At 48.8% G+C, this 142,066-nt stretch overlaps 5 protein-coding genes across 7 annotated transcripts in view; 1 reads left to right on the top strand and 4 right to left on the bottom strand.

The window, feature by feature from the left end:
- Positions 1-7,363: 7,363 nt before the first annotated feature.
- On the bottom strand, positions 7,364-18,989 carry WNT10A (Wnt family member 10A). The gene is made up of 4 exons (XM_079925343.1): positions 18,446-18,989; positions 17,088-17,350; positions 10,673-11,052; positions 7,364-8,237 (listed from the first exon to the last, which is right to left on the bottom strand). Exons 1-4 carry the CDS (start codon positions 18,556-18,558, stop codon positions 7,740-7,742), a joined length of 1,254 nt encoding a protein of 417 aa, XP_079781469.1. The 5' UTR covers positions 18,559-18,989; the 3' UTR covers positions 7,364-7,739.
- A 7,844-nt stretch (positions 18,990-26,833) lies between these two features.
- On the bottom strand, positions 26,834-39,407 carry WNT6 (Wnt family member 6). Of its 2 annotated transcripts, XM_079924697.1 has the most exons (5): positions 39,012-39,407; positions 37,981-38,077; positions 29,843-30,063; positions 29,281-29,615; positions 26,834-27,610 (listed from the first exon to the last, which is right to left on the bottom strand). In XM_079924697.1, the coding sequence occupies exons 3-5, from the start codon at positions 30,039-30,041 to the stop codon at positions 27,149-27,151; spliced, it is 996 nt and encodes a 331-aa protein (XP_079780823.1). In that variant the 5' UTR covers positions 30,042-30,063; positions 37,981-38,077; positions 39,012-39,407; the 3' UTR covers positions 26,834-27,148. The 2 variants fall into 2 exon arrangements, with proteins under 2 accessions (XP_079780823.1, XP_079780822.1); XM_079924696.1 differs by lacking the exon at positions 37,981-38,077.
- Positions 39,408-62,286: 22,879 nt separating this feature from the next.
- On the top strand, positions 62,287-68,593 carry PRKAG3 (protein kinase AMP-activated non-catalytic subunit gamma 3; the record flags this gene model as incomplete). The annotated part of the gene is made up of 12 exons (XM_079924943.1): positions 62,287-62,321; positions 62,797-62,952; positions 63,299-63,702; positions 64,695-64,776; positions 65,253-65,311; positions 65,413-65,458; positions 65,646-65,700; positions 65,900-66,026; positions 66,162-66,327; positions 67,765-67,802; positions 67,981-68,127; positions 68,477-68,593. The coding sequence occupies exons 2-12, from the start codon at positions 62,799-62,801 to the stop codon at positions 68,591-68,593; spliced, it is 1,395 nt and encodes a 464-aa protein (XP_079781069.1). The 5' UTR covers positions 62,287-62,321; positions 62,797-62,798.
- Positions 68,594-76,472: 7,879 nt separating this feature from the next.
- CYP27A1 (cytochrome P450 family 27 subfamily A member 1) lies at positions 76,473-127,470 on the bottom strand. Of its 2 annotated transcripts, XM_079925308.1 has the most exons (9): positions 126,948-127,470; positions 83,544-83,734; positions 79,936-80,135; positions 79,614-79,811; positions 79,289-79,461; positions 78,519-78,685; positions 78,232-78,313; positions 77,940-78,152; positions 76,474-77,802 (listed from the first exon to the last, which is right to left on the bottom strand). In XM_079925308.1, the coding sequence occupies exons 1-9, from the start codon at positions 127,215-127,217 to the stop codon at positions 77,683-77,685; spliced, it is 1,614 nt and encodes a 537-aa protein (XP_079781434.1). In that variant the 5' UTR covers positions 127,218-127,470; the 3' UTR covers positions 76,474-77,682. The 2 variants fall into 2 exon arrangements, with proteins under 2 accessions (XP_079781435.1, XP_079781434.1); XM_079925309.1 differs by lacking the exon at positions 126,948-127,470 and having other exon boundaries at positions 76,473-77,802; positions 83,455-83,728.
- An 11,626-nt stretch (positions 127,471-139,096) lies between these two features.
- Positions 139,097-142,066, bottom strand: part of TTLL4 (tubulin tyrosine ligase like 4) — a 39,923-nt gene continuing 36,953 nt past the window's right edge. The window contains exons 18-19 of the mRNA XM_079925307.1: positions 141,791-141,876; positions 139,097-141,454 (exon numbers count right to left, since the gene is read on the bottom strand). Of these exons, the coding sequence (XP_079781433.1) occupies positions 141,196-141,454; positions 141,791-141,876 (345 nt within the window). The 3' untranslated portion in view covers positions 139,097-141,195. The remainder of the gene's footprint in view (positions 141,455-141,790; positions 141,877-142,066) is intronic.

Genomic DNA, 142,066 nt, shown 5'->3' with positions numbered 1-142,066 from the left:
GAAGGAGAACCAGCAAGATCTGCTGATGGGTTAGATGTGAGGCGTCAGAGAAATAAAGGAGTCCAGTGCCTCCAGAGTTTTCAACAGGAAGATCCTCTGACATTTACTGAATAGGAAAGATTGAGAAGTATTTCTAAGCCTCAAGAGAGTAAAATTGTTTCCAGCCTTCCTGCCTGCCCGCCTTTCTGAACTAGTTTTTCTGGCTGAAAAGCCATGATGTGGGGCTAACAAAGGGAAGCATCCATGTGGGGGCAGAGTGGACATTAGGCTGTCATAGGTTATCAAGGGCAAGATGCGAGAAGAGGATGTCTGCAAGGTAAGTGGAGGGGGCGGCAGCAGCAGTCAGGAACATGTTACTTACAAAGGGATTACTCCAACAAGAAGGGAGAAGGAAGTTACACAAATAAAAAGGGAGAAAATTAGAATAAATCCTATAGTGTTGGATGGGAATTGAAGGCATTGTGTGAACACATGGTTTTCTACATACTTTGATAAATGATAGATAGATAGATAATGTGTGTTTAATCATACACAAATTTCCTAGCACTCTCGATAAAAGGCCCGGAAGCAGTGATATCCCAAGAACAATGAGCACACCTGGCACCCAGATCTTGATTTCTAAATACCATTCTCTACTAAAAGAAACTAAGTCCCTTGGAGAAATGGCTGATTACAGGACTTGAGCAGAGAAAGTACAAGATGAGCCCTGAACATCTCGTTGTGCCAGAAAGTAAGGAAGTACTCAAAGAATTGTGGTGACAGAAGCCAGCCTGGCAGCTGGCCGAGTCTGGGAAATTCTAAGCATCAGAATAAATAATGAAGCAATGAGTGAAACACTCACATCTGTAATATTGCTGCATAAAGTTGTATAGCCTGAATCTAATCATGAGGAAACAACAGACAAACCCAAGTTGAGGGACATTCTACAATGTAATAGGTCTGTAACCTTCTAAATCATCCTGGTCATAAAAGTAAAGGAAATCTTGGGAACTGTCTCAGACTGAAGGAGACTGGAAAGACATGACAACTAAATGCAATGAATAATTCTGAACTGGATCTTTTCATCATTAGGCCAATTGATGAAAGTTCAGTAAGGTCTGGGAGTTAGACAGTATTAATGTATCAATGTTAATTTCCTGATTGTGAGCATTGTATTAGGTTATGTAGGAGAATATACACTAAAGTATATACATTAAAGTATTAGGGGTGATGAGGCATTGTGTAGGTCATTTATTCTCAAGTTCAGGGAAGGGGAAAGTTCTTTGTACTATTGTAAATTTTCTGTTACACCAAATAAAAAGAAAAAAGAGAAGGAAAGAGTGAATGGAATCCCTGAGGCAGTGGAGAATGAGAGAACTAGGCAGCGCAACATCAAACACGTGGACTAAAGAATTGAATATGTCTAAGGGGAGGACATTTAATGAAGTGTAGTGCTGCAAAGAGACCAAAGAGGATCAAGACTGAGAAAAAGGTATTAAAATTATTTTCTATATTGTTAATCATGACAGCATCTTTATACACACGCAGTACAATAAATCAGCGGTTCAATTCGCAACAGTACTGGAGATGCATGTGGATTTGAGGACCCTCTAACAACTTCTCAGTTCCCTAGGCTCTGAAGTTCAGAGGTTGGAAGCCTGCTTTCCCTACAAAGTTTTATGATTTTAAAAAGAAAATCCCAATGACATAATCATATTAGCTCTTGTCAGGAGGTCTCCCTAATTCCTACTTTTAAAAGGGTTCTTTTTAAAATTTAATGTATTCTAATGATGTAATTCGATTCTCACATTTTGGGCAAAAATATTCTGGATATGGAATTTTTATTGTGCCGAAGTATTACATGTTCATTATAGATAAACGAAAAATGTAGATAAAATAGAGACAAATTTTAAACCACCTATAATTCCATCATCCAGAAAATGATTTCTGTTAGCGTTTTACTGCCTACTTTAGACATTAAAAATGCAACTGACATCTATAATTTTTGTTGCGATAAAGGAGGGATCCTTCCCTGTGCTATTTTGTACCTTGCACACACACGCCCCCCCCCCCCCCATAAAGAGCAAACGCTCAGTCTCAGTCCCTAAATATACTTCAAACCACCTCATTTTTAAGGGCACTGCGAGGAATCCTATTGAACAGATGGGCGGCGATTTATGTAATCGTGTTCCTATTTGCGGACTTTCACATTGGGCTCCAAGAGATCGCACCTCAGTACTTGCCCTCGAAGCCTGGACGACTAGAGAGGATGGGAGGTTGGGGGACAGTTAGGTCGCCGGACAAGGTTTTGAGCACGCAAAGACCGAGGAAAGAGAGTCAGAGAGGCCGCGGCCGGCAAAGAGCAAAGGGCCCAAAAAGTCGGATTTGGGAGCGACGTGAGGCAGAGGGTGGGGTGTACCCAACGGCAAGGGGCGCCAAATGGGTGGAACCCCAAATCCTTGGAACTGGAGCGATACCCCAGACCGGCGGCGGCAGCTGGAGATCCAGGCCGGAAAACTGGTGCGCTGCGGCTCCGCACCAACAGAGGGCGCTGGGTCCACAGCAGTGCGAAGGGGGAGGGTCCCAGCTGCCGGCCAGATGTGGGCAGCTGGACCACGGGAGACTTGAGCTCTACCCTAGCCACTGCAGACCGGTGGGCGAGGGGAGAGGGAAGAAGGGATGGCAGGGGGCAAAGGTGGTGGCAGAATACCCGACGTCGCTGCCCCGCAGGCTCCCGGACTGCCTTGCATTGTGGGGTAGAAATGCGGGAGCCTCTTGCCCAGCGGGGGCGCCGTTTTCCGATTCCCAGAAAAGTGCGATACCGGTTGTCAGCCGCCCTGGGGCTAGCTCAGCACAACAGAGCCGGGTCCACCGGGCGGGACATTGGGCCAGGAGAGACTCACGCGATCGTCTGCGGCAGGAAAGAGACCTGGCCTTGAGGGCTTTGAACTCTTGCGTTCACACACACACACACACACACACACACACACACACACACACATCCTCCCTGCGCTCTTTCTGCCCTGGGTGCAGTGTGCATTCGAGGAGGGAGGAACTGAGGCAGCGCAGGACTGAGCACCGAGTAGACCCTCCTCCCCGTCTTGTCTGGAGCGGAGACTTTGGGCTAGAGGGCCGCAGCCCGAAGCTCCAGTGAAGGACCCCTGGCCGGGGACTACCCCAGGGACCCCGCCGCCTGGACCTGCTGAGGTCCCCACCCCGGCCGCTTCCTGGACTCCGGAGTAATCAGCTGCTGCGCGCATGCTGTAATTGGCGGTGCAGGCCCTGCCGGGCAGAGGACCCGCGGGCGGCGCAGGGGAGGGCGAGGGGCTTAATTGCAGGGCTTCGGGTCGCAGTCTGGGATGCAGCTCCGCTTGCGGGGGGAGGGGATGGACACTTAGCTCGGCGAACCAGACCTCGGAGGAAGCCAAAAGACCTTCGGGGTCGGCAGTTCGGATCCCTTCCTCAGAAACGGGGTTTAGGGGCTTGAACCCCAGCGAGAGTGAGGGGGGAGGACCGGGACATCTCCGGAGATCTGGGGGTGGCGAGGGCAGATTCCAAACTCCCCGTCCCAACCCCAGAAGCCCTGGAGCGTCTTGTCCGAGACTCCTCCCTCGTTCTGACCCTCTAGCCTCCCCTTTCTGCTGCCCCCATCACCCCCCTTCTCGTATCCCCGGGGCGCTCCCACCCTGGGGAAGAATGTGCCCTCCTAGCGCACCCTTGCCATGGTAACGGCACACCCCCACCCCCGCGCACCGCAGCGGCCCGGCCTGGCCCGGAGGGCTGCGAGAAAAGGGGGGTGGGGTGGGCGCCTCCCAGCCCTGCGGACACACCTCAACTGCCCTGGTTGCCACAGCAACCGGAGGCGTTTGGAAGTGCGCAGCCGCGAAGTGGCAAAGGGCTCTCCACGATCCCGCACCCCTCTAATCCACCAGCAGAGGACCGTGGCTCCTGGGAAGGACTGCCACCCCCCAACTTCAAGGACAAAGTCCAGAGAGGGACCACGGGGCGTCTCAGTTTCCACGCAGGGCAAGCCTAGGGAACAAAGGCAGCCGGAGCCCCCAAAGAGCCTGGAACTTGAAAAGGGATCCCCTGCGCCAGCCCGTCCCCCTCCCCCCGCAGAGCCCGAGGGGGGCGCTGGCAGCAGGAAGCCAGGGAAGGGCCCGGAGGCGCGTAGGCCCCACAGCAGAGCGGTGATTACAGGGACCTGTCCCTCCCGCCCCGGCTCCCACTCTCATTAAGTCATTTTTTCCCCTGTTGGAAAGTCCCCGTGCCTTGAGCGCAGGAGTTGGGGCGACCGCAGGCAGCTGCCGGCAACCACATGAGAAGGGGGGGTGGGAGGGGTGGAGGGAGGCCGCGACTAGGGCCTGGCCAAGCTCCAACGTGGAAGGCCCCCTGCCGGGGGCTAGCTGGGGGCGCATTAATTCGGAGGAAGGCGAGGGAGGGCCGGGATGCCCCTGACCTCATTTCTCACCCACCTGGCCCTCCTACAGCTGCCGAGGCCTCTACCTTTGCCTCTCCCTCTTTTTTCTGACCCTGGGACCTTGGGCGACAAAAAAGCAGGATGCCTGGGTTGTGATCCCCACCCCAGTCTGGCTGCCTCTCCCTGACCTTTAACCCACCACTGCCTGCTGATCTATCCACCACCTCATTCTCTCTTACTTCCCTCCCTTCTTCCCTTTGGGACCATCCAGGCTCCATGCTATTTTTTCCTCCTGCAAGGAGTTGGCCCAATGTCCCTCAAGGTGAAAGGTGTTGGGGGTGGGGATGGCTTCCTCCCCCTCTGAGTGAAGTCTGGTCCACCCTCTCTTCTTATTTCCAAATCTGAACCTTGGTCCTCTCCTAGCTCTTGGCAAGTTCTTCCTCCTATTTACTTCCACCGTCCCACTTTATTTCAGCCCATTTCCCCTATTTCCAACCAGCACATTGATTTCTGCCTCACTCGTAGCCAGAGTGCATAAACCCAGGGCCTCTTGGGCCCCATTTTCCCACCACTTATCACCTCCATATCTCCCTTTAGGGTCAACCAAATCCCATACACCCCTTTTCAAATGTGGGGTTCAGCTTTGGTCCAGACTCTAGTCAGCTTCAGGCCCAGAGAAAGGATGGGGGTGGGCAACACCCTATTTGTTCCTTCTCCAACTTTTCCTCTCTCCCTTTACAGGTAAAGCTAGCATGTGTCAGATCACCATGATTTGACTTGACTGGGATATGTCCCCCACAGCCTGGTGTCCAGTCCCCTGTTCCACCCCATAACCCACCCCTCCCTCTAGAGGCAGCACGCCCTGCAGTGTTACAGCTCCTACCTCATTATCCCAACCCTCATCCTGCGTCTCTCATCTTCAGTCTCTCCTCCCCCCAACTCTGTCCTCTTAAAGCCTGGAAGGCAGAGGAGGCTGAAGCCACAGCTAACGCTGTAGTGGACACTGCTGGGGGCTGGGCAGGGGGTGGGAGTACCCCCCCAGGCCTTCATTGCCCCTCCCTTCCCTCCTACCCTGAATGGAAGGGAGGGAGGAGGCAGCGAACCCAGCCCCCAAAGCTTTCTCCTGGGTGAACAAGAGGAAAGGAATGAAGCAGGTGTGTCTGGCTGCTCCTGCCCACCCCTCCTCCTGGGGGACTCTCACCCGCCTGCCTGTGGTACTGTCTTTAGGGGGATGGGGAGAGAAACCCTGTCCTCTCCAGAGGCAGCAGAACTGAGCATGTGAAATGTCCTGCTGCCTTAGTCATGTCTGAGAGCTGCTGGGATGCAGGAGTTGGAGGGAAGGGAGCTGAGGGCAAGCACATGAGGGCAAGTCTCCCAGGTGGTGGGCCTGCAGGCATGCATCACCATGAGAGCCTCCTTTCCTTCTCAGCCCTACCCAGGGGTAGGGAGACATGGGTCAGGGCCAGGGAAGTATGGAGATGCAGGTAGGCTGGCAACTGGGAAAAGGAACAAGACTTCATCCTTGGTTGGTTCATCGAGAAGGGTGCCACTCTGGGGTGAACTGAGGCACAGGACTGAGGCACAGGACTCTCCACTGTGAGCAGCAGGAGGCCCGGATGAAGTTGGTGAAGGGTTCTTTCCCCGAGAACCTGACCCCACCTCCCTCTCCACTGCCTCCTCCTTGAGGGTCTGTTCCGGAAAAACATCAGATCTGAGAGCCAAGGAGAGTGCAATGCTGGACCCAGGCCGCCAGCTTAGCAGCGTTCTTATGGGGGTATGGAGGGGGGGCTGGCTGACCTGCCAAGGGACATCCTGAGCTGGGGATCTGGGGGCACAAGAGACCCAGGAAGGATATCCCCCCACCCCCAGCCTTACTTACATACCCCGCCTCCCCTGCCTGGACTCGGAGAGACCAGAATCCAGACAGCGAGTCTCCTGGCCCTCCCCTGCCACCCTTCTCCAGGCCGCACCTCCTAGCCCCACCTGCTCCCTGGGGCGCTGGGCTGGCTGGGTTGAGCTGGGTCTTGCCCAGGATTACTCCTCTCAGAGTACCTCCTGTCTCTGCTGACGGGTGCTACTGGCCGACACTCGTCCTGGCTTGTGGCAGAGGGCTCAGGCACAAGGTGGACAGCTGGAGCTCTGGCATCCAGGGCTCCTGATCCAGCTCCTTGCCAACTTCCCCACTGCCTCCATCTAGCCCAGGCCTCATCTCTGGTTTGGAAGATGGCTGTAGTCTCCTAACTGGCCGCCTGCTGTCAACTTGTCCCCTGCCTTTCAGTTCCCCAGACAGCAAGCAGTGTGGGAATCAGACCATGACATTTGCCTGCCTAAGACCCTCTGAAGGTTCCCATTCCTCTTACATAAAATCCCTTACCTTGGCCTGGAAGGATGCATAATGTGACCATTCCCCATCCCCCACCCCCTCCAGCAGCTCCTCTGCTGTTAATCTGTCCCTTGATTTCTTCACTCCAACCACACTGGCCTCTTTGCTGCTCCTCCTGAGATCTTTCTGTCCTCAGAGCTTTTGCATTCACACGGCCTCTGCCTGAAAAGCCCTTCCCCTCAATTTGCGCATGGCTCTCCTCCTCATGCAGTCTCAGCATGAGGTCTTCCCCAACCAGTAGCTTTATCTAGAGGGGCCCCACTCCCCACACATCACTCTACATCCAGCACTTTGCTTTATTTTCTTCACAGCACATAGCATTGTCTGAAATGATCTTGTTTGTGTGTTTTCTTGTTTACTGTTCATCTTCCCCAGCCCGAATGTAAACTCCAAGAGAGCAGGTCTTGTATCTCGCATTCACATCTGTATCCCCAGCACCTCTCGTCCCCCACAGAGTGCCAGGCCACAAAGAGTGCAAAAATAAATATTTGTTAAATGATGAGGGACAGAGGCCAGTGGGGGAGGGTGTCTGAGGCCTCCGCAGACTCACTTCAGCTCAGTGATGTCCATTTCTTCTTTTTAATCCTCCTCCCCCTCCCCATCAGCTTCCATTCATTCCCTCCCCCTCCAGGGGTAGGGGTGAAGAGATAAAAGGAGGCAGGCCCAGAGGATGCCTGGCTGACACTGCCCTAGAGTGTGGGGCAACCGCCAGCCCAACGGAACTGTCTGAGCTTGGGTCAGAGACCCGGGAGGCAAACCGGTCCTGGAGGCCACAGAAGTGAGCAGGGGGTCTGAGCGGGCCTGAACTGTCCCGTGATTGCCGTCTTGACGACCTCAGAGCTGGGAGGTTCCTGTAAGATTTTGTGGTCCATCCTCCACTCCCAGGAACCAAGGCGACGCTGCCCGGACAACATCGCAAGCTGCAGAGGACCAGGCACAGGGAGGCGAGCCGTCCGCTCACTTGCACACGCTGACCCACTCGGTGATGCGGCACTCCTCGCAGACCACGAAGCAGCACCAGTGGAAGCGGCAGTGACAGCGCTCGCTGCGCGTCTGGCGTAGGATGTTGTGGCCGCGGCCGCAGCACATGCTGCCGCAGCCGTCCGGGCCCACGCTGCTCTTGTTGCACAGGCGGCCCACGGTGCCCGCCGAGTCCAGGCGCGGCTCGCGCTCGCAGAAGTCGGGCGACTTCTCGAAGTAGACCAGGTCGGCGGTGCCGGCGCGGCGCCGAGGCCCCGGAATGTCCGGGGCTGGCGAGGGTGGCCCCGCGGGGCCCGGCTCCAGCTGGCCGCCGTTGCGGTTGTGCGGCCGGATGAGCGTGGCGCGGTGGAAGCGGCTACGTAGCAGTGCCCCTACAGCGCGGAACTCCGGCGTCACCTGCCAGCACGTCTTGAGCTGGCAGCTGCCTGACGTGCCGTGGCACTTGCACTTCCGCCGCATATTCTCCATCACCGCCTGCAGAGGGAGGCACGGGGAGGGGTGACGCCCGCGGCCAGCCCCACTGGCCTCCTCCCGTCGCAGACACCGGCCCTCGAGACTCTCAGAGGCTCTGGAAACCAACCCCCATTGAACGGAGGCAAAAGCTGAGGCCCCAGGTGGGTGGGTGGGTGGCACAGCTCCTAAACCAGGCGGCCAGGAGAAGAGTTCTGCCTACCTTTCTGCTGCTCTCGCATCCGCCTCCCACCCGGCCAGACCCTGGGGGAATTCCCTCCTTCCTGCTTCCCCTCCTCTCCCCCCACCCCCCGCCTTTCCCAGCAGCTGCAGGGGGGCCCTTGGGGCTCTAGGCTCTTGCTTCCTGAGGGGGGACCCCAGATCCTCAGGGAAATTCCCTCTCCTTCCAACCCGCAGGACCAGGAGCTGGGGTGTGCTGGCCCCACTACATCCCAGCCCCAAAGCCTCTGGCCTCACTCCAGGCAGTGAGCGGAGGCTGTGGGGAGGCTGAAAAAGCACCTTAACTCCTCTGGGCCCTGCAGCACTTTTCAGGGAGCCTAAGGAGAGGGGCCAGGGGCTGGGAAGACACCCCCTCCTCCCCCTCCCCCCCGCCCCCTCCCATTCTCCCATTCTACTGTCTGGTGCTTATTCTGCCCAGTGCTGAGAGCCACCATTCCTCCTGGGAAACAGTGAGCACCAACAGGGACCAACGGCCCTACCTGAGTACAGAACCAAAGGGAACCCAAAGAGCCAGACCCCCAGGGCAATGAAAGCGGAGAGAGTTTTCCAGGCCTCCAAGGGAGCTAGTTACAGGAATACAACGTACCCAGCCCCTGCCCAGCTCTCAGGCTGCTCTCCGGAGCCTCCTCCCAAAGAGCGCCTTCACATCATCCTCACCAGAGACCCCAGAGGAAACTGGCCACATCCTCCTCCCCCCGCTGCCCCCCATCCAAAAAATGACCTGGGTCCCCCAAACCTGGGCAGTAGGGCCATAAGAGAGGGACCCCGTTCCTCCAAGTCTTAAAGGGCTCTGCAGCTTGTATGTGCAGCCTGTGGTGTCAGCACCACGTGGAAAGCAGCCCCGTGCCTCCCCTGGCCAACAGCTCCAGAACATCTGCTTCCCACAGGCAGCAGCCATTAATTAACCAGTTTAACAAGGAGGAGGAGGCACTGCTGCTATGGGCTAGGATGGTATCAAAGCTTGGGAAAAGAGCTGCACGGACCGGACAGGACTGGGTGGGAGCTGGACGTGACCTGAGGGTGGCTATGCCTCAGTTTACGTCACCTCTCGGTCATGATGGAAGAGCTGAATCAGCTCCAGTCTTTGTGGAAGAAGAAGGTGAACTGGCCTGGGCTGAGAAGCCAGGAGAGAGGGGAGTGAGATGGAGAAAGTGCCAGCTAGAGTGAGGGGAAGCCAGAAACAAGGCCTGAGCAGGCTGGGCAGGGCCAAGAGAAGGGACGGGGTGGAAGAGCCAGGAAAAGAAGGTGCTGAGGGCCAGAGAGGCAACTTGGTGTAGACTACACTATAGAACAAAAGGGCTCAGGGCTCAACTGCCTGGGGATGGATCCTGCCTCTGCCACTTTCTCACTTGTTGCATCACCTTCGTCAAGCTTCTTAGTCTATCTGTGCCTTACTTTCCATATCTGAACATGAGGCTAATAATAGAACCCTCATGGGTAGGTGTAAGGGTGAAATAGGATGTAGTAAAATGCTCCAGGCAGTGCCTAACACAGAGTAAGCACTCAATAAATTAAATGCAGGATATTATTACTTCCCCTTTCTTTCTTTCCTCCCTCCCTCCCTTCCTTCCTTCCTTCCTCTCCTCCTCCTCTTCTTCTTCCTCTCCCTCTCCCTCTCCTTCTTCTTCTTCTCTCTCTCTCAAATAAATGACCTTTGAGGTAGTATGAACATTGGGGGGTGGGGGGAGAAAGGAGGACGACAACATAACACAGTACCACAGTGGCCCCTAGGGATCTCCCTTTGCAGGAATCCCTCTTTCTGCACAGAAAGCCTGGGAGAGGAGGGGGGTCCCAGCATAGGAAAGCACCGAATCATGGAACATTTATGCTGGGGAGCCTTATGGATGATGCAGTTCAACCTTCTCATTTTACAGGGGGAGCGACAGACTTGCAAAGGTGGGCCTAGACTCTGAGGTCCTGACTGCAGCCCAGAGCTCTCCCCACTACTCACAGCAGGAGATGGGAGAAGCAGGCTGCTCAGTGGAAGGGGAGCTATCCCAGGGCAGGGGTTGTTTTATCCCCATATTCCCAGGCCTAGTCCAGCGCCTGGCACACAGTAGTTATCCAAAACACATCTGATGACTGAATTAGGAGGGGGCAATGAGAAAGCTGCTGAATTAGGGAGAGTGGTGTGGTCCCCAGAGGAGACATAAGCCTGGGGGAGGGGAGGGGCCTAGGCAGAGGGGTCTGGAGCAGGCCCAGAGGGATGGGGTTCTCACCTGCCGCCCCACTCGGTTGTTGTGGAGCCTCATGCGCGCATGGATGTCTCTGTGAGGCTCCCGGGAGTCCAGAAAGTCTTTAGAGAAGCGCTCTCCGAAACCCACGTCGGGGCTGCAGCCGCCCCACTCCCAGGAGTCCTGCAGGCCTGGGCTGGCAGAAGGCAGGACAGGGTGCTCGGGAACTCCGTGGCTCAGGCCCTTACCGCGCTGCAGCGCCTCCAGCTGCAGGCGGTGCAACTTCCGACGGAAGGCCTCCTCGTCCCCGCGCCGAGACGCGTCACAGCCACAGGCCCTCAGCTTGCCCAGGGCGCAGGCGTTGGATACCGCGTGCACCACGCCGGCTGCCGAGATGGCGTAGGCGAAGGCACTCTCTCGGAAACCTGCGCAGAGAGACACAGGAAACAGCCTTTGAGGAGCCTCCACATCCCATCCCTCTGCCCTCCCTGCCCAACCTTCTCACCATACTGAGAGGAAGTAGAGGCCCAGTGTTGGGGGAGAATCTGGTACAAGGGCATAGATTCAAAGAGGGGCAGAAATCACACCGGAAGTTCTGCACACAATGGAATGGGAGAGGTCTCTCCCACAGCCCTCCGTTTTGAACTCCTTTCCCTTGCTTCACTCTTAGCAAGTTCAGAATTGAGACTACATCTCTCCTGCCGGACAGAAAGTATCTAGTAAACATTAATTTTTTTTTTTAACCATCAGGGACTTAAGCTACTACCTCTCATGTGATATCTGCAATTTTAAGATAAGCCTGCAGAAAGAAGGCAAATTTTAACCTAAAAAATATTACCAGTGATGGAATTCAGGGCCCCAGGAGATGTTAATGGGCAGAAGGGTAAGTAAGAGGAGAAGGTGTCCTAAAGTTCCCGGCCCCAAGATCTCCTGCCTGCAGCCACCCCCTTAGGCCCATCAAAGAACACTGTCTGATGGCCACGTGCGAGAGGCAAACAAAAGAGCCAGCAGAACTTCCCCTTTGCCTGTCTGGACATCCTAGAAGTTCTCCTCGGAAAAGGGCATCGCCCAGCCACCAGCCACCGACCAGCTTGTCGTCGGTCGAGGTCAGCTGAAGAGGTTGTTTGAAGGATGCTGGAGGTGAGCCCACCGCCTGCTCAGGGTTAATCACATAGCGGTTTTGAACACTGAGAAGGAACGGTTAGCTAAGGTAGATGCCTTCCTGAGATGCTTAGGGGTGCAAAGACTCCCTGATGAGCCACTCTCAGGAGTCCAGGACTTGTCTACACTGCTTTCCTCCTTGGTGTTCCCAAGCCTGAGCCATCCTCTGGGCCTGTGGCAGGGGGAGGCCTACTTGCGGGGAAGGGTAGGGCTCTGGGACCTGCAAGCTGCTTCTTCCTTATTCTGCATCTGAGAAAGGACCGGCGAGGGGCAGGTTCTGGTACTGGTTACTGACCAGCCTCTGAACCTGAGAGAGTTCAAGCAGTGGGAGAAACTAAGGGTCATAACAGCTCCCACACTAGGAGAAGAATCCACCTGTGCCATAGACACCTGTGGGGGAGCCCAGAACCCATCTGGAGGCTGATGGCTTGGTAGAGGCCAGAGATTCAGAAAAACAAAACAAAACAAAATTGGGTCCTTCTACATCAGTTCCAAAGACTGGGAGGACTTGGAGGCCTCACTGATCCCAGAGAGCCAACCAGGAGAGATGCCCGAGGCTGCAGGAGTTATGGAGCTGGACACAGCCCCAGTTCTCCCAGCAGGCCTGGCCACCTTCTGCTGAAGGACATTGGCTCTGGGGAAGACAAGCTGCTGAGTAAGAAACCCAGGTAGCCCACTTCCCAGTCCTATGGCCCTGTCTATGCATGGCACCAGGAAAGAGCAAGATGCTGGTCCAGGGGAATGTGCTGGGCCAACCCAAACACCATTTTCCAGGCTCTGTTACATTCAAGGGCAGGCCTAGAGGAATCTGGAGAAAGCCCACAGCCTACAGAGAACACCCCTACCTACCCCAGGCAGCTAAAGACACCATCCTAATGGCCTCTGGCAGCTGTCACAGCCACTGAAGGAGTGACTGGGCAGGGCTTGTGTGGTCATCCTCTGATCCAGGCGTTCAGGCCTCAGAGAAGTCCAGCCCATTGGGTCTGCCCCCCGCTCCTATTCAGGGCCCCAGTTTCAGTCCTGGCCCCGACTGTCTGGGGCAGATGCAGGCACTGTGCCATCTGGCCAGCTGGAGAGGGAGAGGGGAGGGGCCTTGGCCAGCTGGGCTGCCCGGAGCACTGGGGGTGGGGGGCTCCTTAAGACGCACAATTAGCCGCCCTGCCTTTGATCTGGGACAGGGACTGCCAGCATCTAAGTGGAGTCAGCTGCTGCTACAGGAAGAAGCCAACGGCCAGGAAGGGGCTGGGGGAGGAGGTTTGGAGGGCAGGGAAGTGTGGAAGAGAGAGGATTCCCGAGCCAGTGGGAGCTAGGAGGGGATAGAGAAGCTTGAGCCCTGCCCATTCAAGTCAAAGAGGGAGGAGAGGGGAGAGGTCTGGTCTCCATTCCGTCCGTGCAAATAATCTGTGCACAAATAATCTGTGCGTGCTCATGTGCCTGGGCTGGGGAGAGAGAGAGGGTTGTGTGCACGTGGGAACACTTAGGGGTGACACTGAACGTAGCCACATGTTTGCACAAACACGGGTAGGTGTTTGTGTGTGTGTTGTGTGCGCGCGTGCATATCAGTTCCATTTCTTGGATTACTCCTCCATTGCACCAGTTCACCTCTGGGCACACGGGAGGAAATCATGGTGGCCTTGTAGCTTGGGAGGCAGTATGCAGGGGGTTGAGGGCATTCTCTAAAGACAGCTGGCCTGCATTTGAGTCCTGGCTCTACAGCTCACATACAAGCTGTGTGACTAATGGCAAGTTAACCAACCTCTCTTAGCTTCATTTGGAAATGAAGATAATGATAGGACCTACTGCACGGGGATTGTTTGAGGATACTAAAGTACAGATAAAGTGCTTTAGAACAGTGCCAAGCACACAGCAAGTACTTAATATGTTTTGGCTAATTTATTGGGTGCCACGAGAATAATAGGACCTTAAGTAATCCTGGGATAGAATTGCCTGTGCCTCAGTCTCCCCATCTGAGTACCACCACATACCCCAAGCCTGGAGACCTAGGCATAAAACAAAGACTCCCTGAGGATAAATGTAAAAGGGAGGTGGGAGATGAAAGAGCCAGGGCCTTGGAGAGCAGAGGATGGACTCAAATTGTTGGGTTCCCCTGGGCTGGGAGCCTGGCTTACTGCAGAGCCGCAACCCCCTCTTTCCATCCATTCTCAATGGGCCTGGGCCTTAGAGAGGGCAGTACCCAAACTTCATGAGTGCTCCAGTGCCCGCTGTGTGAACCTACTCACTCCCTTCCACCAAGCCTCTCCCTGTCCTCTCATCCCCTCTCACTCCAGTGCCCAAGCCCAGCCCAAAGTAGCCCCTTCCCCAAATGTCCCTCTGATCCCCGCATCCTGAGTAAGAGATGGAGGGGTTCTCTAGTCCTCACAATGAAGAGCTCCCCTGTAGCCGTTGTTTGTCCAGCATCTCACCCATCGAGGCACCAACCCTGTGGATCCTCAGAACAGAAAGCTGGGGATACCACTGCCCTCGGCACTTAGGTCATAGCTGTGCCTGGGCTGGGGGGTCCTCTCACAGCTTATTTAGGACTGTTTCTAGCCCCGCTAGAGGCCCCTCTCTCTGTGCCCCAACTCCCAGGGCCCAGCACCCTCACATCCCTCTCCTTGGTTGGGTAAAGCCCTATTGTATGTCCTGCTTCCCAGGCACCCACTCTAGGTGCTCAAGAATACTTCCGTCTCCCTCTTACGTCAGAACTCCATCCCTTCAGCCCAGCCCATCTCAGGGAAGGTGTCAGGACAATTAGATGACAGTAACAGCATTCAGATGGAAGACCTGGGGGACCACCTCCTTCTAGCAGTCTCTGAATTTTAAACATGGCAGAGTGCACCTTTAAGAGAACCCCACTGGCAGCTTGGGTCAGAAGGGGGGTGGGCATCCTGATAGTCCACGTGGGGGAAACTGGGGTCACCTGACCCCATGATGGACAATCTGTGGCTTGAAAATAAGGGAGACTGGGGGAAGGATCCAGTCCAGGGGCTGGTTACCACCAAGATGGGCCCCATGGGATTCAAATTTAGCTAGTCCTTGAGGTGATGGGCCAAGATGGACCAAAAAAATGATCCCACAAGTGTTGAGTGAGGGAGACACGGCAATGGTGGCCCCTGGAGGTGGGAGGTGGAGGGAGCGGAAATTTCTTTCCAGAAGCACAGAGTCCCCTCCGAGGAATGAGAGGTAGAAATGAGGTGTTGCAATGTGGGGGGCGGGGGGCAGAAACCACAGAGGTAGGACGGTGTTCCGAGGCCAAAGGAAGGAGGCCAGCCTCCCTGCGGGAGCCTAGGACCCACTGTCCCATCCCCTCCCGGCGCTGGGCCCTGCCCCGCGCCGGCTAGCCGTGGCAAGTCTCCCGCATCCACACCTCACCTCTCCCCACACCCGTCCCCCCAGCTCACCTCCCGCTTATTAAACTGCAGGTGAACCCGGGGGCATCTGGCACCGCGCCAGCCCCGCAGGGTTCCACCTCTCGGAACTCGCCCTGAAGCTTCAAAGCCCCCCGTGTCCTCCACCAGCCCGAACAGGCCTCACCCGGGCGAAGCAATAGGGACTCCTGAGAGTCTAGAGGGGACAGGAGGACCAGAGTGGAAAGAGGGGACACCGAGGCCGGGAAGAGGGATGAAGAGCTAGCCTCGCCTCACCCGAAGTGGCAGGGGTGAGAACCTCAATGCCTGCCCGAGACCCCAGTGAGCAGAACCTGGAACAAGCTCGGGGCCCGAGCGCTGGAAAGAGAACCGGACTTCGGGGAGCGAGTGGGCTCGGGCGCGCGGCGGCGGCGGCGAGCGCTGGCCCGGCCCGGCCGGGTCAGGAGAGATGCCGTGGCCTGTCACTTCGTGTCCGCGAGGGAGAGGGCAGCGGGGGCGGCCGGGGCGGGGCGCCGGACCTGAGTTGGGCCGGCCGACCGGCGGGGGTCGCGGGGAGCCTCTCTGGGCAGACGGCTGGAGGGGCTCAGGGACTCAGGGACTCAGGGGCTCAGGGGCGGGAGCGCCAGCCTGGGGAGGGGGGCGCCCTTTTTGAGAGGCACGCGGCTGGGGCCGGGAGCCGTCTGCCGATGCCCGCGGGGATTAGTTCGCGGCTACATGCCGCCACACGCGTCGGGCTGGGCTCGGCCGGGGAGAAACAGCGCCCTGGGCGCGCGGGGGCGGGAGGAGGGAAAGCGCGCGGGGGCGGGGCGGGCGGCCGGGGGCGGGGCTGGGCTGGGCTGGGGGAGGCTGGCGTGGCCCCTGACTTGGGGGCTCCGGGGATGCAAGGAGGGGTCCTGGTGGAAAGGGAAAGGCCCCTGACTCTGAGTTCTTTCTGAAGTTCGGGTACATTAGAGTCTGACTCTCCCAGAAGCCTCTGGGCCCCAAGGCCACAGGGTACAGGGGTACCCCTCCTCCTCTACTGTCACCTGAGAATTGTACAAGTCGCAAGGAGCCAGGTCCCCACACTGTCCCACTCAAGCAGCTGAGGGGAGAGAGAGATACCCAGCTAGGCCCATCCAGGAGACAGGACCCCCACCTTTCCCAAAAGACCTGAGTCAAAGTCTAAGATACCAGGGCAGGAGGTGGGTGTGAGCGGAAATGAGTGACAAAACCTTCTGTCACCTCCAGCCCAAGCCACTCAAGGGATTGTGAGGGTAGACCCTGGGTCACCCAGAAGTCCAGGGAGGGGGACAGATAGTGGGCTGCAGCTTCTCTGAGCTGTGAGGGGAAGAGGAATTGCCAGGGCCGTCAGGCCTGCTGGGCAGGAGGCAGGCACACACCCATTGCCTCTGATTTAGAGAGGATTTTCAGGGGTGGCAAGGATGACACAGAGGCTGGTGGTGTAACCCCACTGGGAAGAGCTTCTGCAGAAGTACAGTTTTACCTGCCCAGGCTTCCCTCAACTACACCATTTAACAAAAGTCCCTGACCCCTCTTCATGTTGATTCTGGGTACTTTATCCCAGGCTTCCATTCTACATGGTGTTTACTAGGTAGAGGGTAAATTGAGGCAGGCAACAGATACGGATATTTCCTGGGCCTGAGATATGCAGCGTCAGTCTCAGGGCAGATAACCCAGGAGTTCAATTCTCAGGCGTGAAGCCTGCTGCCCTCACCCCACACAGCCCAGCCTGGAGCCACATCTACCCCATTAGTCTGACCCTCATGGACTTTCCCAGAGCAGAAAGAGGCAGGAGAGCGGCACGGCTGGCAGATGAGCACCTGGGGAGGTTGCCGGCTTGAGGGAGTGGGTTAGGGGACGGCTGGCAGATAGGTTCCAGAGTGGAAGTGCTGAGTGGGGTGGGCAGAAGGTCAAGGGTGAAGGGCAGCTACCTCTGCTGAAGATGGGACTCTCATAGGGGATCTTGTTTCGAGTCTCAAGACTAGAGCAGTTCCAGCGCTGGTCCCGGAACTGGTGCTGGCACTCATGGATGGCGATCTGGATGCCCTGGATGGCCGAGGCGGCCACGTCAGGGTGGCGCACACACACCTCCATCTGCCGCTTGCTTAGGCCTGGCAATGTCAGGCACACTGTGTTGGCGTTGAGCACGGGCTCCTGGGGGAGGCGGAGGCCCAGAATATCATTGGGTGAAGACCTGCAGGCATGTGGGGTGGGGGTGGGGGTGGGTGAGTGTTTTCGGGGGCTGGGAGGGCCCCACCTAACTATACACACTCTGTCCCAAAGGCCATAATTCCTCTGTTCCCACCCCTGCTTTTGAAGGCTGAGCCCATCAGTATACCCCTAAACATTCTCCTTTCCTCGACCTTCTCACCAACATCCCCTCCAACACGACCCACCTAGCTGCACACCCACACAGATTACGTGCAAATGCACACACGTCCGGTATGCCTGCACACACAGTATTTCATAAGTACATCCCCAGGCATAGATGCTCTCACATGCAGTGTTCTCCGGGAGACCACTCCCAAACGGCATGTTTCAGACAGTCACATTCATGCAGGCACACTTCCGCACACAATGAGGTAGACACACAGACGCAGGAACACTTACCCACACGTACACTTCATCAGACATAGTTATACACATAGACACAGACACTCACAAGTACACACACATGTTCATCTTAACATACATTGATCCATGAGCCCTCGCATTCACACACGTGTGCACACACAGATTGCTGTTTACAACACAGCTTGCTGGGCTCACTCGACCACAGACAGACGAACAGACACACACACGTACACACACACACACACACACACACACACACACACACACACACACACACACATACTGAGAACCCTTCTAGCTGCAATCTCTCACTGACCCCACCTGGGCTACCCTCATTTGGCCCCCAACCCCTGTCCCCACCTGGGGGCGATCTGCAAGGTGGAGCAGGGCAGTTTGAGTTTTACTCCTGGGGTTGGGGGTGCATTCCCCCAGCACAGCAGGGACTCCAGGTTGGCACTTGCTTCCCCCTAAACACACACCTCCCCTTCTAGCAGCCCTCACTCTCCTGGGCACTGCCCTGTCTCCCTGGACTGCCCTTATTCTGTCACCAGTTCAACCCTCTCCTGTGAGAGTACTCTTTCATTGGTCACCAGCACTTTCCCGCGACACCGTCCCTCCCTCCTTCCAGGGTCCCCTGCCCCAGCAGGAGCTCAGACGCCCCTGTGGCTGAGGGTCCCAGCTCTCCAGGAGGGCGGGGCATAAGGTGAGGGCTCACCTGGGCAAGGCGGCAGCCAGCAGCAGTAGGAAGAAGAGGAGCGCGCAGAGCGCGGGCCGCGGCTGGGGCCGAGGTCGGAGCCGCAGCCAGGGGCAAGGGTGGGTGCTGCCCATCGCGCGCGGGCCGTGATGGGCCAGGAATGGGGGGCTCACAGCCCGGTGGGACCGGCGAGCCAGGGGCGACGGCGCATGATCCGCGGGGGTCGGGGCGGCTGCGACACACAGCTCCAACTCGGGTCACGGCTCCGGGAGCAGACGGTGCCCGCCTCCCCGCTCCATGGGGCAGCGCCCCCGGGCACCGCCCTCGGGGGGGTGGGGGCGGGCGGGCTCACCGGGCACCTCCTGGCACAGGGGTTCGGGGAATTTCCCGAGGGCCCCCTGAAACAACTCCCGGTGCCTCTCGAGGGTAAGGGGGGGCCCGGAGGTGCTGCGGGCGAGGGACGAGAGGCTGGGGTGCCGGGAAGCCCCCCCCAGCACAGCGCGGTGAGCCTGCGCTTCCGAGGGCGTGCGAGGCGGGCGGGGGTGGGGGGGCGGCGCTGTCTGTGCCCGGCCCCACCGCTCAGTGAGTGAGTGACTGTCCCGGCTCGGGGAGCTCCGCCGCCTCCCTCCCCGCCCCCCCGCAGTGTGTCTCAGGGCTCTACCCCACGTGACGTCATGACGACGGGGCGAGGGGGGGCGGGTAGAGGCGTGTACTCGTCCCGAGGCCACTGTGTCCGCTCAGGATTCGGGGCGGGAGCAGCGGTGGGGAGGGTGGGGGCGAGGAGAGGTGTTGGGGTCTGTGCGATCAGGCACAGGGCGGTGCCAGTGAGCCGGCTCGCTGGTTTGTGTGGGAAGGTGCGTGTTACTGCGAGGTGTGTGCGCCTGGCTGAGCCGCAGCTGCTGGGGAGCCATTACCCCCCAGTATACACACCTGCAGGGGCTGGAGGGAGGGGCTGGCCCTCTGCTCGCCTCCCCCACCTCAGGAGGGACTTCCCAGGCTTGGCTGCCGAGGCAGGTGTGGGATCCTACAAAGGGGTTTGGCAGCCTCTAGATCTTGCTCTTGTTCGCTGTGTGACCTACAACAGGTGCCTCCTGGACACTGAGCCACCCGCTGCCTCTGTGAAATGCGGTTAATGAGGCCCAACCTCATCTAGTCAGTGAGCCAATGAAGGTAAAGTTACTGGGACACCAGTGAATGTTTGTCTGGGAGCAGAGCACCCCGGGGTGGCACACCCTAGGAGGAGGGATTAGAGAGCCTTTTAATCCTAAAAGTGTGTTTCAAGGTCATCTTATTATGTCCCCTTTTATTTCACAAGAAAATACTGAAGCTCAGAGAGGGTCATGACTTACTCAAGTTCTCACAGCAAGTTAATGGAAGAGCTGGAACCAAACCCAGTGAGAGCACAGCAGCAGCGGCCCCAGCATTACGTACTGCTCGCCTGGGCCCTGCCTACAGATGCTCCAGGTCTTACCTTGGCCCTGCCAGCTTGGTCCTCTGAGAGCTCCCCAACACCAGCCTCCTGGCTCAGGCCCACTCCTCTCTGGGATCCCTTTCTGCCTTCACACCCCAGCTGAACACTGGGCTCACCTCAATATGGGATGAGTGTACTAGACTCAGGTAAGGGTCTGAGAGCCAGAGGGTTGGGGACAGAGGCTCCAGCTTCTGTTTCTGGTTCTAACCTGGGCCCTGATAGTGAAACCTACTCCCACTGTGGCCTTGACATCCTCCTCTGTAAAATGGGCACAAACCTCCCACTCTACACATACACCTCCCTCCCAACCTCACTGCCCCCTCTCTCTGAAGAGAGCCCCTCCTGGTTTAAGGATAAACTACCAGAGCCTCTGGGCTCTGAGACAAAAGGGGCCCATTCCCGGGATTGCCCATCCCTGGGCAGTTGAAGGAGAAGGGTGGGGCCTTCCTTGTCCCCAGACTGTCAGGTGATGGGGGCGGCCTGAGCAACAGCAGGCTGACGGCATACTCCCCCTCCTTTCCCCCATCTCTGCTGGCAGCCACTGCAGCTGTCGGGAATTAAGGGCTTGAGGCTGCTGGGGGTGAGGGTGGGGCAGTGGGGGGAGCAGTCTGGCTGGACAGCAGGAAAACAGCCGGGGGGGCAGGAAGCAGTCTGCGTCAGCCAGAGCCTTGTTTGACCCCAGCCACCCCCTCCCCTCCCCACTCTCCCCCACCATGCTGCAGGGACAGGGACGGCTTGGATCTAGAGTTTGGGAAGGGTATGGGGAGGGGCAGGGCAGGTCCACTTTCAACCCGGGAAGGAGGCATGAGCCCAGAGTGGCAGAGGGCACCAGCAGGGACAAGCCAGGCTTGGGAGTCAAATTCCCATTGGCTGTTGGGGAAACTGAGGCCCAGAAAGGATTAGGAACAGGCCCCATGTGATAAGGGAATGAGTTCATAATTCAGGTTGCAGACCTCCTTAATCTGCATCTACTGCTCCGCATTTCCCACACGTGATGCATCGGATGTAAATATCCCCTAGGGTAGGCCATTGAGGCAAATTCTGATTCTGGGCCCGTGCAGCTGACTCAGCCTTTCCAGGGGCAAGACCCAGGGGTCTGCATTTCTAACCAAGGCCCCAAGTGATTTTCTTGAGGCCCACACCTGGGAAATGCTACTGACCTGGCTGGGTGGCTGATTTCTTTTTCCTCTGGCCTTCATGGGCTGAGGATGGTTTTTTGCTCCCCTACCCTCCGCTGTTCATGAAATACAGAAGTGTAAGGGAGAGGGAGAAGACCCTTTCTTTGAAAACTCCAGGAAGTAAACAATACCCAAGCCTTGCTTGCACTCAGGCATGGTACAGGCCTGATGTCTTGAGGGTCCGGGAGTGCCCGTCTGGAGTGCTTTACCTCAGCCCAGGGAGGTGAGGGCACAGGTAGGCACACGGCCTTGGCATGTGTGAAGATGAAGCCCAGAGTGTCTACAGCAGGATCCCCAGCGCCAGAGGACACATGCCATGGGCAAGCCCCTATCAGCAGCCCCAGGCCCTGCCCTGGCCCCGCCCTGGGCTCTGGCCCCAGCCCCTGCAGCCACCGCCTGAGACCACAATTACAGGGGCCACTGGTTGGGGGGAGCACCAGGGATGAAAGGCAGCGCGGAGAATGGTTCCAGCTGTGGTGGCTCTGTAGGAGGTTGCAGGGAAGGGAGGGCTAGGGAGGTGCCAGGGTGAGAACAGGTGGGACCCTCACTGCCCCAGCCGAGCCCAGCCCGGCCTCAGTCCTGATGCCCTGCCAGAGAAGGTTATCTTCGTGAGGAAGAGACTGAAGGAGCCCCAGACTGATAAGGGAGCTCTTTGTCCTATTGTCCAGGCCTCAGGGACCATGGCCCCTCAGCAAGGTAAGGGCGGCTCCAGTCTCCCAAACTCCTGTATGTTAGGTCATTGAAAGGAAGCGGAAATGCTTCCTGAGCCCTCAGCCTCAGGCTGATCCTGGGCCTTCCTGCCGGCCTCCCCACCCATCTGCCTGTGTTCCAACTGTTCCTGATGTGGTCATGCACACATCTGGAGTGCCTCTGTGCTCTTCCCCCATCTCCCCAGTTCCACATTCCCCCACCACTCAGCCAGCGGGGGACCTCGATGGCTCAGACTGTGCCTGGGGCTGAGCAGCTGGGTGAGCAAGGGGGGGTTGAGGTGATGGGGCATTTCTGAGCTCTGCTTCCAGCCCCCCTCCCGGGCAGCAGTGCAAAAGGGCAGAGCCATCTCTGAGCTTAAAGAGGACCAGGATAATTGTTAAAATGGTGCCTCCTGGGCCATCACTCTCACCTTTCATAGAAGGCAGTTCCCAGACTCTTGCTGGAGTTCCCAGTCTCTACTGGTCACAGAAGATGGATGCTAACATGTGAGTGCCAGTTTAACGACTGCAAGCACTCTCACAATGTGCTATCAGGAACCTCATTTCATTCTGGGGAAACTGAGGCTCAGAGAGGTTAACTGACTTGACCCAGGTCAAGCTAGCAAACTAGGCTTTTTGCACTGTATCATGCTACTTCCACTGAATTCCTTTTAACCTGCTTGGGGTGGTGTCAGTCTCTGCCACTGCCTCTGTTTCCCTCTCTAGCATCATGGAGGAAGATATCCAGCATCACACACCCCATATCACCACCACCACTACCCCCCCCCACCCCCCGCCACGGAACCTGGCAGTAGAGACAGAGGCAGGCATCCCAGCCCTAAATCTGGGTCGGCCCAGAGGTCTCAGACAGTCTGGAACCCTAGCAGCTTGACCCGAGCTCTCCGTGGGCCTCCTTACTTCCTTTCCATCCTACCCTCTCCTGCCCACAGCTCTCTGAGTTCCCCCAGATGTCCTGCAGGTCCTATCTGTGAACCCTGTTATTAGGGAAGCTGGGCTCTGTGCGCCCTCTGGTGGCCTCTGAGAAAAGTGCAGCAGACTTTTAAAAAACAGTAAGTATTGTGCACAGCCAGGGAGCGCTGGCGAAGGCAGAGCTTTGAATAAAAACCCTATCCTTACAGTGCTTCATTTTTCCACCATGTGGCCCACAATACTGGTTCCACTCCCTCCCTTGGTAAGTTAGCCAAGGTTCAAGAGACTCTGAGTCCAAATTCTCCATGACACTTCCCTGAAGCCCAGGTATTTGACTAGAGGGAGCCAGGAGGAAGAAGGAAGGAAGGAAGGAAGGACGGGGAGGAAGGGAGGAGGGGGAGGAAGAGGAGGAAGGGGAGGAAGGAAGGAAGGGAGGAGGGGGAGGAAGGGAGGAAGGGGAAGGAAAGGAGGAAGGAAGGAAGGGAGGAAGGAAGGAAGGAAGGGTGAGGGGGAGGAAGGGAGGAGGGGGAGGAAGGGAGGAGGGGGAGGAAGAGGAGGAAGGGGAAGGAAAGGAGGAAGAAGGAAGGAAGGAAGGAAGGACGGGGAGGAGGGGAAGAGGGGGAGGAAGAGGAGGAAGGGGAGGAAGGAAGGAAGGAAGGAAGGGAGGGAGGAGGGGGAGGAAGGGAGGAGGGGGAGGAAGGGAGGAAGGGGAAGGAAAGGAGGAAGGAAGGAAGGGAAGAAGGAAGGGAGGGAGGAAGGAAGGAAGGAAGGAAGGGAGGAAGGAAGGAAGGAAGGAAGGGAGGAAGGAAGGAAGGGAGGGAGGAGGGGAGGAAGGGAGGAGGGGGAGGAAGGGAGGAGGGGGAGGAAGAGGAGGAAGGGGAAGGAAAGGAGGAAGGAAGGAAGGGAGGAAGGAAGGAAGGGAGGAAGGAAGGAAGGAAGGAAGGGAGGAGGGGGAGGAAGGGAGGAGGGGGAGGAAGGGAGGAAGGGGAAGGAAGGGAGGAAGGGAGGAAGGGGAAGGAAGGGAGGAAGGAAGGAAGGGAGGAAGGGGAAGGAAGGGAAGAAGGGGAAGGAAGGGAGGAAGGAAGGGAAGGAAGGGAAGAAGGGGAAGGAAGGGAGGAAGGGAGGAGGGGAGGAAGGGAGGAAAGGGAAGGAAGGGAGGAAGGGAGGAAGGGGGGAAGGGAGGAGGGGGAGGAAGGGAGGGAGGAGGAAGGGAGGAAGGGGAAGGAAGGTAGGAAGGAAGCGAGGGAGGAAGGGAGGAAGGGGGAAGGGAGGAGGGAGAGGAAGGGAGGAAAGGGAAGGAAGGGAGGAAGGGGAAGGAAGATAGGAAGGAAGGGAGGAAGGAAGGAAGGGGAGGAAGGGAGGAAGGAAGGAAGGGAGGAAGGGAGGGAAGGGAGGAAGGGAGGAGGGGGAGGAAGGGAGGAAGGGGAAGGAAGGGAGGAAGGGGGAGGAAGGGAGGAAGGAAGGAGGGGAGGAAGGGGAAGGAGGGGAGGAAGGAAGGAAGGGAGGAAGGGGAAGGAAGGGAGGAAGGAAGGAAGGGGAGGAAGGGAGGAAGGAAGGAAGGGAGGAAGGGAGGGAAGGGAGGAGGGGGAGGAAGGGAGGAAGGGGAAGGAAGAGAGGAAGGGAGGAAGGGGAGGAAGGGGAGGAAGGGAGGAGGGGGAGGAAGGAAGGAAGGGAGGAAGGAAGGAAGGGAGGAAGGGGGAGGAAGGGAGGAAGGGAGGAAGGGGGAGGAAGGGAGGAAGGGAAGGAGGAAGGAAGGAAGAAAACCCAGATGCCCATTCCTTCTCACTGAAGCCTTATACCCCTTCTCCATACAGGCTTCACTCTGGAGCCCCAGTGTGATCTTTGAGGGCTGAACCAGGCTAGGTCATACAGGTGGATCCGGGGCCATTGCCAGGGCAGGGAAGATGCACTGGAAGCCATGGTTAGGGTCTGTCACATCCAGGACGAGTTCCCCTTCCCTCTGTTTCATTTGAAGTAATGTGCCCTCCCCGTGCCCCCATTCCCTGTGGTCCTAGGGGGGCTGCCAATCCCAGTCATGGTGGTACATTTTCCTCGACATTGTTGTTAGTTCAGGGATAGGCAAGCGACCCCAGCTGACCTGATCCCAGCTTCCTTAGGGCTTCTGTTGGGAAAGCCATTACTTTTTGGATTAGCAGCACTAAGAATGTAGACATACGGCTACCATATAAAGGAAGTCTCTCTGCAGCAGGAGAGCATAAGGGCAGTGTGAAAAGAGAGACAGAGACAAACGGAAACAATAGACATGGGGGTGGGGGTTTAGGGAAGAAGATGGGGGAGAGAGAGAGAGGGAAAGGGGGGGGAGAGAGAGAAAGAGAGTGTTCAATGACATCAATCATTTGGGCCCCTGGGTTCAGCGGTGCCTAAATTCAGACTTACCCCTGGACTTCCCAGGTGTAAGATCCATTCATTAATTCCCTTTGGCCTAAGCTAGTTTGAGTTGGGTATCTTCACTTGCAATCAGGGCCTGCCCAACGCCTGCAAAAGCATCAGCTCTCTATCCCCTTTCTCACAGTAACTACCATTTATTAAACACAAATTTGTCATAAATTATTGTCAGATGCTAAGTGCTTTGCATATCTCAAAAAATCCTTCCCACAATTCTATGAGGATGTGGATAGATTATGATGGTTGTCAATTCTTTGCCACTGTCCCTTTGAGAGGTGGAGTGTGTTTCCCCTTCCCTTGACTTTCGGCTGGTTCTGTGACTTGTGTCAACCAAAAAGGAGTGACAGTGATGCTGGGTAACTTCTAAGCCTGGACTTTAAGAAGAGACTTTCAGTTTCTGCCTTCAAGTTTGGTACAGTCTATTTTGAAAGCCAGCCTTATGTAAGATGTCTGACTACACTGAGGCCACCATGTCATAAGGAAGCCCAAGCTAGTTACATGGAGAGGAGGCCACTGGAGAAGCTCTGGGGCACTAGAGGTATATGAGTGAAGCATCTTGGACTGTCCAGCCCAGCCGAACCACCAGCAGAATTAGCCAAGTGAATGACCAGAGCCAATAGTTCTCTCATAAGGAGCAGAAACATGCAGCTGAGTCCTGACAAATTCCTGACCTAAAGGATCATGAGAAGTAGTTACTTTGGGGTTGTTTGTTATGCAGCAAGGGATAACTGAAACAGAATGATATTCCCAATTGCATAGGTAAAGAAACCGAGGCTAACATGGCCTATACTGTAAACTTGTGAGCAGCAGCGCTAGTTTCCAACCCAGAGGGTCTGAATCTAATACTCGTGCTTCGCCCTGCATACCTTGATGGGAGAGTCACTCCCCACTGCAGTATTTGGACTGTGGGGAAATTGGGGGCTCTGAATCCCAGCCATTGGGCTACACCCTCTCTCATTCTCTCTGGAGTGAGATGGAGGCCTGAGGCCCAGTTCTGGCGAACCCAGAACCCCAAATCCTTTTTCTGTCCCTTTACCCTCACCATCAGCTTTCTGAGAGGAATCAGAAAGAAGGAAATGTGATTGGATGCCAAGAGAAACTTTGGGACAACTTCGCTTCATCTCCCTCTAAGCGTGATTGGAAATGCCATTCTGGGCAGTCTTTTCAATGTTAATGGAGGTGAAGTTAGTTTTGATGGTAACAAAAGCTGATGTTACTAATAACATTTTCATCACATTCTGCAGTTTATAAAGTGCTTTGATCCTATGAGTTTGGGTGGCCCTAAAAGTCTACCCTCGAATTCCCCAGGGGCCACAGAAACAGAAAGACAGATAAAGGTGTCCCCACACCCCCGCCCCAGAATTAGGACAAGGGCTGTAGTGAGAACTGAGTACACCACCGGAGGTTCTGGCCTTCTTTCTCTAGACCCTCTCAGTCTGCTCCTTCAAAGAGGCATCCTAGTTCTCCCCCAGCCTGCAGATTCAAGCCCTAGATGTGTACTAGACAGAACAAGGAGAATGCCAAGGGAGAGATTTGGTACTCTTTGTTGCCAGAAGAGCCCAGTCCGGTAGGGGGAAGATAGGGAACCAGGGTGATGACCCCTGAGAGGCTAGTTCTATCAAAACCATCTCCCTTTACTCACTCCTTTCAGAGCCTGTCCCCATGGCAGCCCTCCTCCAAACTATGGGCCCAGTCCTATTGATTTAAATATTTTTATTGATACTAAATGCACCCACCCACCCCATGGCCAGCAGTTCTGAGGAGTCCCGCATCCCGAGGCCTAGAAACTGGCTCTTTGGTTTCTATCTGGGGGCCGAGGAGAGAGGTCTCCCCCAGAAGCCCCCGGGAAGCGCCCCTTGGAGGCTCCTCCGGTGCCCTGGGCCTTGATGAGCGGGCGTATATCTCAAGCCCCACCGCCTCACAGTTTCTAGAGAGGCCTGGGAGATGGACTTTCCCAGGGGAAACCTGGCAACGCCCCCTGCTGGCGCCCAGAGGTCCCGCAGGTGCCGAGAGGCGGCTCTGCGCGCAGTCTGGGGAGCCGGGCGATGGGTCAGAGGCAGAGGCTGAGTTCCTTGCGCACGCGGCAGCGGTGGCACTGCACTACGCAGCACCAGTGGAAGCGGCACAGACAGTTCTCCTCGAGCTGCACGCTCTCCTGGCGGTGGCCGCGGCCGCAGCACAGCAGGTCGCAGCCACTGAGGTCCGGGGCACTGCTGTTGCAGGCGCGGCCGCGCGTGCCCGGCGAACCGGTGCGCCGGTTGGGGGCGCAGAAGTCGGGCGAGTCGGCGGCGTATAGTAGGTCAGCGCGGCCAGGCGGCTTGAGCGTGCGGACAGCGGGCAGCAGAGCCTTGCCATCGTTGGTGCCCATGACACGCGAGGCGCCGTGGAAGCGCTCGAGCAGCCGCGCGCCCACCTCGCGGAACGGGGGCAACTTCTGCCAGCAGGTGCGCAGCGCGCATGAGCCCGACAGGCCATGGCACTTGCATTCGGTCCGCGTGTGGCTCCGCACGGCCTGCGGGGAGCAGAGGCGCGGGCGGATGGAGACAGATCCGGAAGGCGGGACGCGGCGAGGCCCAGAAGACCGACAGAAAATAAGATGGGGAGGGTGGTGGATGAAAGAAAGAAAAGAGCAGAGACCAAAAACAAACAAACAAAACAGGAGAGCGCAAAGTGGGGAGGAGGAAATCAAGGGCCCCACAGCCCGGAGAGGAGGAGGAAGAATGATGGAGAAGTAGGAGAAGTGGGGAGTGGGGGTCACTATGCAGCGTAGAGGTTCCAGGATCCAAAGCCAGGGAATGGGGGAGAAAGCATAATGGACAGCAGGGGAGAGATTCTCCCTGGAGGGAGGCGGGTGGGGAAGGTGGCAGCTTCGCACCCTATTCCTCCTGCCAGGCCAACCCCCTCATTCCTGCTCCTCAGGGCCCCAGGCAGAGCAGGCCGCCTGGGCTCTGTCTCCGCCACCCCTCCCCAACCCTCTCCGACAGGTATGTGGGCCTGTCTGGACATTCCTCTCTGGTCCCCCTCTCACCCCCCTGCCCAGTGCCTCAGGCCGGAACCCTAGAAGACATAGGATGTGTGTGTGTGTGGGGGGGTCCCTAGCACAACCTAGAACTGAGGCATACGGTGCAGGAGGGCCCACTGTGGACGCACTACTGAGAACTGGAACCCAGGAGTCCTGCCCTTTATTTACTATTTATGTCTGAAGCTGGGGTCGAAGACTCACAACCCCACTAGGAATTTAAGGGGTCAGACGCCCCAGGAAGATCATTTCCGGAAGCTCAGAGTCCAGGGGCCAACCTGATCTACAGACCTGTACATCTCCCTCCCGCTCCCAGGCCCCTTCTCTTTCCCCCCATCACCTCCTGTAAACATCTGACTCAGACTGCTTCTAGTCCCTAAACAGGAGCTCATGGGACCCTCATCATCACAGAGGGAAGGGGAGAGGCTGCCAGGGCTCTGGACAGGGACTGGTCTGGGATTGCTGGGCAGCCAGTTAAGTGCCCAGATCCGATCACAGCTTTCCGGCCGCTGCCTGACCCCCTTCTGCCATCAGGATCTACTTCTCGTTCTTCTCTCCTTTCCAAGCCCATTTTCCCTTGGACCTGTTTAGTCCATTTCCAGGCCTCCCCGACTTCTCCCGGCTCCCCTACCTCCAGACCCCATACCTTTACCTCGCCTCTATCCTTTCTTTCGTCCCCAGCCTTTGTCTCCCTCCTCTGCCCCTGCCCTGGCAGCCAGCTCCCTACCTACCCCAAGCTTTGCCCCACATGTCCTGTCTCAGAGGTGTGTCCTCCCTACCTGAGGTCCCTAAAGGCCCTGGGTCCTCTTCCCTGGGTGTCCCCTCCCTACCCTGCTCACTGGGCCATCAGCCCCAGGCCCTCCCAGGCCCCCCAAGTAACTCCCTCTTCTAGGCTGGCCACTTCCCCTCCCACATGCCCATCCAGGCCCCCAGCCAATCTTCCCAAGTGGTCCCCATGGCCACACTGGCTCCCCTGCACACGTTAATGAACTCCTACACTGCATACCCTCACTCACACCCTCACTTCCCCACACCCTTCCACAAACTCAGTCCTCCGCACATACCACACTCTCCCACATCCTTTCAAAGCTGCCCACACTCACACATTTCCGCACACGCATTTCCACACACACACACCCTTACACATCCCTGCCCAGACTCACCAGCCGGCCCGCCTCGTTGTTGTGAAGTTGCACCAACGCACGGATGTCTCCGCGTCCCCGCTTGTGCTGCGCGTCCATAAAGAGCCTCGACTTCTCATCCCCGAAGTCCACGTCGTCGCCGCAGCCTCCCCACTCCCAGGCGGCGCTGCCGTCGGGGGAGCCCGCGGGGCCCGGGGGCCCAGGGGTACCTGGCAGGCCGGGGGGACGGGGCGGGGCCCGGCCGCGGGGCGCCTGGCAGCCACACTGCAGCAGCTCGCCCATGGAGCAGGCCTGCGTGACGGCGTGGCTGGCGCCCGCGGCCGTTATGGCAAACACGAAGGCCGTCTCCCGGATGTCTGCGGGGGCGGGGAGGGGCAGTCAGACAGCAGGACCAAAGCTCGGTACTGGGGGAATGCGGTGGGCCAGGCAGTGTGATGGGGGGTTGGGAGACAGGATCAGGGCAGGGTGCCCTTTGACCCGTGGGAGAAGTGGGGCTCAGGCAGCCTACCCAAACCTCCACCCTCTCCTCGGATCCCCCGGCGAAGAGAAAGCAGCCCCCTCCTGGTCTCCTCCCCACACTGACCCTGCTGCAGGATGCGCCCAAAGGCCTTGCTGTGGCTGGAGCAGTTCCAGCGGCGGAAGCGGAACTGGAACTGGCATTCTCGAACCCCTAGCCGGGCGCCCCGCGCTAGCTCGGCCACAACTTCTGGCTCGGCCTGGCACAGCTCAGCCTGCCGCCCTGCTAGCCGCCGTGCCTTCCTGCAGATGCTGGTAGGGTCCATGACCAAGGGGCTGCCCACGGCCCTGGGAAGCAAAGAACAGCAGATCAGGGGTGTGACTCAAAGAGCGTGGGTGAGGGGGAGGGAGACCAGCCCTGCCCAGCCCACAGCCAGGAGCTGTGACATGCCTCTTCACCCACCAGCTCCCCACAACTGAAATTCAGATTATCCTGTCTGGTTCTCTTACTATTCCATTTGTGTGTCCCCTCTTAATTAGGTTCTAGACTGAAATTGCTATAGAGCAAGGATTCAGTATTAACCTTCTGTGTACATCTTCATTAATAAATCCTTATAGGAATTTGACTCAAAGTGAAGGCACCTGGCACCAGGTAGGCCACAGTTAAAATTCAACAGGCCTAGCCCAAAAGGGAGACAAGGAGGAAATTAACCGAAGAAAGATCAAGAAGGCTGTCAAAGAAAAGAAAGTATATATCATAAAGAGATACCAAAGAAAAGTAGACAGTGACAGAGAAGGATCTGGTCTTAGTGAACCACAAGCTGGAAATGTGTCAGCTGATCAGCCCTGATGCTAGAAAAGTAGTGGCAATCCCAGAGATAGAGAAAGCCACAGGAGGTTAGAGTGGCTAGGGAATGGAGCCTCTGAGGAAAGTCATACCGTCTCTCTAGCCCAGATTTCTCTTTCTGTCAAATAGGAAGGTGAAGCTTTGATCTCTAAAGTGGGCCCTCCCACCCTGATATCCCCTGTTTCCCTGAACAGGAGAGCAGGAGGAAGGAACTGGGGACTGAGTCTCTGAAGCATTGTTGTAAAGTAAGTGACACTGACCCTTCTCCTGCTCCAGGGTCTGTGACCTTTTCAGAGCAGGATGGCAGCAAGGCAAGCTTTTGGTTGCCATGCACCATACCCCTGAAGGTTATACTGGCTGGGTACCGACACCCGGGTGGAACCACTTCAATTGGATTGCTCTTATTTGAGCACTTGGGGGCTGAGGGTAATTTGAAACCACTCAAAAATCCTTTAGCGGAAGGCACAATAAAATTTTGGGTGGGGAGAAGCGGCACCGAGAGATGGAAAATGATGAGGAAAATGCTGGTGGATAGGTGCCAAAGGTCAAGATGGCCTACTTTTCAGTTTAGCCTTCGTGTGCATCCGCCCCCCTGTCCCCATTTGCTCTGTAGGTACGTGCTGACTAGGCACGTTCTGGCCCCAGAGCAAGGAGATGTAATGGGCTTACGTAGCAGCAGGAGGAATTTAGGTCTTAAGCTAGAACTTCTCAACACTGAGGAGTGAGATGTTTGAAGACGTGGTTGCAGGAAGATGTGTAAGCTCAGTCCTTTAAGATCTCCTACCACCCCCTGTGACACACACACACCACCACCCTATCAGGTTATTGTCATCACCCCTACCCAAGTAGTCCAGGAGCCAAGGTTCTCTCCTCAGTGGACAGACTTATAGTCCAGACCTTTCTTCCTCCATGCTTAGGACCTGCCCATCACTGCGTTCCAACTGTAGCCTGGGAAGGTCCAGCCCCAGCCCTGCCCTTAGGTGTCTCTCTCTCTCTCTCTCTCTCTCTCTCTCTCCTCTCTCCTTCCGCCTTCCACCTACTTATCCCACTTCATTACAAAAAGGATTGGGGGGCAGCTTCCAGCATGGCTGTACAAGGTCGGCAGATAAGACTATGGAGCAAGCACGTTGACAGTTAGGACTGTCATTTTCTTTTGTCTCCCATGGCAGATTTTTAGCTACTTAATTTGTATCCCCCCTCCCATTTTTAATGAAAATTTGCATATTATGAACAATTACTATAATACTACAATGAATACCATTTAATACATGTTTCTGAATGAATGAATGAGCCATCTAAGGAGAAGGTCCTCACTTGAGCCCAGGCCCCTGGCCACATGTGGTTTCATGACTCCTAATTAGCTTCCTCAAACATTTTCTTTTTCCCCCGCTGCATTCAGAGGCAGGGAAGCGGGCCTGCCCACAGCTGTCCAGCTCCTCTTCTGCCACCTGCATGTCCAGAACTCCACCTGGGAGTCTGGGGCCCTGCAAACCCATCTTCCCCGCCCCACCCCCATGCCGCTAAGTTCCCCACTCTCCCCTCCCCAATCCTGCCCTCTGCTAACTCCCTGCTTTCCCAAGGCTGACTGGCCTTATCTTCCCAAGGTTACTCTGCCCCATCCGTCTCCTCTCCCTCCTCCTGCACTAGGAAAGCAGGAGACGGTGTGGGTACGCAGGCAAGAGGGGGAAACACCTCTTGACCTTGTCTTTTTCCCAGGAGCCTGAGATAGGAGAGGAATCGAGAGGAGCATGAGAGGCAGGGCCCTCCAGGAGGTGGGGCTGGCTGGCCCTTCACAGCGTTGAGGGGCTGCCCTGGAGTCGGTTTCTGGTCCGGGTCTAGCTCCCCAGGCTGGCTGGCTGCCTGGGAACTAGGCTTGTTTACAAGCCGGTCAGGAGGAGGGATGGGCAATAGTAGCAGCTAGAATCCCAAGGGACTAGCTTGTTCCCTGCCCTCCTGTCCTCACTCCCATCTTCAAGTCACAGGAAAGGAAACTCCGAAGGGGACTGGCAGAGGAGCATTGGGCAAAACAACAGGCCTCGCTTTTGTACCCTGGTCTCTGTAAGCTCTGGGTGAGCTGAGCCACTCTGGGCAAATCAGTTCCCTCTCTGGGCTTCAGAAAAGTGAGGAGTTGGCGAGAGAGGCTTGAATATCCCGTCTAACTTTAACACCATCTTTAAGAGCATCAACAAAGAACTCCCCCATCTTCCTTCTTCCTTTACCCTCCTTCCTTCCCTTCTGCTTCCTTAGGGAATGAACTCTGCTGTCGGGGCCTCTGAGTTAGCATCCGTCTGAGATCAGCCCAGAGAGGATGTGCCCGTTTGGGAGCATCTGCGTGTTTGGAGCGGGGGCGGTGACGGGAGCACAGTGGTGGTAGGAAATATATAATATATAACATGTAGGATCTGAGATCCTAAACAGTCACTCCAGCATAGAAAAAACAAGACTAGCCCTAAAAGACATCAGTATGTGGACAAGATGGGACAAGCCTGGGTTTGGCCATTCTAGCTGGCACGGCCTGTGCCAAGATCTCCCTCCCAGGGACCTTGGTCAGGGGGCAGCCAGTTCCTACTGACAACATCTGTAGATCTAAGCCTTGGAGGTCCGGGTTTCTGGCCTAACTTACCTTTCCATTCCTGGATTCAGAGGGCGGAAGAGAATGTCAGAGATACTCTAGTCCAGCTCCACCCACTTCACCCTTATTGTACAGGTGAGCATGGTGAGAAGAGAGGTGACTGACCCTGGCCACTCAGTGGAGGGATCCCCGCTGAGAGAAATTTAGGTGAATATTTTAAAAACCAAAGGGACCGGAGGAAACGGCCACCTGCGGTCTTCGGATACCTCGTGTGGCCTCGCGTGCCATCCTCCACATAGCCCTTACTCTGAGCAGGGTTGGCTAACTCAGAGCCACCCCTCGCCACCCCTAAGTCATCAAAACCTCACCCAGCATCTCTCCAAACTCGCCTCAGATCCCACCTGCTCTAAGGAGCCTCCCCTGGGCCCCAGCCCTCACTGACCTCCCCGACTTGCATCACTCCAAGTGGCACTCATTTGGGGGGTGTTTGTTATGCTGTGAGGGGCATAATTATTTTGTCATGTTTTCTTGTCCTCCCTCTCCAATTAGATATGAACTCACTCGAGACAAGGCCCTCAGGAAGAAGTAAACGTCATTAGCAGAACACACTCAGGGGTCTGAAGACCCATCGGACTTGGGTTTGTGTCTGGGCTCTGCCATTTGCTGGTTCTATGATGTCAGCAAGTCCCTAGCAAGGGAAGCTGGTACTTATCATTGGTTGAACGGATGATGAAACTTAACCTTCTGAGCCTCAGTGTCTTCAACTGTAAAATGGAAATAAATAATACCTGCCTACTTCCCAGGTTACCTGTGAAAAGAGCCTGTCCAGAGAGTGGACTTCCACAAGTGTTTTGTCTTCCTATTCACACCCTTAATCATCTCCTGGGCCTGTACAGCGCACGGCAATCAGGCAGCGTTTGTGAATTCCTGAGAACATGCTTTTCCCCAACTCTCTGCCCTTACTTAGCCTGGATCCCAGTGTCTCCTCCTCCCCTGTCAGCCCAGCCCGTGGACCAGGAGCGCCCTCCAGGACCCCTCCCTTCCCCATCGAGCGCTCCTCGGTCGGTGGATTCTTGAGGCCGAGAGGACCACAGATCCTTCTGATGCCTGCTCCTCTGAAGGGTCTCACAGCCAGCCCCCCGCTAGTTCCCCACGCTCCTTAGTCTGACCCTCACTCCCAAGAGCCAGCAGAGGGAGCCCTGAGCCCTGGGGCCGTGGGCGGGGGCTGCACAGGGGTGGGGGAGGTGGGTGGTGGAGAAGGGGCAGAAAAATGTTGCCTGACGGCTGCTGAGGCAGCTGGGCCCGGGCCTGTGCCCGGCCCGCCTGTCCTGTCCTGCTCTGTCTAACTCGGTAATTACTGCTCCCCTCCCCCTGTCCCTCCCCCCTCCCCGACCACCACATCAAAGCCAGTGATGCCCCAGCTCCATTAACCCCTGCCTCTCCACGGCCCCCCACCACCCCAGCCCAATCTGGTTCTCTCTGCCCTGTGCTGGGTGCTGCCCTTCCCACCTCCTCACACTTCTCTCCTCCTCATTGCTCTTGGAAGAGGCAGGGGCTTTTCCTGCCCTGAATGACTTCACTGCAGAAGAGGGCTTCCCATTGGTCAGGGCTGTGGGAGGCAAAGGCATGGACACGGTGACCATCCGTTGGATATGCCGGTGAGCATCCGTCATGTGCCTTCTGCTCTCCCATGCTGAGGTGGGGAGCACTGTGTGAGGGTGGGGATGGGGGAGCAGAGGGGCCCGTGGAAGGCCCTGTACCCCTTTCCTGAGCCCCACAGCACACAAGGGTGCGGTACTCAGCAGGAGGTGGGCTCCTGGTCCCAGCCCTCAGCAACTTGCATTCTGGGGGGCCTTGGGCAAGTCACCTCCTGTCCCTGAGCTTTGGCTAGAGTTCTCACTGTAAGTGAGAAGATTGGACCAGATGATCTCTAAGTCATTTCTAGATCTCGTTTCTGGATTAAACAGAGGGCTCCGAGCTGGAGAAACCAGCCCAAGAGGCCAGGTGGAAAGTGGGTGAAGAACCCTCCCAGCGACCTTTCCCTCCCCGAGCTCCTCCTCAGGCAGTCCAGGGGAAGCACCCAAGATCTCACCCCCCACCCCGCCCACCCCCCGCAGGAAGGAAGGCGCAGGCTAGAGGGCACCCTCTCCAGCCCCCAGGGGCTGGCTTCTGCGTTCCCCAGCGCCTCCTGCTCTGGCTGGCTGGGTGCCTTACTGCCAGCCTGACCGAGGCCTGGCTGCCCGCCCCACCCTCGCCTCATCCCCTCCACAGCTGGATTTCTCCATCAAAGTACACACTCTGGAATCCCCCTCACTGGGCCCTGGTGATCAAGCCTCCCACTGACCTCCCCCACCAACTCCTGGCTTGTGATGAGAACGGGGCAGGAGGGGGCTGCGCCCCACAGGAAATGTCACAGTGCCAGGACTCTGGTGGGCTCAGGGCATGCTCTGGCCTGGACCGAGCCAGCCTCCTTTTGCCCCTGCCCTTTTCTGCTCACAGCCCCATTGTCTCCCTCCAGGGGAAGCTGCCAAAGCGGGAGGCCTGGAGGGGGTGCTGGATGGCCACCCCACCCCCGCCCCATCCTGAGTCTGTGGGGGCCAGCCACAGGAGTGCCCATGAAGGGTCAGGGGCCCCAGAGGAAGAGGGGATGGGAAAGGGTGGGGGCAGTCACAACTGGAAAACCGGGGTGTCGGGAAGAAGCCTGGGTCCTTTCCCTGCTTCCCCGAGGGACTAGAGGTGAGGCTGTCCTAGGCGTCTGTTCCTGTTTCCATAGGGAAGGGAGGCAAGATGAGATGGGGGAAGGGAGTGAGACTGAGTGGTGCTTTTCCTAGTGGAACAAGGGGAGGGTTAGTTTCTTTCATAGAAACTATAAAACAGAAATAGGAAAGAGGAAGGGAGAAGAAGGGAGATTGATGTTGGTATTCTGTGAGAGTGAGCTATTTTCTACATCCACTAATTGGAGGTATAAATAAAGATGGGTTAGACATTGAGAAGAACTTCCCGGGGGAGGGGGGAAGGGGGGCAGGGAGCAGGATAGGAGAGGTGGGAGCTGATGACCAGAACGGGATCTGTCAGGGCCAGAGCATAGGCTGGATGGCCTGGAGGCAGTAAGCTGGACAAGATGACCTCCAGAGAGCCTGGCCAGTGTCCTGGAATCTGGGATTCTGCAATTCACAAAGATATGGTTACAGATGGGAGAGAGACAGACAGAGGCCAGAGGCAGAGTTTAGAAAGCATGCATTGCATCGGAGAAGATGGGGGAGGGGGAAAGAAAGTGGAAGCGAAACTTCTCCGGGACCTGGAGCCAGGTCCCTGAGCCTATTCCAGGGCCTGGGCCGCTCTCCTCCAGGACCCTCCTTTCCTGACCGGGACAGTCCAGTCGCTCAGAGTTCCTGGGGTCCTGTCTCCTCCCAGCCTGGCTGCTGCTAGAATGTCAGCCTGGACTTCAGTGGGCTGCTGCGAGGCCAGCTGCTTTCCTGTCCACCGCTAGAGCTCTGGCCTGGCTTCTCTGAGAAGCAGAGAGAAGAGGTCCAGCAAACCAGTCCTAGGCATCAGGGAGCAGCCTAGAATCTCCTGGCCTGAAGAAGCTCTTACTTATGGTGAAGCCTCCGGGGTGGGGGGCAAGGAATGACAGGAGCCTCTCAGAAGCATCTGAGTGAGGCATTCGCCAGACACCTTATCATCCCAACCCCTCACTCTTCACCCGGCTCGCCCTGCAGCTGTGGCCATGAAGGCCTCTGTGTTCTCCCACACCTGCCTTCCTCACCTCCTCCCCCACTCCCTGCTTTCCAGCTTCAGGGTCAGTCTCCAAGGGACCAAGTCTCTCTCCCTCTGGTGTGGCTCCCACCCAACAGCCCTTCCTAAACAAAGGAACCCCCATGGATACAAACCCCAGAAAGATGAACTCAGCAACACTCCATAAAACTGTCCCCAGCACCTTCAGTCTTCCGGGCCCTAAAGACAAACGCTTGGCCTTCCAGGAGCAGGGAAAAGAGGCCCAAGAGGAGATGGTTGTCAGTAAAATGCATAACTGGCATAGTTGCCCAATGCATGGAGTGCAGTGGGAGCACAGAGAAGGCAAGGGAGGGAAGACAGAGAGACAGCTTCATGGAGGAAGTGGTATTTTTAACTGGAAGGATGAGAAAATTGGGACAAATGGGGCAGGGGGAAGGGAAGGCAACAGCCATCAGGGAGAGACCCCTGTCCCCATACCTTGAGGAAGGGCAAAGTTAGGAAAGGTGTGCATGGGGAACAAGAGATAGAGATGCCTTTACAAAATTTTGCTGGGGACCCTGGATTTTACATTTAAATTAATCCCCCTTTTCACCCATGGGGACTCTGGCCGGAACCTGGGGTGTCGAGGAGGAGACTTACATTTAGGAGCACCTCCTAATGTCCAATTATGTTGTAGGTCATCCCACATAATCCTCCTATGGAGCCTGCCAGCTAGGGGGACTGACTCCCTGTTCTACAGTTGAGACATCTGGGAGCAGGGAGAAGTGGCTTGCCCAAAGTCACAGGCTTAACAAATGGGGGAGATTAGATCTCAGGTCTGTCTATTTCAAAGCTGCTACTGCATTATTCTAAGTCAGGATCAAAGGACGCATGTTCCCTAGCCAGGACCTCGGTCGTCCTCAGTTTGTCCCCTCAGCGACACCCTGAGGGACTTCTCTCCCACATCATGGAAGTGGGATGGTGGCCAGCAGCTCCCTGTGTGGGCATCCAGCTATCTTCCTAGAAGAGAAGGATCTGCCTGCCCCACCCCTTCTTCCAAATCCCGGGGTGGGAGAGGAGTGGAGGGTAGAGAATCCAGCCAGTGACATTGTGATATGCAAATAGACAAGACCTTGCCTTCTTACGATTGGCTGATGCACCAGCGGTATTGTCCAAGTCCCTCCTCTCTAAACACAACTATTCCGGGCGAGTCTTTGCTGCTCCTGAGACTGAGAAGGAAAAAAAAGTCTACGGGATCCGGATCTCTGAGCGGTCCCGGCCGGGCACCCACCTCCCCAGCCTCTGTCCACCTCCCGAGACTCAAAGTTCCCTCAAACTTAGCTGCCTAGGCGTCTGCTCTAGCTAGGGCCAAGTCGAGAGGCTAGGTCTGGGAAGACGTCCCCAACCCTTGGCTGGCCAGGCCTCCCTCCCTTCCTCCAGGACCCTCCGCGGTTCCCAGTACGTCCCGAGCTGCACATTTTTTCACCCATGACCCCTACATATGGAAGGGCATAGGCTTGGGTCCCTTCCTGCCTTTCCTCCTCTTTGGTCGGGGAGGAGGAAGTAGAGAAAGCTAAGGTTCTGACTCGGTTTCCCCTTTACACTCCTTTTCCCGCCCCTACCGCCCACTCTGGAGGAGCCCAGACAGAAGCTGGTGGGTTTGTGGGCAAAGCAGGGCGGGGAAGAGGCAGCTGTTTGAGTCTTCCCGCCTGTGGCTTCCCACCTTGCTCCCCTCTTTTCCCCAAATCCAGCCCTCCTCCCCTAAATCCAAAGCCCTCCTCGCAGACTCTTTTATTCGGATCTCAGACTACAGATCTTGCCCGTCTCCCCAATGTCTTTCCTACCCATCTGCCAATTCCTTGGTGACCTGGATTGGGCGCATAATCTGGGGTGGGACACAGGAGAAGGAAACACAGTAGAATGTAAGGGGGGAGCGGGGGTGTGTGGGCATATCTAAGTGGCATTTCAGAAGTGCCCCTGGAGGAGGCTGGCAGGAGCGGCACGCACCTCCCCCTCTCGTCTCCAGCTGCCCCGCGGCTGGGCTCTGCGCACAGGTAGAGCCCGGAGGCGGCAGGAGCGCAATTCAGAGCCCCACTATCGGTCCCGAGGCCCCCGCCTTCGAGCTCCAGGAGCCCCGCGGGGACAGTCAGACGCAGTACTCACCACCACAGTCCGCCGACGTGCGCCGGACACAGGAGCAGCAGGAACAGCAGCCTCAGGCGGGAGGGCGCGGGCGGCTGCATCGTGACAGCTCTACCGCGGGCCGGGGCGGCCAGGGGACGAGGCTGCGGGGCCAGCCGGTGCGCGCGGGGGCCCGGGCTTCAGGGCGAGCGCGGCGACGGCGGCGGCGGCCGGGAGGCGATGGCTCCGGCGGCGGCGGCGGCGGCGGCGGCGGCGGCGGCGGCGGGGGGGCCCATCCCGGGCGAGGAGGGCGCGGCGGAGGCGGAGAGCGGACGGGGCAGCCAGCGCCTGTGTCTCCTGCCGAGCTCGCTCGGGAGAAGAAATCAGAGCCGAGGGTGGGGGTGGGAGGGGAGCGGGGCCGGGGCGGGGGCGGGGGGCAGGGGGGCCGTGGGGGTGGCAGTTGCGACAGTCAGGCGGCGGGACTCTCGGGAGGGAGCCGAGCGCCCCGGGGCGGCGGGCGCGGAGCTCAGCGGAGGGCGGGAGCGAGGTCCCGGGGCGGGGCCCGAGCGCGCTCGTGGCTGGGGGACCCGCCCGCCTCGCCCCCTCACCTCGCCTCTCACCGCCTGGGAGCCCCCGGCCGCCGCCCGGAGTCGGGGGCAAGGAGGGGCGGGGAAGTAGGGTGGAGAAGGGTTAGCGGGGGAAGGAAAAGGAGCTGAGGAATGGGGGACGGGCTGGAAGAGAGACGTTTGACAGGTTTGTTGACTGTAAAGAGAGAAAACTTCCCAGGAATGAGGGAGTTTGGGTTGGGGGGCGGTGCGGAGTGGGATGCTGGAGCGGGGGCCAGGAGAGGAAGTTGGCCCCGGGCGCTGGGTGCTCCGGCTAGGGGTGTCGAACTCGACGGCCCGATGGGCACACTCCGGAGGGGTCACCTCTTACCGGACCCGGCCTCCGCGCCGCACGCCCCTCTTTCAGCCTTTCCCTGAGCACGGGAGGAAGCGCTAGGCCTCCACTCTCCTCCCCAGCCCCCGCCTCATCAGGCCCGACTTCAGGGGAGGAGGTGCGGAGGGGAGAGGACACAGCAAGAGGAACCTCTTTATGGCCTGCGATCCAGCGCTCGCACGTGTAAGCGAGCGACAGAGTGGAGCTTGCAGACTTCCAAGAGAGTGAAGGGTCAGAACTCGCTGCAGCCGGGCCTCGTGGGTCCGTGGGTCCCTGCCTCAGGCCGCTCCCCCCAACTTGGCCGGGGCCGGAGGGGGTGGGAGGGCCAGCTGCAGGTGAGATGGCGTTTATCTGATTCTCTAATGCCACAAAAATGTCTTTGATGCCCCTGGCCCCCTCCCCACGGGGGGAGATCAAAGGCCCCGTGGGGAGGAAGGACAGCTCCATTCATCACACCAAGCGGGCTGGCAGGGAGCTGTAGTCCCTGCTCCTCCCTCTGGCCCCGTGTGCCCCAGGGGTGCCGAGGGACAGGTGGTGCAGGACATTCCACAGCAAAGGCCAGTCTCCCTGCCACCGCTGTCCAGAGCAGCCATCAAGCTGTAAGGGTGCTCCTGGGTGGAGAGGACAGACAGACGACCTCAAGCCCGTGTGGCAGAAACTTCAGGCACCTGGAGGAAAGCTCCCGGTCTTCTGGAATGGGAGGGGCGGGGAGCACCTGAACTTGGGGAATGAGGCCACTGCCCAAAGAAGTAAGAGGAACACCCTGGTGAGCAGAGAGAAGGCAAGGTTCCGAGTGTGGGCACAAGTGGGTCAAGGTGGGCTGGGGTTGCAATAAAAGACCACAGATGCCTATCCCAGGGGAGGAGGCAGATCTGGGAAAGGAAGGATGAGCAAGTGGAGAAGAGAAAGGAAATGGAGAAACATTGGGCTAGGCACATAGGGAAGCCCCTGGGTTTGCTGGGAGCCCCACCCCAGGGCCCCGGTGTCCAGGTTGAGTCAGTCTAATTCCTTGTACTGGGTACTGAGAGGTCTGGTCAGGGTGCTGGAGCGTTCTAGAGAAGGGGGCTAGTGGCTGAGGGAGATAGCCAGGGGGGCATGGCCCAAGTGCAGCCCCTCCCATTTGAGCCCTTAAGAGCATCCAGATGCCATACACAGCCCCTGCACCTCTTAATTTTATACACAGTTGCTGTTGCTGCAGGGCAGTGCCAACTCCAGACCCTGCACACTCAATGACATGCCCAGGTTGGGCACACACTCAGGCCAGATGGTGCTGAACAGGCGGCTGGAGGGCTCTGGGGGTCTCTGGAGGCTGCAGGTGGCCAACGACCAACCCCCTGGGGACCACTGCCTGGGTTCTGAACCCCCTGCCCCCCCCGGCCCCCCGCCCCCACCCTGCTACTGTTATTGCAGATTATGAAATGCTCTCCCTATCCTGCATTCTTCTCCGAGGCAAGAATTTTAATGTATTTGTCTTTGTCATCAGGGGACCAGGGCTCTGGGACCGCCCTGCCTCTGCCTGAGGAGGGATCGCCCCAAATCTAGTCCCTGCTGCCTCCAGACCCCAGCCTCTCTCCATTACCACCCCCTCATGCCCTAGCCCTGCCCCTCCCCTCCCCCTCCTAAGACATGGTCTCTCTGTGGGGTGGATAAAAATGATGTTATTGAAACAACAGAATTGGGAGCAGTGGCAGGGAGCAGGGATCAGCTCAGGAAACTGGGGCGTTTGCCAAGAAGCCTTCTCCCCCGCAGGCAGCCTTTCTGCCCCCACCCCCCACCTTTCCTACAAACACACGCAGAAGGCCCCACCCCTCCGGCAGTACTCTCTCTGGCCAGACCTTGTAGAATATTTGGCCATATCTGGACTCCCCAAGCCCTCGTGCTCCCCCCACCAATGCACCCCTGAATCCCATTTCAGAGTCAGCCGGCCCAGTAGTGCCTGCAGGAGCACTGAGGCAGGGGAGGGGTGGGCTGCAGTCTGTGATGGGCAGGCCTCCCGAAGCCCCAGTTCCCAGGGCCCCTGTCCCAAGGGCAACCTTGCCTCTGCCCACTGCCTTCTGCCTTCTCTGCACCCCATCGAGGGGTTGGCTGGCCTCTGGTCAGAGCTAGAGCAATGACTTCTGCCCTTAAGCCCTCAAACCTTCAGAGAGATGAGTTCAGATGTTCCTGAGGCTTCAGTCCATCACTGTCACTTTAGAAGACCCTCCACAGAGCAGGGCTGGGAAACTAGGAGATGGAGCCAGAGGCATACAAAGACAGATCAAGATGCATGCACACGCATGCACACTCGTACACACCCACAGCTGGGCACAGACTTCCAGATACCCCACAGAAACCACAGGACTCCCTCACCTCTCCTAGACAATGCTGGGTAACTTTCACCCACAGGTTTGGATGGACACACAGGTGGGCTGGCTCGGGCTGAGACACATGCCTGCTTCCCTGGAGATCACATGCCCACACAAACGCACACACACATCACCTCTGCAGCATGAATGGGATGGTGCCACTCTGATCCCTCTCGCTCTGTCCTCTGGGCCCCCTCCACCTCTTCCCCCATCTCTCTGCCTTAGGTCTAGGCCTCGTCGCAAAAGAGAGGTGGGGAAGGAGAGACAGGGGTGTCTGGCTGTGGGGTTGGAGAGGAAGGAGGGGCAGAGGTGGGGACTGTGGAGAGGGAGAGAGGCAGCTGGAGACAGATAACATCAGAATCGCTGCAGGGGAAAGCAGAGCCCTCTGTCTGTCGGATTCTCTCTCTCACTGTCTTTCTGTGTGTCTTTTCACGTCTCTGCCATCTCCATAATTCGGTCTCTATTTGTGTCTGTCTCTAAATCACTTTCTCTGTTTCTTTGTTTCTCAGAATGACTGAAGCTGCAGGAGCCCAGGAATTTGGGCCTGTGACCCTTCCCCTCCCAATCACCTCCCTCTCTCTGTCCCTCCCTACCATCATCCCTCCCTCCCTCCTTCCCCAGCAATGGGACCTAGCTCTCATTCCTTCAGGGTGGTGACTGGACTAGAGAATTCCTCAGGGCACTAGGTCTCTGGGTCCCAGGAGAACAGAGAGAGGAAAGGCCAGCCCTCTAGAGAGACAGAGGGAAGAAAAAAGATAGAAAAAAGAATCACTTTCCTCACCCTTCTGAATCCCAGATGCTCTACTCCAGCTTTCGCAGCCCACCTGAAATCATGAGAATGTGCCTTTCCAGCCCAGAGTGGGAACTCAAATGCCTGGTTCCCAGCTCTAACCAGTCTTTCCCTGTCTTGCAGGTCAGGTTTCCCTGAGACTCCCTCTGGGTCTTTATCCAAGGGAACCCCCCACCCCAGGACCTGGTTCCGCACAGAGCCCACCGGCCTCACATCTTCCACATCTCTCAACCCTATCCACGCACCCAGCCTTCCCATCACCCCATCAGTCAAAGGGAAAAAGAACCCAGGGGAGCTGGAAAGAGGGGGAGGGGGGAGCAGGGGCTGAGAAGGAGGGGCTGCTGCTCGCCCACCAGAACTGGGCTGGGGGGAAGCCAGGGAACATTTGTTTCCACTTAGCTCAGCCCCAGTGGCCCCGAGCGGGAGTGGTTGGGCCCAGGAGCCTCTCCAACCATCCCCATCCAGGCCTGGCTCCTGCCTTGGAAGAACCCTGGCATGGCCTCGGGGGTTCTGGAGACAAGTCCCCGTCCTCTTCTCACTGCGTCATTCTTCTCCAGATCACACCACCTATCCCCACTGTTTCAGCCCTCACCTCTCAGGGAATCAGACCTCCTCCATCCAGGTCTCCAGACCCAGACCCTTTCCTAGTTGTGGTGTCTGCTGCCTATCTCTCCCCGGACAGCAGTCAGCAAGTTTTTAATCAAACACATACTATGTACCAGGCACCCGGCTAGACAGCGGAGAGACAACGGTGAGCGAAAGCAAACACAACCCTCACCCTCCTCGGGCTGATGGTCGTTAATCACGTCACGTCACAGACAAGTGGAAAAATCACAACCTTGACCTGTGCTGCAGAGGAGAAGGGAGCGCACAGTGAGAGGCTCAAGGAGGAGGGTCGATCAAACCCGGGAAGGTGGAGAAGGCCCCTCTGAGGAGGGAACCCTCCAAGTGAGATACAAAAATAAGTTGGGGTTAACTGGGAGATACAGGGAAGGAAGAGCATTTCTAGCAGAGGGAACAGCCTTGTGAAAGCCCTGCAGGGATCTGGAGAAGGCAGGAGGGTGGGGGAAGGGGGCTGTTCTCTTGTGAGGGCACATGGAGTGGGATGGCTGGCAAGGTGCTGCCTCCTTTCACGGCAGTTGCTTTCAAGGGTGTTCAATTGTACATTTGTTCTATGTTCTTTTCTGTGTTATCTTAATAAAATGTTTTTTAAAAAAGCAATAGGAAGCAGTGGAGATTTCACTGGGACAGTGAGTGACATGGTCGCTTCTACATTTCGCAAAGGTGACTCTGGCCACAGTGTGAAGAGGAGGTAGGAGAGGGGCCAGAGTGGAAGGAGGAAGATCAGTTAGGAGACTCTGCAGTGGCTCTAAGTGGCCCGGAAAAGCCTCTGTAGCTTCCACCTGCGTCAATGGCAGAGGCGAGGAAAGAAGCAGACAGCACTGACCACTGTGGAGGAAGTAGGGTCAATGGACTTGTGGAGAGGTTGGAAATGGGGTGAGGAAGAGGGAGGTGGCAAAGAAGCCTCTGGGATTTTAACTGGCCCAACAGGATGAATGGTGGTGCGTCCACTCAAGGAATGCCTGGAGAGGACCAGCATTAGGCAAGGTTCAGTGGGGAAATTTGGGACGTGAATTAAAGATGCTTTCGAAACATAAGGAACTGTCGAGGATGCAGTTGGATGTATGGGTCTGGAGCTCAGAGGGGAGGCCGGGGCTGAGTCATTCTGGGATAGGGTGTAATTAAGCCGAGAGCAGGCCGAGATCGCCCAGGGGAGAGTGCAGAGTGAGAGCAGCCTTCGTGAAGTCATGTTTCATGGCTGGATGAAGGGGAAGAAGCTGCAAAGGAGACTGAGGAGGAGCCACAGAGGCAGGAGGGGGAAAGGAGCGCTGTGCTTTCACAGAAGCCAAGGAAAGAGAGCATGGGCAGTGGGCGATCATATCAACCACTTCTGAGAATCAGTCAGATGAGAGGAGGATGTGTCCGCAGAACACATGAGGAAAACCACCGAATCGTCTAGACCTCAGGCTACTTTTGCCAAAGCGCGAGGACGACCCCGCCATTTCCTTGCTGTGACACTTCCACGAGCACGCCTCTTACAAAACCAAGTCCATGCTTCTTGACGTGGCATTCAGGCCCCGCCACAGTCCGGCTCTTTAGGGGTCTCCGCAGCCTCATCTTCCTGGTGGTCTCCACCAGAGCTCCAGGCTCACAGTGGCTCTTGATCAGACCCCCAATCCCCGGCCCCCACTCCCACCCCTCCACACTCTGCTCAGCTGCCTCCTGCCCCAGCTGGCCCAGCTCAGTGCCCATGTCCTCCAAGGCCCCAAATACCTGTAGCTGGAGGCAATCTTTCCAATTCCCAATCACTCAGAGCACTTTGCAGCTATTTTATAGGAAGTACAGCATTTAGAGTTGATTTTGTCCTCCACTTGCTTGTGAGTTTGGGGGAGGGTGTGATCCATGTCTGACCTGCAGTGGACACTTCATAACCTTGGATTCTGTTGAACTTCAAGAGGGTGATAGATACTCTGTGGGGTGGGGCAAGGCAGACTCAGCAGGTGGGGTGTCATCTCCTCAACAAAACCAGGTCTTCTGAACTCAGGTGGGAAACTGGGGGTCCAGGGGGGACCAGAGGATTTCTTAACGTCCCCTCTCCTGGTGCGTCCACACAGCCCATCACTAACAGCACGGGCTGTCTCAAGAAGCCTAAGCACAGAGTCACAGCGCCATCTCCTGGCAAGATGGGACACTGTTCCTTAAGAAAAAAATACTTTCTGAAAGGTCTCCATAAGAGAGATGCAAATTAAAAATTAGGATTGACATACGTACACTACCACGTGTAAAATAGATAGCTAGTGGGAACCTGCTGTATAGCACAGGGAGCTCAGCTCGGTGCTCTGTGATTACCTAGATGGGTGGGATCGGGGGAAGGGAGGTCCAAGAGGGAGGTGACATATGTATATATACAGCTGATTCACTTTGTTGTACAGAAGAAACTAACACAACATTGTAAAGCAAATATACTCCAATACAAAAAAAAGAATTATGAAAAAAATAAAAATTAGAACCAAGAAGAACATCAACCTGTTAAATTAACAACAAAATTTTAGAAGGTGTAAAACTCAAAACTGGCAGAGGTGTAGAGAAAACCCTTGTGTATTGCCGGCGGCACTATAAATTTGACCATGCTTTCCAGAGGGCACGCTGACAAAACGATCATATACCTTGCATGATTTTACCTCTGGGGTGATACCCAGTGTAAGTTACCTAAGAGGAAAAGAAGAACATACTCTATGCATGCAAATGTAATTATACATTTTTCTATGTCAGTGAAGATCTAGAAGCTTATGCAGTACTTAGCTAGCAATAGGGTGTAGTTAAACCAAGTATGATCTGATCGTACAATAGATATTGTGCAGACGTTAAAATGACAGATACGTTCATTGTATTGAAACAAAGAACAGTCTCTATAAAATAATGTCAGGTGACAAAAAGAGCACCCCAAATGTTATTTTCATAATACAGACTATGCAGTAGAAACAGTGGGTGCAGCAGAAAGGATCAGAAGAGGATTTTAAATCTTATAAGTAGTTGATGATATTCAATGGTGAAGAAGCATTTTGAGTTTTTTGCTTAGTTATTTACTCGGAGAGAACTGATTAGGAAAATGTCCAGAGCTCATGGGACTGGGGAATAGCTCTTGGGGACGGTCAGAGTCATAGAAATTCCCCAAGGCTTTTGTCCAAAACTTTTCACTTCCTAGCACAAGCTCTCACATGTGATATGTGTTCAATATATGTCTGTGGAGCTACTAACTAAGGCGACGCAGTGCCAGAAACACCGGCCATCTTCCTCAGCACCATTCTCTCTCAAGAAGCCTCCTTCAGGGGCTTCCCTGGTGGCGCAGTGGTTGAGAGTCCGCCTGCCGATGCAGGGGACGCGGGTTCGTGCCCCGGTCCGGGAAGATCCCACGTGCCGCGGAGCGGCTGGGCCCGTGAGCCATGGCCGCTGAGCCTGCGCGTCCGGAGCCTGTGCTCCGCAACGGGAGAGGCCACAACAGTGAGAGGCCCGCTATCGCAAAAAAAAAAAAAAAAAAAAAAAAAAGAAGCCTCCTTCAATTGCCCCTCAGCCCTGTGTCTTCAGATGATTTGCCCTGGTTCTATGTGGGCCAGATCACGCAGCGAGGCTAAAACCGAACCCTGCTGCCTGACCTTCCTGCTGCCTTCAGTGTCTTCTCCAAAAATGACTCTTGGACTGGCCGGAAGGTAGATCCTGATGAGCTGGACAAGTCTCACATTTGGATTCACAGCCAGCCTCGTTTCATCAAAACTGCCGGCATGCCTCCTCTGTCCTGGGTGTGTAAAATGGTTATGGCACAGATTGGATTCTCCAGAAACAGATGCTGAGATGGAGTCTGGGGTGCAAAGGGTTTATCTGGGATCAGCCCCTGTGAAAGAGAGGGGATGCAGGCAGCACTGGGCAAAGGCAGAAGTGGAACTGCGATGCCGTCTCCACAAAGCCTCGATCGACACTGGAGCCTTGGGCTCTGGAGGGAGTTTTGCCCACCAGAGCGTCCCTCATTGGGTTAAAATGGCTGGGCCACTCCACCCCTACTTCACTCAGTCATCAGACGGGTGGGCAGCCCCTAGAAGGGGAAATTGGTTTCTCTGCAGCTGACCCTCGAGGAGCTGGCAGCTGGAGGCTGCCCATAGATGCCCATAGATGGGAGGCTGCCCATTCCCCATAGATGGGCAGCAAGTGTTCCAGGAAGAGGAAACACGGTACCTCTCTGTGTTAACCGTGGGACATTTGGCAGATGAGGAAACTGAGGCCAAGGTCATAGTCACCAAGCGGCAGAACTACGAGTCCAGCTTGTGCTTCTGAATGAACCCTTACTCCCACCCTGATTGCCTATCACATAGTGACCCAGCACCACACCAGGAGAAGGCCCCAGGCAGAGCCGCCCCATCAAGAAGGTCTCCCATGGATAAATGTTACTGGACGAACCGTAAGTGATCAGAAGGGGCCACAGGGTACCCAGTAGTGTCCATGACATTCGCCATGGCATCAGAAAAGCAGGGCCTGGAATGCTTCTCTTACCCGCTCCATCTCCCCGCTCTGCCGCCACCCCCGGGACTTATAGCCCGCACCTTGTCTGATCTTCCTATCCTCCTACATGCCGGGATGTTGCACTTTGCCCATGCCTCTATTACACATGGCCTACCCTACTGTACTCATATGTCTGCTGTCTGTCATATGCCTTCCGCCTGCACAGTGAGTCCCTCCATAGCACAGACGCTGCCCTGGTCATTAGCTCTTAACTTTGCATCATTTTACTTTTAATTTCAAAAGACAAGCAAGTGTACATCAATTGGTTTTGGAAGTAGAGTGTCATCAAATTCAGCTCAACTATTTCCCAGCTGTGAGACCCTGGGCAAATAACTAGCCTGTCTATGCCTTGATCTCTCATGAGGATAACAGGTACTCCCACAGAGCTGTAATGAGGATTAAATAACATAGTGAAGATTCAGAGCAAGGTCAGTATCTGACAGATACCAGATTCTCATTCCCTAGGAATGGTTGTTTTTTTAAGTGAAGAATTCAGGGTGAGGAGCAAGTCTTCCTGCCCTAAATGAACACAACAAGGACTAAAAGACAATTCCTAGGGCACCAGGTGCATCTATGGGTCATTCCCCGGGGGAAGGGGATGCATTCGCTCAGACTTTTAAGTTTAAAATGAGACAATTTAAAGAAAAGTATTAAGCAAATTATAGTCTGAGTGGTGCATGGATATGGCAAGATCTGTGAAGGAAAGCCGCAAATGATGGTGTTTGGGGAAGCACAGCCCATGCCTAGGGCATTATTAAACCCATCCACGCTCTGATGGGAGAAATGAGGCATCCCAGAAAGGGCAGTAGGGTCACTGCCTTAGAGTACCGCAGCGGAAAAGTCCAGCTCAGCATTCAGTCCTTCCAATCCAGAGCTCCCCTGCCTGACAGGGAGCTCCTGAGGATATGTGTGGAAGCTGGACTTTCCCAGCCTGGGGGTGCAGTCTGCCATCTCCTGCATCTCCTTCATTCCTTCCAACGATGGTGTGCTGGAAATAGTGCTGGAAGAAGGGTCAGAAGCCCCAAGTTCCGGTCCGAGGAGCTTATTTGCCTTGTGTTCTTGATCAAGTCACTTCCCCACTTGCTGCCTCAGTTTCCCCATATGACTTTGGGTGTGGAAATGAACGAGCTCTAAATTCAGTACAGGTCGGGCGGTGCTTTAACGATTATGGTGAATCCTCAATGCCAGCAGAGGGCCCCAGACCCTAAGGAGCAGATTCGAGGCAACCTCCAGACCACCCAGTAAAGGACGGAGAGAGTCACAGTGGGACAGGAAGAGTGACAGCTGCCAACAGAGATGGGGTGACCAAGGGACTGACTGGAGGGACAGGCTGCTCAGGAGAAAGATCACTGTGGGCGCAGGGCGAGCGGTGTCCCAGCCTGGCTCTGGGCTGGGCACTTTATCTCTCTGGGCTAATAGCAATTAGAGACCAACCGGTTGGTCTGTATTCGAAAGCAGCATTGCATTCCAGCACTGCTTTCCCTTAGGAGCCTTCATTAATGGGTGGGTGTTGACAATTAGTCTCTCTCTGTCTCTCTCTCTCTCTCCACCGGTCCCCCATCCAAATATTTTTAAATACTTGAGGAAAAGAAATGTAGCATCATGGAAAGCTATCATGTTCTACAGAAGACTCAAATGCATCATTTTTACCTCATCTAAGTTCAAATTATAAAAATTAAAATTTTAAGATGTTTAAATAAGACAGCTCACTAGTATATCACGGGTAATGGGTTTTTTAAAAAAGCTATAAACAATCTAAATTTTTTTTAACAATCTAAATTTTAATGGGGAAATAATTACTTATATTACAGCAAATACTACCATAAAATATAAGATCTCTGCATGTACTGTTGCGGTCAAGACATACTGCTCCTGAAGAAAATAAGAACTGGGAATTCCTTGGCGGTCCAGTGGTCAGGACTCCATGCTTCCACTGACAGGGCTGCGGGGTGCGGCAGGGAGGGGCGGGTGGGCCCAGTCCTTGGTGGGGCAACTAAGATCCCAGTAAGCCATGTGAGCAGCCAAAAAAGAAAAAGAAAGAAAAAGAAAGAACACAGGATAAATCCTATAAATGGGTAAATTTCTGGAAGGAAACACAAGAAACTCTTAACAGGCACCACCTTTGGGGCAATGGGAAATGGAGATTTACTTTTCAATTTTATACCTCTGTACACTGCTTTGGAATTTTCTAACCATGTCTGTATATTATTATTTTTTAAATGTCAACAGGGATTATCTGGTGGGGAGATTATGATTCTGTTTGTTTTTATCTTTATGCTTTACACTTAAAAAAAACTGTTCTGTTCTTTTGAATGGGTAGCGCATTATAAGGTTCAGAAAATCAGGGCAATACTACAAATTACGCATGGAAATCTTCCTTCCACCTAGTTCCCATGTACCCCACTTTCTTACCTCCCCATTCCCCAGCCCATCTCCTGTCAAATCCCACGGACAACCACTTTTATTTTTTCATGTATCCTACCAGTGTTTCTTTGTGCAGAATCAAGAAATAAAAATGTATATTCCAGTCCCCTTTCTTATATAAAAGGCAGTTAGCATACGATGTACACCATCTGCATCTTGCTTTTTCCATTTAACAAGGTGTCCGGAATATCTTTCTGTATCGTTAAAAATATCTTTCCTCTCTTCCCCCTCCCCACTTTTTAAGTATTTAGCGTTATAAATTTCCCTCTCAGCACTGCTCTAGCCACCTTAGGGAGGTAGAAATCAAGGCTCAAAGAATGTAAGTGATTTGCTGAAAATTACACAGGAAGTGTGACACTGTTGGCTGGGCAGAGCAGAAATTCTGTTGAGGCCCAGACTCTCCTTAAATGTCCTCTGTGCCTCTAGGTAAACTAGGACTTCTTAGGACAGATGTCCACTGGATTTTGCATGTTACCAAGGGGCTCTGCAGGAGAAAACTTGACCTTTTCCCTGGTGGTCCAGTGGTTAAGAATTCTCCTTCCAATGCAGGGGACTAAGATCCCACATGCCGCGGGGCAACTAAGCCCGTGCGCCACAACTACTGAGCCCGCACGCTCTGGAGACCGCACACCACAAATAGAGAGAAGCCTGCGCACCGCAGCTACTGAGCCCATGTGCCACAACGAAAGATCCCACATGCCACAATGAAGATCCTGTGTGCTGCAACTAAGAGCCACCGCAGCCAAATAAATAATAAATTATTTTTTTAATTTTAAAAAATAAATGTGCAGCTGGTGGGCTGGGACTTCCAGAAGAAGGTAGACTGGGAAGGAGGTCTAGGGGAGAGTAAGCGAGCTAATGAGCCTGGAGGCAGTCACTGTGTGTGAAAGAAATCTGGTAGAGGAGGCTGTACTGGGCAGCAGGGCTGGGATGCTGGAGGATGCTGTGAACCCAGGTGGGAAGTGAGGCTGTACCTGACCAGAATTCAGTCCGCATTCCATACACTGAAACTCTGGGAAGGAGATGGCTCTGATACAAGGGAATGAAGGGTATTACTAGGGGCCAGAATTTCGACTATGGGAACCCATTTTGAAATAGCTGATCTGAAGTAGATGGGAAATTTCTGTTGGCCAAAGAGAGAGACAGAAGCCACAGAGATCTGTGGTCAGAGGAGTAAGGAAATGGCACAGGCAGTGGGGTGGACAGTGGCGGGGGGCCCTCAGCCAATGGAGAGGGTGGCAACTGCAAAGGACAGCAGGGCAGTGGGACTGTAGTCCAGCACGAAAGAGCCGACTGTGTATGGAACAGACTCCAAGAAGGAGTTGCAGGTGGGGTGGGGTAGGGGTTAATCCCAGGGGAAAATACCAGGTCTTTTGCTAATTAGAGTGCGTCACTTTGCGCTCCGGGATTTTGGCATATCACCTGCAAAGGCAGCACACTTATTATGATCAGCAGGGGAGAAACGAATACACACAACTCATATTGGTTTATTTTTGTCATTATTTAGTTTAAATCGGTATCACAGCCTGCATAGCAGCCATTATTATTCTCATTGAATACCCAAGGACGCGGAAGTTCAGAGTTTTCCAAACGCACATAACAAGACGCTATCACCTCATCCTCCCACCCGGTTTCCTTTAAATCCAGGTGCACAGAACTGACTTGACGGAGAGACCTGCACATCCCCCAGAGATGCTGGGTTTGCACCTGGGTACATACTGGCATGAAGTTTGGGTGGTATCTTTCTTAGAAGGGCATGAGTGCATTTTGTTAGGTATGGACATTTCTGAATTTGTGTGTAACGTAGCACAGAGGGTGTGTGTGAATATTGGGCAACTAAAGGCGAGGGCTGTAGTTGTGGTCGTTCTGCGATACCCATTCCATTCCTCTTTATTTTGTAGCAGCCATGCCACTGGGAGAATTGACCTCAGTCAAGGATGAACCCTGATTCGTCTTAAGCGTGCTTTCCTGGTGACAGGGATTGGTCCTGGAATGAGGACATGGTTGATTTGGGGCTAATGAGATACAAAGAGAAGTTTGCCGAGGGCTTTGGGAAGGTGTTTCCTTCTATTAAAAGAAAGTACAGGAAAAGATTGTCTCTTCCTCCGTATGTTGCTGGGCATCGATAAGGAGTCCAGAACTGCTGCTGCCACCTCAGAACTTGAAGCTGGCACTGGAGGGGAAAGCAGAGCTCAGACAATCAAGGGAAAGTATATCAGAGCCACTGGATCAAAGTGGCTCTGGAAGACCAGACTGCCCCTGGACGCCCTGTTAGGTGAACCAATAAATCTCTATCCTGTTTAAACCAATTCAGATTGAGTTTTCTGTTCCTTGTGCCTGATACTGTTACAGCCTGCCTTCTGAGGAATCTAACCTCAGTGAATTCAGCGTCTCCTCAGCTCCCCTGGGGTCGTGTCTGAGTTCCTGAGTGTTTGTGCAAGGCTGAGGTTGGGGCGTGAGAGTAGGTATTTGGTTCTCAGTCATCATCTGTCCAACCTGGCATCCACTGAGGCATTCATCACACCATCTGGTCCTCAGTTGATGGGCCATACAGGTTGCTATTGTGCTGTTCCTGATTCTCATCCTCTCTTTCTCGCTCCACTTCTGTTCCACTCTTGGGCGCACAAAACGTCATGGGACTTTCCAAGGCTTGGTCTCCTCCTGCATTCTCTTGGATGCTAGGATCCAAGGGATGCTGCTCCCTTACCATGCTGGGTTTGGGGAAACTCTGTAAAGTGATCTAAGGGCCTATCTCCACACACACCCCACATAACACTTTTTACTTTGGATTTTGCCCAAGTATTGAGGCAGAGGCCACCTCTGCTCTCAGATACCAAACAAACCAGCCAGGGGGAGGAGGCAGGGGCAGGCTCCCCCTCCTCAGGGACTCACATCTGCTCACTCTTGCTTCCCATCTAACTCTTCTCTTCCTGCCAAACCAAGAGATCTTCATATCCTCTTGGGGCTAAAGAAGTCTCACGCTATTTCATATTTATTCTCTGAAATCTCTTGTGCTATTTGTCCCATCTGTTCTGTTGTTTCTTTCTCTCTCATTTCTTCCTTCTTTTATTTACTAACTGTGTTTCTATTCTTTTAGGACTTTTTTTTCTAGACATTGCAGCATGCATGATTAAAATATCAAAATCTAAAGTTAATCAAAATGTTTCCTCTTCCCAGATAACACAAGGATTTTCAAATACTTTAAATACTCCATTTTCACCACCCCTGGTTTGTATGTTGTGGTTGGCAGCATTTTAATTCTAACCTCACAGGACATTATAATTCTTAAGGTGTTTTTTTTTTGCAGTTACGATTCATTTAGATTCATCTACATTTTTACCACTTTCCTTGCTGTTTATTCCTTTTAGTTCTCAGATCTAACTTGTAGAATGACTTTCTTTCTGAAGCATATGCTTTAGAAAATTTCCTTTACTCAGGTGAACTCTCTGTTTTTGTTTGTCATAAAATAAAACTTTTTATCTTCCTTATAAATTTTCTCTGTGTGTAAAATTATAAGTTGGAAGTTACTTTCTTTCAGCACTCTGAAGATGCTCTACTAAGTTCTGGGTTTCCATTATCTACTGAGAAGTCAGCTATTAGACTGTCATTTCTTTGAAAGTGATCTCTTTTTCTGTTACTTTCAATTTTTTTCTCTTCGGTTTTCTGCAGTTCACTATGATGCTTCTGTGTGTGGGTTTCTTTCATTTACCCTCCTGGGAATTCACAGGCTTTTCGTATCTAGGGATTGTTACTGTTTATCAGGTCCAGAAAATATCAAATAATCTCTTCAGATGGCACTTCTACCCCATTCTCTCTCTACTCTCCTTCTGAGACTCTATTTAAATATGTTTTAGGCTTTTCTTTTTTATTTTTATTTATTTATTTTTTGCGGTACGCGGGCCTCTCACTGTTGTGGCCTCTCCCGTTGCGGAGCACAGGCTCCGGACGCGCAGGCTCAGCGGCCATGGCTCACGGGCCCAGCCGCTCCGCGGCACGTGGGATCTTCCCGGACCGGGGCACGAACCCGTGTCCCCTGCATCGGCAGGCGGACTCTCAACCACTGCGCCACCAGAGAAGCCCTGTTTTAGGCTTTCTACTTAACCTCCACACCTCTCATTCTCTTTCATACTTATTTTTGCATATTTTTAAACTTTCTGTATTACACTCTGGGTAACTTCTAACCTAACATTCAGTTTTCTCTTCAGCTGTGTTTCATCTGTTGTTAAATTCATTTATTAAGTTTTTCCTTTCACTCTGTATTTTTCATTCATTTCTAGAAGTTCTATTTGCTTTTTTAAAAAATGTGTTCTGCTGCTTTTTATAGTTTCCCATTTGCTCCATGCCTTTTCAAACTCATCTCCTATTTTATTAAACATAAGAAGCATTTGTTAAAATAAAGTGTCTGATAATTCCAGTTTCTGAAATTCTTATGGATTTATTCCTGCTACGTGTATTTTCTGCTGGCTCTTGTTCACAGTTCCTAGTTTCCTTGTGTATCTAATTATTTTCAACTATGTGCTGGATGTTGTTGGAATAATTTGTGGCTTTGGAAGAGATAAAATTTTTCCAGGGAACATTTGTTGTTTGCTTCTGCCAGGCCCTGGGGTGATTACTGACCTTACCACCTTAAACCAAGTTCAAACTTTGACACTCTCTGAACCATTCAGATGAGGAAAGCATTGACTATGTAAGAGCTAGTGTGCTCCTGGATTATGTTTACTCCAAGGATGTGGTCCTTTGAGATACCAGTTTTTTATAGACGGGATCTCCTATCCTGCTGCCAACTTGTATGGGTCCTTGGCCTGCATAACCTCATATGGCTCTTGCTAGAATCAGCAGATGCCCTAGAGCAAAGCCGCTTCTTTTCTCACTAACTTCACTGTGTGCCTATTTTCCTTTCACCTGGGCCTAGTCTTTACTGTCTTGTCTTTTCAGTGCTTTTAAGAAGATTTTCTTTATATCTTATTCACCATTTTAAATTGTTTTTAGTGGAATATGTTTTCTGAATAACCTAGCCCGCCAAAGCTCTCAAATCTTTTCTTTAAGCCAAAGGTATTACCTTCCCTCCCCGAAGACCTCACTTTTGAAACTCAAAAGCCAGAAGAGCTCTTCTTTGTATCACTTCTTCCTTGAGACCATAAACAAGGAAACTCTAACTTGAATGAGAAAAGGGCTAGAGGGTAGAAAGAAGTACCCCTCAATTTGGATTATTTCAAAATATTATATGACCACATATGTAAACTGCTTAACCTGGTGCCTAGTACGTAGTTAGGGTTCAGCAAATAGTTGCTGTTGTCATGATTATTATTTCCATATCCAAACTCACCTTCTTTAGGAGGCCTTCCTTCCCTAACTTTGTCCCATTCCAATTCTTCTTTTACTGTATTGTATCAAAGTATCTTTTTATCTCCTGTCCCCCAACACCCTGTTGATTACCCTGATTGCATTTTCAAATGTGCACTTTTTCTTGGGAAGATGCAATGAATGAACATCATGCCCAGAAGCTTCTGCAAGTGTCTTGGTCTTGTTTCTTTGTTAACTCTGGTATGGGAGCTCTTTCAGCTGTAGGAGAAAATTGAGAAGAGTTCAATTCAAACTGCATTAAACAGGGACTTCCCTGGTGGTCCAGTGGTTAAGACTCCACGCTCCCAATGCAGGGCCTCGACCCTTGGTCAGGGAACTAAGATCCCACATACCGCAACTAAGCCCGTGCGCTGCAACTACTGAGCCCTTGTGCTCTAAAGCCCGTGCGCCGCAACTAGAGAAGCCCATGCGCCACAGTGAAGATCCAGTGCAGCCTAAATAAACAAATAAATAAATAAAAATTTTAAAAAGGAACTATAAAAAAACAACATTACACAAAAAAGGATTCTATTGGTTAATGTAACAGAGAAAACCTAGTGTAAGGTCTTCAGGTACAGTTTGATCCAGGGGTTCAATGAATGTCAGGAGGACCTGGTCTTTCTCACCATACTGTGGTTCTTTTGCCCTCTGTTTTATCTTCATTCTCAAGCAGCTCCACTCTGCATGGTAGCAGAATCTCCACACTTACATCCTCACAGCTCCAAATCCAGTGGAAAAGAGTTCCCATTATCGGCAGCCAAAGTCCCAGAGTTCACCCCTATTGGGCTAATTCGGTCAATACCTTCCTCATTGTGACCAGGGGAATTTGATGTGCTCATTGGCTAAGTCTGAGTCAGATGTATACTTCCTGGAATCCATGGTTAAGCTCCTCTGAAAATCAGGTGCTCTGAGACTGGAGGAAATGTGGTTCCCTGAAAGAAAACTTGGGGGGGTTGCCAAAAGAGGGGTGAAATGGATCCTGGGTAGACAAAAGCGTCATCTGTCCACTTCAATCTCCAACAGATGACAGAAAAAGGCTCAGTAATGGGGCCTGTGGGGCAGACCAAACAAGGTGATGGTTCTGTCCAGGTCCTTAGGACACTGGCATAGATGCTGCTAGGTTTTAGCCACACAGACAGGACAGGAGCTGGAGACTGGGTGACTGGCATGAAGGCTGCCCTCACAGCCTGCCAACCACTCTGGCACAGGGGACCCAATTTGCGATTTATCAGTAATGTTCTCATCCAGGCTACTCTCTTGGCTTCCTCAAGCTGCTTAACTCCTACTGATATAAAAATAACACTTAAACAGGATCCCAGCCCCATGTCCTAGACGAATCAGCCAGAGATGGCAGCTAAATTCACCCTAGGGTCAGAGGGCAGTGTCCTTATTATACCGTTTTGAGAGCAAGCTGAGATGTAGGGTTTCAAGAAATATTATACCATGACCAGAGACAAAACTCTAACACCCGAAGAGTATTTATTTCCCGATAAAAGCCTGTACCTTCTGCTGATTCACCCTGCTGAAGAGGATGGGTGGGGCTGGGCTGGCCACAGGAGCAGGTGTAGGAGCTCCTTTTTTACAACTGGAAAATCACGACGATTTTAGTGTTGTGCAGCATGGTGTCTGCCCCAGCTGAGCCCTCCTCCATCCCAAGCTTGATGCCACCGTGAGATGACTACTGGAGACTCCGAGCTCCCACCCCACCCTCCAGCCTGCCTGCTTTCAGAACCTTGTAGCTGGAGGGCTAGGGAGACTGGGACCAGGTGGCGAGGTAATAATTATAGTCAACACTTACTGAGCATATATTACGTGCCAGGCCTGTGCTTCACTGACATTAAGCTTAGTGGCTGAGAGTTTCTGGTCAAACCCAGAAACACTGGGTTTGACCCTGGACTTCCTCTCACTAGCTTTGAGATTTTGATCAAGTTACTTTCTCCCTTTGTGCCTTGATCTTCTGACCTGTAGCATCATCATAATAAAAGAACTTACCACATAGGGCTGTGAGGGATTACATCGGATCCTGCACACAGTGTGCTTTGCAGTGTCTAGTAGCTGCTCAGCACTGCATCAATGTGAAGCAGCGTGATATACACTTGCAATTTCTAATGCTACCCCAATCCCAGGATGAAAATGCATTGGTAAGATGGCATCAGCAGATGCATTAGTCGATGGGTCAGTGGCTTAAATAAGATAGAAGTTTATTTCTCTTTATCACATAACAGTCCAGAGATGGGGAATGGAGGAGATTCTATTATTTTCAACCTGCCTCTTCCACCATTGGGTTCAAATGGCTGACCCAGCTCCCACCACCATATCATAATTCCAGTCAGGAGGAGGAGGAAAATCTGCCCTTTCCTCCTAAGGGCACCCTAAAAGTTTGCATATAACATTGCTGGGCAGATCCCATTGGCCACGCTTAGTCATGTGGCCATGCTATCTGCAGAGGAAACTGGGGAATATAATCCTGCACTTCATTAAAATTGTGAGGAATTACTAGCAGAGGAAGAAGAAGGGGAGAATAGATGTTGCTTGGCCAGAGCCCACCGCTTCGCCACCCCTCACAAAGAACGCATTTAGCACCCTTCAAAGAGAGGCAAGGCAGAGTTCCATCTGGACACAGCTCCAGCTGAGAGCCCAGGATCTCTGAGGGCCTGGGTGTGGATGGGTCCTCAGAGTCTAGAGCCCTGTGAACCAAAAGGCAGGTAATCTGGCCCTCTCCCTCCCTGAGATAACAGTGCAGGAGGAACAGGATAAACTTCAGAACAGGAAAGAAAGGCAAACACATGGCAGTTACCTGATCTTTAACAGTCACTGAATCTAGTCGGACAGGAATTGCAATGCTGCTTCCCCGCAGTGGAGTAAGTTCTGTGGCAGCTCATCCCCAGCTCTGGGAAACTGTCTACTTTCCTTCGTGGCCTCCGGCATTGCCTCCTGGGAAGTTATTTCTCACCCGACATCCCCTGTGGCTGCACTTGAGACCACGCTGTCCTTGCAGATGTTACAACTTTCACAGTCCTCCTTCTGCTGGTGCAGATTTGGGGGGCTAGGGACAACTGGGGGGTCAAACCAGTCTTTGCTGACCAGGTCTGTAGTTTCTTTGCCAATGTAACACCCTCAAAATCTCCCAAGGCTTCTGATTTATTTTCATATTTGTGTAACCACAGCCAACTGTCTCACCATCTTTATGCTTGAATACTCTGGACTTGGTGTTCTTCCTGTTTTCTCTCAAACTGCTGGTGGCTACCTTGAGGTCGTCCGAAAAAATATGTTTGGCTGTGAAGAGAACTTCTCTCTTCTGCCCACTGGGCTGGCTTCCACTGTCCACAGAACAGTGTGTGCTTGAGAAACGTTTGAGACCACAGGTACAGCCCTTGCTAAGGTTGCCTCTTTCAAACCACCGTTTACAACTCACTGCCTGAGTGCATTTCTCTTGTGGGACTTTACTAGTAGCGGCAAGCAGAAGCCAATACACGCTCGTTTCCGTGAGTTACAGGCTCTGTTAGCATATGATGACATTTCAAGGCATCATAGATGACAGATATGCCATACGTTTTGCCACATCATAGCAATGGTCACCAGATTACTTTTCTTTGCTACCTGCAGTCCAATTTCCAAACCAATGCCACTTGTTTTAGGCTTTTAAAGCAGTGCCACTTCCAGATGCCCACTTGTGCATTAGTTAGGATACATGTTTGATTGCTGTAACAGAGACTCAATTTAAGAATGACTTAAACAAGGAAGTTTATTTCTCTCATGGAACAGTCTATAGACAATCTAAACCTGGTAGGGTGACTCTGAAAACTTTAACAAGCATTCTCCATCTTGGCTATGACATATCTCCTCTAGCTCCTGCCATCACATTAGCATTCCAGCCATCAGAAGGGGAAAAGGAAGAGGGGAACTCATGCCTCTTTCTTTTAAGGCATGACCTGGAAGTTGCTTACATCGCTACCACTCACATTGGCCAAATTAAGTCACAAGGCTATATTTAACTGCAAGGGTTGGGAACTTAGGCAGCTATTCCAGCTAAAATTCAAGTGATTCTATTACTAAAGGAAGAAGAGAGAAATAGATATTGGGAGGCAACTGGTGGTCTCTGACACAGACTGTTTTTATCCTCATTTTAGATTCGTGGAAACAGGCGCAGAAAAAACAAGCAATGCTCTCCAAGGTCAAATGGCAGAGCATGAATTTTAATCAGGTTCATCTGACCCCAAAACAGATTTTCCATCACATCCAGCCAACATAGTCTGGTCATCAAGGTGCCCACTGTTCACGAAGAGATAGAGGCATTTACATGTGAATGTAAATGTGAGTGTCAGTCCAGTGTACAGTGAGATATGCACACAGAACGTGGCTATAAGGAGATCCGTGCAATGAGGGCGATGCAATCATTTAAAGAGGACCCCCTCTTATTGGTCCTGTAGGTGGAACATATCTGAGGTGGAGGGGAGAATGGGGTATTGCAAGAGGAGGCAGTGATGTGAGCTGGACCTGTTCTGTATCTGGCTTGGCTGTGAAGGTGGTCCAGAGCACAAGGGGGTGGGGCTTTTCGGGTCTGAGGCACCGCATATCTCCAGGGATGGTCCATGCGATCTTTCCCCCATTTGAAGTGTCCCATTGGCTGTGCCTTTGATATTCCATCATCTGGGACCAGACAGTAACAGGCCACAGGGACCCTGCAGAAGGAGAGCTGCACCTGCCCCCAGTACTACCCAAGACACATGGAAGGCAAGCCCCTTCCCTGCTCTGCTCTCCTCGTCCGTCCCCATAAGCAGTACAGGGGCTTTGAGGGATGATGGGAAATACGTTCACTGAATCAGCGAGAAATCCAATAACCCATTACTGTCTGTCCACTCCACGGCGAGACTGGGATGGAAGAGGCTGGAAGGAGGAGAGGAAGGGAGGGGCAGAGAGGGGAGCTGGAGCAGCTGGGTCAGCATTCCCGACTTGGATATTGACTCAGGCCCCAGGAATGCCAAGGAAGGGGGGTGGGCAGCCACCAGAGCCGGCTGGGATCCTGTTGGCATCAGGAGATGTAGGGGCGGCACACACAGCGGGATGGGGGGACTGGGGCTTCTGCACACCTGGATGTACCTCCACAGGTAGAAATAGCTGCCTCTGAAGGGATTCTTGCATTGAGGACACTGGACCTGATGATCCCTAGGGTCTCCTCCTGTATTAAATTCCTCTGAACTTTAGGACTGGGAGCTTCCCAAAAGGCAGAGCCTAGCTTCTGTGGGTACTTAATTGTTTGAAGAATAAGTGGTTGGATAAAAAAGAAAAGAAAAGAAAAGAAATAGGTGCCTCTCACACTGTAGACAAGCGCAAGCCCACCTCACTCCTTCAAGTCGATTCTCACAACTCCCCACCTGCCCTAACCATCCAGTTCCAACTCCTCCACCAAAGAGAGGGACGGGCCCCTGGGACTCAAATGGAGACATCTGGACACACATTGGCCACTCTCCCGGGACCACCCACAAACCTCTTATCCCCAGCCTCCCAGCTGCAACTTGCCCTTTCTAACTTTAGCACCACCCACGACCGAAGCTGTAAAAGGAAGAGAGTTCAGCTCACGCGCCTCTGTTTTCCCTCCTTTGGCGCCTGACAAAGATGACAGAGGCCCTCAGAGAAGAAACCCAGGACTCTGACAGTCCACCTCGTCCCACCCCAGTGCCCTCACAGCGGGGTCCTTCTTCCCTGTCCTCGGAAACCCAGGAGGCAGCCCATGAGCAGGCATCGAGATTCCACACGCGCCCCACCCCTCCCCGCCGGCCCGCAGATTGCCGAGCTGGAGCAGCTGAGCGGCTGGACCCCTTCCTTCCCACTGCCCGACACCCAATCAGAGAGAACCCGATACGGGAGGGCAGGGTGCCAGGGGCCGGGCCCAGAATAGTGCTGCCCAGATACAGTGTTGCGCACTCGCTCCTGCAGCCCGCCGGAGCCGGAGCACGCGCTGCGCAGGGTACCGGGGTCCCGGGCTGGGGTGGGGTGGCGGGAGCTGGAGCCGCTGAGGCCGGAGGGCCGGGAGCGCACCACCGCGTGGATGTGTGCGCGTGTGCGTGCGTGTGGGTGTGTTTGACCAGGATTTTCTCTGTATGTGAGCATGAGGGTGTCTGCATGTGTATATTCTTTGTGTGAGTCTATGTGGTCCTGTGTGTGTCTGGGAAGTGTTGAATATGTGGCTTTCTGAGTGCGTATAAGTGTTTGGGTAGGTTGTGTGTGTATGTGTCTTTGTGAGGCGGGTGTTTGTGTGTGTGTGTTTGTGGCGTGTGTGTGTGGTGGGAAGGGGAGCTCCCTTTGGTTCAGAGTGTAGGGCATTTTCCCCACCCCTTCAGACATTCTTCTCCCTGCAGACCCCCTCCTGGAGCAGCCTCCTGGGACCTGAGCACCAAGGTAGGTGCGGCTGGCCCTCCTCCTGGGCCCAGCCTCTTCTCCCACTTCCTTTTCTCCCGTGTCTCTAGGCCCCCAATCTCCCCCACTCTACTAGTCTGGCTTTTGTCTTCCTCTCCTTTTCCTTCTTTGTTCCTCTTTGTTTCTTCTTCCGCCTTTTACCTCACCTCCTCCTTCCTCTTTCAGAAGCAGAAAGGGGGGATCTCGAGTCTGAAGATTTGGACCCTCCTGACTTTATCACTTACTAGCTGTGTGATATGTGGCAAATTGCTAACCTCTCTGATCTCAGTTCCCTTGTTAGTGAAATAGGGATGATAATGCCTCCCTTATAAGATTGCTATGAGGTTTGAATGAGAAACATGTTGGTGGAAAAGCCCTTTGGAAGCTTGCAAATATCAAATATTATCGCTCATAACATTTTAATTGATTTTATTGTGTTACTCCCCAGTAACCAAACAGGCCCCATTCCCCCTTCCAGAGATGAGCTTCCTAGAGCAAGGAGATAGCACTTCATGGCCGTCACCAGCCATGACCACCAGCTCAGAAAGAAGCCATGGGGAACAGGGGACCAAGGCTTCAAGATGGACAAGGCAGGAGGATGTAGAGGAAGGGGAGCCGCCAGGCCTGGGGGAAGGTGAGGCCAAGGCCAGTTCTGGCAAGAAGGGACTGGGGGCAGTGGGAAGTCCCCGATCCTGGGGCCAGGCTCTGCCCTGGATCTCCCCATAACACAGACACATGACATCGTGTGGCCTCAGTCTCCCCACATGGGAGAGGACAACTGCATAGCTGACCCAGGGGCCCAGCATGGCCAACTCAGGACAGAGCCACCATCCTTTGTGACTCTCTGAGACTCAGCTCTCTCACCTGCAAAATGGGGGCCTCAACATCCAGGCTTCCCAAGGCTGCTGTGAAGATGAACGGAGACAGCAGATGAGAAAGTGCTTTGGAAGATGGAGTTACTGTCCTCTCCCCCCGAACAGGTCTCCAGTCCAGGCCAGCTGCTGAGTCCACCGGGCTGGAGGCCACATTCCCCAAGGCCACACCCTGGACCCAAGCTGCTCCCTTGGCTGGGGTGGGCTCCCCCACAGCAGAGTGGGACATCCTCCCCACTGACTGTGCAGCCTCGGCCTCCAGCTCCAGCACAGACGATCTGGATGTGGGCATAGAGTTCTCAGCCACAGCAGCCTGGGGCGATGAGCTCGGCCTGGTGGAAGAGAGGCCGGCCCCATGCCCGTCCCCGCAGGCACTGTTACCCAGGCCGAGCTGGGACGATGAGCTGCAGAAGCCAGGGGCCCAGGTCTACATGCACTTCATGCAGGAGCACACCTGCTACGATGCCATGGCAACCAGCTCCAAGATAGTCATCTTCGACACCATGCTGCAGGTGAGGCCACAGCTCTGCCCCACCTCCATCCTCATGGCCCCCAGGATGCCCTGCCAGCCCTGCCCAGCTACAAGCCCCTTCCAGAATTCCTTCTTAGCACCATGGAGACCAGCAGAGGAGGGCTTTTTCTCTCTGTGTACACCCCCTAATTGTCATCCCAGCTCTGCAGCTCAGCATCTATAGGGTTTGGAGTAGGTCTTTGTGCTTCGCTCATCTCTAAAATGGGGATAGGAAGGCCTGCTTTACCTACAAGTTTCAGAGGACTCCTGGGCCAACCCAGGATGAGAGGGAGCATTTTGCACGCCCCGAATTGTATGGAAAACATTGCAGGGTGGCTTAGGACAAAGAGCGGGGAACTCCTGAAAAGAGAAAAATAGGATGAGCTCTGGTCCCCACTCTTCCAGTAGGCTAGGCTACACAACACCGGATCCCTTTCTTCTCACCGCGTAGAGGAGAGCAGTGTGTAGTGTAGAGAAGAAGCAGGGTGTATGTATGACCACAGTTCACTATTTGACTCTAGCAGTATATAGGCAAATATATTTAATTTAGTAGTTTTGTATTTATTTTGATATGTATTAGAAAAAGACAACCAGCCTGTATAGATAATATTGTTTAGGATGAAGCCAAAATGAGTCAATGTGAAATTTATTTAGAAAAAAATATCTCGTACATAACATATAAATAATTACACCTCTAGTACTTAGATTAGCCAAAACTATCCTGTGTGTATATGTACACATATGACTTTGGTGTAGAAACACTGAGTTAGTTTCCTACACCCTGGTGTGCCTGGTAAGGGGTCACCTCAGTGCCTCTGGCCACCAGCAGCCTTATCTCTGTAGCAAATGTGCCGACAAGGGTCATGTCGAGTGGCAGGCAGGCTCGTGTAGTGGAGGGCCCGGGAGAAGGCCCTGTGGAAGGACCCCGGTTGGGACAGGGGACTCTGAGGGGCAGTGAGCAACTCACCCTCGACTGTTCTCCCTGGTGCTCAGATCAAGAAGGCCTTCTTCGCCCTGGTGGCCAATGGCGTCCGGGCGGCACCTCTGTGGGACAGCAAGAAGCAGAGCTTTGTGGGTGAGAAGGGGCTGGGGAGGCAGAGGTGGCGGGGAAGGGAAAGGGGGAACTTGTGGGGCGCTTCTGGGGCTGAGCTCTGACACACCACAGGCTTGAGCTGAGCAGGGGCCTGGCGTGGGGGAAATGTGCCAGCTGGGAGACCCCATCTGTGGGATAGCTGTGACCAGCTGACCCCTCCAGCTCTACTACCCCATGGTCCCATGTCATAGGTGCTAAGTAGGAAAAGAGAAAAGGAAGAGGAAGAAATGTGGAGAAAAGAAAAAGTGGGGAGGAAAGGAGAGAAATTACAGGGGAAGCATAAAAGGGAGAACCCCATTTCTCAGGGACGGGAGGAGCTGCCCTACCCTCCTCTTTCCGAAACCCCACTTTTGTCTCAGTCCGAGGACACTGGCCAGGTGGGGCAGGGGTGCTGAGCCCTCAGCCTGCCTTCCACCCCAAGTCCCAGACTGACCCCCGTTCCCCCCCCCCCCCCGCAGGGATGCTGACCATCACAGACTTCATCTTGGTGCTGCACCGCTATTACAGGTCCCCCCTGGTAAGGAGTGGGCTGGGGGTTCCGGCGACACCCATCTGTGCTGGGGTGGAGGGAGTTCAGGGGGCCCAAGTGTGACTTCAGGGGTTCTGTTGATGTTCTAGGTCCAGATCTATGAGATTGAAGAACATACGATTGAGACCTGGAGGGGTGAGTGGGCACAGGGGCCGAGGGTGTGAGGGTGAGGGTAGGGCTAAGGACTTCAGGCAGAGGATGGGCGGTGGGGATCTCCTGGGGGGAGCAGGCAATAGGGAGCCCAGGGGACCCGAGGGGCTGGGGGCTGCTGGGTGAGGCAGGGTGGCCAGTTCCCTTGGCCTGACTCCAGTTTTTCCTGCAGAGATCTACCTTCAAGGCTCCTTCAAGCCTCTGGTCTCCATCCCTCCCAGTGACAGGTAAGCGTCCCCAGCCACCCACTTGGGCCTCCTTGCCCTGCACAGACCCCTTCCCCAGCTCCTCAGTTCTGAACTCACGGGCTCACCGTCGGCAAACTGCGGACAAGGCAGCCTTGGCACCCTGTCCTCCTTTCCGGGGGCTGGGATGAAGGGCATCTCTCCCCAGGCTGCCCCAGCCTCACTGCTCCCACTTCTGCAGCCTGTTCGAAGCCGTCTATACCCTCATCAAGAACCGGATCCACCGCCTGCCGGTCCTGGACCCAGTCTCAGGCGCTGTGCTCCACATCCTCACACACAAGCGGCTGCTCAAGTTCCTGCACATCTTTGTGAGCCTGGGCACAGCCTCAGGGGGAGACCCGAGGGGCAGAGAAGTCTTCAGCCCTAGGGATTGGGGAGGGAGCAGCTGGGAGCCCTCTGGGGACTACTCCACCCTCATCCCTACCTGGCCCCAACCCAAGCAGGGCACCCTGCTGCCCAGGCCCTCCTTCCTCTCCTGCACCATCCAAGATGTGGGCATCGGCACGTTCCGAGACTTGGCCATGGTGCTAGAAACGGCACCCATCCTGACCGCACTGGACATCTTTGTGGACCGGCGCGTGTCTGCACTGCCTGTGGTCAACGAAGCTGGTACCTACGCCCAAGATGGGGGCTCTGGCTGGGGTGGGACTGGGGGGTAGCAGGGGTCTATGTGACATCAGCTCGCGGCCCAGGATGGAGTCAGGGCTACAAGTCTCTGCCTGCTTTGAGCCTTGGATCAGTTACTTAGCCTCTCTGAGCCAGACCTCAATTTATTGCTCTGAAAAAGGGTTAAAGGAGCCATGGCTGTAAACTGCTTCAAAGTTAAAAATCACCATAATGAAGCTGAATATCAAGAAGTGTTTTAATCTATTTTTTGATTATGAGAAGTTTCAAATGTGTGAAAATGGTAGAAAAGACTCTATAACAAACCCCACCTATCCACCCGGATTAACTACTGATAACACATTGCCATTAACCAGTTCTTTTTTTTTTCACTGAAGTAATTTAAAGTAAATTATATTATAGAATCATGTCATTTCACCCCTTAACACTTCATCTGAATCTCTTAAAACAAGTATGTTTCCTACATCACCTAACAAAATTATGAATAACTTATTAATGCTATCTAATATTCAATCCTAATTCCATTTCCCCATTTTCCCCAAGAATATCTTTTTCTTATAGTTGATTTGTTCAAATCAAGATCCAATTAAGGTCTATGCTTTGAATTTGCTTCTTTTGTCCCGTAAGTCTCTTTTAATCTAGAACAGTTCCCTCCCCACTTAATTTTCGTGATGTTGATGATGAGAAGCCTGGGTCTATTGTCCTGTAGAACGTCCCACTTCCAGAGATTTTTCTGTTTTCTGCAGTTGGCCTGTACATTGTTCCTCTCTTCCTGTGTTTCCTGTAAACTGGAAATTAGTTCTAAAGTCTCGATCAGGTTCAGGCTATACTTTTTTTTTTTTAATTTACTTTTGGCCGTGTTGGGTCTTCGTTGCTGTGCACGGGCTTTCTCTAGTTGCAGTGAGTGGGGGCTACTCTTCGTTGCGGTGTGCGGGCTTCTGATTGTGGTGGCTTCTCTTGTTGCAGAGCATGGGCTCTAGGCGCGTGGGCTTCAGTAGTTGTGGCACACGGCTCAGTAGTTGTGGGGCACGGGCTTAGTTGCTCCGCGGCATGTGGAATCTTCCCGGACAAGGGCTTGAACCTGTGACCCCTGCATTGGCAGGCGGATTCTTAACCACTGCACCACCCGGGAAGTCCCCAGGCTATACACTGAGGCTAGAATATTTCAGAGGTGATGCCATGTACTCATATTTTGTCACATCAGGAGGCATGATGTCAGGTGTCTCTGAGATACTGTTTGATCTGTGGGTTCAGGGTGGTGGCAGCCTGATGCCTCATTATAAAGCCAGTAGCCTGGGGGTGGGGAGGATGCTGAGGAGTTCACTCCGCAAGCCCGCCCTGGGCCCCTACACAGCATCCTGGTTCTGACCTGAACCTCTCCCCTTTCTCTCCCCTTCCTCCCCGGCCCCCCAACCCCTGCAGGACAGGTCGTGGGCCTCTACTCCCGCTTTGATGTGATTGTAAGTGTCTGGGGGAATAGAGGGGAGCTGGGGGTGCCACAGGGAGGCTGAGGTGGGGGGATCGATGTGGGGGAGTATCTGTGGACCAGGGGGGCCTTTACAAGTGTATAGAGGGAGATATCTGTGGGGCTGGAGCCTGGCTGAGGGCTGATTAAGAGCGGTTCTCCCTCCTGCCCAGCACCTGGCAGCCCAACAAACATACAACCACCTGGATGTGAGTGTGGGAGAAGCACTGAGGCAGAGGACACTGTGTCTGGAGAAAGTCGTTTCCTGCCAGCCCCACGAGACCTTGGGGGAAGTCATCGACCGGATTGTCCAGGAGCAGGTACCCACACCCCTTCGTACATGCTCCCGACACATGGGGCCCAGTCCTTCTCGTGAGCAGTTTCAGCTAGCCCTATCCATTGGGCACCTGCCCTGTCCTCCCATCTCACGGCCAAGCTCTTGGTGTGCACACTGGCCGGCGACTGGTCCTGTCGTTGGGGCCCTCGGGCCAAGGGCCGCAGCCAGCTGACCACCCTAGGGCAGGCAGAGCCACCGCTAACTGGTTTCCAGGAGGCACTCTCTTGCCCCCACAGTTATGTTAAATTGTTTGCCCTAATTCTCAGTGTCAACCTCGTTGGCTGCTGCAGCCACATGGCGCTGCCCCTCAGTGAGCCTCTGTGGACCCACAGGTGCACCGGCTGGTGCTCGTGGATGAGACCCAGCACCTCCTGGGTGTGGTGTCCCTCTCCGACATCCTTCAGGCTCTCGTGCTGAGCCCTGCTGGCATCGACGCCCTCGGGGCATGAGAGCATCAGAGTCTTCACTCTTAGGCCACCTTCCACACCCGGAAGCCAGCGCAGGGAGCCGGGGACTCGGCCTTCACCTCCCCCCACCCCCCATTTGCTGGTTCGGCTCTCGTTCAGGTAGGCTCTGCCCTGGGCCATTGACCTCAGCTCCAGCCCCTCAGTCTCCCCGGGCACCCAGATCTCAGATTGGGGCCCCCCTGAGGATGGGAGTGGCCCAGTTCAGAGCTGAGCAGCCTCGTGAAAACTACAAGTGTCAGGACTCACTGCGGGGCCACTGCTTTGTCCCATTCTCAGCTGAGGTGACGGAGGCCCTCATAAGAGGGGTGGACAGGGGCTGGAGGCAGTGATGTGACTTCAGGGGCTCCCAGGAGATCGACCTGCCCTTTCACAAGTCAATTCCCGCCTGCTTGGACTTCCACTGGAAGGAAGCCAGTTACCAAACCTGGGCTGAGTGGAATTTCCACACTCGGTAAGAACTAAGGCTGAAAGGAGAGAGCTTCTCTCTAAGTACTCATCGCAGTCAGTTTGACATGGTCTCAGGCTCTTTCCTGGTAGCACATTTGCTAGGGGTTTGCAGAGGGTGGAGGTGCAGATTCCACCTGCTTAGCAAGGATGGCAAGACTGAGGCTCCCCTATTGGAAAGGCAACCTCCCCTCCCCATTTAATCTTCCTTTCTCTTTCCCTCACAGGCTTCTGCAGCCCTCCCCAATTGCCCTGCCCTGCCTGTGCTCCCAGAAGACCTCAGGAATGCCTGGTCCACCATGGAATGATGAAATTAAGAACAGCTGAGTCAAGCCTGGAGCTCTCTGAACCAGAGGCACTAGGATTACCCCAGGGCTGACTGATTTGTACCACCCACACTGCTCTCCCCCTACCTGGCCCCGGTGGGGTGGGGAGCCCTCAGTCCATGGGTTCAGGAAGGGGTTCTGGATTCCTCGGCTTCTGGACTACCTGACACCCGTGCCCCCAGCTCCTGGGGGTCCCAGGTGTGCTTCCCCCATGGAAACTGCCCTAGCGGTTCCTCACAACTTTGCCACTGCCCTCCTGCTCCCCCAGCATTGCCTTTCAGGGCTGCCTATGGGTCCCCACAGAGCAGCAGTTTTGTAGAGCTGCCTGTTGGAGAGGTCCCCCCTCCTTTCTCATCCTTAGCTCTCACCAGCAAGCAGTGTTCTCAGTCCCCAGGGAGGGCCTGTGTTTGGATCACTGAGGATGAACCATCGAGAAAACAAAAACAAAAAGAACAGCCCGTGAACTTAGATTTTATAACTTTCACTCAGAAAATGCTATGGTCATTTGATCTGAACCTGCGGCAAGATCCCTGTCCTTTCTGAATTCAATGACACCGAAGGAAAATCTGTAATTGACAAACACTGCAAGTGGCGTTTCCTTTGCTTGTGGAGTGTTATTCCACCGAAATTTCTTTTTCATCTTTTATTTACAGCAAAACTCTAAAGAAAATGTTAGTTACTTACATAGTGGGTACAACTCAGTCCACAAACTCTAATATGTAAGAAACGTAACTTAATTTTTCTAACACTAAAGGTAATTTCTATTACGAACTCCATTTTACCAGGTTGTAGAAATTAGTCTCAGCCAATTTGGGGTTCCTCTCCCACCTATTCTTGGGGTTAAGTTCAGTGATGGGGGGAGGCTTTAAGTGGTGCCAGACTTTTTTCCTCAGCCATCATCATCCACCCGTGCCAGCACCTGCTGAAACATCCCCATTCCCATGTAGTCGTCACTTGGTTGGTCACCGGTGGGCATGGCCCCTGCTAGGTGCTCCCTCACTCCCTACCACGAAGCCTCTCTGGGCCTGCCTGCTCCTGGGGCATAGGGACATTCTAGCTCCTGGCCCTGTACCCCTCTGGACTTTAGGAAGCTCTGTGGGGCTATCCCAAGCCCATCTGCTGAGACAGACAGCAAGTGGTCTGGTCTACCCTGTGTTTTACTGTTTTCCCAGCCTCTACACAGGAAACATGGGGCCCAGGGCTCTTCTACCCTTATCATCGCCAAACCTTTCTAGGGTATTTGTCATACTCCCCTCTCACTTCAGACACAGCTCCCTTGTCAGGGCCCTTTTCTCAGGGCCCCCCCAAATGTCTACAGTCTCTTTGCTTCCCCAATACCCAGCAGCCTGTGGAATTTTTACGCAGTAGGGAAAGAGGGGGCCTTTTTCTCTAGCCCATCATATAGTCTTCCAAATCCATTGTACGTGTCTTGAGTTCTTGCTACCTACCCTGTTGAGTCAGGCTTTTGAAATTCCAAAGCCAAGACTGGGCTTCTGCTGTGTCACCCCCTCCCCCGTGATGACACTGCAGATCTGCTGTCCAAGGGAGAGAGGGTAGGTTAATATTTCTAAAATATGATCTACCCCGTTTACCTCACAGACCAACAGAGTGGGGCCATCTGTGCTTGATGAGTCAGGCAGTAAGTGAAGGCATTTTCTCATAGACACTCAACTTCTGTTTCCAGTTGTGCCGTAACCAATAGGTCAGTGCTGGCTCTGCTCTGGCCCTACCTGGGAAGGTCCTGGGTTCAAGTAGGAGGATGGGGTGGGGTGCCCTCAGGGCTGTCTCAAGTGATAGTGTCCTTGGGGAGCCTGGGGCGGGCCGTCTCCACTGGCTCTAAGCAAAGTGTAGCAGGGTGTCTTCGAGGCGCTGTCCCAGGTGGCTCTTTGTGTGAACAGTAGTTCAGCTGTCACAGCACAGGCTGTGGGTGGAAAGGGCAGCCTGAGGAAAGCACTCTTTCCCCTTCTGCTCCCGTTGAAAACAGGTAAGTTTCCACCCTCCTGGACACCCCCCCATCCAGAGGACCCAGCAGTTTGCCCCCTCAGGCCCTTCTGTGAGGGACTGTACTACCCTTCTGCCTCAGAAGCCCTGCTCTGACCACAGCCCAGCCCTCAGCTCTTGCCCAGCCCTCCCGCCATGGCTGCTGGAAGAGAGGCCAAGAGTTGCCTTGGGAACTGCAACCACTCCCACCCAAGCGCAGAATGAAAGAGTGAAACCCTGCCCTGCTGTCCTGTCTGCTCATGCGCTAGAACCTGTTCTGATCAAGTTCTCCCGGCATCGTTTGTCCAACTCCTCCCCTGGCCTCCGAGGCCCCCCGGAGGTTCTGTGGCCTTCGGGCTAGATTCCCGTAGCCTCCTTAGCATCACCCGTCTCTCCTCTCCCTACCCTCTCAGTAGTTCTCAACCCTGGATGTGCAACAGGATCACCTGGGAAGCTTTATAAAATGCAAATTCCAGGGCCTCCATTCCTGGAAATACTAGTTTCCTGACTTGGGCATGGAACCTGGGCAACTGTATTTATTTTCTGTAGAAACTAGAGATTTACGATGACTAACACCTGGAGCATGACAGCATGCTGAGAAATAAGGATGCCTCCTTCTCAGGATTAGTAAAATCATTTGTCACATTATTGGGTCTATCTATAATTTGTTATGACTAAGATCTACAAGAAGCACTGGCTAAGAGTAATGGCACAACATAAAAGATATATGATTTGTTAGTATTCTCACTACTCTTCTTTCAAACATCCTTAAATGCGGAAGAATTCAGTACAATGTCATGTACAGTCCATTCCATGAAGACAGTTGAGCAAGTTTTTATTGGACATGCATATTAAAAGTGGAGTCATACAACCATCAGAATGGGACAAAATATTTGCAAACGAAGCAACGGACAAAGGATTGATCTCCAAAATATACAAGCAGCTCATGCAGCTTAATACCAAAAAAACAAACAACCCAATCCAAAAATGGGCAGAAGACCTAAATAGACATTTCTCCAAAAGAAGATATACAGATTGTCAACAAACACATGAAATGATGCTCAACATCACTAATCATTAGAGAAATGCAAATCAAAACCACAATGAGGTATCACCTCACACCAGTCAGAATGGCCATCATCAAAAACTCTACAAACAACAAATGCTGGAGAGGGTGTGGAGAAAAGGGAACCCTCTTGCACTGTTGGTGGGAATGTAAATTGATACAGCCACTATGGAGAACAGTATGGAGGTTCCTCAAAAAACTAAAAATAGAACTACCATATGACCCAGTAATCCCACTAGGGGGCATATACCCTGAGAAAACCATAATTCAAAAAGAGTCATGTACCACAATGTTCATTGCAGCTCTATTTACAATAGCCAGGACATGGAAGCAACCTAAGTGTCTATCGACAGATGAATGGATAGAGAAGATGTGGCACGTATATACAATGGAACATTAGCCATAAAAAGAAATGAAATTGGGGCTTCCCCGGTGGCGCAGTGGTTGAGAGTCCGCCTGCTGATGCAGGGGACACGGGTTCTTGCCCCGGTCCGGGAAGATCCCACATGCCGCGGAGCGGCTAGGCCCGTGAGCCATGGCCACTGAGCCTGCGCGTCCGGAGCCTGTGCTCCGCAACAGGAGAGGCCACAACAGTGAGAGGCCCGCGTACCGCAAAAAAAAAAAAAAAAAAAAAAGAATTGAAATTGAGTTATTTGTAGTGAGGTGGTTGGATGTAGAGTCTGTCATACAGAGTGAAGTAAGTCAGAAAGAGAAAAACAAATACCGTATGCTAACACATATATATGGAATCTTAAAAAAAAAAAAAAAGGTTCTGATGAACCTAGAGGCAGGACAGGAATAAAGACGCAGATGTAGAGAATGGACTTGAGGACACGGGGAGGGGAAAGGGTAAGACGGGATGAAGTGAGAGAGTTGCACTGACATATATACCCTACCAAATGTAAAATAGATAGCTGGTGGGAAGCAGTCGCATAGCATAGGGAGATCAGCTCGGTGCTTTGTGACCACCTAGAGGGGTGGGATAGGGAGGGTGGGAGGGACACGCAAGAGGGAGAGGATATGAGGTTATATGTATACGTATAGGGGATTCACTTTGTTATACAGCAGAAACTAACACACCATTGTAAAGCAATTATACTCCAATAAAGGTGTAAAAAAAAACAAAAAAAGAAAAACCAAACAATGAAAAACATAAATAAAACTAGTGATTAACTTTGGGGAAAAAAAGTGGAGTCATAAATAATGACCTGAAAATAAACCGATATTACCAAGCCAAAATACATTCAGGGCTAAAACTTCTATAAAACACGAGTATGTGGATAGCCAGAAAACACTGGATTCTCTCTTTTTATTCCCAGGAGCGCTGCATAGTGTTTAAGAAGGCAAGCTGTTTTCTCAAAGTCGTACCCAGAAACATGGATCCTAATTTGGCCAACAAATTCAAATTAGCTGGAATGAGGAGTAACAAGATGTGCACATTCTTTTCAGGCAAAGATGTAGCTGCTGTGCTGAATTAATGTCTACTCTTCAGTGATTTTCCTAAATCCTATTCTTCTTTCCTTATACAGTCAGGTGGGTTATTAGGGAGCCTCACTGTGACATCCCTGCACTGTGACTTTCGGGGGCAGTCCAGAGTTCCTGAGCCCCCAGACCCCGGAAATGCACCCCATCACTGGCCACTGATGGCCTTTGGGCCAACCCTCACACCAGGGCTGATGCTTTCACTCTCCAGAGAGAAGGTTGCAAGGGAAAGAGCCCACGTATTACATCACATCCATCCTGCAGCTATCTGTGTGTGTGTTTTCTAAACCTTGGATTTTTTTTAAAAATTTAAAGCATAGTTCATTTACAATATTGTATCCTATAGCTATTATATGTATTTGAATGAATCATTGCCAAAGAAAGTAATTTTTTCCATTTACATTAAATGTCTTATCCAGGCAATGTGATGGAAAATAAACAGACAGAGGCCATTTTCAACTCCCAATATAAGCAGAGGAACTTCATGTACACTTATGGCATATTCGTTTTTCTGTAGGTATATTTCAATAAATATCTTAAAGATTTTTTTAAAGAACCTCAGGTATAAAGAGAAAACCTCTTTGACCATGCTGTATTTTGTTTTTGTCTGTTTTTTTTAAAAAATTAATTTATTTTATTTTTGGCTGTGTTGACTCTTCGTTGCTACGCGCGGGCTTTCTCTAGTTGCTGCGAGCGGGAGCTACTCTTCGTTGCGGTGCGCGGGCTTCTCATTGCGGTGGCTTCCGTTGAGGAGCACGGGCTCTAGGCACACAGGCTCTAGGCGCGCGGGCTTCAGTGGTTGTGGCTCGCGGGCTCTAGAGCACAGGCTCAATGGTTGCAGCGCACGGGCTTAGTTGCTCCGCGGCATGTGGGATCCTCCCGAGCCAGGGCTCAAACCTGTGTCCCCTGCATTGGCAGGTGGATTCTCATCCAATGCGCCACCAGGGAAGTCCCTTTTCTCTGTTTTGAGTAGGAGTCTTTGACTCTTTTCTTCCCAGTGCTGTGTCTGTGGGCTTTCCAGTAGCAACCTCTGGGCAAGGTTTCAGCTGCATTAATAGCTCTTCAGCTTTTATATCTTTTAGAACACAACTTGTCGCTTGTCACTTTTGGTGGGGAGCCTCTGAGGTTGTGGCTACACCTCATCAAAATGTAAGGGGATATAGTCTGCTCTTTGATTAATCCTCACAAGGACATCATTACTTCACCAGTCCTCTGAGCTCTTGTTTCGGTTCTGCATTGCTGATTTCTGATTAGAGACTGGATTTTAGGCCCTGCAGATGCACAGCAGGGCACTGCTGCTTCACAATTTCCTGTGGCACCTCTGGAGGTATGGCTTCCATTGGCAGCTATCTCTACAATAATCTTACCACACTGATCTTCATAGATTTTTTAAATTGAGATCTAACTCACATACCATAAAGTTCACTCTTCCAGTGTGTATAATTCAGTGGTATTTAGTATATTCACAAAGTTGTGCAACCATCACCACTAATTCCAGAATACACTTGTCATCCCAAAGAAACTCCGTATCCATTGAAAATCACTCCCCATTCTCCCGGCAACCACTAACTTACTTTCTGTCTCTATGGATTTGCTTATTCCAGACATTTCATGTCAGTGGAATCATACAAGATGTGGTCTTTTGTGTCTGGTTTCCTTCATTCATATAATGTTTTCAAGGTTCATCAATGATGTAGCATGACTCAGTACTTCGTTTCTTATGGCTCAGTAATATTCTAGCCTATGGATATACGAGATCTTCACAGATTTTGATGTGAGATTAGCCTATAAATTCATAAACTGAGCTGCAGACATGGACACTGACACTCTTGGACAGCTCTACAAAACCTCAATCCCAAGCCACATCACACAGACTTCCCGCCACCCAGCGTGCCAGCACTGAGGCGTTCACATGGCTTGGGCAGCTGACCCCTGGTGGTCTGAGGAGCAGCACACTGGGAAAGGCAGCAGTCTGCCCTGGTTGACTTTGTGACAGAGATCCTAGCACCCTTGGCGACCAGCCCCCGTCCTCTATATTTATAAAGAGTTCTTACAGTGAACCCCTGCACAGGTGGGTTCGAGAGCCGTGGCCTTATAATCAGGCATCCTGCCCAATTCTCTCCAGGTTTCTCTTCTCAATATGGAAAGCTCTGTATCTTCCCCCCTCTCCTTCCCTTCCCTTCCTCCTATTCCAGTCGCATTCAACAAACATGTATGCATTCCCTTTATTAACTCTGTGCTAGACACAGAGTTCGACATTGGGATTATGCCCTCCATGGGGCTCCCAGCTGGCTGGGGAGACAGTCGGGCCTACGACACGGTGACCGGGCTGAGCGCTCGGTTCTAGGGGGTGGACGGGGGAGAGCACAAGAGGAAGTGCTCAGGCTCACCCTGAGAGGTCAGGGAAGGCTTTGCAGAGGCGGCGACATTTGAGCTGAGTCTAGAGGAAGAGCAAGTTCTGTGAGACGACAGGCCAGTTGGTGAAGAGGGTGTTCCAAGGACAGCAGACATTAAGTACAAAGTATTGAGGCCGGAAAGAGCATAATGTGCTCAGGGAAATACAAGGAATTTGGGCTCAGCTGTGGAAGGGTGGAGGGGGGCTAGGGGAGTGTGGAGGCCAGGGTGCCAGAACACCGAGTCTTCTAAGCCACTTAGGACTTTGCCTCAGGACTGAGGGGAGCCATGGAAGGATTTTAATCAGGGCAATGACGTGAGTTTTTTAATAGGCTCAAACTCAAATCCCCACAGACAGAAGAAATTCTGCTTTAGTTTTCTATGACTCAGCAGAAATTTCCCACTAGGGCTGGGCCTCCTTGAGGCTGGGATTTGTTGACTTTTCAGGCTTGTGTTGTGGTACACGGGATCTCGATGCCAACCCACTTTCTTTCTTGTTGGCTTCCTGTACTGAAGAGGCTGGAAAGTTAGAAACTACAATCCCCAGACCCTCTTGAAGTTCCAGGTGGGATTTAGGCTCCACCTCTCAGTTGTACGTGAGAGATTTGGAAGGTGGTCGTGAGACAGAGACCACCCTCTGCTGCTCCTCTTCTTCCTGTTGTCAGGGGTAGTTGGGAGGAGGGGGCATCTTTTCTTTTTTTCTTTAGTCAGCATAGACCTGGGAGACATGGAGTAGCTCTGGGGCCAACAGTTGTAGTGACAGCTTCCCGACTCTCATTCTCCTGAGTGTGACCAACACGGGGCTTTCCAGACTGATCAGCCCCCCAGTGGTGTCCCTAGAGTCATTCCTGTAGGCCTGGCCTAGAATTCTTCCGACCATTTTTATAGCATGTCACTGCCTGTATCTAAGCACTTTCTATTCAAAAGAGGGTGTCCTCTCGGTGCCTGGGGAATGGCTCTGCAGCTTCTACTTGGGCAGGGCCTCAGCCAATGCCAGGCGAAGCTAAGGCTTCTCTGTGAGGTCTGGGAAAGCATACGGCGTTCTCAGCTTCCACGAAGGGAGGCGGTTCTGCCTCCCACCAGGTTTGCTAAGTGGGGAGAGGGTGTTCCCCAAACACAGAAAGAGGTTCAGATGCTGGGTTGTCAAAAAGAATCACAAAGGTCTCCAATTATGAATAAAAGCCCCTTTATTCTATATTTTCCCCAAGGTTAGCGACATGCCACGGAGGCGGCTTTTTATCTGAGAGGGAGACGCTCAAAATGATGAAAGTGGCAAAAGCTCAGGGTTCTACAGGAACTACACTGAGTTTCTCCAACCTCTGGCACCTGGCAGCCCCTTCCTCTCCTTCTTCATGTGCCAGGGAGGGTGGGAAGGAGGCTCAGCTCTGTCTCTGCAGGAAACGCAGGCCCACCTTCTTATTGGGAACGAGCACGATTCGAGCCACACTTGTCACCTCCCCCGTCTCAGGGGCCAGGGCCACCTCGTACTGCTGGATCAGCTGGGAAGTAAAAGGCGCACGGGCGATTAGAGTCTGTGGCCTCCATCCACCGCCCTCCTCCGCACGCTCCCACCCCGTGCCTCCCGCCTCCTTCAGCACCCGTGGCCCGCACGGCCCTCCTGTCTCTCCCCATTCACCCTCGTCAGCAGCAGCTGCATCTCCAGCTCTGCAACCCTGCGGCCCAGGCAAGCCCGAACTCCGTAACCAAAGGGCACAGAGCCAAATGGGTGCTGGGCCCTGAGGGCATCAGGCTGGTTCTTCCTCAGCCAACGTTGGGGCTGGAAGCTGTCCGGCTCAGGGAAGATGCGAGGGTCCCGGGACACCACGTAGTGGCAGAACACAAACTGGGTCTGCAGACAAAGAATGGGTGGCACATCAGCAGAGGGCTGCAGGGGCCCCCTGGGAACCTGGCTCTCCAGCCCTACTCACGTTCTTGGGGAAGAGGAAGCCACCAACTTCAATTTCCTTGTCCACGATGACCCGGGAGTTCACGGGGACCACAGGATAGAGACTGCAGGTAAAAGAACGTGCAGATCTGCCTCTGGATCCAAGGAGGGGCAGAGTGCCCACCCCCTCGGCCACACCCCTCTGGTCCCCCGGGACCCTCTTCCCATCTCATCCCTGGCCCTGGCCGCAGCCTACCAGCCCCCACTCCCAGTCCTGTCTCTGAGTCCTCGTCCACACACAGACCCTTGCTCCCGGGGACAGCATCCTACCGCAGCGTCTCCTTAAGCACAGCTTTGAGCAGGGGCATGTGGGCAAAGTCCTTGTACTGGGGCACCTGCCCGGCGGGCACCATGCCCACCACTTCTTCATGCAGGGCTGCCTGGATCTCTGGGTTCTTTGAAAGATGGTACAGGGCCCACGTCAGCGTGTTGGACGTCTGGGAGGTAGAGTAAGAGATGAAGTGAGGAAAGATCTCTAAGAAAGAGGCCAGTTAAGGTGGTGGGAGGGTGTGTGAGTGCATGTGTGCAAAATGTGGGAGAAAAATTAATTTGCCACGAGTGTGGCAGGATTAGACTCAGGGATTCATGGGGCTCTCCCTCCACGCTCCACGTGACTTCACAGTGGGCTAAGGACCAATATGATGGAGAACTGCACTGTAACAGCAGAGAAGACTGTGACAGAGAAATCCAATGTGACGAAAGGACAGGAAAGAGGTCCCATTAAGAAGGTGCTGTGGGCAAGCTCTTCAACTCTGTGCTTAGCTGACAGCACGAGGGAGTGGGTTAGATGTGACGTGAAACTTCCCACCTGTCTGACAGAGGCTCCAGGGCGTGAGGGAATCCCTCTTACACAAGGACCACTCCCTGCCCGCCTCCACCAGGCTGAATGACCACCCTGTTTTCCTTCCAGCTCTACATCCACGTTACAGAGAGAGAAGCGGGTATCTGATGAAGGTCAAGCTCAGGTGGGGTAGAGTAGGGAATTGGCTCAGGATGGGAGCTGGGAGGCCCTGGTCTCCTCGCCTGCCCCTCTCACGCACCGTGTCTACTCCAGCCATGAGCAGCTCGGGCAGGCTGCCCTCAGCGTCTCGAGGACTGAGCTGTCCACTGGTCAGCAGGAAGTGCAGGTAACCAGATATGTGGGCCTTCTCTGGGCCCCCTGTCTGAAGTTGGGCCTCTATCTCCTCTAATTTCTGATCAATCAGCTTCTTCCCTGTGGGGACAACGGAGAACAGGGAAGGATGAGGTCAAAAGTCATGCTCTCCCAAGGACCAAGAGAGAAGATCCCGGGAGAGGGTCCTGAGGGGGCTGTTACCTCACAGGCCCTGGGACCCACGCCCCAACTTCTTTCCCTGGACTCCTCACCAAAAGAGAAGATGGTGTTCCAGCCATCCAGATACCGCCTCCAGAAGGGCAGCAGGGAACGAGTCCACTTGGGGAGGAAGGTGGCGTACAGCGAGTTCTGGAACATGAGCCCGACAGATCTGACGAAGGTCTCGGTGTCCTGGGGGATGGAGCGCTCCAGGCAGCCAATACGTTTCTCAAACAGGATGTAGCAAACAGCTGGCGGTGCACAGGGGCCGTCACAGGAGGCAGGGCCATGGCACACAGAGTCCAGGGGGCTTCGAGGAGGACAGCACAACCTACCCGACTCACGCCCACCCAGCCCCTCTCCCCACAGGGGTACCTTCCAAGGCAAAGAAGTAGAAATTGTGAGCGATGTCGGGCACATGGTCCCCCGAGGCGCTCTCTGCCCGCTGCTGGTTCAGTCGAGTCATGAAGTCCTCAATCACCTCATTCAGAGCATCTGTGTAGAGCGCAGCCTCAGCTGGCTTCAGCAACCGCTGGTTCAGAGCCTGGCGGAGCCGGTACCACTGATGTCCTTGCCTGTAGAGAATGGAGGAGAGACACCAATGTAAGTATCTGGTGGGGATTGGATTAGATGGTATCTTCCCACCCTGAGACCCCTATGGACTTGAGGAAAATCTCAGACTCCTAGACCTAGAATTAAAGAATCACAAACTTTCAAATAACAGAATCTTTGAATCACAAAACTTCAGAATCTCACTAACAGCATAAAGGAAGTAGTTAAGGTGGGCATCTGGAATGAGTCTGTCTAGGGTCAAATCACAGGTCAGATGATGACTGGCTGAGTGACCTTAGGCAGGTGACTTAAATCCTCTGTGCCTCGGTTTTCCCTTCTGTAAAATGGCAATAATAAGAGTGCCTATCTTAGCAGGATAATTAACATGCTTAGATCAGTGCCTGGCAAATGGTGAATGCTTAATGAATGTTTACTGTGATTATCTTCGGATGATACAACTCCAGAATCTTCTGTATGTGAAATGAGCTATGGCGCTACGGTGGTTCCAGTCCCTCTGTGTGGAGGATGAGGAATAAAGGAGGAGCAAATGAGGGTTCTTGGGGTGCTCAGATTCTGGACCTTTGTGCTCTGCTTAGCTCCGTAGGCCAAGGGGACAGAGTGAGCTACCAGGCTGATCTCCAGGCTCTCTTCCATAGCCATCCAGTAGGTGGTTGGGCCTCACCCCAGTTAGGCAGGGATGTTCATGTGGGTGGAAACATGCTTCCCATACAGGAGCTTAATATTCAGGGGCTGCTGCCACCTTCAGCTGTCCCCCAAACCTGTTACCTTTCCTAAGCAAGCTGGGTATGGGTCAATTTTTTAAAAGCCAGTTGCAGAGTAATAAGTATAATATGGTACAATTTTAAGAGGAAGAGAGGAAATCCTACATGTACACATGCATATTTGCATGTTTCAACACAAAGGAGGGAAGAAGAATACACACCAAATTACTGATGAGAATTACTTAGGAGGATGGGATGGAATTTTTCCAATAAGTATTACTTTTGAATTTTAAAAACCAATAAGGTATTTTAAAAAGGAAAACATTTAAAAAGTCTGAAAGCAAAATTCAGGTTTTTTATTTTGAAGTATAAGTCAACTGCACTTCAATAAATTTTTAAAATATATTTTTATTTAAATGAACCTCAAAAAACAAGCTAAATAAATAAATAAATGAACCTCAAACCCCAGGAATTTTCTTTATTATGTTGGGGAAAACCTGCAAAAAGATAAACTAGGGACTTCCCTGGTGGCGCACTGGTTAAGAATCCACCTGCCAATGCAGGGGACACGGGTTAGATCCCTGGTCTGGGAAGATCCCACATGCCGTGGAGCAACTAAGCCCAAGTGCCACAACTACTGAGCCTGCGAGCCTAGAGCCCGTGCTCCACAAGAGAAGCCACCACAATGAGAAGCCTGCGCACTGCAACAAAGAGTAGCCCCCGCTCACTGCAACTAGAGAAAGCCCGTGCGCGGCAACAAAGACCCAACGCAGCCAAAAATAAATAAAATAAAATAAATTTATATAAAAAAAAGATAAACTAAAAGTGTTGTTGGAAAGGAAATAAAAACCAGAATAGACCTATTTATTGGAACTTCAGGTTTTAGGTGCTTCTCCAAGAGTAAAACTCTTCCAACAGTAGGATCTGCAGGACTTAAATCTGAAACTTTCTGTGGTTGTTAAAATATTTCTTGGGGAAACGACGGTCACTCAAAAAATGAGATTTAAAAAACATATATGTTAAAACAAAAAAGGTTATCACAGGTTAGCAAAATAGCTTTTAAAGACATATATGGTATAACATATTTAGGAAACTGGCTTTAGAGTAAACAGTTATAAATAGATCACAAAGGGGTATATATCATGTTTAGCTCCAGTTCTAAACCTGAGCAATCAAGTCCAATGATGGCCTGACCTGTGAAAACCTGTGAGACCCAAATGTTTATTATTATTATTATTGAGGTATAATTGACATATAACATTATATTGGTTTCAGGTGTACAATATAATGATTTGATATCTGTATACATTGCGAGATGATCACCACAATAAGACTAGTTACCATCCGTCACCATAAAAAATTAACTTCCAGGATTTACTCCCCTGGCAAGATTTGGGTCTCAAATATTGTAGAGCATACCTGAGACACAAATCTTGCCCTCAGGGTCAGACATCAGGTTAAAGAGCTCTTGAAGAACATTCTCTATTCTCTTCCCAGAACCTTGAAAAAAGGGCCCAGAAATTAAGCTCTGAAACCACCCACCTGTGAAGGAACCAGGAATAAAGAAAGAAAGACATGCAATGACAGAATGAATGTATAAGCATCAAAGACAGATAAAATGAACCTTCCAACCAGTCCATTTCCTTTCCAAACATGTCATGGCAGTAGGTCCTTGCATTCCAGAATCAGAGAGATCTATTCCACTACTCACTAGTTGTGTCACTTCTGGCAAGTGGTGCAAAAACCCTTCTAGGCCTCAGTTTCTTCATCTATAAAATGGGGATAATAATACTATCTACTTCATGAGTTTGTTGTGAAGATAAGATGAAATAATAAATGTAAAGAGACTAGCCTGATGCCTGGCATGTTATAAACACATACTTAGTTATCATCAGTGTTGCTGCTACTACTTCCACCACCAGGATCAACTTTAATCCCTTAAAAAATGACTTTAAAAAACATGGATATCAAGCAACTAGGGAAAATCAAAAGCCACTCATTGTTCTTGGAGCTCTTTTAACATACTATAGTAAAAAGAAGCCTGTAATCTATCCAATTACAAGCCGTGGCACTGAGAATCACCAATGATTCTCAATTATTTACCTTAATTGATATATGCATATATAATAACACTCAGCCCATCTTTCAATTTGTCACTGCCAAAATAATCTTAACTTTTCTAGGTATAACTTTAAGGCTAAAACCTACATCTGTCTCTGTGAGTGGAGAGCATCCATGAAAGTTATAACCAACAACAAGCATATAATACATAACTTGGAAAATATTTTTAATTAAATTGAGCCCTCCCAACTAGTATGGTGATGATGTTTTTTCAACTACAAGTAAATATGTCCCATTATGATTTGAGTTGGTATGTTTTCAACCATAATATAGGATAATGGAGCTTGAAAGTTCTTAGAGATATCTTGGAGATACTCTAATCCAAGCTTCCCATTTTACACACGAGAAACATAAGCCCAAGGAAGGGGAAATTATTCATTTGTTCATAGTCATACGATACATTAGTGGAAAAGCCAATGAATGGTCCATGGGCTTCAGCCCAACCCAACCACCACTTTCTAGACGAGTTTCAGGCTCAGAGGACACAGGGAGATCCTACCCTGCCCATAATCCACTGGCTGCCCAGTGCCACTGTCCTTGGGCTTGGCCCCCTGGGGGCCTGTTCCGGTCCCTCAGGCCCCAGCTCACATGGTGAAGGGCCCATAGGTCAGGCCCTGCTGGTCCCGGTGCTCCTTCCATAGTTCCATGTCGTTCCGTACTGGGTACTTGCCCTCTTGGCGCATCACTTGCTCCAGGAGTGGGGCACTGGCCAGGTTCACGTGGATCTCAGGCCCTAAGCGGTTTATCCATATTGGACCATACTTGGCCTTGTTCAGCACCTGTGGAGTTCAACCAAAGCTGAATAACCATGGCCTAGCTAGGCAGGCACTTCCTGGAGAGGAAGCAGGATAAGGGAGTGTCTTATGGCCACACCAGAGCAAGTGAGCTGGGCAAAAGCACATTGTGTAGGAGGTAGGTGCTGGGATGGCCTGTAGTCTCGAAAGGAGAACACTGGGGAAAAAAAAAAGGTTACACAGAAGTTAGAATATTGAGAGTAATGAGTATCTGGTGGAACTGGCAGAACTGAGGTCTTGGAGGAACGAAATTTTGGAAAAATGGGATACCTGGGAAACTGGGGTATGTTGAGGTATAGATATTTGGGGTCCAGGGTTTTAGGGAAACTGAGCCCTTTAATGAGGTATAGTAGAATGTCTACGACTCCTTCATAGAAGCATTTAAATCTCCTGCAGCTTGCTGTCAAGGAGACGAAGATAAATATCTCGTGTAACCAACAAGAAAAAAGAAACACAATTAGAAACTCCAGGAAAAACAGAAGCTGAATGAGAAAGTCAAGATGTAAATATGAAGTAAACTATGTGGTATGAATTTTTTTAATAAAAAATTTTATTAGCTATGTTAAGGAATGCAATTCTCAAATATTTTATCTTAGAATTTCTATAGCACATGACAGTTGAGACCCATAGCATCTATGAAATTGACATTGCAATGATGTTTTTATAGTTGTTGAAAATAAGGGAGAAAATAATGTATTTTGGGTTTTGGTGGGGGTAAAACTTAAAAAGAATCCAGAAATACTAAGATTAAATTTACTGGCTAAGTTATACTTACAAACTGAAAGAAAATGAAGCATAGTGGTCTCCCAAGTACTTCATCTTTTTTTTTTTTTTGCGGTACGCGGGCCTCTCACTGTTGTGGCCTCTCCCGTTGCAGAGCACAGGCTCCGGACGCGCAGGCTCAGCGGCCATGGCTCATGGGCCCAGCCGTTCCGCGGCATGTGGGATCCTCTCGGACCGGGGCAAGACCCCGTGTCCCCTGCATCGGCAGGCGGACTCTCAACCACTGCACCACCAGGGAAGCCCAAGTACTTAATCTTTTTACTGAATAAGTGTTAAGAGGATTAGATCTGTTTCAGTATCGAAATTAGGCCAAAAGGCTTCTATAAAAGAAACATTAAAATTATGGAGAAGAGATCTATTATTCAAATTATAGAACTCATAGTCCATAAAAACAACAATTTTACTGGGTCTTACTGTCAGCATTAAATACAGGGTTCTCCCAGGACCAGTGCAACCTGATTGCCCTTCACATATTACCCAGTTGCCCAGAATCCACCCTGAACTAATGGCTGATTCTGCCTGTTCCCAGGAAGACAGCCTTGACAAACCCCCAACGTCCATTTAGCCTTGTTTCCCACTTCTACCTCCCAGTAATACCTGCCAGTGTGGTACAATTTTGAATGGTTAATTGTCTGAAAACGACTGTGATACCTGGAGGAAAATAAGCATATTCAGACATTGCCAGTGGGAGTCTAACATGACACAACCCTACATGGAGGACAATTTGTTAATAGTTATTAATAATTACAAAACATTTATAAGCAAAGTGTGGGTCATCTTCATAATGGAATACTATATCACCTTAAAAGAGGATGAAGCAGCTCCTTGTGTGCTAAAATGGAAAGATAGATTGTAATATGGAAAGATAGCTAGATAGCCAAGATAGACTGTTGAATGGAAAAACGTGGGGAGCTAAATAAGAATACATAGCATTTGCATTTGCTTTCGTAGAGAAACACTGGACTGATACATCAGAAATGAATTAAAGTGGTTACCTATGGGAGAGTGGGGAGGACAGCAGTGAGAGTGAGACTGTGTGACGTTTTATTGGTATATTGTTTTTGAATTTTGAACTATGAGAATGTATTCAAACTTTTTAATCTAAAGGGGGAAAGAAGTGTTTTCTGAAGCAATAAGTCACCTGCCATTGATCAAGTAATTCCAGAAAGCAGGAAAGACTTGCTGAACCTCTGAATTCATGTATGTATATACTCCTTAGATTTGTAAGTGGCCCCTCGCTGCACTCATTTTGTTTATTTTTCTTAAGGGTTCCATTAGAAAAGAATACTTACATGTCTATTTTTCTCTACTAAATTCCTTAAGAGAATTAACCTAAAAGTAAGCTTAAGTTGTGTTTCTAGTTTGGTTTAAGATATTAATATAATAATAATAATATTTCTGCGGAGCTTAGCATAAACTAGACACTGTTCCAAGCACTTCGCTTATACTAGCTCATTCAGCCCTCACTACAGCTGCATGAGGTAGGTGTAACATTACCACAGTTTTGCAGATGAGGAAACTGAGGCCCAAAGAGGTTGGTTGCCCGAGGTCACTTTGCCAGTAAGTGGCAGAGTCAGAGTTCAAACTCAGACCACCTGGCTGGAGGCCATGCTCACAACTGCTTACTCCACTGATCCCCGAGAAAGCTGACTATGCCTTACTAACTGAAAACAAACTTAGGCTCTTTAAAAATATGTACTGCTTAAGGGACTTCCCTGGCGGTCCAGTGCATTTGCGCTCCCAATGCAGGGGGCCTGGGTTTGATCCCTAAGTCAGGGAACTAGATCCCGCATTCATGCTGCAACTAAGAGTTCTCATGCCACAACTAAGAAGTCTGCATGCCACAACTAAGAAGTCCGCATGCCGCAACTAAGACCCGATGCAGCCAAAATAAATAAATAATAAACAAATAAATATTTTTTAAAAATGTGCTGCTTAAACCCAGCACAACTCTGCTGTAACCCAGGGTTTCTCATGGCACTGCTGACATCTGGGGCTAGATGATTCTTTGCTGTGGCAGACTGTCCTGTGTATTGTAGAATGTTTAGCAGCACCCCTAGACTGTACCCCAGCAGCAACCCCACAGCATGCTGTGACAACCAAAACCGTCTCTAGACATTGCCAAAATGTCCTGAGGGGTGGGGGCAAAATCACCCCAGCTTGAGAACTTCTGTAATAACCCCAACCTCTTAAAATGTCTCTTAATTCTTTAATCTTAGAAGACTCCTTTTAAGAAATAATATCTCACTTTGAAGAAATATTTATCTGAAGTTTGGTTTCTTTTCCTTCTGTTAAGCTCATGTAAAATTACATGCAATGTTTTTATAATGATGCAAACAATGGTTATCTCTGAGTCATGGTTTATAGATAGTTTACTTGCTTCTTTACACTGTGATTTGTTTTTCAAGTTTTCTACCTTGATCTTGGAATTGGGGCAAAAAACCATGTTTTAAAGAACTAGATCAATAACCTTTCCTTGGGCACCAGCTTCTTGCCTGGAACCCAAAGCCTCTGGCACCACTTCCTGGCTGTCAGTTTGGAAGTTTCTGGGACATTTCCCCCCATGCCTAGGCCATGCTTTCTTCCCTCTTCCTTCATACTCCTCAGTTTACTTGGTGGAACTTAACAAGGATCTATTTATGTAAGAACTTATTTTAGAAAGACACCAGAGCACTTGCTGAGAAATGTGTTCTATGTCTGTGAGCCTACCACTAGGCTGTAATCTGAACCAGTTAGAGAGCCTCAAGGTTTTCAGATAGGTGCTAAGTGCCCCTTTGCAGAACAGAGTTTCCTAGGGATCATCTTCCAAGATGAATGGGAGGGCTAGCCTCTGCCAGGTGAGATTCCAAAGACGGACAGTGTTAAATTCATCCAGCATGCATTTATTGAGCTCATATGCTATTCCTCCTATACTGATCTCAGGGCTGGGGATACTGCTGTGACCTACTCTTAGACAGTTTATTTACATCCTAGGGCATAAGCCACACAGCTGAGAACTTGATTACATATGCTTATAAACTACTCCCTAATTATTTTGTACATATCTTGTCTCTTCAACTAGATTGAAAATCTTTAAGGGCAGGAACCTTGTCGTACTTCTTTATACTTCCCATACTGCTTAACACACTGCTAAACACATTAGAGACACTCAATAAATATTTAGCAATTGCCAGTGAATCAAGTGGAAGAAAAACAAGTTGCAGATAACACAAAGATTATGAGACAGAGACAGAAAAGAAGCAGGGAAGAGGATACATAGGAAACTGGTAACAGTGGCTCCACTGGGGTAGGCATTAATTTTAAAAGGCTGAAGGAAAATCTCAAAAGGAAATTCAGAGAATAGTTCTAATATACAATTACAATAGCATCTTTGATGGCCTGAATGTTGCATCTCCCCCAAATTCATGTATTGAAGCCCTAACCTTCAGTGTGGCTGTATTTAGAGAGGAAGCATCTAAGAAAGTAATTAAGGTTAAATAAGAGTGGGGCCCTGGGGAGATTGGTTCAAGATGGTGGAGTAGAAGGATGAGTGTTCACTCCCTCTTGAGAGAGCACCAGTATCACAACTAACTGCTGAACAATCATCGACAGGAAGACACTGGAACTCACCAAAAAAGATACCCCACATCCAAAGACAAAGGAGAAGCCACAATGAGATGGTAGGAGGGGTGCAATCACAATAAAATCAAATCCCATAACTGCTGGGTGGGTGACTCCCAAACTGGAGAACACTTATACCACAGAAGTCCACCCGCTGGAGTGAAGGTTCTGAGCCCCACATCAGGCTTCTCAACCTGGGGGTCCGGCAATGGGAGGAGGAATTCCTAGAGAATCAGACTTTGAAGGCTAGCGGGATTTGATTGCAGGACTTCAACAGGACTGGGGGAAACAGAGACTCCACTCTTGGAGGGCACACACAAAGTAGTGTGTGCATCGAGACCCATGGGAAGGAGCAGTGACCCCATAGGAAACTGAACCATACCTACCTGCTAGGTTTGGAGGGTCTCCTGCAGAGGTGGGGGGTGGGGGTGGGTGGCTGTGGCTCACCCTGAGGACAAGGACACTGGCAGCAGAAGTTCTGGAAAGGACTCCTTGGAGTGGGCCCTCCCGGAGTCCACCATTCTACCCACCAAAGAGCCTGTAGGCTCCAGTGCTGGGTCACCTCAGGCCAAACAACCAACAGGGAAGGAACACAGTCCCACCCATCAGCACACAAGCAGATTAAAGTTTTACTGAGCTCTGCCCACCAGAGCAACACCCAGCTCTACCCAACACCAGCCCCTCCCATCAGGAAACTTGCACAAGCCTCTTAGATAGCCTCATCCACCAGAGGGCAGACAGCAGAAGCAAGAAGAACTACAATCCTGCAGCCTGTGGTGTTGGGAGCCAAGAAGTTTTCGCCATTAGAAGATGGCCGACACCCTGCTTCTCTTCCTGATTTATGAGATAGAAGTTCGCGCCTAAAATGAAAGCCCGCGCACGCAGCACCAATGATGATTAGCCAAGTACTTCCCTCATTCTGAATCCCGCCCCCCTTTCTCTGCAGTGTATAAATACAGCTACCGCAGCAATAAAAGTTTGAGGCTTGATCAGGATTCTGTCTTGCCTCCATTCTTTCGCGTCTCCTGCCCTTCCCCCTTTTTTCAACCCCCACAGGTTCCTCCTCGGACTCACAAGGATTTGTCCTGCTGGTCGGGACTCCCGGGGACGCCCGGGGCCGTACACAATTGGCGCCCAACGTGGGGCTCGAGGAACGGATCCTGACGGAGGTAGCACGCTTACGAACGCCTGGCCAGGCACCCACTGAGCCGCCGCGAGACTTACTCGAAAGTGCAGCTTGATTAGGTCCCCGGAGGACTGGCCGCCCTTCGGCAGTCGTGACCTGAGGATAAGGTAAGCGGAGCTATAAATATGGGACAGGAATTGAGTTCCCATGAACTCTTTCTTCAGGGGATCGAGGATTCCCTCAAGATGCGGAAGATTAAGGCTAGAAAAAAAGATTTGCGTGAATTTTTTATGTTCTTGTCTGATGTTTGCCCATGGTTCCCACAGGAAGGGACAATAGATAAAAAATGCTGGAATCGTGTAGGAAATTGTTTAAATGATTATTATCAAACCTTTGGGCCTTCTAAAGTGCCTGTGACTGCATTTTCGTATTGGAATTTAATTAGGGAGATTCTCATGGGTCATTTTTTTTGACCCCGATGTCCAAAAGGTTGTAGAGACCGGGGAAACAATTCTTAAAGCAGCCTCTCGTCTCCATTCAGCTTGTCCATCCGTTACCATTGATATGGGTTCAAATGAAGAGTTCCCAAAAATTCCAGAAACCGGTCATCATTATCCCACAGATGATAAAGTTATCCCAAAGATTTATCCTTCCCTTACTGCTATTAAGGGTGATCCCAATGATGACCAGCTTTCCCCCCAAGATCAGGAAACTCTCGATGAGCAGGCTGCTCGTTATCATCGCAATGATGATCCCTGGGGATTCCCCCTTTTGAAGCCTCCACCATCTTATAATACTCCTCATCAGATGCCTGCCTTTAGCGCCCCTGCTCCCATTGCCCCCCTGATTGATCCCCTTCGACAGGCTAAGATGGCCTTAACCCAGGAAATTTCCTCTTTGAGAGATGTTTTACAACAAAAACGGGAACGCTTGGATCTCCTAAAGGAGCTTAAGGCCCTTGAGGTGGAGCTTACTTCTTTTAATGTCTCGAACGGTCCCAATAAACCCCCGCTTCGACAAAAACCAGGATCCATTAAGTTAGCCTTCCCTGTTACTCGCAGTCAAAATTTACCCACTCAAGGTGAAATTCAAGCTGAAGATAGTGAGGAAGGGGAAGAGGAAGAGGGAGAAGAATCTCCTGAACCTGATGAGGGACCAGATATTCATAATTCTTCTGGGGGCGGCCCTTTTGAACATAAATATCGCCGCCTCAATTTAAAACATATAAAAGATTTAAAATCTGCTGTCAATAATTATGGGCCCACAGCCCCTTATACATTGGCAATCTTGGAGGGATTAAGCGATCGCTGGCTGACCCCAAATGATTGGCTTACCCTGGCTCGGGCCACCCTTTCTGGGGGAGATTTTGTTTTATGGCGCACTGAATTTGCAGAAAATTGTAGAGAAACTGCCCAAAGAAATGCTGAAAACAGAACTTCCCGATCATGGACCCGAGATAAATTACTTGGCCGTCCCCCCTATGAATCCAATGAGTCTCAGGCTGCTTTTCCCCCTGGTTTGTTGGCTCAAATACAAAATGCTGGCCTTAAGGCCTGGCGCCGTCTTCCGCCTAAGGGTTCGCCCACAACTTCCTTGGCAAAAATTCGCCAGGGACCAGAAGAGCCTTATTGTGAGTTTATTAGCCGCCTCACGGACGCCGCCGAGCGTGTAGTGGGTGATAGTGAAACTGATAATGCCTTTGTTAAACATTTAGCTTATGAAAATGCCAATCCGGCCTGCCAAGCTGCCCTTCCGGCTCATCGTGGTGGTAGCCTGGCTGATTACATTAAGTTGTGCTCCGGAATTGGTCCCTCCCATTCTGTTGGTCTTGCGATTGGAGCTGCTCTAAAAGATTTTATTAAAGATACATCCGTCCTAGATAAACAACAAAAAACTTGCTATAATTGCAAACAACCTGGACATTTTGCCCGGGATTGTTCATTACATAGACAAGGACAGTCATTAAAGGCTAACCCACAACAACCCCAATATCAATCCCGGGCTCCTCCCACCACCGTTTGCCCTCGTTGTAAAAGAGGCAAACATTGGTCTTCAGAATGTTTTTCAAAAACGGATATAAATGGCCAATTGCTCCCCAAAAAACAGGGAAACTTTTCACGGGGCCAGCCCCTGGCCCCTTCCTTGGAACCAAACCAAGGGGCAATTCGATTTGTTCCTCAAAAATCTGGACAAGTTCCCTGCACCCAGATGTTGGCTCCCTCTGTCGAGCCACACCCGGAAGCGCAGGATTGGACCTCTGTGCCTCCACCGACTCAATATTAGTCCCAGAACAAGGAGTACAACCAATTCCCACAGAAGTTTATGGCCCCCTGCCCCCAAATACTTTTGGTTTAATTTTAGGAAGAGGTAGCTCCGCTTTGGCTGGCCTCCAAATTATACCTGGTGTTATTGATAATGATTATTCAGGTCAAATTACCCTTTTGGCATCTGCTTTACAAGGCCCTATATCAATCCCTAAAGGTCAAAGGATAGCACAGTTAGTATTGTTGCCCCTAAATTCTTTAAATAAGAGCCATACTAATTGTCCTAGAGCAGATGCTGCTTTTGGCTCCTCAGATGTTTATTGGGTCCAACAAATTACTCCTGAAAGGCCACTCCTAACCCTGTGGTTAGATGGAAAGAAATTTGAGGGTTTAGTCGATACAGGAGCCGATGCAACAGTTATTTCGGAAAAATATTGGCCCTCCTCTTGGCCTTGTACAGTGTCTATAACTCATTTACAAGGCATAGGACATTCTACCAATCCTAAACGGAGTTCTAAAGTTCTTACATGGATAGATACTGAAGGTAATACTGGACAGGTACAACCTTATATTTTGCCACATATCCCGTTGAATCTTTGGGGACGTGACATCCTGTCACAATTAAAGTTAATCATGGCCAGCCCCAATGAGGTGGTGACCCAACAAATGCTAAACCAAGGGTTTCTACCAGGCTTAGGCTTAGGAAAAAATAATCAGGGTATTACACGACCTATTTCCCTGGCATCTAACATAAATCGCCAGGGCCTAGGCAGTTCGCCTTTTTCTTAGCGGCCATTGACCTTCCTGTGCCCCATGCGGACAAAATACGATGGAAAACTAATGATCCCGTTTGGGTGGACCAATGGCCTCTAACAGAAGAAAAACTTACAGCTGCCACAAAGTTAGTGCAGGAACAATTGGCCGCTGGACATTTAGAAGCCACTACTTCGCCATGGAATACCCCTATATTTGTGATAAAAAAGAGATCTGGCTCATGGCGACTTCTCCAAGATCTTAGGGAAATTAATAAAACAATGTTTACTATGGGAGCTTTACAGCCTGGCTTGCCTTCTCCTATTGCCATTCCAGCTGGCTATTTTAAAATCATTATTGATCTTAAAGATTGCTTTTTTACTATCCCTCTCCATCCTCAGGATAGAGAGCGTTTTGCATTTAGTCTCCCAGTAATTAATTTTAAAGGCCCAATGCCACGTTTTCAATGGAAGGTCCTCCCGCAGGGTATGGCCAATAGCCCCACCTTATGTCAAAAATTTGTTGCACAAGCTGTAGACCCTCTTAGGGCTCGTTGGCCTGGTATCTATATCATTCATTATATGGATGATATTCTTTTGGCTGGAAAATCAACTGATGAACTCCTTAAGTGTTATCAAGATTTAAAAGATAATCTTGCTTCCTCTGGCCTTCAAATTGCTTCAAATAAGGTACAATTAAAAGATCCATACTATTATCTTGGTTTCGAATTAAACAAAAAAATAATTACCACTCAAAAGATACACATACAAGTATCACATTTGCAAACCCTCAATGATTTTCAAAAATTTTTGGGAGATATTAATTGGCTACGACCGTATCTTAAACTTACTACGGGAGAGTTAAAACCCTTATTCGAAATTTTACAAGGGCCATCAGATCCCTTGTCACCCCGTAGGCTGACTAAGGAGGCTAAAAATTCTCTTCAATTAGTAGAAAAGGCCATTAGATGTCAACAGATTACCTTTTTAGATTATGGTCGTCCCTTTAGTTTGATTATTTGTGCCACTGCACATACACCCACTGGAGTCCTATGGCAAGATCATCCCCTCTTGTGGATACATTTGTCCGTATCTCCTAATAAAGTGCTTAAGACCTACCCTTCCTTAGTAGCACAGGTTCTTACTTTGGGCAGAGAAAAAAGCCATCAATTTTTTGGCAGAGATCCTGATCATTTGATTCTCCCCTATACCAAAGAAGAGCTTAGTTGGTTATTACAAACTGATGATAAATGGCTTGTTTCCTTATCCTCCTTTCAGGGTAATATTGATAATCATTATCCACCTGATAAGCTCCTTCAGTTTGCTAGAAAACATCTGTTTATATTTCCCAAAATCACTTCTGCTGTTCCTCTGGGAGATGCTGCCCTAGTATTCACTGATGGATCATCATCCGGTGTTGCTGTATTTGTTATAAATAATCAGCCCTATAGGGTACAGTCCCCCTTTTTATCAGCACAACTTGTTGAGCTTTTTGCCATTCTTCAGGTTTTTGAGATGTTACAGAATATCCCCTTTAATTTATATACGGACAGCTCATATATAGCTTTGTCCGTCCCCCTTTTAGAAACTGTTCCATATATTAAACCCTCTTCCAATGCTGTTCCCCTTTTTCAACAACTTCAAAGTCTTATACTTCGAAGACAAGCGCCTTTTTTTATTGATCATCTTAGGGCTCATACAGATCTTCCTGGACCCCTCTCTCAGGGCAATGATTTAGCTGATAAAAATGCCCGCCTGATGTGCACCGTAACCTCTGATTCTGTTTCTCAAGCTACTCAATTTCATCAGCTACATCATGTTAATGCACATACTCTTCGCTTAATGTTTAAGCTTACTCGAGAACAATCAAGACAAATTGTAAAAAATTGTCCAGGGTGCGTTACATTTTTACCTCTTCCACATCTTGGGGTAAACCCAAGAGGTCTATTACCTAATGAAATCTGGCAGATGGATGTTACCCATCTTGCTAAATTTGGAAAATTAAAATTTATTCATGTGTCCATTGATACCTTTAGCGGCTTTATATATGCCTCCCTTCAGGGAGGAGAAGCCACAAAAAACATTATTTCACATGTGCTCCAATGTTTTACAGTTTTAGGCAAGCCTCAAATAATTAAAACAGATAATGGGCCTGGGTATACCTCCCAGGCTTTCCAAGATTTTTACACCCGGCTTCAAATAAAACATCTTACGGGAATTCCATATAACCCCCAGGGTCAAGGCATAGTAGAAAGAGCCCATCAAACCCTTAAAAATACCATTTCCAAGCTTAAAAATAATGATTTAACTGCTACAAAAAATTCCCCAAAAAATAGTCATGCCCTGTTTGTAATTAATTTTTTACAATTAGATAATAATGGTAGATCTGCCGCCGATCGCCTTTGGCATCAAGAAACTAAAAATCAATATGCACAAGTTATGTGGAAAGACCCTTTGACCTTTAAATGGCATGGACCCGATCCACTCCTCATCTGGGGGAGGGGATCCGCATGTGTATATAATACCAAAGAAGGTGGAGCACGCTGGTTGCCTGAGCGCCTTATTAAACCTATAAGTTCTATAAAGTAATAAATTTTATCCAGGGCCCTTTTCCCTGAGATTGTATTTCTTTTTCTTTTTCAGAAAAAGATGGAGACCCTCCTAATATTGAAAGAGCGGCAGAGACGACATGAGCTATCCGTTGTGACCCTGATCCTGTCATCTTTGCTGGTTGTTGGACAGGCTGAAAGCATTCCCCACTTGCCTCAAAATTTAACCTGATACATTACCATCGCCTCGCCATTACAGAAGCAGAACCAAAGGATGATTCTGGCTGCCCCTCCACTGGAGCGGCATGAAACAGAGACATGCCTACCCCCCTCTTTGATGGAGGGTATGGGTACCGAGTTGAGTGTGGCAGCAAAGCATGCACAAGGGAAAACGTGTATATATGTATATACAAGGTAATCTCTGTTATTCCCTGTGAGTATACCTGAATTATGATAGAGGTTGGTATCTAAACATTGTTTTTGGCTTTTAGTAGCTAAGATTATCTTTGGCTCTGCCTCTCCTCCCCAAAAGATACCAAGAGCCGATGAGTGTGGACACACATACCTTGTCCACGGGAGGATTCAGGTCACTACTCCCTCACTCGGTTAATGCCCACCTCCTTAAAAGAAATAAAAAGGGAGGAAATGTTGGGAGCCAAGAAGTTTTCGCCATTAGAAGATGGCCGACACCCTGCTTCTCTTCCTGATTTATGAGATAGAAGTTCGCGCCTAAAATGAAAGCCCGCGCACGCAGCACCAATGATGATTAGCCAAGTACTTCCCTCATTCTGAATCCCGCCCCCCTTTCTCTGCAGTGTATAAATACAGCTACCGCAGCAATAAAAGTTTGAGGCTTGATCAGGATTCTGTCTTGCCTCCATTCTTTCGCGTCTCCTGCCCTTCCCCCTTTTTTCAACCCCCACAGGTTCCTCCTCAGACTCCCAAGGATTTGTCCTGCTGGTCGGGACTCCCAGGGACGCCCGGGGCCGTACACAATCCTGTAGGCTCCAGTGCTGGGTCACCTCAGGCCAAACAACCAACAGGGAAGGAACACAGTCCCACCCATCAGCACACAAGCAGATTAAAGTTTTACTGAGCTCTGCCCACCAGAGCAACACCCAGCTCTACCCAACACCAGCCCCTCCCATCAGGAAACTTGCACAAGCCTCTTAGATAGCCTCATCCACCAGAGGGCAGACAGCAGAAGCAAGAAGAACTACAATCCTGCAGCCTGTGGAACAAAAAGCACATTCACAGAGAGACAGACAAGATGAAAAGGCAGAGGGCTATGTACCAGATGAAGGAACAAAATAAAACCCCAGAAAAACAGCTAAATGAAGTGGAGATAGGCAACCTTCCAGAAAAAGAATTCAGAATAATAATAGTGAAGATGATACAGGACCTCGGAAAAAGAATGGAGGCAAAGATCAAGAAGATGCAAGAAATGTTTAACAAAGACCTACAAGAATTAAAGAACAAACAAACAGAGATGAACAATACAATAACTGAAATGAAAACTACACTAGAAGGAACCAATAGCAGAATAACTGAGGCAGAAGAACGGATAAGTGACCTGGAAGACAGAATGTTGGAATTCACTGCTGCGGAACAGAATAAAGAAAAAAGAATGAAAAGAAATAAAGACAGCCTAAGAGACCTCTGGGACAACATTAAATGCAACAACATTTGCATTATAGGGGTCCCAGGAGGAGAAGAGAGAGAGAAAGGACCCGAGAAAATATTTGAAGAGATTATAGTCAAAAACTTCCCTAACATGGGAAAGGAAATAGCCACCCAAGACCAGGAAGTGCAGACAGTCCCTGGCAGGATAAACCCGAGGAGAAACATGCCGAGACACATAGTAATCAAATTGACAAAAATTAAAGACAAAGAAAAATTATTGAAAGCAACAAGGGAAAAACTACAAATAACATACAAGGGAACTCCCATAAGGTTAACAGCTGATTTCTCAGCAGAAACTCTACAAGCCAGAAGGGACTGGCATGATATATTTCAAGTGATGAAAGGGAAGAACCTAAAACCAAGATTACTGTACCCGGCAGGGATCTCATTCAGATTAAACGGAGAAATCAAAAGCTTTACAGACAAGCAAAAGCTAAGAGAATTCAGCACCACCAAACCAGCTCTACAACAAATGCTAAAGGAACTTCTCTAAGTGGGAAACACAAGAGAAGAAAAGGACCTACAAAAACAAACCCATAACAATTAAGAAAATGGTAATAGGAACATACATATCAATAATTACCTTAAACTTGAATGGATTAAATGCTCCAACCAAAAGACACAGGCTCACTGAATGGTTACAGAAACAATACCCATATATATGCTGTCTACAAGACACCCACTTCAGACCTAGGGACACATACAGACTGAAAGTGAGGGGATGGAAAAAGATATTCCATGCAAATGGAAATCAAAAGAAAGTTGGAGTAGGAACACTCATATCAGATAAAATAGACTTTAAAATAAAGAATGTTACAAGAGACAAGGAAGGACACTACATAATGATCAAGGGATCAATCCAAGAAGATATAACAATTATAAATGTATATGCACCCAACATAGGAGCACCTCAATACATAAGGCAACTGCTAACAGCTATACAAGAGGGAATCAACAGTAACACAATAATAGTGGGGGACTTTAACACCTCACATTCACCAATGGACAGATCATCCATACAGAAAATTAATAAGGAAACACAAGCTTTAAATGACACAATAGACCAGATAGATTTAATTGACATTCCATCCAAAAACAGCAGATTACACTTTCTTCTCAGGTGCAAACAGAATATTCTGCAGGATAGATCACATCTTGGATCACAAATCAAGCCACAGCAAATTTAAGAAAATTGAAATCATATCAAGCATCTTTTCTGACCACAACACTATGACATTAGAAATCAATTACAGGGAAAAAAACCATAAACAACACAAACACATGGAGGCTAAACAATACGTTACTAAATAACCAAGAGATCACTGAAGAAATCAAAGAGGAAATCAAAAATACCTAGAGACAAATGACAACGAAAACACGATGATCCAAAACCTATGGTATGCAGCAAAAGCAGTTCTAATAAGGAAGTTTATAGCAATACAAGTCTACCTCAAAAACAAGAAAAATCTCAAATAAACAATCTAACCTTACATCTAAGGGAACTAGAGAAAGAAGAATAAACAAAACCCAAAGTTAGTAGAAGGAAAGAAATCATAAAGATCAGAGCAGAAATAAATGAAAAAGAAATGAAGGAAACAACAGCAAAGATCAATAAAACTAAAAGATGGTTCTTTGAGAAGATAAACAAAATTGATAAAGCACTAGCCAGACTCATTAAGTAAAAAAGGGAGAAGACTCAAATCAACAGAATTAGAGATGAAAAAGAAGTAACAACTGACAGTGCAGAAACACAAAGAACCATGAGAGATTACTACAAGCAACTCTATGCAAATAAAATGGACAACCTGGAAGAAATGGACAAATTCTTAGAAAAGCATAACCTTCCAAGACTGAACCAGGAAGAAATAGAAAATATGAACAGATCAATCACAAGTAATGAAATTGAAACTGTGATTAAAAATCTTGCAACAAACAAAAGTCCAGGTCCAGATGCCTTCACAGCCGAATTCTATCAAACATTTAGAGAAGAGCTAACACCCATCCTTCTCAAACTCTTCCAAAAAATTGCAGAGGAAGGAACACTCCCAAACACATTCTATGAGGCCACCATCACTCTGATACCAAAACCAGACAAAGATTCTACAAGAAAAGAAAATTACAGTCAATATCACTGATGAATATTGATGCAAAAATCCTCAACAAAATACTAGCAAACAAAATCCAACAACACATTAAAAGGATCATACATCTTGAGCAAGTGGGATTTATCCCAGGGATGCAAGGATTCCTCAATATATGCAAATCAATCAATGTGATATACCATATTAACAAATTGAAGAAGAAAAACCATATGATCAGCTCAATAGATGCAGAAAAAGTTTTTGACAAATTCAACACCCATTTATGACACAAACTCTCCAGAAAGTGGGCATAGAGGGAACCTACCTCAACATAATAAAGGCCATATATGACAAACCCACAGCAAACATCATTCTCAATGGTGAAAAACTGAAAGCATTTCCTCTAAGATCAGGAACAAGACAAGAATGTCCACTCTCGCCACTATTATTCAACATAGTTTTGGAACTCCTAGCCATGGCAATCAGAGAAGAAAAAGAAATAAAAGGAATACAAATTGGAAAAGAAGAGGTAAAACTGTCACTCTTTTCAGATGACATGATACTATGCATAGAGAATCCTAAAGATGCCACCAGAAAACTACTGGAGCTAATCAATGAATTTGGGAAAGTTGCAGGATACAAAATTAATGCACAGAAATCTCTTTCATTCCTATACACTAATGATGAAAAATCTGAAGGAGAAATTAAGTAAACACTCCCATTTACCACTGCAACAAAAAGAATAAAATACCTAGGAATAAACCTACCTAGGGAGACCAAAGATCTGTATGCAGAAAACTATAAGACACTGTTGAAAGAAATTAAAGATGATACCAACAGATGGAGAGATATAACATGTTCTTGTATTGGAAGAATCAATATTGTGAAAATGACTATACTACCCAAAGCAATCTACAGATTCAATACAATCCCTATCAAATTACCAATAGCATTTTTTACAGAACTAGAACAAAAATCTTAAAATTTATATGGAGACACAAAAGACCCCAAATAGCCAAAGCAGTCTTGAGGGAAAAAAACGGAGCTGGAGGAATCAGACTCCCTGACTTCAGACTATACTACAAAGGTACGGTAATCAAGACAATATGGTACTGGCACAAAAACAGAAATATAGATCAATGGAACAGGAAAGAAAGTCCAGAGATAAACCCACGTACCTATGGGCAACTAATCTATGACAAAGGAGGCAAGGATATACAATGGAGAAAAGACAGTCTCTTCAATAAGTGGTGCTGGGAAAACTGGACAGCTACATGTAAAAGAATGAAATTAGAACGCTCCCTAACACCATACACAAAAATAAACTCAAAATGGATTAGAGAGCTTCCCTGGTGGGGCAGTGGTTAAGAATCCACCTGCCAATGCAGGGGACACGGGTTCGAGCCCTGGTCCAGGAAGATCCCACATGCTGCGGAGCAACTAAGCCCGTGCGCCACAATTACTGAGCCTGAGCTCTAGAGCCCGCAAACCACAACTACTGAGCCCATGTGCCACAACTACTGAAGCCCGCGTGCCTAGAGCTTGTGCTCTGCAACAAGAGAAGCCACGACAATGAGAAACCTGTGCACCAAAACGAAGAGTAGCCCCCGCTCACCACAACTAAAGAAAGCTCGTGCACAGCAACGAAGACCGAACACAGCCAAAAATAAATAAATAAATTTATTAAAAAGAAAAAAATGGATTAGAGACCTAAATTTAAGACTGAACACTATAAAACTCTTAGAGGAAAACATAGGAAGAACACTCTTTGACGTAAATCACAGCAACATCTTTTTTGATCCACCTCCTAGAGTAATGGAAATAAAAACAAAAATAATCAAATGGGACCTAATGAAACTTTAAAGCTTTTGCAAAGCAAAGGAAACTACAAACAAGACGAAAAGACAACCCTCAGAATGGGAGAAAATATTTGCAAATGAATCAACGGACAAAGGATTAATCTCCAAAATATATAAACAGCTCATGCAGCTCAATATTAAAAAAACAAAGAACCCAATCAAAAATGGGAAGAAGATCTCAATAGATATTTCTCCAAAGAAGATATACAGATGGCCAAGAAGCACATGAAAAGCTGCTCAACATCACTAATTGTTAGAGAAATGCAAATCAAAACTACAACGAGGTATCACCTCACACCAGTTAGAATGGCATCATCAGAAACTCTACAAACAACAAATGCTAGAGAGGGTGTGGAGAAAAGGGAAGCATCTTACACTGTTGATGGGAATGTAAATTGATACAGCCACTATGGAGAACAGTATGGAGGTTCCTTAAAAAACTAACAATAGAATTACCATATGACCCAGCAATCCCACTACTGGTCATATATCCAGAGAAAACCATAATTCAAAAAGACACATTGCAGCACTATTTACAATAGCCAGGCCATGGAAGCAACCTAAATGCCCATCCACAGACGAATGGATAAAGAAGATGTGGTACATATATACAATGGAATATTACTCAGCCATAAAAAGGAACGCACTGGGGTTATTTGTAGAGACGTGGATTGATCTAGAGACTGTCATACAGAGTGAAGTAAGACAGAAAGAGAAAAACAAATATCGTATATTAACGCATATATGTGGAACCTAGAAAAGTGGTACAGATGAACCAGTTTGCAGGGCAGAAATAGTGAAACAGATGTAGAGAACAAATGTATGGACACCAATGGTGGAAAGTGGGGGGGGCCGGTGGTGTGATGAATTGGGAGATTGGAATTTACATATATACACTAATATGTATAAAATGGATAACTAATAAGAACATGCTGTATAAAAAAATAAATAAAATAAAATTCAAAAAAAAAAAAGAGTGGGGCCCTGATCCAATAGGATTAGTATCCTCATAAGAAGAGATATTAGAGAGTTCTCTGTGTGTGTGTGCATGTGTGTGCACACACATGCATACACACACAAGGAAAGACCATTTAAGGTGGCTGTCTGCAAGCCAGGAAAATTGTTACCAAACCCAAGTTTGTGTGCCCAATGCACAGTGAGGCCAAACAATACCAAAACATTGGAGTTTGGAGCAGAGGAATGTTTATTGCAGGGCCATGCAAGGAGACGGGTGGCTCATGCCCTAAAAATCCCAAACTCCCTGAAAGCTTTCAGTGAAGCCCTTTTATAGGAAAGGTGAGGAAGGGGCATAGTTAGTTGTTGTAGACTTCTTGGTGTCAGATCCTTTGTTCTTGAGGTCAAGTCACAATGTTCCTGTAAACCTCCACTGAAACAATTATTATCCTCTGTTCTGACAAGAAAGTGCAAGGTCCCAAGGCTCAACTTTCACCCTCCGAGGTCCAGGCCTGGGTAAGGGGAGGGAGGCCCTGGCTAAGGGGAGGGGGCCCCTGCGCAGGCCAGTTACCCTACCTGGGAATGTTTGTCCAGAACCCAGTCTGGGTCCTCCCGCTAGTGCCCAGGCCCAGATAAAGAGGCAGATCTCAACTGGTGGCACCCTCAGAGCCAGGTCCCCAGACCCTGCCCAGCCATCATCACTGAGGGAGCCAGGTGCCCAGGACCCAGCCGGCCCTCAGGCTTTTCATTTAAACTGGAGAGATTCATTTGTATAGGATCAATAAGAATACATGTTGCAACAAATACCAATTAGGTTAGTTCCCAGCTCACAACAGTTGCCCTTCTTTGAGAATAGCCCCAACCACAGAGGTGGACTGGAAATAATGATGTGCCGTGTCATTGCAACTTAACCCTGACATCTGGCCACCTCCTAGGGGTAGACAACTGATCTAAGCTCTACCAATTTTTGAAACTTGAACGGAAAAACTGAAGCTGGTTGAAGCTGTTACCTTAATGGCAGTGTCCATATACTCCAGTTGCGAGGCCTCCACGGACTACGACCCATGGAGACTGCCACTGCCATTAGGTCGCAGAGGTGGGGATGGCGGAGAGGTTCACTGCTGCTTCAAGGCCTGGGCCCAGTCAGTGGGTGGCTGTTGGCTCTGGGGCTCTGCAGGACATAGGCCTCAGCCTGTCTCCAGGTCCCTCAGCTCACCCACCAGCCCTGAGGCTGGAGGGCCTGGAGGGCCCTGGGGAGAAGGCCACAATCTGCCTCTCACTGCAATCATTGCTACGAGGACCACTGCAAGGCTTCCTGTTGGTGGAGCTGGACTTCTAACCCCCATGCTAAGGGTCTTACACTAATGAGTGTGTGCTCACTCTACCCCATTACAAAAGGGCTCTCACCAGAAACCAACCATGCTGACACCCTTATCTTGAACTTCCAGCCTCCAGAACCGCAAGAAAGTAAATTTTTACTGTTTAAGACACCCAGTTTATGGTATTTTGTTATGGCAGCCAGAGTAGACTAATACATAGCATCCAAAAGAATAAAATACTGGGCTTCCCTGGTGGCGCAGTGGTTGAGAGTCCGCCTGCCGATGCAGGGGACACAGGTTCGTGCCCCGGTCCGGGAAGATCCCACATGCCGCGGAGCGGCTAGGCCCGTGTGCTACAACTACCGAGCCTGTGCTCTAGAGCCTGCGAGCCACAACTACTGAGCTCACATACCACAACTGAAGCCCATGTGCCTAGAGCCCGTGCTCTGCAACAAGAGAAGCCACTGCAATGAGAAGCCCATGCACCGCAACAAAGAGTAGCCCCCACTTGCGGCAACTAGAGAAAGCCTGCACGCAGCAACAAAGACCCAACGCAGCTAAAAATAAATAAATAAAATATATAAATTTATTTTAAAAATTTTAAAAAATACATAGGGGTAAATCTTCATGACCTTGGATTTGGCAATGGGATTCTTAGATTTGAACAGTAATGTGTGAGCAATAAAAGAAAAAAAGAAAAATTGGACTTCATAAAAATTTAAAACTTTTGCACATCAAAGGACATTATTAAGAATGTGAATAAAGACCTAAATAGACATTTCTCCAAAGAAGATATACAGATTGCCAACAAACACATGAAAGAATGCGCAACATCATTAATCATTAGAGAAATGCAAATCAAAACTACAATGAGATATCATCTCACACAGGTCAGAATGGCCATCATCAAAAAATCTAGAAACAATAAATGCTGGAGAGGGTGTGGAGAAAAGGGAACACTCTTGCACTGTTGGTGGGAATGTAAACTGATACAGCCACTATGGAGAACAGTATGGAGCTTCCTTAAAAAACTACAAATAGAACTACCATACGACCCAGCAATCCCACTACTGGGCATATCCACTGAGAAAACCATAATTCAAAAAGAGTCATGTACCAAAATGTTCATTGCAGCTCTATTTACAATAGCCAGGACATGGAAGCAACCTAAGTGTCCATCAACAGATGAATGGATAAAGAAGATGTGGTACATATATACAATGGAATATTACTCAGCCATAAAAAGAAACAAAATTGAGTTATTTGTAGTGAGGTGAATGGACCTAGGGTCTGTCATACAGAGTGAAGTAAGTCAGAAAGAGAAAAACAACTACTGTATGCTAACACATATATATGGAATCTAAGAAAAAAAAAAAAGGTCATGAAGTACCTAGGGGTAAGATGGGAATAAAGACACAGACCTGCTAGAGCATGGACTTGAGGTTATGGGGAGGGGGAAGGGTAAGCTGTGACAAAGTTAGAGAGTGGCATGGACATATATACACTACCAAATGTAAAATAGATAGCTAGTGGGAAGCAGCCGCATAGCACAGGGAGATCAGCTCAGTGCTTTGTGACCACCTAGAGGGGTGGGATAGGGAGGGTGGGAGGGAGGGAGACGCAAGAGGGAGGAGATATGGGAATATAGGTATATGTATAACTGATTCACTTTGTTACAAAGCAGAAACTAACACACCATTGTAAAGCAATTATACTCCAATAAAGATGTTAAAAAAAAAAAAGAATGTGAATAGACAATCTACAGAATGAGAGAAAATATTAGCAAATCATACATCTGATGAGGGTTTAATATCCAGAGTATATAAAGAACTCTTTAAAAACTCAACAACAAGAAGACAATCCAATTTTCAAATGATTAAATGACTTGACATTTCTCCAAAGAAGATATATAAATAGCCAGTATGGTCGTGAAAAGATGCTCAGCATCACTGGTCACTAAGGAATGAAAATCAAAAGTACAATAAGATAGCATTTCACACCCACTAGGATGACTTAAATCAAAAAAACTGAAAATAACAACTTGTTGGCGAGAAACAACCTGTGTGAAGAAATTGAAACCCTTGTGCATTGCTGATGGGAAAGCAGAAATGTTGCAGCTTCTGTGGAAAACCATTTGTCAAGTTCCCAAAAAGTTAAACACAGAATTACCATATGATCCAGCAATTCCACTCCTAGGTATATACCCAAAAGAAATGAAAACATATGCCACACGGAGACTTGTACAGGAACGTTTAGAGCAGCATTACTCACAGTTGTCAAAAGGTAGAAAGAACCCAAATGGCATCAACTGATGAATGGATAAGCAAATTGTGGTATATGCATACAATGGAATAGTATTCAGCCATAAAAAGAACAAAGTATGATACACACTAAAACTTGGATGAACCTTGAAAACATACAGTAAGTGAAAGAAGCCAGACACAAAAGGTCATATATTGTATGATTCCATTTATATGATATATTGAATAGGCAGATCCGTAAAGATGGAAAGCAGATTAATGATTACCAAGGGGTGACAGGAGAGGGGAATGAGGAGTAACTAATGACAGGGTGTTTTTCTGGGGTATTGAAAAAGTTTTGAAACTAGAGAGAAGTAGCAGTTTTATAACATTAAGAATACACTAAATGCTGCTGAATTGTGCACTTTAAAATGCTTCACTGAGGGAATTCCCCGGTGGTCCAGTGGTTAGGCCTCCGCGCTTCCACTGTAGGGGGCACAGGTTCAATCCCTGGTCAGGGAACTAAGATCCCGCATGACACGAAGTGTGGCCAAATAAATAAATTAATTAAATAAAATGGTTCATTGTATTATAGTTTGTGAATTTCCCCTAAAAAAAGGCCTAGAAGAAGTTTGTGATATTTAAAGCCTCCAGAGCCTCAGCAAGAAGCCTGCTGTGGACAAAAGATGGGCCCCCTCAGAAAAGAGAGAACAGAAGGGGAGTGAGGGAGGTTCCCCTGCGCTGGTTCTTCTGTGGTTCCATGCTTCCTCTCTCGTAGATCAAGAAGAGGACCAGACCAACCTTTCCTTCGCCTTGCCAGCTCCTAACCCAGGATTAGAGATCAAGCTTTAAGGGGTGTTTACTCATTTGTTCATTTGCTCTGGGAAAAACACACTGGCGGAGTCTCTCTCTTTAGAAATGGGAACGCCCTCCATTGCACAAAACTGTTGCCCTTGTAACTTTTCTGGAGGACAGTTTGGCAGCCGATACATATCAAAGGCCGGAGCGAAATCATTTACCGCAACAATTCCATTTTAAGAGATTTATTTTAAGGAACTAATTCAGGATGCGCATGATATTTAGTGATAGATGTATTTATCAAATCTTTATACATACAAAAATCTAAATATATAACAATAAGCTTCAGTATATTCTAGCGTAGCCATACAGTGGAACACTATTCAGACATTAAAAATTGTTAACGAAGTGACTATTGATGTAGAAAGATGTTCATATTTATCTTTTAGTAAAAGGCAGGTTGTAAAAGAGAGTACATGATATGCTTTCATTTAAAAAATATATATGTGGATGACACATGGGGGAAGTAAAGTAGCCTATTCACCAAGGACAAGCAAGCGGGGATAATGCTTACTTACCCCCAAGAGCATGTGTGTATTTATGTATTCATTTCACAAATGTTTATTAACAGCTATGTGTGCGAGGCACTGTAACATGTACAGAGTGTTGGGATTGTGGAAGATTTGGATTTTCTTCTTTTTGTGTCTTTCTGATTTCTCTCCAGTAAACATGTATTACTTCCGCAAATTATTTCAACTAAGTTGAAATGACGTTCTCTTAAATGTGTTATGTAATCACAAATAATTAGCACGCAACTTGTATTTATGTGATTTTTTTTTTTTAGAACAAGAGTCATTTTTATAGGAAAAAAAGTGCCTGTCTCGTTGTCATGGGTTTTTATCTCAAGTCAGTCATCCACATCTGGCGGTTTCAGTTGAGAGCTCAGGGACTGCCTGGCAGGAGATTTTGTCCCAGTTCCAGACCCAGCACAACAGGCTCTGTCGCTTTGTTGGGTAATAGCTTGGTGGTGCCATGCTCCCGACCTTGCATGTATCCACAGACACAAAGGCTTGAACCCAACATCAACTGAAAAAAAATGCACAACCTAAAAGCTGACAATTATGCTTTATTCGGCAAACTTTCTGAGGACTTAAGCCCAGGAGGCAGCCTCTCAGCTACCTCTGAGGGACAGCTCCAAAGAGGTGAGGGAGGAGCCAGGATACGTAGCAGTCTGCAACAAAAACCAGGTAGTCGGAACATCAAAAGCTTACTGTTATTAAAGAGAACCGGACATCTCAAGTTAATGAATTTAGTGCTTTCCTATGTATGCAAGAGTCTGGGCTCAGTGAAATCATTCCTCTGATATGCACCTTAGCTATCTAGGGCCAGTATCCTGTTCTTTTCCATCCTGAATTCCCTCACAGTGGGCCGTTGGGGGCAGCCCCATTGGCCGATGGCTTGATGACCACAACATCCTGTGTCAACTGATACGGCAGGAGACATTTTTCGTCCACACCAGCCTTCCCTGAGTCTTCAGGGCTGAATGCCCTTCGATCCTCTCGGCACAGGAATGGAGGTCTACACAGAGCTGCCACGGGGCTCCCTCCCTCCCTATGTTTCCTATGTCCCCTGATAGGCATAAGTCCCTGTGTCCTGAGACAGTTTCCCCTCGCCTCTGGGTTCTGACCCATGTGGCCGTTCTGTCCGCCCTCCTTATAAAAGAGTTGCAGAATATAAAACCTCCTCACTGCAACCTAGAAGGAGCTGCTCTGAGGCCACCTCCCACTCACCTCCCTAGCTCACCTGGGAGGCTGTCAGGAGACAGTTTCTTATCACTGCCCGGGTTTTGCAGAGGGGTGGGCAGAAAGCCCACACAGAAAAGAGCTGCAGAATATAAAACTCCTTAGCTACAGTCTAGAAGGGTCTCCTCAGCAACAGGGTACCCTGCAACTCGCAGCACAGTCAACTGATTGAAAGAGTTTCGGGGCTGTCCTTCGAGGGTGTGTGGCACAGCATCACAGGGAGCTGGTGCCTTTGCCTCTCTCATCCTTTCACTATGTGAGCAATAAAATGTCTAAATCTAAAAGTGGCTGTTACAGCTTTACTGATTGAATCAGTCAGGCCTTAGCCTTGCCTTGTCTTGTATGTGTGAGCTCGACATCTTCTCATCAGTTAAACAAGGGAATTATACTACTAATTGATTCCAGAGGTGCTCTGTGGCTAGCCTATATGTTAAGGTAGATAACACAAAGCAGCTCCTGGCAACCATTACCCAAATTCTAGGTATAGCGCCTAGAACACACTAATCCACTTCCAGGGCAAGGGGTGGTAACCTGGGTGTGCAGACAGGCTGGGGGGTGGAGGGGATGGAGAGCTGAAATCCTATGCAATATGCTGTGCATATACACAAATTTCTGCTGCAGAGAAGCGCCATGGCTTTCAGGTTTTCAAAGGGTGGGGGACCTAAACAAATTTAGGAAACACAGCTGTAGGTTATGATAAAGCTTTTTCTCCTTTACCAAATTCTAGTCAGGCTCCTCAGCCCTCTTCTCAACGAAGCCCCAACATTGGCCGTTTTTTTGTTGTTGTTTGTTTTTTTATAGTTTGTACTTAGTTTCAGAACATGTTTTTTTTTTTAACATCTTTATTGGAGTATAGTTGCTTTACAATGGTGTGTTAGTTTCTGCTTTATAACAAAGTGAATCAGCTATACATATACATATATCCCCATATCTCCTCCCTCTTGCATCTCCCTCCCACCCTCCCTATCCCATCCCTCTAGGTGGTCACAAAGCACCGAGCTGATCTCCCTGTGCTATGCGGTTGCTTCCCACTAGCTATCTATTTTACATTTGGTAGTGTATATATGTCCATGCCACTCTATCACTTCGTCCCAGCTTACCCTTCCCCCTCCCAGTGTCTTCAAGTCCATTCTCTACGTCTGCGTCTTTATTCCTGTCCTGCCTCGAGGTTCTTCAGAACCTTTTTTTTTTTTTTTTAAGATTCCATATATATGTGTTAGCATACGGTATTTGTTTTTCTCTTTCTGACTTACTTCACTCTGTATGACAGACTCTAGGCCCATCCACCTCACTACAAATAACTCAATTTTGTTTCTTTTTATGGCTGAGTAATATTCCATTGTATATGTGTGCCACATCTTCTTTATCCATTCATCTGTCGATGGACACTTAGGTTGCTTCCATGTCCTGGTTATTGTAAATAGAGCTGCAATGAACATTGTGGTACATGACTCTTCTTGAATTATGGTTTTCTCAGGGTATATGCCCAGTAGTGGGATTGCTGGATCATATGGAGTTCTATTTTTAGTTTTTTAAGGAACCTCCATACTGTTCTCCATAGTGGCTGTATCAATTTACATTCCCACCAACAGTGCAAGAGGGTTCCCTTTTCTCCACACCCTCTCCAGCATTTATGGTTTGTAGATTTTTTGATGATGGTCACTCTGACTGGTGCGAAGTGATACCTCATTGTAGTTTTGATTTGCATTTCTCTAATGATTAGTGATGTTGAGCATCCTTTCATGTATTTGTTGGCAATCTGTATATCTTCTTTGGAGAGATGTCTATTTAGGTTTTCTGCCCATTTTTGGATTGGGTTGTTTGTTGTTTGGATATTGAGCTTGTAAATTTTGGGGATTAATACTTTGTCAGTTGCTTCATTTGCAAATATTTTCTCCCATTCTGAGGGTTGTCTTTTCGTCTTGTTTATGGCTTCCTTTGCCGTGCAAAAGTTTTTAAGTTTCATTAGGTCCCATTTGTTTATTTTTATTTTTATTTCCATTTCTCTAGGAGGTGGGTCAAAAAGGATCTTGCTGTGATTTATGTCATAGAGTGTTCTGCCTACGTTTTCCTCTAAGAGTTTTATAGTGTCTGGCCTTACATTTAGGTCTCTAATCCATTTTGAGTTTATTTTTGTGTATGGTGTTAGGGAGTAATCTAATTTCATTCTTTTACATGTAGCTGTCCAGTTTTCCCAGCACCACTTATTGAAGAGACTGTCTTTTCTCCATTGTATATCCTTGCCTCCTTTATCAAAAATAAGGTGACCATATGTGCATGGGTTTATCTCTGGGCTTTCTATCTTGTTCCATTGATCTGTATTTCTGTTTTTGTGCCAGTACCATACTGTCTAGATTACTGTAGCTTTGTAGTATAGTCTGAAGTCCAGGAGCCTGATTCCTCCAGCTCCATTTTTCCTTCTCAAGATTGCTTTGGCTATTTGGGGTCTTTTGTGTTTCCATACAAATTGTGAGATTTTTTGTTCTAGTTCTGTGAAAAATGCCATTGATAGTTTGATAGGGATTGCATTGAATCTGTAGATTGCTTTGGGTAGTAGAGTCATTTTCACAGTGTTGATTCTTCCAATCCAAGAACATGGTATATCTCTCCATCTGTTTGTATCATCTTTAATTTCTTTCATCAGTGTCTTACAGTTTTCTGCATACAGGTCTTTTGTCTCCTTAGGTAGGTTTATTCCTAGGTATTTTATTCTTTTTGTTGCACCAACATTGGCCTTTAAAGACTTGAACACACTAACATAGTTTCTAACAGCTCAAAGTCACAACGCTAGAGTGACCTTCATCCCTACGATGAAACCCTCCTTAAAGTGCCTACTTGAGAAAACTCAAGGCTGCCAAGTAATGTCCTGTTTGTTCCAGCCGTCGTCTGAAGATAGAGCCCCTGTCTCCCAGTCTCCATGGAAGGATGCTTATCGATAAGATAAGCACCAGTTAGCAAACCCAAGTGAGTTTCACATGGACCAACCCCCACCCCAATTCCTGCTTTTTGTCATTTTTCACTTCCCTGACTCTTTTCAGGCCCCTGCCATCCCACACCCCACTCCCTCACTCTCCCTTTAAAACGCCAGTCACCTCTGCACAAATTGGAAAGGCAATAATCTCTTTCCCCTACTGTCAGTAGTTCCTGAATCTGTTTTCACCACTTTAACTAATGCCCAACTGTGCTTATCTTTGACAGTTGTGTGGACCTTAAGAACTCAAAATATAACACTGAGCCAAAAAGTGGAAACAATGCAAATATCATCAGCAGATGGATGGATGAACAAAGTGGGGTATATCCTTATGATGCAATATTATTCATCCATTAAAAAGGAATAAAGTACTGACATATGTACAACATGGATGAACCTTGAAAGCATCATGCTAATAAAAGAAGCCTTTCACAATAGATTACATATTGAATGAGTCCATTTATATGAAATGTCCATAACAGGCAAATCCATAGGGACAGAAAGTAGATTAGTGGTTGCCAGGGATTGATGAGGGAATGGGGAGCAGGGAGTTCCTGCCAAAGAGTATGAGGTTTCTTTCTGGGGTGATTAAAATATTCTAAAATTGATGTGGTGATGATTGCACAACTCTGTGAATATACTAAAAGCCACTTAATTGTTCAATCGGTGAGTTGTATGGTATGTGATTATATCTCAATAAAGTTGTTACAAGAAAAAAACACATATAATCATCTAAAATCTCCCCTCAAAAAAACTGATACTGCATTGCGATGTTTTATTCTCCTACTTAGAGGGCTGTTTGGTTTACTGATAGTGGGTTCCTTAAGAAGGCTCTCAGCACAGAAAAACAACACTAAAACAGCAAGTAAATAGTCCTGAGGACAAAAGTGAACTCACAAATACCAAGTACTGTTTTGCCAGTGTCAACAAACCTGGCACAAAAAGCTGGCAGCCATCAGGTAGATAAACAGAAGGAGAGATATAACTTCAAGCACAGGCCTCTCTTTTGCCTACACTGACGAATGCCAGAAAGAAGGCATCATTCAGGGTCAAAGGTGACGAGGAATCCAGCTGGCACAGCCATGACTCAGTGCTGTCCAAGTGTCAAGAGGAGTTTAGCCCCAACCCCCTCAACAAGTGGAATTCATATTTCCAAGTGACAGAGGGTGCTAAATAACTAACAGCATTCCCAAGTTCTGCTTGCTCTGAACCTTGTCTTGAATGCTTTTCTCTAAGATCAGACCAAGCCAGAGGCACCATTTGAACTCATGATGAGCAGAATTACTTGTATTTTTATTATGAAGATTTTAATGTGGATAATTTAAGAAAATAACATTATAAACACTCATGTACACTTATGTGTACCCTCCCTCCAGAATGTGTACACTTATGTACCCTCCCTCCAGAATTAAGAACTGTTAATATTTGTCATATTTGCTTCAAATCTTTTTAAAAAATGAAAACATTTCATAAAATAGATAGCTAGTGGGAAGCAGCCGCATAGCACAGGGGGATCAGCTCAGTGCTTTGTGACCACCTAGAGGGGTGGGATAAGGAGGGTGGGAGGGAGACGCAAGAGGGAGGGGATATGGGGATATATGTATATGTATAGCTGATTCACTTTGTTATAATGCAGAAACTACATCATTGTAAATCAATTATACTCCAATAAAGATGTTAAAAAAAATACGTCAACAAAAAAAAAAAAAGAAAGAAAAGAAAACATTTCAAAGTCCTCTTCTTATCTTTCCCTTTGCCCTCCCTCCCCAGAGCAACCACTATCTTGAATTTGAAATGTGCTCTTTCTGTCAATATTTATATAATTTTACTGCATCACAGTGATAGCCCATATTATTTTCATGTGGTTGTTAATTTATGGAAATAGTATTCTACAGTACATATAATTCTATACTCAACTTTGGTTCTGAGTTCTAATTTTTTTATTGAAGTATAGTTGATTTACACTGTTCTGTTAGTTTCTGGTGTACAGCAAAGTGATTCAGTTATATATAATAACTCAGATTCTTTTCTCATATAGGTTATCACAAGATACTGAATATAGTTCCCTGTGCTACACAGAAGGTCCTTGCTGTTTACCCATTTTATATATAGTAGTGTACATCTGTTAATCCCAAACTTCTAATTTATCCCTCCCCCTCCCAAGTTCTATACTGAGATATAAAAAGTTTGTGCATTCATTATGACTACTGCATAGTGTTCCATTGTATGAATATGTCACAATCTATTTATCCTGCTGATGGGCATTTAACATGTTTCTGAATTTTTGGTTTTATAAACAAAGCTGCAAAAAAATTGTTTTGTGCATGTGTGCAGCCATTACTTCAACATTTATAAAAATGTCTGCTTTTATGCAAGACAGAAGCACTGTCATAAAGTTACAAAGATATGTACCAGATAGGTGGACAGTAGGAATTTTCCTCTGATTTTTTACCAGAGAGAAACAATGGGCTGAGGGTAGAGACAGATCTAAGGGTAATCCAAGAAAAGGCCTTGCCTGGGACGCCCTCAGAGAGGCTGTTAGGAAAACAGAAGCGGCACCCCCAACCTGCACCCCTCACACATCCAGAGGCAAACCTCAGTAAGCTGTGCACCTTTGCCTGCAAGCTGGGATGGTCTGGACTGGAACAATGAGAGTATTCAAGAACAAGGAGGAGATGACCAGCAATGGATGCAGAGCTAAAAAGAGGATGCAGATGCAGAAGTGGACATCAAAAGTAAGGACCCAGAGCCAAACAGGGGTACAAGAGGAAAGGCCATCAGAAGATCTCAAAATATTATGCTGGACCAGGAAGCACTAGGTCAGCCATGCCTTATCTCTTGCTCTCCATTCTTTTGTTGTTGTTTTTAAAATTGTAAAATGCAATATATATGTACACTGTTAAAATGCAAAGGGTACAAAAAGACCCAAAAGATGGTGAACTGTGCCTGGGCAGGATGAAGCCAGAGGAAACTCTGGTGGAGGTCCATAGCAGTCTTGCAATATAAAGTAAGTCTTGGGACTTCCCTGGTGGCGCAGTGGTTAAGAATCCACCTGCCAATGAAGGGGACACGGGTTTGAGCTCTGGTCCAGGAAGATCCCACATGCCGCAGAGCAACTAAGCCCATGTGCCACAGCCACTGAGCCTGCGCTCTAGAGCCTGCGAGCCACAACTGCCGAAGCCCACGTGGCTAGAGCCCGTGCTCTGCAACAAGAGAAGCCACCGCAATGAGAAGCCTGTGCACCGCAACGAAGAGTAGACCCCGCTCACCTCAACTACAGAAAGCCTGCATGCTGCAATGAAGACCCAAAGCAGCCATAAATAAATAAATAAATAAATGTATTAAAAAAAAAAAAAAAAAGTAAGTCTTCCTCCTAACTCTCATCTCCAGACTCCAAGATCCCTACAGAGAGGCAATCATCATTACCAATTTCTTGTGTGTCCTCCCAGGGATATTTTATGCACATACAAATATATATATATGAATATACCCCTCATACTTTTTATCCACAAATGATGGCATATTATATAGTTTTGCACCTTACTTTCCTCCCATCTCTTACCAAGCAATTCATATTAATACACATAGGTCTGCCCCTTTTATTTATTTATTATTATTATTATTTTTTTTGTGGTATGCAGGCCTCTCACTGCTGTGGCCTCTCCCGCTGTGGAGCACAGGCTCCGGAAGCACAGGCTCAGCAGCCATGGCCCACGGGCCCAGCTGCTCCACAGCATGTGGGATCCTCCCGGACCGGGGCACGAACCCGTGTCCCCTGCATCGGCAGGCGGACTCCCAACCACTGTGCCACCAGGGAAGCCCTGCCTCTTTTATTTTTAATGGTTGTATAAAATTCCATTGTATGAATGTACTGTAATTTATTTAATTAGTTCCCTACTGGGATATGTAAGTCATTCTAACGTTTCCCAATCAGAAATATTGCTATCTTGAAAAGTGTGTAATATTTCTTGGACCACAAATTTTATCTGTAAGATAAAAATTCTGGCAGTGCATTTGCTAAGTTGGTATGACTTACACTTTATACCTTAATACCTAGTTTCAGATTTCCCATCCCTGAGGCTTTAAAGCGCTACATTAGATTCCACCAGAGTCTCAAGGACAGTCTGTAAACATCTGCCAGATGAGACTGAAAAACACTCAAGCAAGTCAAGGTAACTGGAGGATAATCTCTGGAAGGCTTGACAGTAACATGAGTACTGGGAAAGAAAATTCATCTGATCAATGGTATTAGCCAAACTGAAGAAAGAATGTGTTAACAGGATGGGAGTGGCCATTACAAAACCCAGAAGAAGGAGCCAAAGAGCAAAAATAGGCAGCATTTATCTCTGAAGAGAGAGAGATACTTAATGTAATGGACAGGCACCAGAGAAGCACATTCAACCAGGTTTCTTTCTCCAAGGCCTAGATGAAATTTTTTTCCATACAATTCTACTGCTTTAGTTCTGGGGTCCCTGCACACCAAGCGGTCCACTAATGTAGTTACTAATTTCTCTCCCTAGGTATGTGGATTCTAGGAAGAAGTTAGGTGTATTAAAGAAGGCCACATATTTTTTGACATCTCTCCCATTAATAGGTCAGGTCTACATCTTCTTCTCTAGAATCTGGGTGGGCTCTGTAACTGTTTTGATGTGTAGAATACAGCAGGAATGATGCTATGCCAGTTTCCAGAACCAGGCTTTAAGAAACTGGCAACTTCCACTTTCTGTCTCTTGGAATATTCACTCTGGGGGAAACCAGGACCCTGTAAGAAGTCTGACTATGCAGAGACTCCCATGCTGTGAGGAAGCCCAGGTTAGCCATGTGGTGAAAGAAATAGCCATTCTGGCCAAACCAGCCCAGGCATCCAACATGCAATTGAAGAAGCCATCTTGGAAATTCCAATCCCAGCAGGTGTGACATGGAGAAAAGCTAAGGAAGCCAGCCAAAAACCAGACCTGAGGCCTAAACATATGGCCCCACTTGAGCCATCTCAGCCATCTTCAGCCATTCAAACTACAGCCCCACTCCACTGTGAAGCAGAGATAAGCCATTTTTGATGTGCACTGCACAAATTCCTGACTCACAAAATCATGAGTATAACAAAATGTTGTTTTAAGCCATTATGTTTTGGGATAGTTTGTTAGGTAGGAATAACTAGAATAGGGGGCTTCTATGTGATGGGGTATAAGATCCCTGGGAGGGCTAATTTTGTAAATAAATACTCCAATCCACAATTTGTTTCCGTGTGTTTGGCCAATATGGGTCAGTCCCCAATAGTCTACCCATGCTGAATGAACTGACAGAATTTAGTTTCTGAACCTAGAAAGCTAAGACCTGATGGGCCAGCTTGATCAATTTGCCCACCTCCCTCACTGTCTCTTTTTCACTCTATCTTATGTCAAACAACTCAGATCAGGGAGCTGAGAAGAATCTCACAAAGAAGTTTACCACTAGATGCAGCTACTGCTCAGTACCACTCATAGCCCTTTGACTGGTACATGAAATGTATTCATTCATCAAACATTATCAAGAATCTCCCCTGTACCCAAAACTGTGCCTGGTGCTGGGGGACATAGAGCTGGAAAAGGCATAGGCCCTCAGAGGTTCACAGCCCAATCTCTAAGTTATATTAACAGGTAATGGTAAGAAACATGTGCCCTTAAATATGTGACAGACTTAAAGGGAGAAATAGATAACAATATAATAATAGTAGGAGACTTTAATACCCCACTTCATCATCCACACAGAAAATCAATACAGAAACATTGGCCTTAAATGACACATTAAACCAGATGAACTTAACAGACATATACAGAATATTGTACCCAAAAGCAACAGAATACATTCTTTTCAAGCACACATGGAACATTCTCCAGGATACATCAAATGTTAGGCCACAAAACAAAACTTAATAAATTTAAGAAGACTGAAATCCAATCAGGCATCTTTTCCCACACAATTGTAGGAAACTAGAAATCAACTGCAAGGACTTCCCTGGTGGCGCAGTGGTTAAGAATCCACCTGCCAATGCAGGGGACACAGGTTTGAGCCCTGGTCCGGGAAGATCCCACATGCCGTGGAGCAACTAAGCCCGTGCACCACAGCTACTGAGCCTGCGCTCTAGAGCCCACGAGTCACAACTACTGAGCCCGCATGCCACAACTACTGAAGCCCGTGCGCCTAGAGCCCATGTTCTACAACAAGAGAAGCCACCGTAATGAGAAGCCCGTGCACTGCAATGAACAGTAGCCCCTGCTTGCTGCAACCAGAGAAAGCCCATGCACAGCAACAGAGACCCAATGCAGCCAGAAATAATTTAATTAATTCATTAATTAATTTTAAAAAAGAGAAATAAACTGCAAGAAGAAATCTGGAAAATTCACAGATATGTGGAGATTAAACAACATGTGATGAGGTATAAGATCCCTCATGCTGTGAGGAAGCCCAGGTTAGCCATGTGGTGAAAGAAATAGCCATTCTGGCCAAACCAGCCCAGGCATCCAACATGCAATTGAAGAAGCCATCTTGGAAATGAACAACCACTAGGTCAAAAGAGAAATTTAAAAAAATACTAAAGATGAATGAAAATGTAAAACACAACATAGCAAAACTTAAAGTGAGGGGTGCCTGGGAAAGGAGGCTGGGGCCTCGAACATCTGCTGGAGGAATTTAAAGCTGATTCCCCAGGACCTGTAGGGATTCCTGAGCAGGGGAGCAATTAATCAAACATACTTTTAGGGGCACTGACATGGCAGTGGTGTGTGAGTAGATTGCAGGGGCAGACCGAGCAGTAAGAGAGATCAAGCAGGAGTGAACACCCAGACACCACCCCTTCCCAGAGTCCCTATGGGGCTGCTCATGCTGCCAGCCGAGCTGCAGACAAGCACGGAGGCCGACCTGGCGGTGGAGCTGCTGGAGCTGCTGGAGCTGGAAGCGATATCCTCTGCGCTGGGCAGAACAAAGCCCGCCAGGTTCAGAAGGTCACGGATCATCTGGCCTTTGATGCTGATGTCCAGTGGAGGGTGGGAATGGAGGCTTCAGGGAAAGGATGCAAAGAATGGCAAAAGCCAAAACTTATGGGAAGCAGCAAAAGTAGTTCCAAGAAGGAAGTTCACAGCAATAAATGCCTACATTAAGAAATAAGAAAGATTAAAAAAAATAAGAAAGAAAGAGAGAGAGAGAAAGATCTCAAATAACCTAACTTTATACCTCAAGGAACTAGAAAAAGGACAAATTAACCTCAAAGTTAGTAGAAGGAACCATAAACAAGACAAAAAGACAACCCTCAGAATGGGAGAAAATATTTGCAAATGAAGCAACTGACAAAGGATTCATCTCCAAAATAAACAAGCAGCTCATGCAGCTCAATATCAAAAAAACAAACACCCCAATCAAAAAATGGCTGGGGGCTTCCCTGGTGGCGCAGTGGTTGGGAGTCCGCCTGTCGATGCAGGGGACGTGGGTTCGTGCCCCGGTCCGGGAAGATCCCACATGCCGCGGAGCGGCTGGGCCCGTGAGCCATGGCCGCTGAGCCTGCGTGTCCGGAGTCTGTGCTCCGCAACGGGAGAGGCCACAACAGTGAGAGGCCCGCGTACTGCAAAAAAAAAAAAAAAAAAAAAAAAAAAAAATGTCTGGAAGACCTAAACAGATGTTTCTCCAAAGAAGACATACAGGTGGGCAACAAAAGCATGAAAAGATGCTCAACATCACTAATTATTAGAGAAATGCAAATCAAAACTACAATGAGGTATCGCCTCACACTGGTCAGAATGGCCATCCTCAAAAAATCTACAAACAACAAATGCTGGAGAGGGTATGAAGAAAAGGGAACCCTCTTACACTGTTGGTGGTAATGTAAATTCATACAGCCACTATGGAGAACAGTATGGAGCTTCCTTAAAAAACTAAAAATAGAACTACCATATGACCCAGCAATCCTACTACTGGGCATATATCCAGAGAAAACCATAATTCAAATTGACACATGCACCCCAATGTTCATTGCAGCACTATTTACAATAGCCAGGACATGGAAGCAACCTAAATGCCCATCAACAGAGGAATGGATAAAGAAGATATGGTACATATATACAATGGAATATTACTCAGCCACAAAAAGGAATGAAATTGGGTCATTTGCAGAGACGTGGATGGACCTAGAGTCTGTCATACAGAGTGAAGTAAGTCAGAAAGAGAAAAACAAATATCGTATATTAATGCATATATGTGAACTCTAGAAAAATAGTATAGATAATTTTATTTGCAAAGCAGAAAGACAGACACAGAGGTAGAGAACAAAAGTATGGATACCAAGGGGGAAAGGGCTGGGGGATGAATTGGGAGATTGGGATTGACAAATATACACTAGTGATACTATGTATAAAATAGATAACTAGTGAGAACATACTGTTTAGCACAAGGAACTCTACTCAGTGCTCTGTGGTGACCTAAATGGGAAGGAAATCCAAAAAAGAGGGGATATATGTATATGTATAGCTGATTCACTTTGCTGTACAGCAGAAACTAACACAGCATTGTAAAACAACTATACTCCAATAAAAATTAATTTAAAAAAGTTAGTAGAAGGAAGGAAATAACAAAGATCTGAGCAGAAATAAATCAGAGACTAAAAAGACAATAGAAAAGATCACTGAAACTAAGAGATGGCTTTTTAAAAAGCTAAACAAAATAAACAAACCTTTAGCTAGACTCACCAAGAAAAAAAGAGGACTCAGATAAATAAAATCGGAAATGAAAGAAGAGACGTTACAACTGATACCACAGAAACACAAAGGATCACAAGAGACTATTGTGAACAATTATATGCCAACAAATTGAACAACCTAGAAGAAATGGATAAATTCCTAGAAACATACATTGTACCAAGACTGAAGCATGAAGAAACAGAAAATCTGAGCAGATCAATTATTAGTATAAAGACTGAATCAGTCACCAAAACCTCCTAACAAACAAAAGTCAAAGACCAGACGGCTTCACTGGTGAATTCTACCAAATATTTTAAAGAAGAATTAATACTAAACTTTCTCAAACTCTTCCAAAAAAAAAGAAGGGGAGGGGACAATTCCAAACCCATTTTATGAGGCTGGAATTTCCCTAATACTAAAACCAGACAAGGACAAGTACAAGAAAAGAAAATACAGGCCAATATCCCTGATGAACATAAATGAAAAAACTCTTCAATAAAATATTAGCAAACCAAATTCAACAGTACATAAAAAACAACAAACAAACAAAAAAAAACATTCATCATGATCAAGAGGGATTCATTCCAGGGATGAAAGGATGGTTCAACAACTGCAAATCAATCAATGTAATACAACATATAACAAAATGAAGGATAAAAATCGTAAGATCATCTCAATAGATGCAGAAGAAGCATTTGACAAAATTCCACATCGATTTATGATAAAAACTCTCATAAAACTGGGTATAGGGGCTTCCCTGGTGGTGCAGTGGTTAAGAATTCACCTGCTAATGCAGGGGTCATGGGTTCGAGCCCTGGTCCAGGAAGGTCCCACATGCCACGGAGCAACTAAGCCCATGTGCCACAACTACTGAGCCTGCGCTCTAGAGCCCACGAGCCACAACTACTGAAGCCCACGAACCTAGAGCCCATGCTCCGCAACAAGAGAAGCCGCCACAATGAGAAGCCTGCACACTGCAACAAAGAGTAGCCCCTGCTCACTGCAACTAGAGAAAGCCTGCGTGCAGCAACAAAGACCCAATGCAGCCATAAATTAAATTAATTTAAAAAAACTGGTTATAGAGAGAATGAACCTTAACATAATAAAGGTCATATATGACAAGCCCATAGTTAACATCATAGTCAATGCTGAAAAGCTGAAGGCTTTTCCTGTAAGATCAGGAAAAAGACAAGGATGGCCACTCTTGCCACTTTTATTCAACATAGTATCGGAAGTCCCAGACAGAGCAATTAGGCCAGGAAAAAAAAAAAGCATCCAAATCAGAAAAGAAGAGGTAAAACTATCACTACCTGCAGATGACATGAGACTATATATCAAAAACCCTAAAGACTCCACCAAAACAACTGTTAGAACTAATAAATGAATTCAGTAAACTTGCAGGATACAAAATCAAAAAATCAGTTTATTTCTATTCACTAATAACAAACTATCAGAAAGAGAAATTAAGAAAACACTCCCATTTATGACTGTATCAAAAAGAATAAAATGCCCAGGAATAAATTTAACCAAAGAGGTAAAAGATCTGTACACTGAAAACCATGACATTGAAGAAAGAAATTAAAGACACAAATAAATGGGAAGATACTCCATGCTCATGGATGGGAAGAATTACTATTGTTAAAATGTCCATACTACCCAAAGCAATCTACAGATTCAATGCAATTCCTACTAAAATTCCAATGGCATTTTTCACAGAAATAAATAAACAATCTTAAAATTTGTATGGAACTGCAAATGACTCTGAATAGCCAAAGCAATCTTGAGAAAGGAGAACAAAGCTGGAGGCATCATGTTTCCTGATTTCAATCTATATTACAAAGCTATAGTAATCTAAACAGTATGTTATTGGCATAAACACACACATATAGATCAGTGGAACAGAATAGAAAGCTCAGAAATAAACCCACACATACATGGTAAATTAATTTATGACAAGGGAGCAAAGAATATATAATGGAGAAAGGACAGCCTCTTCAATAAATGGTGTTGGGAAAACTGGATAGCCACATGCAAAAGAATGAAATTGGATTACTATCTTACACCATACACAAAAATTAACTCAAAATGGATTAGACTTGAACTTAAGACCTGAAACCATAAAAACCCAAGAAGAAAACATAGGTGGTAAGCTCCTTGACAGCAGTCTTGATGATGATTTTTTGAATTTGACACCAAAAGCAAAGGTAACAAAAGCAAAAATAAACAAGCAGGACTACATTAAACTAAATAGCTTCTGCACAGCAAAGGAGGCCATCAACAAAATGAAAAGACAACCTACCAAATGGGAGTAAATATTTGTAAGTCATATATCTGATAAGGGTTAATATCCAAAATATATGAAGAACTCATATAACTCAGTAGCAAAACAAACAAAATCCAATTAAAATACAGGCAGAGGATCTGATGTGACATTTTTCCAGAGACAACATACAGATGGCCAACAGGTAAATGAAAAGGTATTCAACATCACTAGTCACCAGGGAAATGCAAATCAAAACTGCAATGAGATATCACCTTGCACCGTTAGAATGGCTAAAAGACAAAAAAATAAGAGTTGGCAAGGATGTAGAGAAAAGGGAACCCTCGTGCAATGTTGGTGGGAGTGTAAATTGGTGCAGCTACTATGGAAAACAGTATGGCGGTTTCTTAAACAATTAAAAATAGCACTACCATATGATCCCACAGTCCCACTTCTGAGTATTTATCCAAAGAAAATGAAAACACTAAACTCAAAAAGATAAATGGACCCCCATGCTCACTGCAGCAGAATTTACAATAGCCAAGACATGGAAGCATGGAAGCAACCTAAGCGTCCATCAATGGATGAATGTATAAAGAAAATGCGACGCGCGCGCACACACACCCAGAAATATTATTCAGCTACAAAAAAGAAGGAAATCCTGCCATTTACAACAACATGGATGGACCCTGAGGGAATTATGCTAAGTGAAATAAGTCAGACAGAGAAAAACAAATACTGAATGATCTCATGTGTATGTGGAATCTAAAAATTAAACAAACCAAAACAAAACTCATACATATGGAGAACCAATTGGTGGTTGCCAGAGGTGGGCATGGAAGGAGGGCAAAATGCATGAAGGTGGTCAAAAAGTACAAACTTCCAGTTATAAAATAAATAAGTGGGCGTTACAAGATTACATCCTGAGATGTGATGCACAGCATGGTGACTATAACAACACTGTATTGTATATTTGGAAGTTACTAAAAGAGTAAATCTTAAAAGTTCTCATCACAAGAAAAAAAATTGTAACTATATATAAAAAAAAGAAACATGATATATGAAATGGCAAATATGTACAGGAAGCATTAGGGAGACACAGGAGGGGTCACCAACCCAGGTAGTCCACAATGAGAGCTACAGAATAGACAGCTGATCTCATCATTCTCAGGGTCAACATCTTTGAAAGATATCGATTTGTTACATAAATTTACATATAAATTTAACATATGTTCACATTTCACTTTTTCAGCACTCTTGTCATTATTTTAGTTAGAAAAGAGAAAGGAACTGGCATTTATGGACTAGCAAGGCTTTCACATGTCCCAATTCCCACTCCAACCCCTTAAAGTCCTACAATGCTTCCCTAAGCTGATTTTATTAATTTTATGTGTGATACGCCGTTTTGGACAACTGAGGGTGCAGGAGACATTATGGTCAGCTGCCCTTATGTCATTTCCTGTCCTCTTCCTTGTGCAGCAGGCACCTGTTTAGGTGGCAGGGCCCCCAACCCCAGCTTTAGGAGTAAGCCTGCATGAGTCTAAGCTAGAGTACACCTATGGCCACTATGATGGATTCAGGAATGGGCAATTAACCCAAGCCAGTCAACTAAATTCTGTGAGACAGCAGAGCCAAGAGAACTGCAGAACAGAACTGTGGCTTTGATGGTCTCGTGAATCACTAGAGCAAACTATACCTGAAGGGCACACAACTATTAGACTTTTCCATTATAGGAACCAATAAAGCTGCTTTATAGTTTGAGCTGGTGAGAGTGGCAACCAAATGGATTTGAACTGATACAAAGTGGGTCACTGGAAGCATCCTCTTTCTCAATAGGGGTATTAACTGGCTTTTATAGATGTGCAGCACTCCGCTGTTTACTAACTCACACCAGCCACATGTAGTGGGAAGGGCTAATATATTTCCCATGGAGCAGCCCAGGTTCATGTGATTCCAGATCTTTGGGATACAAAGGCTGGAGCCAGGAGGCTCTGCAAAATTCTAGTCTGGCCTCTCCTTTAAAAGTCCACACAGGGGGACTTCCCTGGAGGCGAAGTGGTTAAAAATCCGCCTGCCAGGGCAGGAGACACGGGTTCGAGCCCTGGTTCGGGAAGATCCCACATGCCGCACAGCAACTAAGCCCATGTGCCACAACTACTGAGCCCACATGCTACAACTACTGAAGCCCACAGGCCTAGAGCCCGTGCTCCACAACAAGAGAAGACACCACAATGAGAAGCCCGCACACCGCAACGAAGAGTAGCCCCCGTTCGCCACAACTAGAGAAAGTCAGAGCGCAGCAACGAAGACCCAATGCAGCCAAAAATAAATTAATTTTAAAAAATAAAATAAAAGGTCAGACAGGGACTTCCCTCGTAGTCCAATGGTTAGGACTCCGTGCTCCCAATGCAGGGGGCCCGGGTTCCATCCCTAGTCAGGGAACTAGATCTCACACGCCACAACTAAAAGAGCCCACATGCCGCAACTAAAAAGATCCTGGACGCCGCAATGAAGATCCCCACGAAGATCCCGTGATCCTGTGTGCTGCAGCTAAGACCCAGCACAGCCAAATAAATAAATATTTTTTTAAAAATGAAAAATAAATAAATGGCCACACACTCCTGGCTTTCTCCTGCTTCCTCCTCCACTTCCTAGGGCAGTTGAGAATTTCTTGGTAGTTACCACTACAGAGATAGTCCTGAGCAAAACTTCCCAATAAACTTTCCCTGAAAAATGGTGAGAAATCCTTAGTCCCCACCCTTGGGGCATTCACAGGGCTGCTCACGTTTCTAGAGGTTAAATCAAGCAGGGGAAGCTTTCAGGACACTGGTTTCTTGGCTTACTTGGTTTCTTGGAGCTGAGCACACAGGGAATAATTTATTTTTAACCATCTCCGAGTGCCTTGTGACCTGCCTACCATGCCTCAGAAACATGAACCCAACGGAGAAGACCCTAGGGGAGATGGCAGCAGCCCAGGCAGGTGCAGAGAAACTGTGTTCAGTCTGGACCTTCAAACCCTCACAGTCATTTTCTCCCTCATCATTAACTCCCAGTCCAACTTTCCCTGGGGGGTGGCTCAGATAATGCCATACCCTTTGTCACCCGAGGCCCTCTCTGCCTCTCCTGTCCAATCCATCCTACTGTACACACCATAGCCTGGACAGTGTCCCCTGGAGGCCATCTTCACCCCATGCCTGCTCAATAGCTCACCATGGCTCCTCAGAAGAACCAGGGCCCTTAGTCTGGCCTTCAGTATCCTCCTCGAAGGCCTGTTGTATCCCAAGTCCCCACAGCTCCTCCTCATTTTTTACTACTGCCCAGCACAGCCACCTGGTGACCAGTCTGTTCATCAGCCCAGCCCAAGGCCTGTCTACTCCAGTCAATCACTGACAACCACACATGTGCCTGGATGGCATGCTCGAATCAAAGGTCCCACTCCTTCCCCAGCCCTGGACTGGCTTCTCCTCCCAGGGCACTCAGCTTTCTTTCTGAAATTAGCTGTTTGCTGATTTGTTTACTCTCTTGTTACCCCTCTTCCCCAAAGAAGCATTTAACCCCCACGTGGGTATTGGCCACATCTCACTGAAGCTCAGCTCTTGGAAAAATGCCTAGGGCAGAGTGGGTGCGTTAATATTTGTTAATAGTCATCAGAAAGACAAATTCCACATGAATCTCTTCGGTTCACTTCCTAAAACCTCTCCAGCTTAACCAACATTGGATTTTCCAGTCTCTGTCCATTGACAGTGGGCGATCCATCCATCCCTGCCTCATATCAGTGTTCCACTGGATAAAACCTTCTTACTGGACCTTGATTTCTTAATAACAAAAATGTACCTTTTCCTTAATGTCTATGATTTTGCTTTCACTCTCTGAGCAATGACATCTTTTTCTCCATTAAGGGGAAATTTACCCTGCAAATTGCCAAACCTCTGTAATCCTCCAGAAGCCATTTCCTCTGGAAGAAGTCTGTGGTAGCCGATATCACCATAAATATCACCAGAGATAAATAGTGGTTCTATAACATCTGGCAGCTTATACACTTGCATGTGCTATTCTATTACCAAGACAGCTCCCTACTCTCCCAACCTCTGTCCACTTTATTTTTTTTAATGTTTGAAATATTAATTTTATTAAGAAAGCATTTGATAGTTGTATTAGATCATATAATCAATCACTTCATTTTTAAATGATGTGGCCTGAGGATACAATTAAAATATGGACTTTTCGGGCTTCCCTGGTGGCGCAGTGGTTGAGAGTCCGCCTGCTGATGCAGGGGACACGGGTTCGTGCCCTGGTCCAGGAAGATCCCACATGCCACGGAGCGGCTGGGCCTGTGAGCCATGGCTGCTGAGCCTGCACGTCTGGAACCTGTGCTCTGCAACGGGAGGGGCCACAACAGTGAGAGGCCCGCGTACCGGAAAAAAAAAAAATATATATATATATATATGTGGACTTTTCTTTGATTCAACAAATATTTGAGCATCTACAAGTGCCAGGCTTGGAGATACAGGCCAAACAGGAGGACCCCTGCTCTCACAGGGCTTACATTCTTGCAAGATGGCAATATTAAAGAAATGTTTATATTACTTATAAACATATAACACAGGAGCTTCCCTGGTGGCACAGTGGTTGAGAATCTGCCTGCCAATGCAGGGGACAGGGGTTCGAGCCCTGGTTCGGGAAGAGTCCCACGTGCCACGGAGCAACTAAGCCCGTGCGTCACAACTGCTGAGCCTGCGCTCTAAAGCCCACGAGCCACAACTACTGAAGCCTGCGCGCCTAGAGCCCGTGCTCCGCAACAAGAGAAGCCACCGCAATGAGAAGCCCGCGCACCGCAAAGAAGAGTAGCCCCCACTCGCCGCAACCAGAGAAAGCCTGCGTACAACAACGAAGACCCAGAGCAGCCAAAAATAAATAAATTAAAAATTAATAAATTTAAAAAAACATATAACACAGAGGAAGTGACAGAGAAAGAAGATGGTGCTTTACCGGAGCACTTTAACAGGTGTCTAACCCAGCCCAGGGAAATCACAGAGACAAAAACAAGTGTTTAAGTAGAAGGGTGAAGACAACAGTTCAGGCAGAGGGAACCTCCTAGACCCTAAGGCGGGGGAAGGACTTTCTAGACTTAAGGAATTGGAAGAAGTCTAGAATGGGTGGAGTACCCAGTGTGAAAAGAGAAGTCAAGGAGATGAGACTGAATCTTAACCTCTGTCCACTTTAAACCTCGCCTCCCAAATCACCTCTAGTCCAGTGCCCTCCTGCTTCATACCACCCCTTGACCTGTTCATTTCAGTTCATAGCCCCTACAGATTCCCAAGGTATGACCACAGCCCCACTCGGTCCCGAGCTAAACGTGTCCTTCACTTTTTGTCCAACGTCTCCCCATCCCCAACTTCTCTGTCCGGGTGCGCACCACATCCCCTGGTCGCGAGGCCCCCAGCTCGGTTACCTGGAGCTGGTGCAAGTGCAGAACGTAGCCTTGCACCAACAGCTGGAATAAGAGACGCAGCCGCCCTGGCCCTGAAAGCTCCTCTAGGCTCCGCAGCCTCCGATCGCCAGGCCCGGTTCCGGGAGCCTCGGCTGCCTGGGCCGCAGGCAGGGCGCTGGGGATCGCGGCCTTGGCTCTGGCCCCGTGGGAGCCGAGGCCAGGGAGAGCCACCCGCGTCCCCAGCAGCGCCCACCGCAGCCTTGCGCAGCCCAGCGTACCCATACGATTCATGGCTCGCGCCGCCACGCCTTTGGATAGCGAATACAGAGCGCCAGCAACTTGTCCAGAGACAAAACAGCAGGGGCGGGTTCAAGGGTACCGGTAGGGCAGGGCGGGCCGGACGAAGGTTGACCAGGCCTCTTACTGCTCACTTTTCCTTGCGGTCTTCAGTCCCTCCAAATAGGACCTAAGGGACTCGCAGAAGTCACCCTTTCCAACTGTAAGCCTCCTGGCTCGGGGAGGGGCCGGACAACGCCAAGGCAGAAGATGCACGGGGGACTTACGGGAGACCCACAGAGTGCTGACGATGGCCGCCTCTTCCGCGACTCCCCCACCTCGCACTTCCGCGAACTCTCGAGGAGAACTTGAAGCTCGCTTGGTCCCAATTCCCGGCAGGAGTGCGGCAAAGTTCTCGGCAGCCCGGGAGCCTTCCAAGACGGGGAGGCCGGTTCGCCATCCCAGAGCGCCAGCGTCTCAGCTGATCTCACTTCCCGGAGGGACCAGGAACCGACTGCTGAGATTAAACCGGCCGCTGGCTTTTCCTGATAGCCTCCAGTGTTGATCCCGGAGTCTGAGGGCTGAGCGAGGAAAGAGCAAAAAATCCCCCTGTGCAGAAAAGCAAAGAGCAAAAAACCCGACCCTGTCTCCAGGGTCATCTGATTCCTGGAGGGAGGAAGCCAAACAAATTTAAATATTAGGGTTTTCAAAAAATGCAGTTCTACCCCTCTCCCTCCCCACCACCCACATACTCCCTGGTCTGCTGAGGCAGGATTTCTCAAACTGCAGGTTGAGACCAGATTTAGTGAATGTGACCAAAATTATCTTTTAATAAGATGGAATAGAACAAAATAGTACAGAAAATATTGCAAGAAGGAAAAGTATTATTTCATGAATTCTTTGTTTCATATATGTATATTCAAAGTACAAGTTTCAAAAAGTTAAAAACATAACTCATACACGAGCTCAAAGCTTATTCAACCCATTAGAGGTAGAACCAGCAGAATGATAAAGCTTTTTCTAAGACCATTTGAAGAATTGGTTATTTACAGGCAGCCAGAGGCAGAAAAGGCATATTAAGTTCAAGGGGCAACAATTAGACTGACAGCTGATGTAGCTAGGTGTGGATTTCTTTTCATTTATCCCCTTAGGGGTCAGAGAGTTTCTTGACTCTGTGACTGAATATCTTTCATCAGTTTTGGAAGTTTTCAGATATTCAAACATTCCTTTTACCCCATTTATTTTTCTTCTCTCCTAGGACTTCAAATTATATATATATATGTTAGACTTTCTGACTGTATCCTCCCTGTCTCTTACCCTCTCTTCTGTATTGTTCTATCATTTTGTCTCTTCTAACTCATTCTCTATTCAGCTGTGTCTGATGTTAAATCTATCCATTGAATTTTAAATTTCTATTATTGTATTTCTCAGTTTTTCAACTTTAGTTTTTTTCAAATCTGTCCTTTTTAAAATATTTCTAGTTTTATGCCAAAATTCTTAATGTTATTTTTTTTTAAATAAATTTATTTATTTTTTGTCTGCGTTGGGTCTTCGTTGCTGTGCACAGGCTTTCTCTAGTTGCGGCGAGTGGAGGCTACTCTTCGTTGCGGTACACGGGCTTCTCATCGCAGTGGCTCCTCTTGTTGTGGAGCATGGGCTCTAGGCACATGGGCTTCAGTAGTTGCAGCACATGGGCTCAGTAGTTGTGGTTCACGGGCTCTAGAGCTTCAGGCTCAGTAGTTGTGGCACACGGGCTTAGTTGCTCCACTGGCATGTGGGATCTTCCCGGACCAGGGCTTGAACCTGTGTCCCCTGCATTGGCAGCCGGATTCTTAACCACTGCTCCACCAGGGAAGCCCAATGTTATTTTTTATTATACCCTTTACTTTTGTAAGCATAGTTGTTTTAAGGATTATGACCAATAACTCCAATACATGGAATCTATGTGGGACGATTTCTATTGTCCATTATTTCTGGTGGTTTTGTACATATTGCCATGTTTCTTCCTGGGCCTTGTTTCTTTTGATTGTGTACCAGAAAATGTATTCATTAAGTTTCTAGTGGAACTAATTTGAAGTTTAGAATGAGTTCATTTTCCCCGTGGAAGATTTACTTTTATTTCTGACAGTTGCCTAAAGGCACCCACAATCCAAAATCACCATAATTCAGTTTCAGGGAATGAGATGCTTTGAAGCTGAACTGCAGTTCTTTAGAAGGCTAGTCTATTTCCAGTCCTTAATCTTTTTGGGTCCCAACCCAAAGTTTGGGTATAAGAGATTACGGACTCCAGCTATTCTTCACACAGCCCTGTGAAGCTAAACCACTCAACTTCTCAGCTTCCTCTTCTGAAAATGGGAAATGCTACTAATAGGAAAGTGGTACCTAATGCCTAACTTACCTCTGGAGTTCTGTCTTCTCTTGGTTCTTGTCTGATAGATCTTTATTACCTTGTTTGTTCTCTGATGCTGATTCCTTCAAGTAAATGCTGGTCATATTTTCTTCAGCTTTTCAAGTTATCCTTTGAGAGAGGACTGAGTCAGGTATTAAGAGAAGTGGAAATCTAATTTATGCTTTTACCTTTATTAGTTCTTTTTCCCCCCCTCTGGGTTCATTTTCTTGATATATTATATTTTTAACTTTTTTTTTTTAATGACTGCTTAGTGAAATTTTATTTCCTAATGAATGGACTTAATGCTGCACATTTTCATGTCATACTATTTTGGCCATATCCAATAAGATTAAATATATTGGCCATAACCAATAAGATTAAATACGCAATTTCTTTCACTGTCACTCATTTCCCAATAGTTTGTAATTTCCATTTTGATTTTCTTTTTAATCTAAGTCATGCAGGAAAGTGTTTTTATTTACTTTCAAATAGTTGTAGTTTTGTTTTTTGTTTTGAAAGGGACCATTCTTTTGTTATTAATTTATAATGCTATTACATTGTGGTCAGAGTATTAATGATCTGCTTTTTAGAATTACTAAAACATTTTTGATGGTCTAGTACTTGTTTATTTTTGTGACTATTCCATGTGTATTTTTGAAAAATATGTATTTTGTTTATTAACTTATTAATTTTGTTATTTAAACCCTCTGTAGCCTTACTTATCTTTGTCTACTTGATTTGTTAATATCTGAGAGACGCATGTTCAAGTATTCCCCAAATATTATGGATTTGTGGATTTGTCAATTATTTTGTGTCTTTTCAACAGCTTTGGTTTTATATTTTGAAGATCTGCTGTTAGGTTCATAAAGGTTCATGACTATTATATACTATATATTCTTGACTATTATATATTCTTATATAGCACCTTTTATAAATTTGAAATATTAAAATATTAAATTGCTTTGGATTTAGTTTGTTTGACTTTAATATTGTTATTCCTACAATTGTTATTCCTATGAATTTGTTTGATATATCTTTTATTCATCCCTCTTATTTTTCAGTCATTCTAGATTATTTTGATTTAGAAGTATCTCTCATAAATACCGTGTAGCTGGATTTTTTTTCTTACCTTACAAGAGAATCTTTAAATAGCAAAAATTATTTTTATAACTTGAATGAAAGTTTTAAAATAAATGAAATGAAATAAAAAATTTAAACATAATGAATGGTGGGACTTCCCTGGTGGCACAGTGGTTGGGAATCCACCTGCCAATGCAGGGGACACGGGTTCGATCCCTGGTCTGGAAAGATCTCACATGCAGCGGAGCAGCTAGGCCTGTGCGCCACAACTGCTGAGCCTGCGCTATAGAGCCCGCGAGCCACAACTGCTGAAGTCCTAGGGCCAGTGCTGCACAGGAGAGGCCGCTGCAGTGAGAAGCCCGCACACCGCGTCAAGGAGTGGCCCCCACTCGCTGCAGCTAGAGGGGGCCCGTGCGCAGAAGCGAAGACCCAGAGCAGCCAAAAATAAATAAATTTTTTTAAAAAACCATAATGAATGATAATTCATGGAAGAGGAACTATAAATGGCTCTTTAGCCCATGCAAAAATGTTCAACTTTACTTGCAATGAAAGACAAATCAGAACTACATCAGAAACCATTTTTCACCTATAAGATTGAAAAAGATTAAAAGTTTGATACCACTATGTATTTGAGGGTATAGGGAAACAAACTCTCAGTCATGGTTTAAGGAAGTACAAATTGCTGCAGAGTTTTCAAAATTTAAAGTGCACTTACTTTTGAGCCAGCAGTTCTACTTGTAGGGATTTTCTTTTCTGTGAATATACTTGCACATTCGTAAAATCACAAATATACAAAGATATTTATTACAGCATTGTTTGTACAGATAAAGAAAATATTGGAAACAACCTGAACCCATCAGTAGGGGATTAATGAGATAAATTATAGTAAATTCATGCATTGGAATCATTTGCAGCTTTAAAAAGACAATGATACAGCTCTATGTGTACTGATATACAACAATTTCCAAGATATAAAATAAAAAAGGCAAGATGCAAAGCAGTAGTATGGTAGGCTACGACAAAATTATGCCAGTGTTTGCACATGCATAGAATATCTCTGGAAGGATACACAAGAACCTTGTAATTGTAGTGGCCTCAGGGACAAAGGTGACAGGGACACAACTTCACAGCATGCTCTCTTGGCTCTTAGAATTGTGTAGTATGTACTTGCAATATGTCAGGGTTTTTTTAAGTGGCTTATTCAAAAGTCACGTAGCAAAACATCTTGTTTTGACATTTCTGGAAACTTGTGTCTCAAAGTGATATCTGGCTATCAGGTAACTTGGTCACTTGGGACCTTACCAGGGCCAAAAAATTTAGTAAAAGCAATAATAATGTATTAAAACAATTAAACCTGTACATACATATAGTACCTTATTTTTTGTTTCTTTTCTTTTTTCTCCTTTCTTTTCTATTTCAGGGGAGGGAGGTATCTAGAAAGAAGTATGTTGGGGAAAATGTATATTTGAAGATACCCATGAATTAAGTACAAGGACAAACAGTGTGTATAAAAAAATTGGTTTGAGATTTGGTTAAAAAACTGGTCTGATTCTTTCGTTTAATTAACTCATACATTTTTGTGATTTTGAAAATTAAAATAAACAAATAAAAACTTTCTAAGCCTCCTGAACACAGAGAAGTTATGTTTACATTGCTTTCCAAGGAATTAAATTATACAGCAAAACAACCCCAAAGTAAAAATCACCCATAATCCCACCACTTATATAAGGGAACAAATTAAAAGACCTCTGCTTTGCTTCCCCAATTATATTCCTTCCAAGTGAAGTACTGTTCATAATTTAGTGCATAATCTTCCAGACCTTGTTCTATATTTATATAAACTTTTTTTCACCTGTAGTTGAAAAAAGCATGTTGAAATTTTAATGTGAATTCCCTTAAATATTATAAAGGCTTAGGGCTGTTTTTTTAAAAATATGCCTATTGACCCTTTCTATTTCTTCTATGAAGTACTTAGTCATATCCTTTGATCTTTTTTTATTGGATTTTCTGTCTTTTCTTATTAGTTTGTTGGAGTTCTTTTTCTACTTAGATTAACAGATTAACCTCTGTTACATATATTACAAGTATTTTCTCCTGGTTGTCTGTTCTTTATATCCTGGCTATTATTTAGGGTATAGGTCTCTTTGTTTGGCTGGTCCTGATTCATAAGCATAATAATAAAACTGTAATTCTAAGTATAGAGCTTTCCTGAGTTCTGTGAATCATTCTAGTAAATTATCAAACCTCAGGGGGTTGCAGGAACATGTGAATTTGTGGCCAGTTGGTGAAAACTACAGGTAGCCTGGGGACCTCCAGACTTGTGGCTGGCATCTGAAGTGAGGGCAGTCTAGTTGGGGACTATGCCTTTAAACTGTAGTCTGTACTAACTCCAGGTTTAGTGTCAAAATTGCAGTATTGCACTTGCCCTTTCCTTTCCTTGTGGTTGGTTCTAATTTTGAGGGATTACATTGTGCCTAACACATGTGAGGGCCCCAAACTGGTCCTCAGCTACTATTAGCCTATGCTGCCATTAACTGAAACATCTTCATTTCTACCTGGCTTCACTCTCTACCCCTATTCCTGACCAAAAGTCTCTCAAATCTCTCTCTCTCTCTCTCTCCTACTTTCCCACTTCCACAGCCTTTATGGGCCCCTGGGAGCACGTGACTCTTTCTGAAGGAGAACTTTGAGGTCATCTCAGGCCTATCTGCCTACATGTCTCAGATGTCCTCATACTTGGCATGAGGAAACGTCTGGGACTTCCCTTCCAGGAAGCAGGTACAGGTCTTTTTTGTTCTTAGATTCTCAGTCATTGGCATAGGAGAAGTGCAGGACACAGGCCCCTATATCAGGGACACACATCAGCCTAGAAGGAGGAGGAGAAGGAAGAGAAGAAGAAGGGGAATGGAGAAGGAAGAAGAATTAACATTTGAGGACTCACTATGTATCAGGCACTGTTCTGACCACTTTTCTAATATTAATTCATTTGATTCCTGCATCAACTCTAAGAGTTAATAATGCTATTATCCTAATATTTTACAAAACAGTGGGGCAGAGATTTAAAATAATTTTCCCAAGTCATACAGCTAGTAAAGTCAGAGCCAGAATTCAGGAACTGGGGTCCCAGTGATTATGAATGATCTGTACTGCCTTCTTTTCCATAGACCTCAGCATCGCTGCCTTCCCTTCTACCAGCTAAGGTAACTCTTCTGCTCTCAGAGCAGAAAATCCTGGCTCTCAGTAATCAAATATTTCAGCATTTGTCTGAAGTTCAACTTTTGCAAAGCAAATAACTATTTCGTTCTCTGCTGTGTCAGTCTTTCCCTAAAGGGAATGAGATGAAACGCTCCAACCGCTGCTTCCTTAATGTGGGAGGGCCACTCGATTACAAGGGAGCAGCTGGGGTTGTTGCTATAATCTGACACTTGAATGAGGCTCTCTATCCTGAAACAAAAGAATTTATGGAAACAAGAGGCAGAATGATTCAGTGAAGAGCATGAGTTTTATTAAAATGCTCATAATATTTCATTAAGAATTACAAAACCCTTTCAACAGTTGGTTCTCTTTCTCACACACACACAATTGGAAATATACACACCAAATTTAATAATAATTTAATTTTTAATATAAATTTATTGTATTTATTTATTTTTGGCTGCATTGGGTCTTCGTTGCTGCACACGGGCTTTCTCTAGTTGCCGCTAGTGGGGGCTACTCTTCGTTGCATCACCCTAATCTCTGCCCTCATGTTCACATGGCATATTCCCTGTGTGCATATCTGTGTCCAAATTTCCCCTTTTCATCAGGATATCAGTCATATTGGAATAGGGGCCCACTCTACTCCAGTATGACCTCATCTTAAGTAGTTATATCTGCAATGACCCTATTGCCTAATAAGGTCACAATATGATCAGTACTTCAGCCTACGTATTTGGGGGCACACAATTCACCCCATCACTAGCATATTCCTAGGAGTGGAGTTCCCAGGTCAGATGAGCTACTGATAATACTGTGATAATGAAATTATCAGTCTTAGTATGCAGCTCTCTGCAATAATTAGGATATACATGGTATATTTAGAATTTGCATTTTCCTGATGGCTAATGTGGGACACTGTTTTTTCCAAAGGTAGCTGCAACAATTTCCTTTTCTTTTTTTTTTTTGGCTGTGTTGGGTCTTTGTTGCTGCGCCCGCGGTTTCTCTAGTTGCGGTGAGCAGGGGCTACTGTTTTGCTGCAGTGCGCGGGCTTCTCACTGCGGTGGCTTTTCTTGTTGAGGAGCATGGGCTCTACACACACGGGCTTCAGTAGTTGTGGCTCACGGGCTCAGTAGTTGTGGTGCACGGGCTTAGTTGCTCCGTGGCATGTGGGATCTTCCTGGACCAGGGATCGAACCCATGTCCCCTGCATCGGCAGGCGGATTCTTAAATCTTGACTGCCTTTTAAATTTTAACTATTCTAGGGACTTCCCTGGTGGTGCAGTGAATAAGACTCTGTGCTCCCAATGCAGAGGGCTAGGGTTCTATTCCTGGTCAGGGAACTAGATCCCACATGCCTCCCACAACTAAGTTTGCATGCCAAAACTAAGGAGCCCTGGAGCCACAACTAAGAAGCCCACGTGCTGCAACTAAGGAGCCTGCAAGCTGCAACTAAGGAGCACGCCTGCTGCAATTAAGACCTCACGCAGCCAAATAAATATTTTTTAAAAATACATAAATTTTAACTATTCTAGTGTCATCTCATCGTACTTTTATTTAATATACATATGCATCATGAAATGGTTATCTCCTTGGCCTTTTTTTTTTTTTGCGGTACGCGGGCCTCTCACTATTGTGGCCTCTCCCGTTGCGGAGCACAGGCTCCGGACGCGCAGGCTCAGCAGCCATGGCTCACGGGCCCAGCCGCTCCGCGGCATGTGGGATCCTCCTGGACCGGGGCACGAACCCGTGTCCCCTGCATCAGCAGGCGGACTCTCAACCACTGCGCCACCAGGGAAGCCCTCTCCTTGGCCTTTTTAAAGTCAGCTTTATTTACTTATAAGAAAATTCATCCATCTTAAGTGTATAATTCGATGAGTTTCAACAAACATAGTCATATAGCCACCATCACAATCAAGGTACAGGATATTTCCAACCTGCTCAACTGTCCCTCCCCTCTGTCATCTATAATCCTTAGCAACCACTGATAAGCTTTCTGTCCCTAGTTTGCCTTTTCTAGAATGTTATATAAATGGAATCATAAAGTACGTAGTCTTTTGTTTCTGGCTTCTTTCACTCAGCATAACGCTCTTGAGATTCATCCATGTTGTTGCACGCGTCAGTTTACTCCTCTTTTTGGCCTCCTCTAAGTAGTATTGAACAGATATATCACAATTTGTTTATTCATTCACTAGTTGTTGGATATTTGGGTTGTTTCCAGGGTTTTGCTATTATGAATAAAACTGCTGTGAACATTTGCAAGCAGGAGTGAATTGCTGGGTCATATGTTGAGTGTATGTCACTTCATAAGAACCTACTGAGCTATTTTCCAATGTACCATTTTGCATTCCCACCAGCAATGTATGTGTTCCAGCTGTTCCATGTTTGCAGACACTTGGTAGTTTCAGCCTTTTTCATTTGAGCCATTCTGCTGTGTAAGTGGTGTCTCCTTGTAGTTTTTCTTTTCTTTTTCTTTTTCTCCAAACGCTTATGTTGAGGGCTGACTTTCAACAGATTGCAGTGAGGGAGCTGTTCAGCTGCACACAACCCTGACCCAGAAGCAGGTTGTCTACGAATGGTTTAACACCAGATGCCCCAGGAATGTGCCTTGCGTGACATGCAAGGAGGCAGCCCCCCTTTCTCTGAACTAGAGGCTCTCGGCTCAGGCCCCCGCCCTGCGTGTGCTATGGGCCTCACGGGGGAGAGAGGGAAGCACTTGGCCGCCTGCCTGCAGTAGGGACTGCGGGACCAGCCAAGGAGGCTTAGCCATGACTGCCCTGTGGTTCTGCCTTGCTGGGATTCTTATTTAGAGGTTCAGTCATAATCCCACAGTTGGTAGCTTTTCCCCGTTGGCTCCTCAGCCTGTATCACTATAGTTTTGTTTTGTTTTGTTTTTTCCGGTACGCGGGCCTCTCACTGTTGTGGCCTCTCCCTTTGGGGAGCACAGGCTCCGGACGTGCAGGCTCAGCGGCCATGGCTCACGGGCCCAGCTGCTCCGCGGCATATGGGATCTTTCCAGACCGGGGCACGAACCCGTGTCCCCTGCATCGGCAGGCGGACTCTGAACCACTGCGCCACCAGGGAAGCCCTCATTATAGTTTTAACCGCACTTCTCTGACAACTAATGTTAAGGGCTTCAATTTTTCTAAATGAATTATCTTGATTAAATCACCAGTTTGTCATTCCATGTTTATCACAGTTTTGTAGGAGCAACATGCTACTATAATAGTATCATAGTACCATTATAATAGTAACATGCTGTGTTACACGGTGTTACTGTTACTTTATGAAAATGGTTTTGGCGGTGTTAACTGTTTTTTATTTTTTTTTAGTCTGCATTATATATGTATCAGGCACTTGACTAGATGCTTTATGTATATTCTGCCCCCCCGCCCCCTTAACCCTCATAACTACCCTACAAGGTAAGCTCTGGTCTCCTCATTTTACTAGTTGAGATTTAGAGATTATTATCTTTTTAAAATTGTGTTGGATTTCCCCATGACAGTCCGTAGCATTCCATGTGTCTCAGTCCATTATAATAAGGCACAAATGGGTTTTAGAAAACACCCACCTTGCTATTGATCCTTCTCATATTCTTTCACCTATGAGAAATCTGCCAAGAGCAGCATAAAGGCTGCTTGCAGCTCTCAATGCTCCAAAGCTGAGGAACGGTCAAGTCAAATGAGCCTGACATTAACAAGGGTGCAAACTGCTACAGGGAGATCTAAATGACCGAGTGTTGTTCGAGAGGCTGGATTAGACTCTCAAGTGGCATGAAACGGAGCTCCCTCAACTCCACACCTCTGAAAACCATCACTGTTTCAAAGCAGTTGGGGAATCCATACTGTAAACAGAGCTTAGTCTTAGGACAAATCCAGAGGAAGCCAGGAGAGGAGGTCCCCCGGCTGCCTTTGGTGACTACCTTATTTGGGTAACGAATTCAGCTGTGGAGGGAAGCGGAGCAGACTGTGCACCTGGATTATCAACCTCCTGCACTGGCCCACTGTTGGATGGTCCCAGAGGGCAGTAAGGTGTGTCCTTTCCATAGGGTCACAGGAGGCACAATCACCCTCAACTAAATAGCCTCAAATCATAAGAATGTACCTGTAACGACAAGCGTCCCCTCGGCACAGCTGTTACATTCGTGCATGTTCTTTGGCTCCAGTTCAAGGTCTCTATTTTCTGTGCCCTGCTCCTCCCCTCTCCAGCCCCCAGGCATCCACTGCTCCCTTACGCTCCCTTTCTTATCAAAGCTTCTCTCTGAATAGGACTGAGTAAGCCCAATTCACATACTTTTAATTTGCATTCTGTCTGTGAAATATGTAACTAAAGAAATAAATCCCCAACAAAGTGTGAAACAGTAGAAATGAATAATGGTGATACAGTGAAGGTAGGGGTGATGAGGTATCACCCAGGCCAAACCCTGTTCTGGCCTTCTTCACTTCTAAAATGTCTCCATAGCTGCTTCATTCCTTAGTGGAAAGGGTTTTACATTTCTTCCCTGCCTTTCCCTAATCAAGGAACAGGGCTTGGATAGCAAATGGAGAAAGGAGTAACCATGCATTAAGTCCTATGTCCTAAGTGCTTTTACTATGTTTTACTTAATTTTCACAACCTTACAATGTAGGTATTAAATTCGCATTATTTAAAAACTTTAAAAAGTTAGATGACATGCCCAAGGCTACACAAACGAACTGAGATTTGAGCCCTAGGTCAGACTCCAAGGTTCACGCTCTTTTCTTATCCCCATGCCACCTCTCCATTAAGTATTCATTCTAAGTTCCTTAGTGTCCGATCAAGCTTGAGTGAATTTGAAGTAAACAGAAATGGTAACCACCCTCCTTCCGCCCCACCCCCGGCCCCCACCCCCAAATCCTTACTCCAGTGCTTCAGAAATACCCTGCACACTGCATTCCCTGACTCAGGAGCACTTGCTCCCCTTTCTCCAAACAGGGACTGGGTACGTTATCAAGTTAGGGAAAAACTGACATGTTCTGACAAACATCTACTCTACTATACCCTCAAATTTAAACTTTCCCAAAAATCTCATTACTTCCCCCAAATTCCTTATTTAGCTGAATACCTCATACTGTACGTATGCATTGTTAAGTATGTATGCTGAATTCTTAATAAGCAAGATTTCATTTTCTTTCAAGGCTGAAAGGGAAGTATGACACAGTAGCCTCATTCCTTTCTCCAACCCAGCAACACACACACACACACACACACACACACACACACACACACACACACACACACACACACACACACACACACACACACACACACACACACCAGATACTCAAAGGTGATGAAAACTTTAAAAGTATAAACATGTTTTAAGCTACTAAGAACACTCTACTTCCATCACTCATTTACTTTCCCCACAGCCCACTCCCCTCCTTCCCATCATGCTGCGGTCCCTTCTCCAGTTACGGGGATGGGAATGGTTGTGCTGTCCATCTGGGGATTCTCAGAAGGCAAAGGATTGAAGCTGGTTCCCAGGGAGTGGCACAGCTCTATCAGGCCTCCACACCTAAGCCTTTGCACCAGAGGATGAGCCACAACAAAACTGCTTAAGCAGGTGGCTAATTTTCCTAGGAATGCTGCTTCCTGCCCTCGTCACAAGGTTTGACATTTGCACTAGAATATTGCACCCACTCTTGCAGAACAAGAGGGAGTTGGCTTCAAGTCTAGCAGAAGAGATTTAACAGGACTGTCAAGGACCTCTCCTACGGACCTGACTTTGAAGTCCTTACCACTGCACAGAAGTGACCCAGGACTTTGCCATCAAGCTTTCTTCACAACTGTCAACATGGCCTTCACACATCAACTGTGTGGCCTTGAACGCAGTCAGGCCTCTCAGTGATTTTTCCAGGGCTCCCTCCCAACTCACCACAGAACTCCTGGAGCCACAAAGCAGGATATCTCTCCCAAGCTCAAGAATGAAGGCAGAGAAAGCCTGGGGTCAGACCGTGAGCAGAGCATCCTGCCTGATGCGTCAAAGGGAAAACCTGGGTAACTGAGTCAAGGAGCCAGTTGGCTTCTTGTTGGGCCCTGCTGACAGAAAAATGAAATGAAGTAAAGGGATTGTAGGGCTGGGGAGGGGGCGAGCAGCAACCAGGAAGTGCCAGGTTAAGGAGGAGCATCGTTCAAGTGAAAACAACCTTTCTGATCCAAACCCTCCCACCTTGGCTTCCCCCTGGGCCCAGGAGAGAGAGAGAGGCAGAGCTTCTGGCTTAGGTGTTTGTGTCCTGTGAAACCTCCGTACGCACAGTTCACGTGGTCAACATTTATTGAACCCTCACTGTTTACTGAGTCTTGGGGAGGCAGATCCAGTTCAGAGTACAAGGTTTAGTCAGGAGCCTGACTGGAAGCCCATCCTACAGTGGTGGCTGCTCCTGGAACCCGCCCTCCAGGCCACCAGAGTCTGCATGCCCTAGCAACCTGTGAGCCAGACCCCGAACACCAGAGAGTGTGAAGGGGGAACCACAGCTCCTTCCACCCTCCCCTTGGATTGCGTCCTTTGATATATGGACCCAGACAGGCAACAGCAAGTGGGATTATCTGGGCTCCTTTACTGCAGCTATGGGAAATTCACAAAGTTCATAAAACCTCTCACCTCACAGGGAGACAAGAGCTGAAGGGGTAAAATCCATGAGAGAGAAGTCTAGAAGGTTGAACAAGTAGTGATGTGAGGTCAGAATAGGAAGACCTAGGGCTACTGGCTGGGTGGGTATATGAAAGGAGAAATGGTCTGGAGGTGGGGATGCCCCCAAGACTAGGACGATAGGAAATGGTTCAGCATGTCATGGCCTCTGCCTGCTTATCTACTGAGGAGGTCTGAAGGCTTCTGAAAGTGACTCCTCAGGACAGGGGGTTGGGGAGGCAGGAGGGTGAGACCTGAGGAAATAAGGACCCTCAGAGAAACCTCCTCAATTATATAGAGAGCAAGGGACTTCAGGCCCGAATATGTTCAGTATGTTTCCTCCTCTTGAGCCATAACTCAGTCACTGCACCAAGGCCTAAAACAAACCACACATGGCTCTCTCAAAGTAGAAACCAAACCCTGCTTTATAAGGCTGAGTGGCCATCATTGGCTTCTCCACTGAGATATGAGGTGCCAGCCAGTGAACCTTCCTCACCTTGTTCCCCTCCCCACCACCCCTCCAGTCTGCCAGACACCCCCCTCTACAACTCAACCACTTCAAAAAATACTCTGAGGAGGGGCAAGGTGGAGGGGTGGGAGCTCAGGCTGGCCGGCCAGCCGGTTCCCATGAGGTAGCTAACGCTGGTGCGCCTGGGCAGGGGCTGGTGGAGGCAGGCCCGTCACAGGCTCACAGCAGCCAGGAGGGAGTCACCAGCTGACTGGGAGGTGGAGGAGGCAGAAAGCCTCGAAGTCTGCCCAGAGTACTTGATCAAGGGTAACGTCTGGGTGGAGAGGCTGGGCTCTTTGCTGGTGTCCTCACTGTCCTTTGAGGAACTGGGTTTCCTGGGGAGAGGGGAAAGGCCAGCTTGGGTCTTCGTGGGCTTGGGCATGGTCCCATCTCCAGAGAGTGGTATGCTTCCCTTGGAGGAGCCATGTTTTCTGAAGGGAATAGAGGGAGGAAGAAATGGCTGAGACATTGTGTAGCTGAGACTTTAACCCACGACCTGCTACCTTCAGAGTCTAGAGCAGGCATTCACCGTATTCATTTCAGTATGGCTGAAAGTGGCTGCTTTTGCGGATGAGTCTGTGCTCCAGCTCAGCTTTACTGGGCATACCAAGAGCCACCAGGAAGAAGATACTGTGGCTGCATATTCTGATACTCCCACCAACCCCCAACTGGAGAACGCTGAGCTCATCATACTCTGGGAAGAGAGGGAGGAGGAAAACTCCCCGAATTCACACTCAACACTCTTCCCTTGCCCAGGCAGCACTCACCCCAGCTTGCCAGTCTCTGATTTGGAGAAATCATTGAGCGTCACATCACCCTTTGGGACAGTCAGAATTGATGTCGGGAGAGTCCACTAAAAGCAAAGGAAGCAATGAGGCCAAAGGGCGAGGTAGAGGTCAGGGGAGAGTGTCTGGGTCTTAGGACTCTTTCCCAGCTCTACCTCTGAGTGATCAAAGGGCTCTTCCCTTCCCTACCCTGCAGGAATGGGCCCATATGGGGAGAAGTCTTGGTCCTCTCTTGATTCAGACAAGAAGCTGAGGCTA

Source organism: Stenella coeruleoalba (genome assembly GCF_951394435.1).
Source record: "Stenella coeruleoalba genome assembly, chromosome: 6".
Classification (NCBI taxonomy): domain Eukaryota; kingdom Metazoa; phylum Chordata; class Mammalia; order Artiodactyla; family Delphinidae; genus Stenella; species Stenella coeruleoalba.
The sequence above is the reverse complement of the archived record's forward strand: the minus strand, read 5'-3'. Positions and strand labels throughout refer to the sequence as shown.

Coding starts and splice junctions, on each gene's coding strand:
- WNT10A (XM_079925343.1), bottom strand. CDS start 18,558: ATGGGCAGCACCCACCCTTGCCCCTGGCTGCGGCTCCGACCTCGGCCC. Junction 17,351..18,445: donor CTGGCTGCCGCCTTGCCCAG/GTGAGCCCTCAC, acceptor ACATGCCTGCAG/GTCTTCACCCAATGATATTC. Junction 8,238..10,672: donor ACAACCGAGTGGGGCGGCAG/GTGAGAACCCCA, acceptor CTCCCTCTGCAG/GCGGTGATGGAGAATATGCG.
- WNT6 (XM_079924696.1), bottom strand. CDS start 39,091: ATGCAGCCGCCCGCGCCCTCCCGCCTGAGGCTGCTGTTCCTGCTGCTC. Junction 30,064..39,011: donor CACGTCGGCGGACTGTGGTG/GTGAGTACTGCG, acceptor TTTGCTTCCCAG/GGCCGTGGGCAGCCCCTTGG. Junction 27,611..29,280: donor ACAACGAGGCGGGCCGGCTG/GTGAGTCTGGGC, acceptor TGCTCCCCGCAG/GCCGTGCGGAGCCACACGCG.
- CYP27A1 (XM_079925308.1), bottom strand. CDS start 127,217: ATGAATCGTATGGGTACGCTGGGCTGCGCAAGGCTGCGGTGGGCGCTG. Junction 78,314..78,518: donor GTGCTTAAGGAGACGCTGCG/GTAGGATGCTGT, acceptor TTTTACCTGCAG/TCTCTATCCTGTGGTCCCCG. Junction 77,803..77,939: donor TGCAGCTGCTGCTGACGAGG/GTGAATGGGGAG, acceptor TTTACTTCCCAG/CTGATCCAGCAGTACGAGGT.